The 111,588-nt window shown below is 31.8% G+C and overlaps 7 protein-coding genes across 10 annotated transcripts; 4 read left to right on the top strand and 3 right to left on the bottom strand.

The window, feature by feature from the left end:
* Positions 1 to 15,065: 15,065 nt before the first annotated feature.
* Positions 15,066 to 34,053, top strand: LOC143045432 (COP9 signalosome complex subunit 4-like). Its single transcript, XM_076217921.1, has 11 exons — positions 15,066 to 15,197; positions 25,617 to 25,696; positions 26,695 to 26,846; positions 27,610 to 27,713; positions 28,246 to 28,399; positions 29,219 to 29,369; positions 29,720 to 29,804; positions 30,527 to 30,612; positions 31,768 to 31,883; positions 33,292 to 33,376; positions 33,772 to 34,053. Exons 1-11 carry the CDS (start codon positions 15,115 to 15,117, stop codon positions 33,906 to 33,908), a joined length of 1,233 nt encoding a protein of 410 aa, XP_076074036.1. The 5' UTR covers positions 15,066 to 15,114; the 3' UTR covers positions 33,909 to 34,053.
* Positions 34,054 to 34,555: 502 nt separating this feature from the next.
* LOC143045434 (uncharacterized) lies at positions 34,556 to 42,365 on the bottom strand. Its single transcript, XM_076217922.1, has 6 exons — positions 42,230 to 42,365; positions 41,270 to 41,317; positions 39,519 to 39,591; positions 36,529 to 36,554; positions 36,159 to 36,185; positions 34,556 to 35,479 (listed from the first exon to the last, which is right to left on the bottom strand). Exons 1-6 carry the CDS (start codon positions 42,296 to 42,298, stop codon positions 35,267 to 35,269), a joined length of 456 nt encoding a protein of 151 aa, XP_076074037.1. The 5' UTR covers positions 42,299 to 42,365; the 3' UTR covers positions 34,556 to 35,266.
* On the top strand, positions 42,334 to 48,013 carry LOC143045435 (uncharacterized). Its single transcript, XM_076217923.1, has 4 exons — positions 42,334 to 42,475; positions 45,280 to 45,327; positions 46,109 to 46,210; positions 47,716 to 48,013. Exons 1-4 carry the CDS (start codon positions 42,377 to 42,379, stop codon positions 47,827 to 47,829), a joined length of 363 nt encoding a protein of 120 aa, XP_076074038.1. The 5' UTR covers positions 42,334 to 42,376; the 3' UTR covers positions 47,830 to 48,013.
* Positions 48,014 to 54,057: 6,044 nt separating this feature from the next.
* Positions 54,058 to 70,287, top strand: LOC143045431 (isovaleryl-CoA dehydrogenase, mitochondrial-like). Of its 2 annotated transcripts, none has more exons than XM_076217919.1 (12): positions 54,058 to 54,224; positions 55,937 to 56,026; positions 58,289 to 58,340; positions 60,727 to 60,896; positions 61,314 to 61,407; positions 61,845 to 61,981; positions 62,948 to 63,044; positions 66,634 to 66,727; positions 67,173 to 67,254; positions 69,262 to 69,366; positions 69,749 to 69,821; positions 70,097 to 70,287. In XM_076217919.1, exons 1-12 carry the CDS (start codon positions 54,081 to 54,083, stop codon positions 70,228 to 70,230), a joined length of 1,272 nt encoding a protein of 423 aa, XP_076074034.1. In that variant the 5' UTR covers positions 54,058 to 54,080; the 3' UTR covers positions 70,231 to 70,287. The 2 variants fall into 2 exon arrangements, with proteins under 2 accessions (XP_076074034.1, XP_076074035.1); XM_076217920.1 differs by lacking the exon at positions 66,634 to 66,727 and adding an exon at positions 65,078 to 65,171.
* Positions 70,288 to 80,331: 10,044 nt separating this feature from the next.
* Positions 80,332 to 84,579, bottom strand: LOC143045429 (histone-arginine methyltransferase METTL23-like). 2 transcript variants are annotated; one of them, XM_076217914.1, is made up of 5 exons: positions 84,464 to 84,579; positions 83,113 to 83,217; positions 81,842 to 82,079; positions 81,417 to 81,501; positions 80,332 to 80,857 (listed from the first exon to the last, which is right to left on the bottom strand). In XM_076217914.1, the coding sequence occupies exons 1-5, from the start codon at positions 84,545 to 84,547 to the stop codon at positions 80,689 to 80,691; spliced, it is 681 nt and encodes a 226-aa protein (XP_076074029.1). In that variant the 5' UTR covers positions 84,548 to 84,579; the 3' UTR covers positions 80,332 to 80,688. The 2 variants fall into 2 exon arrangements, with proteins under 2 accessions (XP_076074029.1, XP_076074030.1); XM_076217915.1 differs by lacking the exon at positions 83,113 to 83,217.
* Positions 84,580 to 84,590: 11 nt separating this feature from the next.
* On the top strand, positions 84,591 to 93,357 carry LOC143045430 (DNA-binding transcriptional regulator BolA-like). 2 transcript variants are annotated; one of them, XM_076217916.1, is made up of 6 exons: positions 84,591 to 84,692; positions 87,096 to 87,169; positions 88,785 to 88,887; positions 89,808 to 89,872; positions 90,783 to 90,851; positions 93,125 to 93,357. In XM_076217916.1, the coding sequence occupies exons 1-6, from the start codon at positions 84,668 to 84,670 to the stop codon at positions 93,272 to 93,274; spliced, it is 486 nt and encodes a 161-aa protein (XP_076074031.1). In that variant the 5' UTR covers positions 84,591 to 84,667; the 3' UTR covers positions 93,275 to 93,357. The 2 variants fall into 2 exon arrangements, with proteins under 2 accessions (XP_076074031.1, XP_076074033.1); XM_076217918.1 differs by having other exon boundaries at positions 84,592 to 84,692; positions 88,788 to 88,887.
* Positions 93,358 to 94,986: 1,629 nt separating this feature from the next.
* Positions 94,987 to 107,521, bottom strand: LOC143045427 (solute carrier family 15 member 4-like). Its single transcript, XM_076217913.1, has 10 exons — positions 107,059 to 107,521; positions 105,524 to 105,622; positions 103,865 to 103,938; positions 103,360 to 103,499; positions 101,638 to 101,807; positions 100,288 to 100,466; positions 99,548 to 99,734; positions 98,938 to 99,129; positions 98,047 to 98,190; positions 94,987 to 95,551 (listed from the first exon to the last, which is right to left on the bottom strand). The coding sequence occupies exons 1-10, from the start codon at positions 107,330 to 107,332 to the stop codon at positions 95,394 to 95,396; spliced, it is 1,617 nt and encodes a 538-aa protein (XP_076074028.1). The 5' UTR covers positions 107,333 to 107,521; the 3' UTR covers positions 94,987 to 95,393.
* Between the last annotated feature and the right edge of the window lie 4,067 nt (positions 107,522 to 111,588).

Below are 111,588 nucleotides of genomic sequence, written 5' to 3'. Positions count from 1 at the left end.
TCGACCAAAGAACAGAAAACAGCCGAAGGCCACCAATGGGTGTGCAATGCAGCGAGAAATTCCCGCACCCGGAGGTGGCCCCTATACATACTAGTTCAGAGAAAATGGACGTCATACTTAACTCCAAAACATAAAAATGAATTAAAGTTCAGTTTACTTCTTCAACATTTGAGGGAGATCTTCCTGATCTTTGATTATCTGATGTCTCAATATGTTTATACTTAAGAGCTCATCTTTAAATTGTTATTTAGACTCTTGATTTATAAAGTGTATGTCTATCTTCATTCAAAAATAATAATGAAACAATATTATTCACCATAAAAGAAAGACGAAAGATACGAAAGGGACAGTCAAACTCATAAATCGAAAATAACGCCATGGCTAAAAATGAAAAAGACAAACATACAAATAATAGTACACAACATAGAAAACTAAGACAAACTAACCCCACCAAAAACTGGGGGTGATCTCAGGGTTTCCGGAAGGGTAAGCAGATCCTGATAAAAAAAAAGAATATTAATGGTCTCCAAAGAACTAAATACATGATTCTATGACATCCTTCTTGTCATGTTTTGCAAATTAAAAGTCGATATTTTTCTTGAATTTTAACACGAAATTTCGACCGGAAGTTGACAAAGGGTCACCAAAATGCTGCTTCAACTTTATAAACAACACTGAAAACCATCTGATGTGATTCAGATCAAATAACAACATCAGATCTTGTAGTTAAAACAAACAAGTTTGAAAAAGAATTAAGAAAGTTGAAATTTAAACATGCATCCGCCATTTTGGATTTTACCGGAAGTTTACAATATTTCCAGCTTGCCTCCATATCTAAAACTAAAGAGTATAGATAGAAGTATGTTTGAGCAAAATTTGATGCTTTTAACACGAAGTGCACAATTCCTTAATATATTGCACCTATCTGCTAGACTATATGTAGATTCTTAATTTTTGGTCCCTTTTTCAAATTGGTCTACATTAAGGTCCAAAGGGTCTAAAATTAAACTAAGTTTGATCTCAACAAAAATTGAATCCATGGGGTTCTTTGATATGCTGAATCTAAAAATGTACTTACATTTTTGATTATGGGCCCAGTTTTCAAGTTGGTCCAAATCAGGATCCTAAATTATTATATTAAGTATTGTTCAATAGCAAGAAATTTTCAATTGCACACACAGTATTCAGCAATAGCAAGAAATCTTCAATTGCACAGTATTGTGCAATAGTAAGTGTTACGGCCAGAAATTACCTTTAAATTGTAGCCAACAAAAGACACAAATCAATAATAAAATTTAACAATATTTATTATACAAAAGTTTACAAGAAGTATAACACAAATATTACTGTCAACTTAACTGTCAAAATATGAGTCCAATCTTTTATCTTTATCTGTATCCGGATATCTTTCGGAATCCAATCTGAATATTACGGTCGCAATCCAGTATGATGTTGTTTGTAGAATAAAAGTGTCAATCCAAATGCTATGAATATTAATGTCTATTGATGTCTAAGTGTAAGTCTAAGTTTAACTTTAGTGTCTGTATATATATAGTTGTCACGGAAAATTCTAGAACACTCTATAATGGAACGTCCTAGAAAGTTACAACGGAAGTTTCTAGCAAAATGTAGAAGTTTATATAACGCATCTTTTATTAGGATCATTCTGGAATCATTATGTAAGTCAAACGGAAAGTTCCAATCATTCTGTGATTGTTCCAGTGATTTCTAAACTGCACAGTTCTAAGATTATTCTGTAAACAACTATCAGGCCACACAACACAAATCAGGCCAACATAAATAAATACAATAATTACAATATCATAACACCTCCCCCTTAAAAGAAGTTTTAGTGTAACAAAAACTTATCATGAATAATAAGAACAAAAATACATAGTATATACAAAGTGTTTTAATAAGCTCTAGATAAAGCATCTGCTATTACATTATCTTTACCCTTAATATGTTTTACAATGACATCATATTCCTGTAACAATAAACTTCACCTAGTCAACCTCTGATTCTTGTTTCTCATTTTATGTATGAAGGTGAGAGGATTATGATCAGTACAAACAAGAATAGGATATACAGTGGGATTCAAATATACATCAAAATGTCGAAGTGCTGACAACATTGCAATACACTCTTTTTCAATAGTTGAATAATTTTTCTGATGTTTATCTAATTTCTTGGAAAAATATGATATAGGTTTCTCAACATTATCATCTGTCGCTTGATATAAAACAGCTCCAATTCCTACATGGCTTGCATCAACGGCAAGTTTAAATTGTTTTTCAAAGTCTGGAGTAATCAGAACCGGACTATTTTAAAATTAGGTCTTTCCACTTTTCGTGGAAAGACCTTTTGTTTTTCTTCTGATTTTTTTGTTTTTTTTTTGTTTTTCTGCCGTCTGAGATGCTTTTTAGCTCACCTGGCCCAAAGGGCCAAGTGAGCTTTTCTCATCACTTTGCGTCCGGCGTCCGTCGTCCGTCGTCCGGCGTCCGTCGTCCGTCGTCCGTCGTCGTCCGGCGTTAGCTTTTACAAAAATCTTCTCCTCTGAAACTACTGGGCCAAATCAAACCAAGCTTGGCCACAATCATCATTGGGGTATCTAGTTTAAAAAATGTGTGGCGTGACCCGGTCAACCAACCAAGATGGCCGCCACGGCTAAAAATAGAACATAGGGGTAAAATGCAGTTTTTGGCTTATAACTATGAAACCAAAGCATCTAGAGCAAATCTGACAAGAAGTTAAATTGTTAATCAAGTCAATATCTATCTGCCCTGAATTTTTCAGATGAATTGGACAACTGGTTGTTGGGTTGCTGCCCTCCAATTGGTAATTTTTAAAGAAATTTTGCCGTTTTTGGTTATCTTGAATACTATTATAGATAGCGATAAACTGTAAACAGCAATAATGTTCAGCAAAGTAAGATCTACAAATAAGTCAACATGACCTAAATGGTCAATTGACCCCTTAAGGAGTTATTGCCCTTTATAGTCAATTTTTAACAATTTTCATTAATTTGGTAAATTTATGTAAATTTTTACCAAATATAGTTCTCTGTTACTAATGGGCAAAGTTCATTATAGATATAATTGTAAGAAGCAAAATCGTTCAGTAAAGTAAGAACTTCAAACACATCACCATCACCAAAATACAATTTTGTCATGAATCCATTTGTGTCCTTTGTTTAATATGCACATAGACCAAGGTGAGCGACACAGGCTCTTTAGAGCCTCTAGTTTGTATTACAACATATCAAAAGGATTTTTTGGCCAATGATGTTGTACAGTAATGGGGGTTTCAAAACTCACCCTGTGTGACCGAACACTTATTCTTATAGGAGTTATCTGCCCGCGTCCCCTTTTTCTTGTTATCGCTATATCTCTAAAACCGTAAAAGAATTTAGCAAATTGTTCGTCTACTCTTAAGAATGATTTGCTTAATTTTGACTTAAAAGTCGTAGAGGCCTACAGTCTTTTGATATGAAGTCCTTGGTCCATTTGAAGGAAATTGAGGTCAAGGTCAAAGGTCAAGGTCATGTTATAAATTTTAAATTTTGCTTGTTATCGTTATTCCAAAGAAACTGTGACAAAAAATGATATGATGTGTTTGCCAAATAACTGTTTACAAAAAGGCGCAACTTCAACCTATTAAGTCGAAGAGTTTTGGTTAACCCTTATAGGAGTTTTCTCCCCTTTTGTATTTGAAATCAGTATTTCTCCACAACCATACAAGTGATTGACCTGGGGTCTTTTGATTTGAGATCACTGACCTATGACCTCAAAATTGAGGTCAAGGTCAAAGGTCAATTTGACGTTCTAGATTTTGACCTTTGCTAAAAATTCTTTCTGGTTCATTATAAAACAATTAGGTCTTCTGCATAAACCTACCAATCTTAATTTTTTTATATCAGTTTGATTTACCACATTACATCAACACATGGTGACATTTTCTAACATCGTTTTTTAAATTTTATTCTTATTATCGAGGTGGAAAGACCTTCAATTGTTCTCTGAAGAATTGATTTTTAATTAAAAGTGTTTTGCTATTTGATTTCAATTTTCACTCCAGATAAATTTAGAATTTTTTCGTAAAAGATGAGTTAATGGTTGAACCACAGTAGCAAAATTTGAACCAAATTTTCTGTAAAATCCAATCATGCCTAAATATCTCATAAGTTGTTTTCTAGCCATCGCCCTAGTGACAACACAAGCTGGATACAATTCAGCATCATCTTCAGGTAATTTAACATCCACCACCGGTTCACTGGTAACAATTGGTTCAGCAACCACTTTATTCCTAGCTAGATAATTTCCTAGCAATAATGTTACACCCTCAACAGGGAGATTAGGACGAACACCCACAATAACTGGTCCAGTTATCAAATCTGACTTCAGATAAATACGATGGAGAGGAACATCTATACAACCTAACTTTACACCTTGTAACAAAACGGAGGCACCAACAGAAGTCTTCTCGAACAAAGGCAACACACCTTCTAACAATAAAGACTGAAAAGCTCCAGTGTACCGTAAAATCGTAATAGGCTGAAGAGTGGTATCATCAACAATAGAAATAAACCCATCAGACATAAAGGGTTTATATTCCTCCATGTAATCACAAAACTGGACTTAAAAACCTGACTCGCAGGACATTCCAATGTACTGGTAACAACGGGTGTCATATAAGCACTTGACTTTGGCTTATTATCTCGTTCATTCTTCTTCTGGAGTCTAAAACAATCAGCCATCAGGTGACCATTTTTCTTACAATAAGCACAAATCAGTAAATTCTTCTCAAAAGTATCAAATTTTGGACTAGACATATTATAACTGGACTGAGTCTTATTCTGTGCAACAGGCTTACTAGCAGTACGCTCAGTGCTTTGATTTTTGTAATTTCCACTTGAAGTATTAACATTTTGACCCTTGAAACTTCTTTTATGTGAAAGGGTATAATTATCTGAAATTACAGCTGCATCATGTATTGTCCCAACAGTATTGTCGTCTAAATGTGTTTTTAAGTCTGAATGAACACATTGTTTGAACTCTTCTAATAACATCAATTGTCTTAGGTTATCAAAATTGTTATCTGTTTTCTTTGAAGTAATTAAGCCATTTATCAAATAGATCTTCTTTTTCCCGAGTTAATTCCACATAGGTTTGTGAATCAAACTTTTTAGCTCACCTGGCCCAAAGGGCCAAGTGAGCTTTTCCCATCACTTTGCGTCCGTCGTCCGTTCTCCGTCGTCCGTCGTCGTCCGTCGTCGTTAACTTTTACAAAAATCTTCTCCTCTGAAACGACTGGGCCAAATTAAACCAAACTTGGCCACAATCATCATTGGGGTATCTAGTTTAAAAAATGTGTTCGGTGACCCGGCCAACCAACCAAGATGGCCGCCACGGCTAAAAATAGAACATAGGGGTAAAATGCAGTTTTTGGCTTATAACTCAAAAACCAAAGCATTTAGAGCAAATCTGACAGGGATAAAATTGTTAATCAGGTCAAGATCTATCTGCCATGAAATTTTCAGATGAATCGGACAACCCGTTGTTGGGTTGCTGCCCCTGAATTGGTAATTTTAAGGAAATTTTGCTGTTTTTGGTTATTATCTTGAATATTATTATAGATAGAGATAAACTGTAAACAGCAATAATGTTCAGCAAAGTAAGATTTACAAATAAGTCAACAGGACCAAAATAGTCAGTTGACCCCTTTAGGAGTTATTGCCCTTTATAGTCAATTTTTAACCATTTTTCGTAAATTTTAGTAATCTTTTACAAAAATCTTCTCCTTTGAAACTGCTGGGCCAAATTAAACCAAACTTGGCCGCAAACATCATTGGGGTATCTAGTTTAAAAAATATGTGGCGTGACCCGGCCAACCAACCAAGATGGCCACTACAGCTAAAAATAGAACATAGGGGTAAAATGCAGTTTTTGGCTTATAACTCAAAAACCAAAGCATTTAGACTAATCTGATATGGAATAAAATTGATTATCAGGTCAAGATCTATCTGCCCTCAAATTTTCAGATGAATCGGACAACCTGTTGTTGGGTTGTTGCCCCTGAATTGGTAATTTTAAGGAAATTTTTGCTGTTTTTGGTTATTATCTTGAATATTATTATCGATAGAGATAAACTGTAAACAGCAATAATGTTCAGCAAAGTAAGATTTACAAATAAGTCAACATGACTGAAATGGTCAGTTGACCCCTTTAGGAGTAATTGCCCTTTATAGTCAATCTTTAACCATTTTTCGTAAATCTTAGTAATCTTTTACAAAAATCTTCTCCTCTGAAACTACTGGGCCAAATTAAACCAAACTTGGCCACAATCATCATTGGGGTATCTAGTTTAAAAAATGTGTGGCGTGACCAGGCCAACCAACCAAGATGGCCGCCACGGCTACATAGGGGTAAAATTCAGTTTTTGGCTTATAATTAAAAAACCAAAGCATGTAAAGTAAATCTGACAGAAGTAAAATTGTTTATCAGGTCAAGATCTATCTGCCCTGAAATTTTCAGATGAATCGGACAACCCGTTGTTGGGTTGCTGCTCCTGAATTGGTAATTTTAAGGAAATTTTGCTGTTTTTGGTTATTATCTTGAATATTATTACAGATAGAGATAAACTGTAAAAAGCAATAAATGTCGGCAAAGTAAGATCTACAAATAAGTCAACATGACCGAAATGGTCAGTTGACCCCTTTAGAAGTTATTGCCCTTTATAGTCAATTTTTAACCATTTTTCGTAAATCTTAGTTATCTTTTACAAAAATCTTCTCTTCTGAAACTACTGGGCCAAGTTCATTATAAATAGAGATAATTGTAAGCAGCAAGACTGTTCAGTAAATTAAGATGTACAAACACATCACCATCACCAAAACACAATTTTGTCATGAATGCATCTGCGTCCTTTGTTTAATATTCACATAGACCAAGGTGAGCGACAGAGGCTCTTTAGAGCCTCTAGTTATAAGATCTAAATTTCTGTCTATATGCTTCTGGTACTAGCTCATAAGCTTTCAAAACTTCCTGTTTTACCGTGTCATAATCGGAACTTTTTTCTGATGGAAGTGCGGAGTATATTTCAGCGGCCTTACCCTCAAGAACACTTTGTAGCATTGTAGTCCAATACGGCTTTGGCCAATTCAAATTACGAGCAATTTTCTCAAACTGTGGAAAATATTTATCGACTGTTTTTTCACAAAATCTGGGAACCAAACGTATATTTTTTGCTGCATCAAAATAATCTCATTTCGACTTGACTTTAGAGTTGCTTTCTTCTTTGACCATTTCAATTTTCAGTTTTTCCATCTCTAGACTTTCTCTCATTTCAAGTTCTTTTAATTTTAATTCATCTTCTTTTATTTTCTCCCTCTCCTGCATTTCCAGTTCTTTTAATTTAAATTCATCTTCTTTTTCTTTTTTCTCTATTTCCAACCTTTCCTTCATTTCCAGTTCTGCTTGTTTTAATTTGAATTCATGTTCTAATTCAAGCTGTTTTAATTTATAAAGGCATCAACATTTTCGACCTTAAGTTCAAGAGTCTCTTCACCTAAAATTTCTGCGTCAACTAATTTGTCTATAACCAAATTTTTTATAATTTGTTTTCTCATAGATACTTTAAAAACTAATTTTAGATGTTTAGCAAGCACACTAATTCCTTTTTCTTTAAATTATCAAAACTCTCCAGGTCTTGCGTTTTCAAAAATTTAGCGGCATTAAATGCCATTTTGTAGAATTTTGTTGGCTAGTTCTTATAAAAATACTGAACAAATTTTGAATAAGATATTGTCAGTCTCCCGGACGAGCCCCCAATTTCTGTTACGGCCAGAAATTACCTTTAAATTGATTAAAATTAATTAAATTAATTTAAACAAAAGACACAAATCAATAATAAAATTTAACAATATTTATTATACAAAAGTTTACAAGAAGTATAACACAAATATTACTGTCAACTTAACTGTCAAAATATGAGTCCAATCTTTTATCTTTATCTGTATCCGGATATCTTTCGGAATCCAATCTGAATATTACGGTCACAATCCAGTATGATGTTGTTTGTAGAATAAAAGTGTCAAAAATGCTATGAATATTAATGTCTATTGATGTATAAGTGTAAGTCTAAGTTTAACTTTAGTGTCTGTATATATATATATAGTTGTCACGGAAAATTCTAGAACACTCTATAATGGAACGTCCTAGAAAGTTACAACGGAAGTTTCTAGTAAAATATAGAAGTTTATATAACGCATCTTTTATTAGGATCATTCTGGAATCATTATGTAAGTCAAATGGAAAGTTCCAATCATTCTGTGATTGTTCCAGTGATTTCTAAACTGCACAGTTCTAAGATTATTCTGTAAACAACTATCAGGCCACACAACACAAATCAGGCCAACATAAATAAATACAATTATTACAATATCATAACATAAGAAATTTTCAAGTGCACAGTATTGCTCAATAGAAAGAAATCTTCAATTGCACAGTATTGTGCAATAGCAAGTTTTTTCAATTGCACAGTATTGCGCAATAGCAAGAAATATCTAATTGCACAATATTGCGCAATAGCAAAAAATTTTCAATTAGAGTTATCTTTCTGTGTCCAGAATAGTAGTTGAATCAACTTAAATCATTGTTTTATACAATATACAATGTATATTTACTTTTACTATTATTTTAATACAAACTGATAAATTAAAACAATCTTTACCATTCAGTGATAAAAAGCACTTTTTTTTAAATTTTAATATTTTATGTTGTATTTAAATGAGTAGTTATTGTTGAAAACTCCATTAGAAATTTGAATTGAGATCAGTTTTGGAATAAGGGAAAAGGGGATGTGAAAAAAAATTTGGGGGGAGGGGTTCAATTTTTCTCATTTCAGATTTCATAAATAAAAAGAAAATTTCTTCAAAAATTTTTTTGAGAGGATTAATATTCAACAGCATAGTGAATTGCTCAAAGGCAAAAAACAAATTTTAAGTTTATTAGACCACATTCATAATGTGTCAGAAACCTATGCTGTGTCAACTATTTAATCACAATCCAAATTTAGAGCTGAATCCAGCTTGAATGTTGTGTCCATACTTGCCCCAACCGTTCAGGGTTCAACCTCTGTGGTCGTATAAAGCTGCGCCCTGCGGAGCATCTGGTTTTCTCGAGCCATAAGTAATCACCTTCTCTGTTATTTTGATTCTGGGAAGGGACGGCTCTTATAAAATTGAGAATAAAAATGAGGAACGTGTCAAAGAGACAACAACCCGACCATAGAAAAGACAACAGCAGAAGGTTACCAATTGGTCTTCAATGCAGCGAGAAATTCCCGCACACGGAGACGTCCTTCAGCTGGCCCCTAAACAAATATATATACAAGTTTAGTGATAATGAACGCCATACTAAACTCCAAATTGTACACAAGAAACTAAAAGTTAAAATAATACAAGACTAACAAAGGCCAGAGGCTCCTGACTTGGGACAGACGCAAAAATGCGGTGGGGTTAAACATGTTTATGATATCTAAACCCTCCCCCTATACCACTAGCCAAAGTAGAAAAGTAAATGCAAAACAATACGCACATTAAATTCAGTTCAAGAGAAGTCCGAGTCTGATGTCAGAAGATGTAACAAAAGAAAATAAACAAAATGACAATAATTCATAAATAACAACAGACTACTAGCAGTTAACTGACATGCCAGCTCCAGACTTCAATTAAACTGATTGAAAGATTATATCTTCATCTTATGAATATCAGGCACAATCCCTCCCGTTAGGGGTTTAGTATCATACCATCATAACATAAATGAGAAGAACATTACCCGTGTCATGCCAACAACTGGTTTTAAATAAATGTGTTTGGTTCCGATGCGATGACCCTATAAGTGAATCAATATTAAAGCCAAAATATGCAATTTTTAATGACCTGACAACAGTATCGTAACTATATCCCTTCTTAATAAGTCTATTTAAAGTTTTTTTAGCTTCTGGTGCCCACATTGGAAGAGAACATGTTAAGAATTTTGTCACCATGTGGAGCAAGTAGATCAAAACTGAAGCTTCATACAGCGCCTTTTTAGTTTTTCAAAAGCTGATTGACATTTACAAACCGATTTAACTGAATAACGTCATGTCTATCACGTCTATAGAAAATTGCCATATTGAAGAAGCTACATCACTGAAAATTATATAAATTGACGAACTAGTTACATAACTCCAGAAAATATAAGACTTCATTTACATTCTTTTGAGTTTTCCGATTTTTAACTGGGTCATCTATATTAAGATTTGGGTTAATATCATCCTTAGGGCCTATTTTCAATGTGACTTTCTCTTCAATTAATTTACATTTAATAGGTTTTAGTTTTAACCTAGCATTTTGCAGACGTCCAAGAACTTTTTTTAATTGTTCAAAATAATGATCATCAAGGTTCGGACTACATAATAAAGACAGCAGTAGTATACCGCCGTTCGAAAGTCATTAATCGATTTAGAGAAAACAAGTCCGGGTTACAAACTACTGAAAACCAAGGGAAACACATCAACTATAAGAGGGACACGACGAAAAACAGAAACACTAATAAGTACAACAACAAAAACAAATCACAATATAACACACAGAGACACGAACTATAAGATAACAACTTTTTTTAAGGAAAAAATGGTGGGTTTAACCTGGTTTTGTGGCTATAAAAACCTCAAGCTTTTATGGCAATGTTAAATATAATACTAAAATGACAACATTACATGACAGGACAGTACACATTCAAGACAGAGAAATACACAAATAAACAATATACAATAATACATAACGACATGCTAATATTTATCAAAAGTACCAGGCTTATAATTCAATACGCCAGACGTGCTTTTCGTCTACATAAGACTCATCAGTGACGCCCAGATCAAAATAGTCAGAAAGCAAATCAAGTATAAAGTTAAAGAGCATTGATGACCCAAAATTCCGAAAAGTTGTGCCAAATACGGGTAAGGTTATCTATGCCTGGGATAATATGATCCTTACGTAAACTTTAAGGTTGGTAAGATGTGTTCTTCATGTAAACCCCTGAATTTTAATTTCATACAACGCTGAGAATGGATTGCGTACTGCACAATCCAAATGAGAGTTTGATATATCCGAAGAAGTCGTATTTTGGAATGAATGCCGTCTATTGACGGTCGTAATTTGTCCTTTACAGTACCTAACTTGAAATCACAAATTGAGAACACTGATGCATTTTCAAGCAATAAAGACATGAAGTTATTGCATTTGGAAGTGAATATATATTTTCAATTATACCTCGTTGTAATATATGCACCTCCAAAACGTCACATATTTTCCTGGACTAAAACCATTCCAATCCTGATGCATAAACCTAAGACGGTACAATAGCCCAATGCCGGAGCTGCTCCTGTCGTATCTATTTAATGTTTCCTATTAAAGCATGTTCTGTTCAGAAAATTATAAACATTACAATTATCTGGAAATTGTATGGTTTCATCTGATTTCCCTGTCTAAAACCTCTAACTAAATTGCACGTCACAAAATCCATTACTTTCGTCAGATATAGCACCTGACTCAATAGCCAAATGCCGAAGTTGCTCCTGTCGTATTTATTCAATGTTTCCTATTAAAGCATGTTCTGTTCAGAAAATTCTGAACATTACAATTATCTGAAAATTGTATGGTTTCATCTGATTTCCCTGTCTGAAACCTCTAACTAAATTGCACATCCCAAAAGCCATTACCTTCGTCAGATATAGCACCTGCTTCATATGTTGTTCTCCCGATTAAAGTATGGATTGACTTATATATTGTCCTGAAAACTTAAACCTAAAAGTTTTACCAAATACAGCTGAGGTAATCTATTCATGTACTCCTGATGTAGAAAAGCATAAGTATTAAAAAAATTCAAAGATTTGTAAACAGTAAAGGAGTATAGGTTCAGTAAGACCCCTTTTTGGCCCAAAAATATAGCAGTTTTACAAAATTGTGAAAATGTAATCTTATAGCTATTTACTGGTAAGTAGAATGCTTCTGTTACATAAATATAGGCTGTTCTTGACAATACAATGCACATATATCGGGTACTAATGTCTAGCATCATTAAGTCATGCTAAATTATCTTCACAATTTTAGCATTTTAGTTTAATTTTGGACGGTTTCTGTCTTAAATGAAAGTGACCGCATTCGTGTTCATTCATAATATTGAAATGTAAGTTGTATTTGATGATATTACATAACATATATAAAGGTTGAGGATGAACACGGATGCGGCCAATTTCAATTTTGACAAAAACCATCTGAAAAGTGACGTTTTTTGGCATATTTGATAGATTTTTCATATGTAAGCTTGAATCGGAGCGATTTTAATGACTAACTCAGTTAAAATCTTTCACATAAACTAATTGAATCAATTGAAATAGACACTTAAGTGTTTAAAAAATGTCCAAAATCTTTCGTTAGATGAACTTAAAATTTGAGGCCAAAATCAGCCCTTACCGGACCTACCCCTTTATAATTCTGACCGGCATATCAATGATAGTTCATGTCAGAAGTGTTGACTACTGGGCTGGTGATACCCTCACGGAATAAAAACTCCACCAGGAGTGGCATTGACCCAGTGGTTTGTAAATAAACTTATCATAGATGATAGGATTGAAAATTTCAAGTTGAATTTGCGCCGACACTTATAGTTTGACTATTATACAGAATGAAGACTCATCAGTGTTGAATTCGAGGGGTCCGTAGGTGGCCTGTTGCAAAACAAAATTTCTGTCCCTATCCAATATACCCTCATTTTCCAGTGGCAGTCCAAATTTCCCCGACTATCATCCCAGATGGCCTATATTGTATCAACCTACCTATTGTATTTATTGTGAACTTGTTCTCGTTCTGAATATGCACGAAATACTTGCCACTGGACGTTAAGCAACAATCAATCAATCATCAGTGGTGAATGCTCCATTCGAAACGTCAAACTATATAAAACAAGCATTTAAAACCAAAATTTCGACATGGGCGTGTTTCTTAGAAAACAAACATCTTCAAAACCTCTTTAAGGTGGTATGGGAGTCTAAAATAAAAATGATAGAATTTGTTCATACTTTGCCAAAACGTTGTATCTATTGATACATGTTGAAAAATATAATAAAAATGATAGGTCACCGCGCATTTTCTCAAGCTGCAGGACGGGACAAAATGACACATTTTGTATGGATTATACAGGAAAAAACACCATTTTGTGATTAGAAACTAAACAAAATGATAGAATTGTTAAATACTTCAGGAAAAGATAGCTTTCAGACACTGCTTTGAGAAAATCAAAAGAAAAGATAGGGTCACCGTACGTTTTTTCCGGCTAAAATATAAAATAGGAAAATTCCATACAGAATCCTTCAGAAAATGCACTTTTTAAGAGTTACCTCCCCTTAAAATGCCAATTTTAAAAAAAGATAAAAACAACCAAAAATAATTAACATTTGCAAAAATATCAATATTTAGAAGTTATATTCTTATAAATTGGTACTTTTAAATGAAAATGTACATTAAACATCTGCATTCCTGCATCAAATTTTGCTAACTTGATGTAAAATCTGGACCTTTGATTCTCTGTTTTTTACAATCCAAGATGGAGGAAGGCACCCATACCACCTTAAAAAAATGTTGTTGATAAAACGTCATTACAATAAATGGATAACAAAATTGAATTTAAAGTTAAACTAGAGGCTCTCAAGAGCCTGTGTCGCTCACCTTGGTCTATGTGCATATTAACAATGGACACAAAAATTCTTTACAAAATTGTGTTTTGGTGATGGGGATGTGTTTGTAGACCTTTCTTTACTGAACATTCTTGTTGCTACAATTATCTCTATCTATAATGAACCTTTTTATTCTCAAATGTAATTCTTATACTGAAAAAATGTGTCTAATGAAATTATTATTTTTTCACGGTTTATGTTCAAAAGACCAAGCCAGATAATCGCTTGATTATGTTTGTATTTCTCAAGTCTTTTCGTGGTACTGAAAGACCATTCTATTCTGCCATTGCATCGGCAACACAATCACAATGCTGGTTCCGTAATTTCATTTACAGAACCAGAGTATACACGTACTAGTTTCCGGAATGTAGTATAGCTACAAAGTGACTATTATCATATTTGTATTTTACTTTTTAATTTATCTTATTACTTGACTTCTATTCTTAATAGATTCACTATATTTTTATTTTTGTCAAATTTTCGATGTGTACGCAACACAGTTTTTTTATTTTTTTAGATAAGAAGTTTAAATGTTTATATGAGCAACAGTAATAAAATTTTAAATAGAAAATTTTGATATTTAATTATTATTCTTAAATTTTTATTCCAGTGAGATAAAATTTAATTAGAACCGGCTAAATAGCAAATTTGCTATTTTGACGGTGCCGGTCGAATATCAAATTTGCTATTTTGACGGTGCCGGTCAAATAGCAAATTTGCTATTTTGCCGGTGTCGGTCAAATAGCAAATTTGCTATTTAGCCGGTGTCGGTCAAATAGCCACTGCCTAAAAAAAATATATAGTCGAATCGACTAATAGCATAGCCGAAATTGTACGAGGCAGAACCAGTTCTATGGCCGAAACATCTTGCCTTTCGGCCTTGATATTTTCGGTCCATTTTGCCTTGGATCTAAATTTGATTAATTCCCAAAGCGCCTGTGAAATGAGGGTGTATTACAAGACCATACAACAAAAACGGTTTCCTTATAAAAACAATTTCTGTTTCTATTAAATATTATTGAAACTTGACAGGACTTGACATAAAAATGCCGGGATAAAAAGTAACTATGTCTTGCTTTTTTTTTGGTGAAATGTTGTGTGAAATTTTCATTATATAGACATTATACTAGTATTAGACAAAAAAAAACTTAATTCATCTGCAGTATTCAAAATTCGATTAAATTTTGCACATTTTTTGTGAAAATGCCAAAAAGGTAAAAGGGGGTAAAAAAAATATTTCCGGACGTTTAGAGCATGTCTTTTCCGATAAATTTTTATTAAATCTGCACCAGCAAATTGTTCCAACCACTTTAGTTTCGAATAATTTTTGCGTCAAAAATGGCCTCAAATTTTAGACAACAACTTTCTCAGTTAGCCACATTATCGCACGGCGGAGGTTCCCACAAAGATGTCACAGAAAAGTATAAATATATTTGTTTGTAAAAAAATTATACATATAAACTGAGTCACGTACATTTTTTATTTCAATAAAATAAACAAATTTTCCAAAACATTTTTTTTTACGGTATTTATTGTCGGATTATAACAAACCAGAGGTTCATAGAAGCAGGCATTTCTGAAAATTTTCTTTAGCCTGGATCTCCTGTAGTTGGTGATCGCAATACTGGTATAAAACTTTTGTACCAGTATTGTATTCCAGTATTGTACCAGTATTTTTTTTTTTAAATAAACAATACATAGAGGTAATCATTTTTCAAAGGTGTCACATACATGTTTATATGCATATGACATGACAATTTTATAAGGAATTTTTGTATGTTTAACTGATGATACCAAATATTGATGGTACACTGCAAATGTCATCAAATAAAGTTATAAAGTGTTTTTTGAACTGTCTCATCATTTTAACGAACTCTTTACTTTATTCTATGTTTTCTCTCAGCCCTCTCTTTCCAAGACTCATAGTATATTTTAATTAATTTTTATAGACATTGCTATTATATCATCACCATTGCAAATATAATACAAATACAAATAACTTTATTTTGCAATGAGCGCCGCAAAGGAGCATAATCTGTGATTTAATTTAATTCCAGAATGTCTACCTTTTTCAATTTCTAGGTCATGGCCACTTATTCAAAATTTGGTTTCTTTTCTCCTTTTTCTGTAGCCCCCCCTCAGATAAATACATTAGTATTTTCTATTTCTTCTTCAGATGCATATCAACCTTAATATACATGAATTCATGGTATTAGAATATCTGAAAGAATTATATGACAGCATACATGTACATGCTGAATTAACAGTCTGTAATAATTTGTTTGAATTTATTAAATAATAACTCAGACAATAATAAGCTTTTACTTTTTTTGAACTAAATTGAATTATAAAAAATTTAAAATTATTAGCAATTATTTTATATAATTAACAATTGTTTGAATAATATGTGTTAATAACATTTATCTTTTGTTTATTTGTACAAGACAGTATATTAATAATTTTTAACTGGTTAATTGATTTCACAATTATCCTCTATAATCATGATAATCTTTTTGAGTTCACTTAATCACCGTTTGATCTTCAATATCTAATTTTTCTTTATACACCTTAAAGTTAACAGTGCAACTACAATACTGGTATATAAGTAATGTACCAGTATTGCTGTTCTTTTTTTAAAAAAAAGTTACAATACTGGTACAAAATTTTTATACCAGTATTGTGGACAATATTGGTATACCAGTATTGCGATCACTAACTACAGGAGATCCTTTAGCTTTATCAAACTTATGTTGGTAGTTATTTTTTTCTTCTCTTGATCATCATATTGAGGAAAAAGGTGGTGGGTGGGGGTTCCCGGTTGATCCCGGTTGGTTGGTTTGACTCGGGTACCAAGATTTCCCAAAAAATACAAGAACAACATAATATCCAAAAAAACAAACCTTAGATATCCTGATAACAAGATTTTTATGGTGTTACACTGCTTAAATTAGTGAAACAGCATACAATTATAAGGTTCATAATTAATGAAGGCAGTGTCTGTGCGTACCCGCATGAGGGTACGAATAGTCAAATTGCCATTCGTAGGCTACGCCTACCCACATCGTTTTTATAAAAAAAATGCCATCGATCAGGGATGCAACGTGAAATATAAATGGAAATTATCGATAATATGGGGATTTCATGTAGAAAGAGTGAAGAGTATGAAAAATGATATTTTCAAGTTGTGTATTTATTTAATAATCATGATAATGATACATAATAATCATCATGATCATTGCAAATTAAATGTACACTGAAGGAAAATGAAACTACAGTCCCTGTTAAAAGAAAAACATGATAAAAATTAATACTTTATCATTTTATAAAACATTGTAAATGTAAATGCAAATTTAAAGAATTAAATTTTACTGAATTTGAAAATTACCCATTTCAGATTTAAAGTAATCTTTTAGTAAAATGTAAAACGTTTTGCTTCCCTGGCAATCAGGTTTTGTCTTTCTTTAGTGAGGGGAGTCCAAGGCCAGTCCTGATCCCGAAATCCCAGGCTTTAAAACATGAAATCTAGAGGTCCCCAATTTAAGAAATTTTAAATCCCGAAATTCGAAAAAAGAATTCCTGGATCCCGAAAGGATCAATCCCAAAATCCTGAGCTTAAAAACACCCAATCCTGACGTCCCGAAAAAAGGCCCTGCCACCTCTTTAGTCACGCCAAGTCCAGAGTGGAAAGGACAATCCATTTGAAATGTGCTAAAAGTAGCATATCCTTTATATTAAGAAAGGTTTTAAATAGTAAACTAGAGGTTTGACTAACTTGAACTAAGGCTAGTAGTCTCAGACTTGACTAATGAAAGAAATGCAGCAAATTTGATTTAATACTACACTTATACCTTGTATTAGGCCTTTTCCTTATCAAATTTGTTTGGAATTTTTTGCCTCCATGAATACATAAAAAATGTATTCTGTTAAACTTTAATTGTATAAAATTAATCGACCGTTCTAATTCATGTTACATATGAAATGTCTTCCCCACATGTAAGCCTGTATCTCTCTTTTCCATTTTAAGAATATTTAGCAACTGAAATAAAAACTTTTCACTTACCTATATATAAATATTTATAAAACTTCTGAGTAGTTTTAATCAATTTATTCACTAATTGGGACAAATTCTGTATATATTTTTACGTTTTATTCCCGATCCTATGGCATTTTATTATATTATAAAACCGGATATGGGTACGCGTAGCCTACAAATGGCAATTTTGCTATTCGTACCCGCATGTGGTTACGCGCAGACACTGCCATTAATAAAAGTACAAGCAATCTCCAGAAAATTGATTTACATATATATCTTGTTTGCAAATTCCTTGTTGAAAACAATATGGCCGTTGGCGGACGTTATAGTTTGTATATAAGACAAATAAAAATCAAATTCTTGAAGTGAAATTGCACTTTTGTTGAGTAAAGACTAGTAATATCTTTAATTAATATTCTTTAATATTGTTAAAAGTAGTATAACACCATAAAAAAGTAGCACAACACCATACAAAACTTGTTATCGGGATAGATCAGTTTGTTTTTGGGATATTTTAAAGGTTCTTGTTTTTCTCGGATAATCGTGGTACCGATTTGACTCCCTAACTTTGACATCAAAATAAATCTGAAGATATTTCTTTGGTTTATCTTTTACCTGTTACGGAAATTGATGTTTCCCTCTGAGTATTTCAGCTTCATCATAACAAGACTTCCCACGGTCCTTACACTCTCTCAAGGTGTTTGATATAGATTTCATTAATCCTAATAAGGAGTATACAGGCAGCTCTTGGGGGTGCTTTAGATAACAGATTAATTTAGGAAAATACAAGCTCATACATACACAAAATAATAGTATAAACTGTTGTATATCAGAAAATGATAATCAGAATGGTTCAAATAAAAAAAATAACCAAATAATCAAAAAAATTATGATCATTCTGCCTCTATTGGTATTGTACCTAATTATACCTCATTAGATTCATGTGAACTTCAATTTAACCAAGGATTTGTATAGTACATGTAGTAACTATAAAAATCCTTGATTTAACCCATCAGCCATTAAAAGGAAAAGAATTTATATGTTTGTATTGGGGTTATGTGATTGTTGCCAGTATTCAGAGATCATCTCAATAGTTAACAGGGGCAGATCCAGGATTTTGGAAAGGGGAGCGAAGTCTTTAAAAGATTTTTTAAAAAATTTTGGGACCTTTTATGGTCTAAAAACATAAAATAATTTAGTATAAAATGCACTTTTTAAACCGGTTCCTGACTTGGGGCATGCATATTTTATAGTTGCTGTAAAGTGTAAGGGTTGGACATTTTTGATGCTGTATTCTCTCTATCAATTGTCTATCATAAGATTATAATATGGGTTCAAAGTTTTGTACTGTTATATATTTGATGTGTCAGTAAATAAATTCTCGTTTGTTGTATGTTAAGTTAGCATAAAAAGGGCCCCTTTTTAGCTCACCTGGCCCAAAGGACTAAAATGGTCAGTTGACCCCTTAAGGAGTTATTGCCCTTTATAGTCAATTTTGACCAATTTTTCGTAAATTTTTGTAATCTTTTACAAAAATCTTCTCCTCTGAAACTACTGGGCCAAATTAAACCAAACTTGGCCACAATCATCATTGGGGTATATAGTTTAAAAAAATGTGTGGCGTGACCCCGCCAACCAACCAAGATGGCTGCCATGGCTAAAAATAGAACATAGGGGTAAAATGCAGTTTTTGGCTTATAACTCAAAAACCAAAGCATTTAGATCAAATCTGACATGGGATAAAATTGTTTATCAGGTGAAGATCTATCTGTTCAGAAATTTTCAGATGAATTGTGCAACCCGTTGTTGGGTTGCTGCCCCTGAATTGGTAATTTTAAGGAAATTTTTCTGTTTTTGGTTTTTATCTTGAATATTATTATAGAAATAGATAAAATGTAAACAGCAATAATGGTCAGCAAAGTAAGATTTACAAATAAGTCAACATGACCGAAATGGTCAGTTGACCCCTTTAGGAGTTATTGCCCTTTATAGTCAATTTTTAACCATTTTTCGTAAATCTTGATAATCTTTTAGAAAAATCTTCTCCTCTGAAACTTCTGCGCCAAATTAAACCAAACTTGGCCATAATAATCATTGGGGTATCTAGTTTTAAAGATATGTCCGGTAACTCGTCCAACGAACAAAGATGGCCACCGTGGCTAAAAATAGAACATAGGGGTAAAATGCAGTTTTTGGCTTATAACTCAAAAACCAAAGCATTTAGAGCAAATCTGATGGGGGGTAAAATTGTTTATCAGGTCAAGATCTATCAGCCCTGAAATTTTCAGATGAATCGAACAACCTGTTGTTAGGTTGCTGCCCCTGAATTGGTAATTTTAAGGAAATTTTGCTGTTTTTAGCTCACCTGGCCCGAAGGGCCAAGTGAGCTTTTCCCATCACTTTGCGTCCGGCGTCCGTCGTCGTCGTCATCCGTCGTCTGTCGTCCGTCGTCCGTCGTCGTTAACTTTTACAAAAATCTTCTCCTCTGAAACTACTAATCCAAATTGAACCAAACTTGGCCACAATCATCATTGGGGTATCTAGTTTAAAAAATGTGTGGCGTGACCCGGTCAACCAACCAAGATGGCCGCCACGGCTAAAAATAGAACATAGGGGTAAAAGGCAGTTTTTGGCTTATAACTCAAAAACCAAAGCATTTAGAGGAAATCTGACAGGGGTAAAAATGTTTATCAGGTCAAGATCTATCTGCCCTGAAATTTTCAGATGAATCGGTCAACCCGTTGTTGGGTTGCTGCCCCTGAATTGGTAATTTTGAGGAAATTTTGCTGTTTTTGGTTATTATCTTGAATATTATTATAGATAGAGATAAACTGTAAACAGCAATAATGTTCAGCAAAGTTAGATTTACAAATAAGTCAACATGACCGAAATGGTCAGTTGACCCCTTTAGGAGTTATTGCCCTTTATAGTCAATTTTTAACCATTTTTCATAAATCTAAGTAATCTTTTACAAAAATCTTCTCCTCTGAAACTACAGGGCCAAATTAATCCAAACTTGGCCACAATCATCTTTGGGGTATCTAGTTTAAAAAATGTGTGGCGTGACCCAGTCAACCAACCAAGATGGCCGCCACGGCTAAAAATAGAACATAGGGGTAAAATGCAGTTTTTGGCTTATAAATCAAAAACCAAAGCATTTAGAGGAAATCTGACGGGGGTAAAAATGTTCATCAGGTCAAGATCTATCTGCCCTGAAATTTTCAGATGAACCGGTCAACCTGTTGTTGGGTTGCTGCCCCTGAATTGGTAATTTTGAGGAAATTTTGCTGTTTTTGGTTATTATCTTGAATATTATTATAGATAGAGATAAACTGTAAACAGCAGTAATGTTCATCAAAGTAAGATTTACAAATAAGTCTACATGACCGAAATGGTCAGTTGACCTCTTTAGGAGTTATTGCCCTTTATAGTCAATTTTTAACCATTTTTCGTAAATCTTAGTTATCGTTTACAAAAATCTTCTCCTCTGAAATTACTGGGCCAAATTAATTCAAACTTGGCCACAATCATCTTTGATGTACCTTGTTTGAAAAATGTGTCCGATGACCTGGCCATCCAACCAAGATGGCCACCACGGCTAAAAATAGAACAGGGGTAAAATGTAGTTTTTTGCTTATAACTCTGAAACCAAATCATTTAGAGGAAATCTGACATGGAGTTAAATTGTTTATCAAGTCAATATATATCTGCCCTGAAATATTCAAATGAATTGGACAACCAGTTGTTGGGTTGCTGCCCTCCAATTGGTAATTTTTAAAGAAATTTTGCTGTTTTTGGTTATTATCTTGACTACTATTATAGATAGCGATAAACTGTTAACAGCGATAATGTTCATCAAAGTAAGATCTACAAATAAGTCAACATGACCTAAATGGTCAATTGACCCCTTAAGGAGTTATTGCCCTTTATAGTCAATTTTTAACAATTTTCATTAATTTGGTAAATTTATGTAAATTTTTACCAAATATTTTTCTCTGTTACTAATGGGCAAAGTTCATTATAGATATAATTGTAAGAAGCAAGAACGTTCAGTAAAGTAAGAACTTCAAACACATCACCATCACCAAAATACAATTTTGTCATGAATCCATTTGTGTCCTTTGCTTAATATGCACATAGACCAAGGTGAGCGACACAGGCTCTTTAGAGCCTCTAGTTGGTTATTACCTTGAATATTATTATAGATAGAGATAAACTGTAAACAGCAATAATGTTCAGCAAAGTAAGATTTACAAATAAGTCAACATGACCAAAATGGTCAGTTGACCTCTTTAGGAGTTATTGACCTATATAGTCAATTTTTAACCATTTTTCGTAAAGATTAGTAATCTTTTACAAAAATCTTCTCCTCTGAAACTACTGGGCCAAATTATTCAAAACTTGGCCACAATCATCTTTGGGGTATGTAGTTTATAAAATGTGTGGCGTGACCCGGCCAACCAACCAAGATGGCCGCCATGGCTAAAAATAGAACATAGGGGGTGAAATGTAAATTTTGGCTTATATCTCTGAAACCAAAGCATTTAGAGCAAATCTGACATGGAGTTAAATCGTTCATCAAGTGAAAATTTATCTGCCGTTAAACTTTCAAATGAATCGGACAAAGGGTTGTTAGGTTGCTGCCCCGAAATAAGTAATTTGAAGGAAATTTTGTAGATTGGTTATTCTCTTGAATATTATTATAGAAAGAGATAAAATGTAATCAGCAATAATGTTCAACAAAGTAAGATCTACAAATAAGTTAATATGACTAAAATGGTCAGTTGACCCCTTAAGGAGTTATTGCCCTTTATAGTCAATTTTGACCAATTTTTCGTAAATTTTTGTAATCTTTTACAAAAATCTTCTCCTCTGAAACTACTGGGCCAAATTAAACCAAACTCGGCCACAATCATCATTGGGGTATATAGTTTTTAAAAAATGTGTGGCGTGACCCCGCCAACCAACCAAGATGGCTGCCATGGCTAATAATAGAACATAGGGGTAAAATGCAGTTTTTGGCTTATAACTCAAAAACCAAAGGATTTAGAGCAAATCTGACATGGAGTTAAATCGTTCATCAAGTGAAAATTTATCTGCCGTTAAACTTTCAAATGAATCGGACAAAGGGTTGTTAGGTTGCTGCCCCGAAATAAGTAATTTGAAGGAAATTTTGTAGATTGGTTATTCTCTTGAATATTATTATAGAAAGAGATAAAATGTAATCAGCAATAATGTTCAACAAAGTAAGATCTACAAATAAGTTAATATGACTAAAATGGTCAGTTGACCCCTAAAGGAGTTATTGCCCTTTATAGTCAATTTTGACCAATTTTTCGTAAATTTTTGTAATCTTTTACAAAAATCTTCTCCTCTGAAACTACTGGGCCAAATTAAACCAAACTTGGCCACAATCATCATTGGGGTATATAGTTTAAAAAATGTGTGGCGTGACCCCGCCAACCAACCAAGATGGCTGCCATGGCTAATAATAGAACATAGGGGTAAAATGCAGTTTTTGGCTTATAACTCAAAAACCAAAGCATTTAGAGCAAATCTGACGTGGGGTAAAATTGTTTATCAGGTGAAGATCTATCTGTCCAGAAATTTTCAGATGAATTGGGCAACCCGTTGTTGGGTTGCTGCCCCTGAATTGGTAATTTTAAGGAAATTTTGCTGTTTTTGGTTATTATCTTGAATATTATTATAGAAAGAGATAAAATGTAAACAGCAATAATGGTCAGCAAAGTAAGATTTACAAATAAGTCAACATGACTGAAATGGTCAGTTGACCCCTTTAGGAGTTATTGCCCTTTATAGTCAATTTTTAACCATTTTTCGTAAATCCTGATAATCTTTTAGAAAAATCTTCTCCTCTGAAACTACTGGGCCTAATTAAACCAAACTTGGCCATAATAATCATCGGGGTATTTAGTTTTAAAAATGTGTCTGGTAACTCGGCCAACCAACAAAGATGGCCACCATGGCTAAAAATAGAACATAGGGGTAAAATGCAGTTTTTGGCTTATAACTCAAAAACCAAAGCATTTAGAGCAAATCTGATCGGGGGGGTAAAATTGTTTATCAGGTCAAGATCTATCAGCCCTGAAATTTTCAGATGAATCGGACAACCTGTTGTTAGGTTGCTGCCCCTGAATTGGTAATTTTAAGGAAATTTTGCTGTTTTTGGTTATTACCTTGAATACTATAATAGATTGAGATAACTGTAAACAGCAATAATGTTCAGCAAAGTAAGACCTAAAAATAAGTCAACACGACCAAAATGGTCAATTGACCCCCTAAGGAGTTATTGCCCTTCATAGTCAATTTTTAACAATTTTCATAAAACTTGTAGATTTTCAAAAACATTTTCCACTGAAACTACTGAGCCAAGTTCATTATAGATAGAGATAATTGTAAGCAGCAAGAATGTTAAGTAAAGTAAAATCTAAAAACACATCACCATTACCAAAACACAATTTTGTCATGAATCCATCTGTGTCCTTTGTTGACCAAGGTGAGCAACACAGGCTCTTTAGAGCCTCCAGTTTATTATCATGTTCATTTAATGCTATATATAATTCTGTTGGGGAAATTTTTGTTTCTAATAGCAAAAAAGTGGACAAGCTTACTGTTTTCAATACAGAAACGGCCATATTTTTTGTTTTTAAAAGGCAAAAATCATTCAGATTTTTTCTCTCAAATATTTTTGACTGCCCCTCAAACAAATGGTTTGTACCTTGCACTGTAAATCTATCTAGAGCTTATACTGCCTGGGGATCATTATCAGCTATGTTATTTTAAAATAGGGTAGGGCATTTGGGGTTGAACATAATTTCATAGGTAAATAATATTGCTGTGGAATTCTCTTTTTCATTAGAGCGTAAAAGAGTATAACTTTCTGTTTGGTGGAATTGTGAAATAAAAGTCAATACGTTCTTGCTCAATCTGTGTAGCTTTGAAGGTGTCATGATTGTCATGCTCAGCCTATGCAATGTGTGACTGTAATTTGAATTTCAAAATTACTGAGTTACGTTTTTTCGATGAACTGGTCAACTCAACCATAACAAAACACATGAATTTGATGCGACTGTCATACAAATGAGAGGTTTAGCGCTATAAAACCAGGTTCAATCCACCGTTTTCTTCATTTGAAAATGCCTGTACCAAGTCAGGAATATGACAGTTGTTGTCCTTTCATTTGATGTGTTCTGTCATTTCATTTTGCCATTTGATTAGGGATTTTCCGTTTTGAATTTTCCTCGGAGTTCAGCATTTTCAGTTGTGATTTTACTTTTGACATGGTCAGAAAATATCAGCAAAAATTATCTTTATGAATAATGAATTGTCGCATAAAAATTAAGTACACGGGAAATTGCAAAGTTCACGAAGTCTAGTCTGATTAATCATTTAAAAGAAAAAGTCCAAGCAAAGGGGGGCGTACGCCCTCTATGCCCCCCTCTGTATCCACGTGGCACTGGTTAATTAGATTGCGTTTAGACAAAATACACATGAAATACTGATATGTATTGTTGAATACATGCTTTGTTGACTGTTTATTTCAGACTAATTGTAATTTGGATATTGGTTTTTCGTAGTTTTTGAGTCAAATTGGTGAACAAAAATTTGACAGCTCAAAAATTTGACAGCTAGTGCCCCTTTAACATTGTTCAATATTAGTCAAATTAAATATCAATGCAAAGAAAGAGACATATTTGTGTGTTGAAAGTTTTATTAAGACACCTGTTCTTATGCATTGCTATTTAAAAAAATCATCCTTCAATTCTAAGTTTTCAAATTTTTACAGGTATAAAGGATTTTTGGAAGAAATTTTGAAGTCTGAAGGCAGTAATCTTGTTCAGGGCTTACAGGCATTTGTAGAGGCATGTAAGTAAAGTAAACTCTTTTCTGAATTTTCCTTCAATTGTAAAATATGGACTTATAACTGATTGTCAAGGAGGAAACTATCCAACAGAGTACAAATAAAGTTGATTGAGCAATTTAATGTTTACTCTTAGATGTGATTATGCATCTGAAAACCTTTAAAAAAAAAACTTGTTACCCAACTCATCAGTAAACCATTAAACAAATCAAATTTGTTCTAAGTTATGACAGCTGAAAACGGGTGACTTAATTTAAATTTCATCCAATCAGAGATTAATACACGTACAGGTGGATTATGAACCTCATTACAGTAAAATGTTAAAATTGATTTTTTAGGCTTCATGTGTTGTTTTGTGTGATAACTCAACATGAGAAACGATTCTTAATTATATGTCTCGTGTACATTCTAAAACCATAGATGTGTAACACAGCATAAATGGTTTGCAGATAATATAAAACACCATTTGAATAATCTTCTACCAACTTTTCACAGATAATTTGCCACACTAATGAAAGTAAATTACAATGAATTATAAATTAAATACCTGTACACTTACATATATATGTCAATTGTTTTTTTATGCCCCACCTACGATAGTAGAGGGGCATTATATTTTCTGGTCTGTGCGTCCGTTCGTTCGTCCGTCCGTCCGTTCGTTCGTCCGTCCGTCCGTTCGTTCGTTCGTCCGTTCGTTCGTTCGTCCGTCTGTCCCGCTTCAGGTTAAAGTTTTTGGTCGAGGTAGTTTTTGATGAAGTTGAAGTCCAATCGACTTCAAACTTGGTACACTTGTTCCCTATGATATGATCTTTCTAATTTTAATGCCAAATTAGAGATTTTACCCCAATTTCACGGTCCACTGAACATAGAAAATGATAGTGCGAGTGGGGCATTCGTGTACTGAGGACACATTCTTGTTTGTACTTCTAACACAAATCATAATTGTGATCTGAAATGAAAAAGCAAAATATAATTTCAAACAATTTATAAATTTCTTTTTCAGTGGTAAATGAAAATGTCAGTCTAGTCATTTCACGGCAGTTATTGTCAGATTTCTGTTCACACCTTACAAAGCTAGCAGATGCTTTAGCAAAGGAAGTAGCTCATTTCACTCTGGAAAAAGTTCACACTCGTGTGATCTCATTTGAAGAACAGGTTTGTGTGTGATATGTACTGTAATATGTGTTTTTGTACATATAGATTTTTTAACATTACACATTTGACTCTCAACTTTAATTCCTACTTATTTTCAACACAAAAAGTATTGTTTGTATGAAATTACATATGAGTGACATGCATACTTTAATTATATAAATATGGCTGTACAGTGTACATCCATTGGCAAGTCATTTAACAGAGTCATTTAGTTGTTGCCAACCCAATCATACTTTACCACAGATTCACCTGATAGTTACCTGTCCATTTAAACTTTTGGCAGTTCTATTGTCCCATCTAACAAATACAACACTGAACAGGTATTGTTCTCTGTGAAGTTTATTCCCTGGAACCTTTAAATTTCTTCTAAGAGAAATCTATCACTCATTGATTAATCTACCTGAGTAAAAAATGTATCTGCTAAATTGATAGCAATAACATGTTTAACATTAGACAGGTAACTATCAGGTGAATCTGTGGTAAACTATGATTGGGTTGGCAATATTTTGAACTGAAATTAAGTTTGAATTTCACACAATCAAAAAGAGAGAGAAACCATATTTGGAACTAGGTCCCATTATGAAACCTAGAATGTTTTGATATATGTTATGGATAAAAGACAACCAATTGCAGAGATTTAAAAGCACCCCTCAAGTGTTCAATTGAAAATTAATACCTTTTTTTCCCTCAAAGAATACAATTTCTACAGTCCTAACCATCACCAACCTGCATTTTACATTATAAGTCTTATTTTACATTATAGGTTGGTGCAATACGACAACACTTAGCAAATATATATGAAAGAGAACAGTCATGGAGAGAAGCTGCAAATGTATTGGTAGGAATACCACTAGAAACCGGTCAAAGGTAAGAAAAGTATAAATAGATGGATAACTACTATAAATACCATTTGATCATTATCTTTGTTAAAAATCACTGTACAATTTCTTCTTTAGTTATGTAGGGATAATTATATAAAGAAATAGTTTTACCATAAGTTTAATATCCTTCCAGCAATAATTTGATACATGTATTTGCTTATCTATCACCAATGTCTAGTAATTGTTTAAATCTTGATATTCTAGAACATAGATGGGAAAAGATAAGTTTAAGATTTATGGTGTGAAATTTCTGATGATGGAAGTTTTTAACGACCTTTACAGGCTATACAGCCCTTGCACAGTCACTGAAGTTTCTGTCTACTATCATTGACATTTTCTATAATTCAAAGACTTACTTAAATCTATTTCAAATTTGGTGTTTAGTTTATTCCATGGCTCATTGGCCATCATTAAGTTGGCTAATAAATATGCCTTTGCATAAGGCTTCTATTAACAGATACTGTGGACTTCCAAGTATTTTGTGTACTATAATTAAATCCTTTATCATTTGTTTGTAGACAATATCCAGCTGACTACAAACTGAAGACATACTTGAAAATTGCAAGGTTATATCTAGAAGATGAGGATCCTGTACAAGCAGAAGCTTATATTAATAGGGCGTCTCTTCTTCAAGCTGATTCCAAAAATGAAGAATTACAAATACGTTATAAGGTAAATACTTTTAATTTAAAGTTAGCAATGCCTGTGGTAATATTGTTTCACCTAAGAACGTGTACATGAATTTAGATTTCCATTTAACTTGTAGAGAAGTGTAATTTTGTAAAAAAGGCAGAATATAATAGGATTCATTATCACAGGATCAAATTAGTATAAGCCTCGCTAACAAGTAAAGACATGGATCAGTTGATACTTAACTTGAAAAAGAACTTGACAATACCTACAAGAATTTTGAACTCATTATATGAAAATTTTTGTATTTTTTTTCTTCTGTCTATTGTTGAAGACCATTATCGATTTTTCCTATTCTTTGACTTCACATCACTTAGTTGTGAGTGTTAATAAAGAAAATACATTTATCCTCACAATTATGAAAGTAAATAAATAAGTTGACAAATTAGGCAACATCAGTTGAAAATGCTGCAAAACATGCATTAATGGCTTCTTTTAGGAAAATTGGATATGTATGGGTGTATTGAAATGCTTGATAATGTTGCAATATATTTATTAACAGGCTTGCTATGCTAGAGTATTGGATTACCTCACTGTAAGGGATGTGTTTACTTATGTTGTATATATTTATTAACAGGCTTGCTATGCTAGAGTATTGGATTACCTCACTGTAAGGGATGTGTTTACTTATGTTGTATATATTTATTAACAGGCTTGCTATGCTAGAGTATTGGATTACCTCACTGTAGGGATGTGTTTACTTATGTTGTATATATTTATTAACAGGCTTGCTATGCTAGAGTATTGGATTACCTCACTGTAAGGGATGTGTTTACTTATGTTGTATATATTTATTAACAGGCTTGCTATGCTAGAGTATTAGACTACAGGAGGAAGTTTATAGAAGCTGCTGCAAGATATAATGAATTATCATATAAGACAATGATAGCAGAAGAGGAAAGAATGACTGCATTAAAAAACGCTTTAATATGTACTATATTAGCATCTGCAGGTATGTTTCCAAGTGCAAATGTGTCAATAAATTTAAGAAATGTAATATAAAAGCTTTTATGTTAAGGATAAGGAGATTCTACTACACACAGCACAGTGCCTGTTTCCAATCCGTGAGAAAAACTATGGCAATATAAGTGAGCCATTCCATGCTCTTTGAAACCTCTTGTTATAAATGAATTTCTCTAGGTTTATGCCTCTGCCATATATATCATATACCTTATTGATTAAAAAAAAAAAGATACATTTACCATGAAACAAAATTGCTTTAACTTGAGGAAAAATTAAGTGTGAAAATAAAAAAAGAATATTTTGGATTGACTTGTTTACAACTAAATTTTCAAATTTCAGGGCAGCAGAGATCTAGAATGTTAGCAACATTGTTTAAAGACGAAAGATGCCAGCAGCTACCAGCATATAATATTTTAGAAAAAATGTAAGTAATAAATAAGAAATATGCCACAAGTATTGAAGTATTGAATGCTCTAGGAACTGCTGCATTTATTTTATAAGAAAAACAGTTGCAGAAATGAGCAATACAGTACAAAAATATTGGATAGATAGCCAAAATGTACCTACAGAAATATGCTGAGATTCACTGCTTAACTTATTTAGTGTGAACTAAGTGCATACATTATACTTGTTGAGAGTGCACTGTCATAAAAGTGAGAAGTTTAGCTAGCTATAAAACCAGGTTTAATCTACCATTTTCTACAATTGAAAGAGGCAAGCGCAGTAGGATCGACATTGATGAAGGGTTTGACATCTACAACCCTGACCTACTGACCATACCACCCAATACATCGCCCTGCAACATCGAATCTAATGAGGAAATGGAAGCAGCCATCCTGTCAAAATGGCCTGATACTCAGTATCAGTCACAACACCGCAGTTTGAGTAAGATGAAAGCGAAAAGACAGATAGATCATAATCTGTAATCTCAAGTACATTAGTCTGCAATATCCAGAAGGATAGCCGGACGCTAAAACCTATCATCATCATCATCATCATTTTGTACATAAAACAAAGCCTGTACCAAGGCAGGAAAATGCATTTTACTTTTCAGTGCCTACACTTTACTTGTTGAGTGTATACTTACTGCATTCAAAAAACTTGTTTAGTGTTAAATGTTTTATAATAAAGTTTCATATTTTGCAGGTATTTAGACAGAATAATTAGACGGACAGATTTACAAGAATTTTCAGCTCTACTAGAACCTCATCAGAAAGCTTCAACCTCTGATGGTTTGTACTGAGAACATGTTTAGTCGATACTGTTACTTCAATTGTAAATTCCTTTCTAATTGCTGTGAAATTGGATGACAGCATATATTCAAGTTTATACCCCAATTACATAGGATTATCGAAAGTAATATGATACCATTAAAACAAGGCTTTATATTAAACCATTAACCCTTTCCTCCACTGAATTTTTTTTTTGCATACTTGATTGGCATAGGATTTTTTAATAAAATCCTAAATATGTTTTAAAGTATTAATGCATTGCGAAAAACAAATATTTCATCAAATAAATTTAAGTCAGATATTCCTATGATATTCTTTTTCATATTGGATACAAATTTTATTAATTCTACTGCAGATACTTTGTAGTCAAAGCGTTTCAACAGAGGTACTACACAAGCGTCAAAAGGCGTCATTATGGAGTGAAAGGGGTGGCGTCAAAAGGCGTCATTATGGAGTGAAAGGGGTGGCGTCAAAAGGCGTCACTATGGAGGAAAGGGTTAAGGCCCTCTTTTATGATTATTCAACACAGTTGAAGTGTGTGTAACTGCAACTTATCATTTATAATCAGAAAAACAATTGACAAAATGAATCTCAGCTTGACTTGATGTATCTTTTTATGCCCCACCTACGATAGTATAGGGGCATTATGTTTTCTGGTCTGTGCCTCCGTCCGTCCGTCCCTCCGTCTGTGCCTCTGTTCGTCCGTCCGCTTCAGGTTAAAGTTTTTGGTCAAGGTAGTTTTTGAAGAAGTTGAAGTCCAATCAACTTGAAACTTAGTACACTTGTTCCCCATGATATGATCTTTCTAATTTTAATGCCAAATTATAGTTTTGACCCCAATTTCATGGTCCACTGAACATAGAAAATGATAGTGCGAAGTTCAGGTTAAAGTTTTTGGTCAAGGTAGTTTTTGATGAAGTTAAAGTTACATCAACTTGAAACTTAGTACACATGTTCCCTATGATATGATCTTTCTAATTTTAATTCCAAATTAAAGTTTTGACCCCAATTTCACGGTCCACTGAACATAGAAAATGATAGTGCGAGTGGGGCATTTGTGTACTATGGACACATTCTTGTTTTATAACTTTTAGATTAATTAAAAGGGTTTTCTAGCAACAATAAATATGACTATACTTAATTATTTTTTTTCAGGGTCAACAATATTAAACAGAGCTGTAACAGAACACAATCTCCTTTCTGCCAGTAAATTATACAATAATATCTCATTTGCTGAACTGGGTTCCTTACTTGAAATACCACCTAGCAAGGTATGTGACAGAACACAGTATTTATTCAGATGATAAACTGTTTGGAATATCAATGAATTACTACAGTTATATAGCAACTTTACCTGACCATATAGGAAAATAGGTATTTAGTCGGATCTTAACACGTACTTGTGATTTGATTAAAACCGGTTTTGTTCAAAATATACGAAGAAATGTCGAAATGTTCAGGACTTAATTAAATCCGTATTTCGGTAGGATGGTGCAAGCATACGATTTTTATTGCGTCTTACACTTTGAGAAGCGAATAATCTTCAACTACTTTATTCAAATATTGTGTAAAAACGTTAATTTTGAGCTATGAAAGTCAAGTGGCTCGAGTATTTTTCTGAGGAAGTTTTAAAAAATTGCAAAGAAATATTTTTACATTGGGTTAGCTTTCATTAGTCTTAACTATCTATAGATTAACAACTTTTGGTTATATTTATAATTTAGATTCATCATTGAAGGTGGGGGACGATTTCGCAGATAATTAATTATATTGATGTGCCATTTGTATGCAAGAGTGACATTTCGTTGTATTATGTGCCAATTCGAAAAAGTTATGCGAGTATTCTCTCCCCTTAACAGGTTCATTATTTTATAATTAAGTTTAGGTTTCTGATACAATTTTGAATAATTACAAAATGTATCAATTCAATATATTTCAGTTTTTGTTATTGGTGTATCAAAAACATTGATGTACGAATATAATTTCATAAATTTGAAACGTTTAAAATGATTACATACCAATATAAAGAACCGTTCATCATTTTTGAAAAAGACTATGAACGAAAATCGAATAATTTATCTTCCCTTGGTGACAGATTGATTGGGAAATGAACCAACGTAATATAATGGTAATCACAGAGAGGGACCAGCAAGCAATTTTTAATTGTAGCTTATTCAACGTTAAAACAATTTTCCACTATAAACGAATGTTACTTTATACAAATATAAGGACTTTGTTATCTAAATCTACAAATTTTATTAGATATTATGAGTTTTTATTGCAATAGATTAATATGCTAAGTTATATCCTATATAATATGACACATACCAAATTTATCCAGGGTAAAATGTGTTTGTACTCAGTGATGTCAGTCAACTTGTCATTAACTTGTTGTCAACCTGTTGCACCTTTATTTGTTGTCATTTCCTTTAATTAGTATGAAGGCAAAACCATGGATGAGTTAGGTCATAAAAAATGTTTAATGGAGGACCATGTATGGGGAAGGGATTGTAAAATGTAACTAAGGGTAGTAATTTTGAATAATGGTTACACCATTGGCTTCCTTCAACACCAATAAGATTTATAAAAGATAAAAGAAAATTCTGATGAAATAAACTTCATTTTTCTTCTTTCATGTTTCTTCATATTAATTGCTTATAAATCAAGTAATAATTTTAGGCTGAAAAAATAGCATCACAGATGATAACAGAGGAAAGAATGCATGGATGTATAGATCAGATAGATTCCATTGTACACTTTGAAGGTAAAATTGCTATATTATTATTTTATATCTTTGAATTATGTATGCACAAATTTAGTTGTAAAAGCATATTTTTAGATGTGTGAAGACTCCTTACAGCAGTACAACAGACCATACCAACTCCTTACTTCTCAAAGAAAATAAACATACTTAAAGATAAACAACAACGTACACAATATTGTTGAAAGAACCTGATTTAGTACTTGTAAGCTAGAAATGAAATCTATACATTATTGATCGTAACAAGTTACGAAGTCAAATAATATTTTCTTGTGTATAACAACACCATCAGCTCATTGCTTGATCTTTAGAGCTTGCTTATCTGGCACTTTAAGATAATTTTGAGTCTAGACCATCATTTATACCAAGCTTGTTTATAATTTGGCTTATTTTTTCAGAACGTGATCCATTGCCATTTTGGGATAAACAAATACAAAGTCTGTGTTTTCAAGTCAATCAAATCATAGAAAAAATAGACCAAACTAATCCTGAATGGATGATAAAAATGGTAGATTCAGAAATGGCACAAGGATGAAGAATAGATATGTGATATTTGTGGTAAAGTTTGTGTTCTTCATAATGGACAAATACTCTGTATAACAATGAAATCATAAGATGATTGCTCAGATATGTTGAAGAATGTTGACAAGTGCTAATAAAATAGTTAAATTGCCTAAAAACTGAGTTTCCTTGAATTTGTAGCCATTTTCTACTGAAAGTCTTAAACATAAACAAAGACAGCTTTACCAACAAGCTCTTTCTAATGCATGTTCCACAACAACAAAAATGGTTGTGAACAAGACCACATATATCAGTTTTATCAAGTGGCAACATTGTACACATTTTACATCAAGGTTTATATCTTGGTGAAATTTTCAAGGTGAGCAAAAATTCTGGTTTAATTTTGTAGAGTACATGTGTATAAATCTTCAACCACTGTATAGAGTGTGCTAAATACTTTCTCCTGATACAGTTTTATCTTTAAAGTTAACATAAGGCTATGAACTATTTAAAATTTAACTGCTAAAAATCAAGAAATATATTATCACACAAGATAGGGTGATGGAATCTGTATATGCCTTTGTGTGTCTTCTGTTGTAGAGTTTTCCATGAGGAATCAAATATTTCTATGGATATGTTTTTGATATAGGAAATGACATGTAGTACAAGAAACCAAAGATAAATGTTTCACATGAATTTATTTAACAAAACATTTTACAAATATGCAACATGTATACTATAAATAATCTTTTTCAACAAGATTCAAAATGGACAAAAATCATACACTAAAACAAATTCTATGGCTTGTTTTACATTTTATTCTTGCACATATACAAATATTCATTGGAATTCAATGACATATCCATTAGTGTATTTATCACAGCAAGTTTGCAATCCCTTCCATTAAAAAACATCTACAACTAAGGTTTGACCAAATTTTAAAATTCCATAGGTGAAAAAAACCTTTAAAATTCCTAAAAAGACTGAAATCTTTAGTGAAAGTGTATAAAAGAATTATGGATTTTAAAAAATGTTTCATCTGACCATTCAAAAGATATGATATAAAAGGAAAATTGTTAAAATTATTGAGATCTTCTATTCTGATCACATATTGTTGTTATTGATAAATAGTTAACAGTAGTAAAATAAGAGCAGTGCATAGATTAATTGACCAATTGATGGCTGCTTATTGTCCAGTGGCAAGTATTATGAGTGTTTAGAACACAATGATAACTGGAAATACATTGACAAGCATAGATGTTTACATTCAATTTATACATATCATGTTACTGATCATACCAATAAAACCGACAGATTAAAATATAAAAAGATATCTTACAAATAATAAATTGCACATAACCAAACATATTAAAGTTAGTCATACTATTGCATTTAATGCATGTCAGCAAAATCAATGAAAGTTTTTACAGTGGAAGCAGGTCTGACAGAAATTGCTGGGAAAATTGTTGTTCTGTTTACACTAGAAGGAGGATTTATATTCTTGCTATCCTCATTCAAAACATGAAACACAAAAATATCTGTTGTAATACACTGGAACATGATTACGGCTCCTACTATAAAGATGTACCAGAACTTTTCTGGACCCTGTTAAAAAAAAAGAGATATTATAAAATGTCAGAAGTTTAGTAGGACATTTTAAAAAGAAACTAACATAAAGTACAGAAACTCTTTGCTTTGATCTACATAAGAGATAAATATGCAGTACCAAAATTATATAGGGTGTAAAAAACCAAATGGCTGTGTAGATTTAATTTCAAAGTTGAATTATTTTTCAATGAAATTATACTATAACTTTCAGTAATGAATGTAAATGATTTGTTTGAAAACATTAAATGTAAACCTATGTTTAAAGTTAGGCTTCCAACAAAGCTGCTTTAGTACATTTCTAAAGATGCATATCATATTTGCATCTGGAAAGGTGTATACATAAACTACATTATATACAATAACATTAATGATACCAATTTTCCTGCACCAGATGCGCATTTCGACAATACATGTCTCTTCAGTGATGCTCGTGACCAAAATATTTGAAAGCCAAAGCTTATATAAAAGATGAAGAGCTATAATCCAAAAGGTCCAAAAAGTATAGCCAAATCTGTGAAAGGAATCAGAGCTTTGCATACAAGCTGTATATAATCTGTACAGGCCTCTTCTCCTTATTATAATTAAAATATAGATATAAGAAAATGTGCGAAAAATATCTATCCAAGTTACAATTTGTAAAATAAAACCATTATAGGTCATTATTATGTATACATACTAGATCTCCACTTCTGTACCACCAGTTCTGTAAAGAAAGTATATATGATGTTTGAGACCATGCTTGACTTATGCATTTTTTCCTATTTCTCTTTACCAATTGTATTTAGTGCTGAAAAGTTATGTTACAAAAAGGTAGAAGGACTACCTATTTCTCTTTACCAATTGTATTTAGTGCTGAAAAGTTACGTTACAAAAAGGTAGAAGGACTATTTGTCTGACTCAATTTAATGACTTTGGAATACAAAAACACAAATCAGCTACAAGTCTGATTTTAATGATTTCCATTCAAACATATATTAACTCATTAAATGGTTTAAAAAAACTATTTTTTTTTGTTATTGGTTTTTTTAATGATAAATTAAACTTACCACAACAATTCCAACAAGACAGCTGACTGAAAAAGCAATAAAAAAATGTGTATTACATCTGATAGAATTTAAATTTAATTAGTTTTACGGTCATTTAACAAAGGGGATAAAAATGACTGACTTGTGTTTTACGTCATGTGGCAAATGTTACACACATTATGAGTATAAGAACATGTGACTCACTAGGACTTTGAGATGAAGAACAGCAATTAAAGCGCTGTTCCTTTGATTTTTATGAGTTTTCCTGTGCATATACTGGTTTTGTGTCCTGGATGGATACCCCATTTCCTATACTGATTTTGTGTCCTGGATGGATACCCCATTTCCTATACTGATTTTGTGTCCTGGATGGATACTCCATTTCCTATACTGATTTTGTGTCCTGGATGGATACCCCATTTCCTATACTGATTTTGTGTCCTGGATGGATACCCCATTTCCTATACTGATTTTGTGTCCTGGATGGATACCCCATTTCCTATACTGATTTTGTGTCCTGGATGGATACCCCATTTCCTATACTGATTTTGTGTCCTGGATGGATACCCCATTTCCTATACTGGTTTTGTGTCCTGGATGGATACCGCATTTCCTTTGTTTTTCTATTATGTAAATGAGATCTGAATATGAAACTTATGGATTTCTGTCTTGCTTTGATTGAGTATTGTCATTACTGAAGACAAAAAATGATTATCCCTAAGATAAAACAGATACATGTGGAATGAACCCCTCTTTTTTTTGGTGTTTTTTGATATTTTTATACAACCGCCAAATTTAAAAATCGTCATCATCATGATTGTCCGAAGACAGATGGTTTCTTGGATAATAACTTTAGTATAAGTAAATAGAAATCAATAAAATTTTAACGAAATGTTTATAACCATAAAAGGAAGGTTGGGATTGATTTTTGTCGAGCCTTCGACTTTAGTCGAAAAAGCGAGACTAAGCGATCCTACATTCCGTCGTCGTCGGCGTCGTCGTCGTCGGCGGCGTCCACAAATATTCACTCTGTGGTTAAAGTTTTTGAAATTTTAATAACTTTCTTAAACTATACTGAATTTCTACCAAACTTGGACAGAAGCTTGTTTATGATCATAAGAAAGTATCCAGAAGTAAATTTTGTAAAAATAAATTTCCACTTTTCCATATTTTACTTATAAATGGACTTAGTTTTTCTGCGAGGAAAAATTACATTCACTCTGTGGTTAAAGTTTTTAAAATTTTAATAACTTTCATAAACTATCCTTGATTTGTACCAAACTTGGACAGAAGCTTGTTTATGATCATAAGATAGTATCAAGAAGAAAATTTTGTAAAAATAAATTTCCACTTTTCCGTATTTTACTTATAAATGGACTTAGTTTTTTTGCCAGAAACAAAACATTCACTCTGTGGTTTAAGTTTTTAAAATTTTTACAATGTTCTTAAACTATCCTGGATTTCTACCAAACTTAGACAAAAGCTTGTTTCTGATCATAAGATATTATTCAGAAGTCAATTTTGTAAAAAAAAAAATCACTTTTTCCGTATTTTACTTATAAATGGACTTAGTTTTTCTTCCAGTTAACATTACATACAGTCTGCAGTTAAAGTTTATAAAACATTTATTAGATTCATAAACTATCCTTGACAAACTTGGAAGCTTCTGTCAATCAAAAGACAGTATCGAGAGGGAAATTTTTATTGATGTTTTTCCTCATTTTTGTTGAGTCTGCGATTAACAGCAAAAGTAGGCGAGACACTGGGTTCCGTGGAACCCTTACGAATTTTTGGGATTATAGTCTCAAAGGGTTAGGAATTAGGGGCCCAAATAAGCATTTTTGTAGTTTCCAGTCAATAACTTGTGTTCAGTTAAGTGTATAAATCTCTCTGAAATAATACCACAAGTTTCAATATTACAAAGGGATGGTTATGGGGAGTTATGGCTAAACCATTTAGCAATTAGGCGCCAAAAAAAGGGGAAAACAAGGGTTTTTCTGGTTAAAGGACAATTTAGACAATTTTAAAGCAGTGTAAGGGAGGTAATCCAATTCCATTTAAAGAATACTGTTATATATATGTTTGATTACCTCCCTTACACTGCTTGAAAATTATGTATTAAGAAATGATGATTGTCTTCAGATGATTAGCTTTAAATTTATTTTTAGAAGTTGCTATTAATTAATATTAATTTTAACCATGACTGTATGTCATTTCATATTTTAATATTTTATGATGTATTTAAATGAGTAGATATTGTTGCAAGCTCTATGAGAAATTTGATTTGAGATTATTTTTGGAATAAGGGAAAAGGGGGGATGGGGGACGGGGGCAATTTTGTCTAATTTCAGATATTAAAAGAAAATTTCTTCAAATATTTTTTTTTGAGGGGATTGATATTCAACAGCATAGTGTATTGCTCAAAAGCCCAAAAAAGTCTGAAGTTCGTTAGACCACATTCATTCTGTGTCAAAAACCTAGGCTGTGTCAACTATTTAATCACAATCCAAATTCAGAGCTGTATCAAGCTTGAATGTTGTGTCCATACTTGCAATGCCCCAACTGTCCAGGGTTCGACCTCTGCGGTCGTATAAAGCTGCACCCTGCGGAACATCTGGTTTTAATAAATAAACCTTTATAGCTGACTATGGGGGTATGGGCTTTGCTCATTGTTGAAGGCCGTACGGTGACCTATAGTTGTTAATGTCTGTGTCATTTTGGTCTTTTGTGGATAGTTGTCTCATTGGCAATCATACCACATCTTCTTTTTTATACTTGATGTTCGAACGTATTTAGTGCTGGAAACATTATATATATGTTCCTGTTTAGTGTGTTCTTGCTCTTATTCATACGGTCTTGTAATAACAGTTAGTTTATATATGATGCTCCTCTAACTTTATTTTTCAAAGCAATAAAAATATTCACTAAAAAATAATAAAACACTAAAAATATTAATTTAAAAAGGGGGATCTATTCATAAAACGCCTGTGTAAGATGACTGATATACTTACTAACAGTATTACAAGCTAATAAATAATATGTCTCGTTCCCATCCCCCTGCACAACACAAAGGATAAATGAGATCTGTAAAAGAGAGAGATTAGTTGCGAAAAATAGGTTCCGTTATTGAGAACCATCAATTTAAAATGAATAAATAATAAAACAAACCGTCATGTTATTGCACACACCTTGTATTTCGTCAATATTTATTTTAACAATTGTATTGGCTGAAAAAACGAATGACTTGATTCCTTCATATGCTTTCATTCGTGTGAAAGCAACGATACTTCGAACAAACGACTGTGGTTTAAACAAATCACAAGTTAAACTTTTTTCATAAAAAACAGTAGTCGGCACTATATATCTCGTATCACAGGCTGTGTCTCGTATAAATGGATATTTGATATGAAAACAAAGCAATAAATTATTATCAGATAATACAAAAAGAATGTTTAATGAATATTTTACGAGCTTTACATACTTTGAAATTGACATCTTCATATATACAACTTTTTTCTCACTAGAACATTTCTACCGAGGTTTTTGCAGTTCAAAATTTACTTTCATTTTCAAAATGTAACTGTATTGCAATTTTATTGCTGGATAACACGAAATAAGTTACCACTCTTGGGATAAACATAGAAATGTTTCAACCGTTATCACTGTAAGGCTCTTGGGCGCATTAATCAGCAATATATTGATTGATTACTGTATGGTTAAAGTCCAGTGGCAAATATTTCATACATTTCAGGCCAAGCAATTCATTAGAGAATACAGTGGTGTTAAAGGATTTATTATAAAACAAAAACCAAAAAATCAAACACCCAGACAGGGCATTCTGTCGTCGTCGTGCACAAATGTTCACTCTGTGGTTAAAGTTTTTTTGAAATATTAATAACTTTCTTAAAAGGTCCTAAATTTCTACCAAACTTGGACAAAAGCTTGTTTATGATTATAAGATAGTATCCAGTTGTTAATTTTGTAAAAAGGAAAATTCTGTTAATCCGTATTTTACTTAAATAGATGGACTTTCTGCCAGTTAACATTGCATTCACTCTGGTAAAGTTTTAAAAATTTTAATATCTTTCTTAGACTATCCTGTTATGATTATAAGATAGTATCCAGTTGTAAATTTTGTAAAAAAAGAAAATTCTGTTAATCCGTATTTTACTTATAGGTGGACTTTCTGCCAGTTAGCATTGCATTCACTCTGTGGTAGTTTTGAACATTTTAATAAATTTCTTAGACTATCCTGGATTTGTACCAAACTTGGACAGAAGCTTGATCAAACGCTAGTATCTAGAATGAAATTTTATAAGAAAAATATTTTCTGCTTTTTTTTCCCGTATATTACTTATAAATGGACTTTGTGTTTCCTCGAGTTAACATTACATACAGTCTGCAGTTTAAGTTTTTAAAACATTTATCAGATTCATAAACCATTCTGACTTTGACCGAAGCTTCTTACAATCAAAAGATAGTGTCTAGTCGAAAATCTTTTATAATTTGTTTCCCCATTTTTTGTTCAGTCTGTGACTAACAGCAAAAGTATGCGAGACGTAGGTGGATCCAGGGGGTCAGTCAGTCAGAGCGGCCCCTTATGAAAAGTTCTGGATCCGCCACTGCGAGACACTAGGTTCCACGGAACCCGTTAGAATATTTTTTTTTACAGTTATAAACATTAGGTGGCGTAATGGGGAAATGATTTTGACGACTTTATATACATTTATATGTGTCAACCTACTCTTTGGTATATACTTACCACGGCCATTATAAACGTCAGGAAATTGAAGAATCGAAGAAGCAAAATCTGGAAATAAAAAAATACATGCAAAATGTAAATAGAGTAAATGGTTTAAGAAAAATGACTTTGTACTACTGTTTGAAAAGTCCGAGAATGGGTATTTTAAAGTCCACTGTAATAGTCTCTGTATAATAATATACATCTTTACTAAAAATGTGTTGAGAAAGGGTACAACAAGTGTGAAATTGTGCATTGTTTTATAGAGACAAGAACTTGAAAATAGATAAACAATCAACTGATATAACCAAAACCACGTCTTTGTTTGATTGTGTGATGACAGTCTGTGGGGAATTTCTAAGTGGGACGAGGAAGTTCGGAATTTTTCAAAATAATTTTTCATATCCCCAATTTTACATAAATAATTAATTTTATCATAGTCTTGAATTTTTGGGGTTAAATATTGACCTTTTTTTATAGCGGTGTTCGTGAATATTTGAACAATAACAAAAATGAATTTAAAAGTGAAAGTAAAAATGCCATGTTTGCCAAGTGAACGATTCAAGCTCAAAGGGACTTCTAGTTATGTTTGTATATTCAAACAGTATCAATGTAAAATTTTAGAAAAGGATAAGGGACAATTCAGATATTTTTGCTATGGAAATGTATACACTCAATTAACCAGCAGGAAACGATCTCATGAAAAATTGAACAAGAAAAATTGAATTAAGCAAACGTATCTCAAATTATAATAATTTCAACTTGTCAATATACCCCCCTCCAATCCAAAATTATTTATTCTTGTACAGTATCCGATTTGGGATATATATACTACCCCAACCTATTGAATGTTTATCAACCAAAAAGATTCACTTGACAGATAAGATTAAGTCCCCACAACTTAGTGGGCGTTAATTTTTGATAGTGCTCATTATTGTTTTAAAAAAGTATATATATTGTATTTCTACAAGAATTACTTACAATATTTGGCGAGACTTCATGGTATATAGCGTTGTTATCTAACGAAGCTACATTAGCTTTATCCGACATTTTAGATATTGTTTCATGTGACTGTTTATCTTAACATAAACAATCATAAACACGTGCTCAAAATAGGAAGTGTCAAGAATGACGGATAAATCTCCTATTTTGCCAAAGTCTCCTGATAGTGCCGGGAACCCTCAGGAAAATGCTCTCTATTATGGCAATAACCTGTCGCCAAATTCGGTAAGTATTTTTTTCTGTCCTTATGTTATTATGGGAGTAACGTAACATGTTATCTTGTACACTTGTAAAGATATCATATAATGATGTACATGAATAAATATAAAATCTGTATTGATATAATTTGACAATGTAGTTCATCACTTCAGATTTACTTCCTTCCTTATTTAAAGTTGCATTATAGATTTTTTTATTAACTTTCCATCATCATGACCATATTATAAAAAAATGTATCCAACAAAAAAAATGGTGTACTTAACGTAATATACTCATTTTTTTTCTCTTGGATGAGGCTGAAAAACACAAAACTAACTATATTTTCTTTTGGGATATGATTTTTTTTTTTCTAATTTAGCTTGACTGAAATACCGATGATCTTAAAATACGCTCGTTTCGTCTACGAAGTACTCACCGGTGACGTTCGAATAAAAATAAAGTACGAAGTTGAAGAGCGTTACGAACCCAAATCAGTGGCAGATCCAGATAACTTCTTTAGTGGGGCCCACTGACTACTTGCTTCAGCGATTCACTAAATGAACAACCAAATTTTACCACAAAAAAGGGGGTCGGCGGCTTGGTGTTAATCTTAATCTGCCTCTGCAAAGTTCCGAAATAAATTAATACAGCTAAGGTAATCTATTCATGGGGTAGAAAGTCTTAGTATTTCGACTTATGTATGTAAAGCTTAGTAAAACAGTTTATCAATAATTTATAAGATATTGGACATTAGACCTCTTCATTTAACTATTTAAGGGCCCAATTGTTAGGAAATTTATGATACGTAATACGTGTGATAGTACAAGTGATTATAAATGATATGTATTACGAAACATGTGTAGACAACACTTCTTAATGAAAAATACAAAATGTACGAGATAATATTAAATTAAAATTAAATTGTAAAATTTGTATATTGGACACTCCCTTAAAATATCTTCTATATTGTATTGTATCGTTTGTTTGTATTGCTTGACCCTTATTGGTGTAATTGTAGCAGAAAGCGCGACATAGGGATACTGATCTGGCGGCGGCGTTAGCTAACTTTTTAAAAGCTTTATATTTAAGAAGATGGAAGACCTGGATGCTTCATACTCTGTTTATAGATGCCTCATGTTACGAAGTTTCGGTCTGTCACATGTCCACTATCCTTGACCTCATTATCATGGTTCAGTGACTACTTGAAAAAAGTTAAGATTTTTTTGTAATGTTAGTTTCTCTCTTATGAGTAATAGGATAACCATATTTAGTATGTGCGTACCTTGCAAGTTCCTCATATTTGTCAACCAGTTTTTACTTGACCTCGACCTCATTTCATGGATCAATGAACAAGGTTAAGTTTTGATGGTCAAGTCCATATCTCAGATACTATAAGTAATAGGTCTAGTATATTGAGTGTATGGAAAAAGTAAAATCACAAAAATACTGAACTCCGAGGAAAATTCAAAACGGAAAGTCCCTAATCAAATGGCGAAATCAAAGGATGACCCATATCAAACAAATGGAGAACAACTGTCATATTCCTGACTTGATACAGGCATTTTCAAATGTAGAAAATAGTTGATTGAACCTGGAAGGACTGTAAGGTGTACATGGCCAACTTGCAGGTGTCATCTGACCTTGACCTCATTTTCATGGTTCAGTGGTCAAAGTTAACTTTTTGTGTTTTTGTCTGTTTTTCTAAGACTTCTAATACTATATGCAATAGGTCAACTATATTTGGTGTATGGAAATATTTCAGTATGATGTACATGTCTAGCTGGCAGGTGTCATCTGATCTTGGCCTCATTTTCATATTTCAGTGGACAAAGTTAAGTTTTCGAGTGTTGGTCTTTTTTCTAATACTATATACAATAGGTCAACTATATTTAGTGTATTGAAATATTTTATGATGTATATATAAAAAAGAAGATGTGGTATGATTGCCAATGAGACAACTGTCCACAAGAGACCAAAATGACACAGACATTAACAACTATAGGTCACCGTACGGCCTTCAACAACGAGGAAAGCCCATACCGAATAGTCAGCTATAAAAGGCCCCGATACGACAATGTAAAACAATTCAAACGAGAAAACTAACGGCCTTATTTATATAAAAAAAAAATGAACAAAAAACAAATATGTAACACATAAACAAACGACAACCACTGAATTACAGGCTCCTGACTTGGGACAGGCACATATATAAATAATATGGCGGGGTTATATGTCAGTCTCGCAGGTTTTATTTGACCGTGACCCTTTTTTTCACAGTTTATTTCTCAGTGTTATGTTTTTGTGTTTTAGTCTGTTTTTCTTAAACTATAAGCAATAGGTCAACTATATTGTTGTATGGAAGAATTGCAAGCTGTACATGTCTGCCTGGCATTGTTCATCTGATCTTGCCCTAATTTTCGTGGTTCATTGGTCAAATGTTTAGTTTTCTTGGTTAAGTCTGTTTCTTAGAAACTATAAGCAATCGGTCAACTATATTAAGTGCAATAAATGATTGTAAGACTTGAGTTGTAAGATGTACATGTATTTCTTGTTTGATTTATATGACCTTGACCTCATTTTCCTGAATCATGTTAAGTTAATGTGATAGTTGTAGTAAAGCTTTATATTTAGGACTATCAAAATAATATCAATGATTAGTAAAGAAGGCGAGACATTTCAGCGTGTGCACTTTTTTGTTTTGTAATAAGCAAAAGTAAACGACAAATCTTCGTATCTGCAATACACATACATGTATGTGCATACTATATTGAACAACTGGGTATTATTGATGTGTACATTTACTGTAAGACTGTTGCTTTTTTCATTTTCAGCGACGGCTACAAATATTATTTGTCTCATTGGTAGTCATAATGGTTGGGGTAAGTATAAGATAATTTGAGCTTTATCTAACAAGGAGTAAAAAAGAACAGCTACACACACGGCATACCCACCCTCGCTTCAGTACTTGAATTATCTTATTTGTCCCTATAGAATCGAAATAATTCATGGAAGCCATAGATTTGTTGTAAATTTACATATGGTCTGGGCCGTGATATTTGCTTCCATGAATTATTTCTTAAATAATGAAAAGATAAACCCATACATTTCTTTCATGAAATCCCTCTACCCACTTAAACCAAGCATTGACCGAAAAGTCTGATCGATTATGTTTTTCTACTTTTCGTGGTAAACATTCAAGACATGCTGCTCATCAGAAGAATAAAAACTGCCAAGTATACATTTTTAAAAGGAGAAAATTTATTATCAGTCTTGACTACCTAAAGGTGTGATCATTTTTGTTTTCGTGGGTACCAATTTTCGAGAATTAAGGAAAGCTTGCATGTTCGTTGATATATAATTTCGTGGTCTTTGTAGATATCTGCCTACAAGCCTATATAGAATTTGTCATTCGTTAAACATTTAATTTCGTGGTTCACTTGTACCCACGAAATCCACAAAAAATGGTTTCCAATAATAAAGAGTCTACATTAGTCAAGTTGGTTGGAAAAAATGGATGAATGTATATTAATTTTCTCGGTGTGTATTATATTATATATAAACAAATGCATTAAGGATCATTAAGGAAACATAAAATATTTTTTGTACAAGATTGTCATTGATGCTAGCCACCACTGTGTCATACTATTTGTCTTTTTTCAGATAAATATAGGACTAAGTATGGACCAGGGAATCAAACATGGTGCTAACTATTTCATGTTGGGTATAAGTCTTATTGGATTTGTTGTGATTGAAATAATTCTGGTGAGAATGTTTAACACCTTATAGTTGTAGGATAGAGAACTGAAACAGGGAATGTGTCAAAGAGACAACAAACCGCCCAAAGAGGAGCTGTACGAAAAATCCTGCATCCGGAAGTGGGCTTCAGCTGGCCCTAAATAATGATAAAACTGAGAATTGAAACAGGGAATGCGTCGAAAAAAAGAAACAACCGACTAACGCGCGGAAAACTGTCCAATGCTAATACTTTTTCGGCGAGATAAAAGCAAAAGAAAACCCAAAACATACAAAGGCACTCAAAAAGTGAAAAAAAAAAAAAAAACAAACAGGAAGACTAAAAAAGCTACAGGTTCCCGACTTGGGACAGTCACAAAAGTGAGGTGGAGTTAACATGTTTTGTGAGATCTCAACCCAACCCTATACATCTAGCCAATGTGTAAAAAAACGAACACACAACAATACTCACAGTAACCCACAGTTTAAAAGAAGTCAAAGTCCGATGTTGCATATGTCACAGAAGAAACTAATTTTTTGGTCCCTTTTTAGCTTGCTGTTTGGTGTGATCCAAAGCTCCTTGTTGAAGGCCGTACCTTGACATTTAATGCTTTAATTTTATAAATTGTTACTTGGATGTAGAGTTGTCTCATTGGCACTTATACCACATCTACCTATATTTAAGCATAATGACAATGATCAACATATACTTTTCATGTTTTAATGGTAGCCAGTTGCTCAACCCAACCCTATACATCTAGCCAATGTGTAAAAAAACGAACACACAACAATACTCACAGTAACCCACAGTTTAAAAGAAGTCAAAGTCCGATGTTGCATATGTCACAGAAGAAACTAATTTTTTGGTCCCTTTTTAGCTTGCTGTTTGGTGTGATCCAAAGCTCCTTGTTGAAGGCCGTACCTTGACATTTAATGCTTTAATTTTATAAATTGTTACTTGGATGTAGAGTTGTCTCATTGGCACTTATACCACATCTACCTATATTTAAGCATAATGACAATGATCAACATATACTTTTCATGTTTTAATGGTAGCCAGTTGAAAACACTTTTTGTTTTGTTCTTAATTGAAAATCACCAAGTAAAATATGATGTCATCCAGCTTGGACATTATAATAATATATGTACCATATTAACAAACGAAACGATATATATACATTTGCACTGCAACTTATCATATAGTATAATTAATAGAATATTTTTGAATAATCCGATAGATAACATTCATATTTAAGTTTAGACCATTTTTTTTAGCTTGGTACTACAGGCCAAATCTTTAAGCGTTTTTTTTTCTCTAGATGAAAACGTTAATAAAAATAGTTAGATCTTTTTAAAAGTCTAAATACTCGATTGAAACACAAGCCTTACGCAACATCTAATATCAATTTCAGTTTTGTAGGAGTTTCTGGATATTGTACTATTTAGAAATCGCTCTTGGTTTACTTCTGATTAGTAAAGACTATTTTTAATAATCCAGATGGTTATTCTGAAATTGCTTATTTGTTCTTTTGCAGATATTGTTTATTCGAAAAGGAGAGCTGCCCCCGGAGAAAACCTGGTTTCTATACTTTGTAGGAGGATGTGTAATTCTGGAATCTATTTTTACTGATGTTTTGTTGTATCAATAAAACGAATTTCAGACACCTTAAGCTATGCAGTGTGATTAAAACTTACCGATCAAAGAATGTCTTTAACTTAACTTCTTAATTGTTCTCTATGCAACCTTTTCCACACAATACTTATTCGTATTGTTGTAACTATGTATATGTATATATTGTTTATGTTTTGCCAATAAACATCTATTAGTTATAATTTAATTGCATGATAAACCCTTATATGAACAAAAGCATTAAACATGAAATATGTCGGTCAATCCGATTGTTTCTATGCAACGATATGGCATATTTCCTTTTTGTGCATATTATATCACGGCCGACACTCGGCTAACCGAGAGATAGGTCGGTTAATCTATATTGAGTATGCGGCTATATCGGCGGTGGGTCTGTTAATCGGGTTGGCTAAAGTCTGTTAATCAGGTGTTATCGTGAAAATCAGTGCAAGGTCAGCATGTTTCATTGTATAACTTTTTAATTATATTTATATCATAAAAACTATTCATGTCTGACAAAATGATTTGGAGTACTGAATCCAGTGGTGTAATTTTTTTTTTCTACCTGCAATAAACGATCTATAAAATGAAACGCGAGTTACTCATCAGTAAATTTATACACATTTTACACACACAAAATGTACATAAAAATGACAAGTTGGTTGAGTTTACTTGCATGCAATCTTTTGAACATCGAAAAAAGACTGGCATTATGTTTGTTTACCATATTAACATCAATATGTGAAAAATCTACACGAAAAACTGTATTTTGGTGACATAAATCAATTTTTGATAAAAATATGGTCTGTTAATGGGTCGGATGTATAAAACTCGGTCTGTTAATTGGTCTGTTAAGAGTTATGAATGACATTACAAGTATAATTTAATTGCTATAAGGGGTGTTATCTGAATAAAGAGATAGGCACAAGATTAGTGGCTAGAATAAATGGAAACAACACATGAACAATGAAACATAAGTTTAGACAATGGAATCTGAAAATTGATAGAAATGATTTTAAAAAGTGTAAAATCAAAGTAATATTAATTTCATCAAAGAATGGTCGCATATATCATGTGGATTCTGTTTCATTGATATGAATGGCACCAATTTGTCATTTACATAGTTAACAAGTACATAAATCAGAGATAAACTTCGTAATGTTTTTATTTTTTTTATCAAATGAACTGAAATATGTTTATAATGCAAACAAATATAGACAAACCTTTCAACATCAACCTTTCTCTACACCATCTTGAAGGTCACTCGATAGAAAAAACAAGCACGTTTGCGAACTGCGAGTCGGCTAATAACTTACGATATCATAGGAATACATCATTACTCGAAAAATAAAATTAATATTATGCATTTATTGTGATTTACAGGAATATAAAATTGTCTTGTTGTTACACATTAAATCAGCACCCAACACTAATATAAAAAAAAACTTACTAATGTCTATTTCTTGTTTAGAACCACGGTTTAGAACTTAGTACAGACATTTCCTTAGGCGGCAGAAAATGAGAATGATGACTCGGTTCAAAGGAAAATACATACCGGAAATAAACTCCTCATAGATACCAGGATTGAAATTTGATATCACACATCAGCGTATAGCTCCGGCGTGTTAAAAATCAGTTACGCTGCCAATATGCTTTAAGCGTGTATTGGGCGTACTAGAAGCGTACTTAAGGCTAAGCGTTTATCCAGCGTTCAAGAAACGTATGTTGGCGTATGTTGTATGTTTTTTATGCTGCATAAAAATTTCCTCGGGTTGTAGCGTTCATCAAGCGTATTTACTTTCCTTTAGTGGCTAGAGGTATAGGGGGAGGGTTGATATCTCATCAACATGTTTATCCCCTCCGCAATTTTGCGCCTGTCCCAAGTCAGGAGCCTCTGGCCTTTGTTAGTTTTATATGATTTTTAATTTTAGTTTCTTGTGTATAATTCGGAGTTTATTATGACATCCATTATCACTGTACTAGTATGCATATTTTTTAAGCGGCCAGCTGAAGGACGCCTACGGGTGCGGGAGTTTCTCTCTACATTGAAGACCCATTGGTGGTCTTTGTCTGTTGCCTGTTCTATGGTCGGGTTGTTGTCGCTTTGACACATTACCCATTTCCTTTCTCAATTTTACCGAAAGTATTTCGACGTACTTCAAACTTACGCAACGCGCTTTGAACGATTGCTAAGCGTTCCTATGGCGTTCAACTAACGTATACCGACTTTGTCAGTTTTCTCTGTACGTTTGGTGCACGCTGGTCTATCCGCCAAAGTGTGACGCCGGCATAAGGTAATCTATTCCTAAGGTAGAAAAGCCTTAGTATTCCAAAGACAACGCATGGACTTAAACCAGCTGAATTGCAACACATGACAGATTCATAGATGTTACAGACTTTGAACAGACAAAAAAATAAGGCTGATTGATAACTTGGCGTAAATAATAAATTCATGCGAATTCGAGCGGCCAATCAGTCCATATAAAGCTAATTTGAAGTGACACACCCTTTTAATGAAATGCAGAGAAAAAAAAATTAAAATAAAAGTGCTCTTTCTATAAGGATACTGTTGCACCGTATTGTAATTTTTTCGTCATTAGTACATCTCATTTTTTTCAATGTGAAAATATAAACTCAAGGTAGTAAGACTATTGTCGTGGCTAAATAACTCTTAACTGACACGATTTGAATTGTCCAACCCATTAACAGACTGTATTCCCCTATTATTCATTAAAATGTGGTATAACTCAACTTATATAACAATTATGAAATTTTTATCAATGACAATTGATTTTTTAGTACTTTGTGTCCTTTAAATCATATCTAAAAATGGTTTTTGGCCTTTTATCTAAAATATTGCTATGCGTACAAGCATAAAAACCACATACTTGCGCGACGCCTTTTCGTTTTACTTAAAATTGCGCAGGCTATGCATTTTTTTTAATGGTGGAAAATGTTCTATGATAGATATCATTTTGTCAGACACTTTTCTTTTTTTGATGTGATTCTCATAATGTGCCAAAAAATCTGTATATCTAACAGAGTTTAACATTAAATTGTGAGTTTTACTCTTAACAGACGTATAACCAACCCGATTAACAGACCCACCGCCGATATAGCCGGATACTCAATATAGATTAACCGACCTATCTCTCGGTTAGCCGAGTGTCGGCCGTGTATATATCCACCACTAATCAAAATTGTAATTCATTTTTGGCAAAATGTTTATTAGACAATGAAGTAGTAAAGTCTATAATGGATGAACGATAAACGTTACACAGAAAAAGGGGACCCAATAATATTTTTTTTTAACACACACTGATATGCGTCGGAGGAAATTTATACAGTGTTTGACTTTCAAATTTGGCTTGATATATGCTACGAACAGTCTAAGGTATTTACATATTCTACGAACAGTCTAAGGTATTTTACGAACAGTCTAAGGTATTTTAATATTCTACGAACAGTCTAAGGTATTTTAATATTCTACGAACAGTCTAAGGTATTTTAATATTCTACGAACAGTCTAAGGTATTTTAATATTTTACGAACAGTCTAAGGTATTTTAATATTCTACGAACAGTCTATGGTATTTTAATATTCTACGAACAGTCTAAGGTATTTTAATATGCTACTAACAGTCTAAGGTATTTTAATATGCTACGAACAGTCTAAGGTATTTTAATATGCTACTAACAGTCTAAGGTATTTTAATATATACCACACCTGTTCCCGATTTTAGGGAAAAGCGAAACCATATTGGTTAAACAATTTTCTTGTATGAAGTTGATTTTCTTTCATTTAAATAGTTGAGATCGTGCTTTTGAAATATACTGACACCCGTTTCAATTAGTAAACTATACCTGCGCTTTATAAGTACATTTGATTCATATATATACGTCAAGTTTGGTCAATCCATGTTACTTGGTTGATTTCTCATCGAACTTTAACCATCATCTCCTTTTATATATTTTATTAATTGTGTACACCCAAAGTGTTACCTTCTTATTTCACAGGATTTCTAAATATACCTCGCTTTATCTTGGTCAACCTACTTTGTAGACCTACTTACTATCGTTAGGTTGGTCGTTTCCTCAACATGGAATATTGATGAAATATTGTCACTGTGCGTTATTACGGTAAAGCAAACAAAATCAGACAATTAATACAAGCTTTTTGGTTCGATAGATTTAAAGTAGCAGGAAAAGTAATAGTTAATAACAAATGTAGAGATATAAAATTGAGATTTATCAGTAAGTCGATTACTCACCGAAGCTCTTATCATATTAATGGGCATAGCAGAATCAAAGGGCCAATCCAGATGGACATAATACTCACTGACATTACACATGCAAATTAAAGAAATTATTAAACACATTAATATGTATACATTTTTAAAATTTCTATCCAATTCAACTTCAAATTATCTATTTTTCAACCATATTAAACTTTTTTTTCTAAGTTAAATATTTTACCTGCACATTTTGTAAAAGACTTACTAGTATAATAGAGGAGACGAGCCCAGGGGTTCAGATTCATTTCTTCGTTTTTTTGTCGAGTCTGCAATTTTTGCAGAAAGCGCGACATATAGATAGTGATTCGGTGGCGGCGGCGGCAGCATAAGCTAAATTTTGAATAACTATATATTTTAGAAGGTGGAAGACATGGATGCGTCATACTTTGTATATAGATGCCTTATGTTATGAAGTTTCAGTTTGTCATATGTAAATTGTCTTTGACTTCATTTTCATGGTTCAATGACAACTTGAAAAAATGTTAAGATTTTTTTGAAATGTTAATTTTTCTCTAATTTTGAGTAATGTCAGAACTATATTTTGTTAGCCTCTGATGCCCATCAGACAGTTTTCACTTGACCACAACCACATTTAATGGATCAGTGAACAAGGTTAAGTTTTGGTGGTCAAGTCCATATCACAGATACTGTTAGGTGTACATATCCAACTGACAGGTGTCATTTGATCTTGACCTCATTTTCATGGTTCAGGAGTAATAGTTACATGTAAGTTTTTGTGTTTTGGTCTGTTTTTCTTATACTGTATGCATAAGGTCTACAATATTTGGTTAATTCAACTATTTTTTAATGTACATGTCAGTTTCGCAGGTTTTATTTGACCTTGACCTTATTCTCATGGTTCATTAATTGCTCAATGTTAAAGGTTTTGTGTTTTTTTTTTTTTCTTAAACTTTTAAACTGAGTAGTAGGTCAACTATATGTGTTGTATTGAAGGATTGTAAAGTGTATATGTCTGTCTGGCAGGTATCATCTTACGTACTTTGACCTCATTTTCATGGTTCATTGGTCAATGTTTAGTTTTCTTAGTTAAGGCTGTTTCTTAGAAACTATTAGCGATAGGTCAATTATATTTGGTGTATTGAATGAATGCAAGGTGTACATATATTTCTCATTTGCGGTTTATCTGACCTTGACCTCGTTTTCTTGAATCCTGTTATTTGAAGTAAAACTTTACATTTAGTACTATCAACATACAATCAATGGTTAGGAAAGAAGACTAGACATGTCAGCGTGTGCACTCTTGTTTTATCAAACATCACAAAAAAAAAATAATAAAACATGTTAATGTATGCTATACCTTAATTAGGTTTAACCTTCAAACATCTTTTTATCAGATCTGAGACGTACGGAGAGAGTAAATTAAAACTTATACGTTTGAAAAAAGTAGCGTGTCAAATCAGAGATACACCAGTGCGTGTGATAGTTTCGTTTCCAAATGAGTAATAAATCAGATCTCTAACAATTGTTGGATTTAGCGCACGGATGTAAAAAAAAAAGCCACGTGTAGATTTTTAGGTCAATTGGTCCTAGGAAATGTCTCTACAGAAAGTTCTAATCGACTGAAATTTGGACATGAAACTATTTTTTCATAATTGATTTAAATTGTCAGCAAACTTAACAGTCTTTATTTACAAGACAAAGCCCCACTATAGAGTTCATTTTTCATTTCATCAAATGTTGATACATTGTATCCTTAACTATTACTCTCGTTAGGAGTTGGTCCTTATATAGGATGGATCTAATTAAAGACAAAACAAGATGAGTAACCGTAAAAGTGTTTTTGTTCTCAGTAAATATAAATCATATCACTAGTACTTGAAATCATTTGCCATTTTACGTTAAGCAAATTGCAACCAATCAACTATCAATATCCGTAAAAACGGAATGTCCACTTTATCCGAAGTTGATTCCGAATTTATATTAAATCAAATACTTCCGCTATATTTTTTGGAAAAATGACCCTGAAACTTTTACACAGGGGACTCTTAAAAAGAGTACTAAACACACCAAAACATAAGTTCAACATAAAAAGTTCAAAATGTTGTTCGTATTATCCTGTAAACGATTCATTGTTTGGCTTGACAGAAGAACAAAAACAGGTATGAAGCTTGGGATGTTTACATAACAAATTTATGTGATCCTAATATGAAATTGACTATTAACATGGTTCTAATCCAAAATTATTAGTTAACATGGATGTAATGATTACAAAGCAACCCAGACTGACAGCACCACCAGATGAGTTTTACTCGAAGCGTTGCTTGTTAAAGTCCATAATAAATTGGGAATGTAATTTGCTCTATTGTTTTGTTGAGAAAAATTTTGGTTTATGTTATTCATACATTTACATGTCATCTTAATATGTATAATGTGAGGCAGGCATTACCTGTGAAAGGGGACAAAGTCTGTATAATTTTTTTTAACATGTTCATGATGTTTGAAAAAAAAGAAACAGAAATGCCGTTATTGAGTTCCTTCCTAGTTTACTAGAGTGATAAACAAATATGTTATTCAAAGTCTCATGCAAACAAGACTGGGAAAAGGAAGTAAGTATCTGCGCTGATGCTGGGATTTAAAAAAGTCTTGAAAAAAAAAGGTTAACGATTTTGAGTTCATTAGTAGAATGAAAATTTCGGGAAATTTTCCCTATTATTTTTTTTCTACCATAATGGTCCATTTGCCAATTACCGATTTGATTCTGTTAGATTCGTAGACTGGTTCCATACAGGACAAAATTGGCTTGATGAGTTGAAAGTGATGTTTCGGCGGTTTAACTAATCTTTCATGAAAAATAATTTCAGATGTCAAAAGTATTAAGCTTGAAAGCAACAAATTAATGTAATTAAAAGATTTGTAAACCTTAAAGATTACTCACATTACGCACAGGTAAATTTGCTCTTTCTGCTAGCTCTCCGTTGTAAATAAAAATTAATGTCCCTCATAAGGGAGACAACTAAAAAAAAAGGTATGTAATTACAGGGTCAATAGCGGGAATTGGCAAATAGCCTATTGGGGAACATAAACCTATAGATCTATAGATAGCTATAATTCCAGACAAAATATCACCTCATTCTCTAAAAGATGTAAACCTTCAAATCTTAACTATAATATCTAAAAGATGTTTAATTCATCAGTATCAAAATATTAAAACATCTAATTTTTAACAATATCATCACTTACTGACTCAACCTTAAAAAAATATGGAAATGTAGATGTACATTGTTAGGAATTATATGTTCAAGACATCTTTCAGTGTAAACAAAGTTTATGTTCCTTCATTTTGAAGGATTTTTTATATTTATATTAAAAGACATGTATTATTCAATTTAAAATTATATAATTTAAAAAAAGATAAACAAGTATGCTCAAGAAATTAGACAGAAATCTCATTGTAACATTGTTCATGTTTATTAAACTTACGTACATTATGTTTTTTTTTATCAAAACAATTGTTTATTTATTTTGATAAAGTTAAAATCTTAACTCTAACATCCATGACACCAAACCTTTGGACAAGGTTACAAAATTAAACATTAAAACTGGTGGATAATTACCATAATATAAAAGACTTAAAACTAAATTATTTTCACGGGTGTTTTTAATCATTTGTTTCTCAGATGTACTTTTAGCAAACAGTCAACTATATTTGGAGTATGTAATAGTTGTAAGATTGTAAGTGTTTAAGTAGCATTATAAGATTTTGTACCGGTCATCTTAGCTTTGAACACATTTAGTGTTTATGTGTTTATTGTAATACAATTAAATTTAATAGATATTTGTATGTTAGCACAATTCATGGTTTATTTTTCAGTTGAGACAGTCAGTTTTTCAGTTTTGTCAAAAAGAACTAGCACCAAAAGCACAAGAAATTGATCATAACAATGAATTTAAAGATTTAAGAGTAAGTACATTATTATTGGAATATTTCCATTTATCTTGTACACATAAAAAAAAGATTATTGCCTGTCCTTAGTCACACACATCAACAATGGTAGCCTTTGTTCATATCTTTTTGGCTTAGTGTCTTGTAAATATAAAAAGAAGATATGGTATAATTGCCTATGAGACAATTCTCAATTTATAAAAGACCATTTGACACAGAAGTTAACAACTAAAGGTCACCATACAGTCTTCAATAATGAGCAGAGTCCATACCAAGTAAGACTTGAAGTTTGTGAAACTCTTTTGTAGTTATATGAAAAAAAAGCACAAAGTGGTTGCAGCCATATAGTTTTACCCTTGTCCATCATTCTGTCAATTCCCAATAAACAGTTTTACAGACTTTTTTCTAAACTCCTTCACATATTGAGCTGATTTTAAGTATGTGAATCTACTATGACGAGTTACAGATTGAGTGATAATTTCGTAAAGCTCTTCTGATTTTGTCTAAATTACAGGCTTTGTACTATGAAAATTATGTAAAAATAACTGACATACAGACTTTTATTATCAAATTTCCACTCCTAAAAAGCAGGGATTAAGGGGGCTCACGGGTTCGATTTTTTTCTAATATAGGATTTCCCTATATTTTTTTATAAAAGAACTTTATCATATACTTAACAGAAAAATGAAATAAAAAAATGGGGTCACCGTTCATTTAAGCTCACAACTTTATCATATACTTAACAGAAAAATGAAATAAAAAAATGGGGTTACCGTTCATTTAAGCTCACAATCTGCCTACGAAAGAAGCATACATTTTTGTTAACTTTTTTTTCTCTGTTGAACTAATAGAAGAAATAAAGGTAATATAGAAATAAAAAAAGAACAAAACTGCAGAAATTGCTTAAATTTTACCATTATTTAGTTTACGTACAGCTTATTTGAAAACAATAATAAAAAATATAGGTCACAGATGAGTTTAAAAAGATGTTTCAATTTTAATGCCAAAAAAAATGCTTTTTTGCACCAAAGGGAGATAATTTGGAGCTTTTTCAATAATATAAACATTTTATATCTGGGGCCAAACTAAATCAATTTTTTATACGACCCCAAAAAATTTTTGGGATCGTATAATGGTATGATGTTGTCATCTGCGTCGTCGTCGTCCGAAGACACATTGGTTTCCGGATAATAACTTTAGTTTAAGTTAATAGATCTTCATGAAATTTTTCAGAAGATTCAATACCACAAAAGGTTGGGATTGATTTTGGGGATGATGGTCCCAACCGATTTGGATTTAGGGTCCCAAAAGGGACCCAAGCATTTTTCTAGTTTCAGGATAATAACTTGTGTAGAAGTATTTCATTTGCTCTGAAATCATACCACAATGTTTAAAACCACAAGTAGAAGGTTTGGATTCATTTGAGGGGTTATGGGGCGAAAGTTTAGGAATTAAGGGCCAAAAAGGGGTAAAAACAAGCATTTTTCTAGTTTCAAGACAATAGCTTATGTGTAATTGTATGGATCTCTCTGAAATTGTACCACAATGTACCATATAACAAAGGGGAGGCTGGGATTAAGTTTTGGGTTAATTGTCCAAAATATGTAGGAATTAGGGGCCAAAAAGAAGCATGTTTCTAGTTTCCAAACAATCATGACAATAACTTGTGTTTAAGTGTATGGTCTTGGATCTCTCTGAAATTGTACTACAAGGTTCAATACTGCAATGGAAAGCATGGGATTGAGTTTAAGGGTTTATGCTCCAAGGGGGTTTCAAAAAGTTGGGGGGGGGGGAGGGGTTTACCATTTTTTGAAGGGCTTCCTTTTTTTCAAAATTTTTCGAATTTCGAATTTTGAAAAGTTTTAAGAAGAAATCTCCAATTGCACAGTATTGTGCAATAGATTTGTTAGATCTTTGACCACATTAATTTTGTGACAAAAACCTATATTATGTAAAAAATTTGATCACAATCCAAATTCAGACAGAATCAAGCTTGAATATTGTGACCAAATTAGCCCCAACTGTTCAGGGTTCAACCACTGGGGTTGTATAAAGCTGCGCCCTGTGGAGCACCTGATTTTGGTTGATTTTTGTACCATATTATAAAGAAATAACTAATAGTGTAATAAATAAAATTTATAATGAAAAAAAAAAATGTTTGATTTTTTGCTGGAATTTTTGTACCCGCGAGCCTCCTTAAGCTATTGTTTTTCTTATAATGCCTTATTGCAAGAGTGTCTGTTTTATTATCTACTCCAAGATTTTTATCTTTGTATTTAGGATTTCTGGAAAAAATGTGGAGAGATGGGATTACTTGGCATAACAGCACCAGGTTTGTTCTAACATCAGAATAAAGTTACATTTTCAAATAACTATTATGAAGGTTAGGTGGCTAGTTTTTGGTGAAAGAAGACTTCAAGTCTTCTGAAGGCCAATGGTGCCGACTTTAAAATCTTTGAATTCTCCGTATGCCCCATTCGTTTCTGTGTATTACAATTTCATAACAACTTCCTGACACCGATTTTTACACATGATTAAGCATCTGAATCATTTAATTTGTAAATTAGGATTGAAAAATAATCACTATCGTAAATATGTACCCTTTTATTTATGTAAATTATTAGATTTCATCTCATCTACATGAACGTTATTTGTTTACTTGTAACCGGATGTTTTTAATGTAGATATTTGAAGTACGCATGCGTGAATTTGGTATCGGGACAACTCGCCCTATTTACACGTTCGCCCTTGAAGTTACGTATTTGCAGACAAGAAGATTTTGTTTTTAATAAATAGAAGGGATCTATTTCTCTTTAAATTGTTGTCTTTATTCATTGTTTTCCTTTGTCCTGTGAATTAGATGCCTTTTTACTTCAAATGGTTTGAATGTATTTATAAAATTATTCAAGACTCAGTTGACAAGAGCAGTACGTTGCTGTTTGGAGAATTTTGATTAAACTCTAAATGCTCATAGAAGAAGAAATATAATCTAAACTGAATGTACCTCCTTCTGAATAATTTATTGCAATATAAATTTAAATCCCTTTTGACAAGAGTAATCTAACTTTTGTCTGAAATATTTGTTTCACATGTGCAAGGTAATCACATGTGGCAGCCATATTGGTTTGTTTACAAATATGTGAAGAAGCCTCTAGAACCATGACCTAAACATAAATAGTCTTCCGAAAACGCAAACTTTATGCAATACTATTTTATCAATCATGATTATTTTCATAAATTTAAATTTGATTATTTAAAGAAATAAAATTATAACAATTAAGATTTTAGATTAGAGATTCTACACAGACATGCTTTGATCTATTTATAGCCAAATTAATTTACCTGTGTGAAAATGTAAATTATGGTCTAAATGGATATTAATTTGTTTACTAAACAAAGAAAGACAAACTATGGATGGAAGATAATAATTCACATAAATATTTCAGGACATTTGATTTTGATTTATTTTAATAAATATAGGATTTAAAAACTGCAAGTGCAAACAAACTCTTCTTCCTCTTTTTTTTTGCTTAAAACTTTACACACTTCTTTGTTATATTAATCTAAACATCTGTATACTTTTTGGTGATGATTCAAAATTTTTTTTTCTCAGTTATTTAGTATTTTGTAAAAAAAGGGGGAGGTTTTTTTTTTACATGTTGCACCGTATCTCAAAAATAATTTATGATTATTGCTTAAAACTTTACACACTTCTTTGTTATATTAATCTGAAGATCTGTATACTTTTTGGTTTTGATTCAAAATTTTATTTTAGTGATATTTAGTTTTTTTGAAGAAAAAAGAGGGGGGGATGGTTTCATATATCCCTCCGTATCTCAAAAACAATAAATGGAACAAAGCAGCCTGGGTTAGTGGGGCTGCTTTTATGGTAATTCAAATTACCTTTTATCATGTTTATTCACCTTCTTCCACCTCAGAGCTATCAGCTCTTTGATTGTTATATAATAGGAAACTTTTCATTTTAATACCCTATTTATTACGCCCCATTTATGGGCATTATGTTTTCTGGTATGTGTGTCCATATGTTCGTTCATTTGTTTGTTCTTTCGTCCTGCTTCAGGTTAAAGTTTTTGGTTGAGGTAGTTTTGATGAAGTTGAAGTCCAATCAACTTGAAACTTAGTACACATTTTCCCTATGATATAATCTCTCTTATTTTAATGCCAAATTAGAGATTTTCCCCAATTTTCACGGTCCACATAGAAAATGATAATGTGGATGGGGCATCTGTGTACTGGAGACACATTCTTGTTTAATACATTTTCAATATGTTGTTAAAATGTTCAGAAAAAGACAATTATACACACCATGTATGACTATACTCAAAATGAGTCCTACACTTAATCAGAAGAAGATGTACAAAAAAATTATTTTTCCTAGATTTACCTTAAATTAATACACTTATTAAATTGTAGCAACATAGTCAATTTTTGAGCTATATATCAAATAAACTCATTGACACCAGGATTAAAATTTTGTACACCAAATGTATGTTTCGTCTACAAAAGACTCATTAGTAACACTCAAATAAAGAAAAGTTAAAAAAGATAAATAAAACAGGAAGTTGAAGAGTGTTTGGGACCCAAAATTCTGAAAGGTTATGTCAAATACAGCTAGGATAATCTATTACTAGGATATAAAAGAGACCAAGTAAGTGGTTCTTACTGATCTGATATTCAGCTTGGATATTTAATTTTAGCTAAGTATGGTGGATCAGAAATGTCTTATTTAGACCACTGTCTTGTGATGGAAGAAATGTCCAGGGCTTCAGCAGCCATAGCTCTCAGTTATGGTGCTTTTTCAAACTTATGTATCAATCAGCTTGTCAGAAATGGAACAGAGGCACAGAAGGACAAATATCTACCTAAGGTATGTGTATTGATAGTAATTCTTAGGGCAAATCCATAATTGAACCTGTGTGTGTGTGTGTAATAGGGTTTTGGTTTTATTATTTAAATAAATAAATAAAATTAATATAAAAATATATTGTGGGTGATTAGGGATATGGGAGTTGAGTGGTATTTTGCAGTGGAGGATCCAGATTATTCCAGAAATCTTCATAAGTGGGGGCCCACTGACTGCCTAAGAGTGGGCACGCTTCAGTCATGCTTCAGTGATTCCCAATATAATTAACAAAATTTCTCTCAAGAAAAGGGAGTAGCCCCCTGCATCCCTAAATCTACCTCTGTTTTGTGTATTTAAAATACAAGTTGAAAATGTGCAATGCTTATTATGAACTGACAGAAGCATTGATACTAACATTACAAATTGGTATGTTTGTTTCAGTTAATTAAAGGAGAATATGTAGGGGCATTAGCTATGAGTGAGGCTAACTCAGGATCAGATGTTGTATCAATGAAATTGAAAGCTGAAAAGAAAGGTAAAATTATTATTATACATGGGGTTATAATACTTTCATGTTATCTGTTAGTCTGTTTGAATAGAATGTCTTTTAATTTTGTCAGAGGTAGGCAGGAATGATGTTTAAAATTTTCAATATTTTAAATGAACTGCATGACCTGGTGTGCATTCTTTTTCCACATTTCCATGAATCGTGAATAAAGTGTCTTTTGTATAGCCATGCATACAAACCACACAGGATCAAATAATTTTAAAACTTGATAATACTCGGGGAAAAAAACATACACACAGTTAATAAATAACAGCATAGAAAGTTTTGGAGTAATTTTGTTATGCCTCATGGTACGGGTCCCTGATATTTTTGAAGGCAGTACAGTATCAGATATTACCTTTGCACTGTCTCATAGTGATTATATAGTAAAATTAAAATTAAATTAAATTTCATTACACTTGAAGGTGATCACTATGTATTAAATGGTAATAAGTTCTGGATAACAAATGGTCCTGATGCTGATGTACTGGTAGTGTATGCTAAAACAGATATCACTTCAGATAAACCACAACATGGTATTACAGCTTTCCTTATAGAAAAGGTAACCATAAAATGGTCTCAAATTGACTGAGGACATACACCCTGTCTGAAATCTTATTTTTATGTTCTTACTTGAACTTACAAAAATTACAGGAATAAAGATGATTCATTGGTTTCGATGAGATGAAAATCTTTAACTTTCAAAGTCCCAAATTACTGAAAGGGGCACTAGCTACGAGATATATAAAAAATCTAAAGTTTGATTTTTTTCTGTTCAATCGATAATGAAAGTGAAATAGTGAAATAACAATTCACTTTTTGCAGCCAAAAAGGTTCAATTGTGTCAAATTACGCTAAGAAACATTGATAATAGTTATTCACTTGCAAGTGAATGAGTCGACCTCTTGAAATCCGTATTCATGTGAACTTCAATTTAACCCCTAGCTGGAGATTGACAACGCATGCATTGTACGTGTACTGGTTATTTAAAGAAAAAGAATGTCAACAATGAAAGTGAAACTACGGTAAATCATTTCATTACCAATTCGATGCACATAAAATCATTCTTATACGGTTAAAAACAATGAGAAACATCTATTTTTAATCTATAAAATAAAACCAAACAGCCCTATAAAAATCCAATTGCATGTGTTGGTTTAATCTATTCATATCTTTATTTATGTTTACATCGCTTATATGGTCATCTGAGGTCAAATTGATAGTTAATTAGATGGCGTCTGGACTTATCTACCCCATGCTCTGTAAACTGTTTATTTTGGACTTTTGATAGTTTGGATAAATGTTTTACATTGTTATAAATCAAATATGAGAATTTGAGTCAAATCGGTGACCATGAATTTGACAGCTAATGCCCCTTTAATTCAGTTGCTACAAAATGTAGAGCTTTCAAGCATTAATTGTGTTTTGAATGGACAGTCTTTAGGATTATCTGTGTTGATTTGAACTTAAAACTTTTAAATTTCAGTATATGTATGTTCAATTTCTTTGTATTGAATACATTTTGTAGGGAATGCCAGGATTTTCTGCTGGACCAAAGTTAGATAAACTTGGTATGAGAGGTTCCAACACATCTGAATTAATATTTGAAGATTGTAAAGTTCCAGGTAAGCATTACATGCACATTAATATATATGTATGATGATTTCTAAAATAAACCTATGCATTTTTGCCCCCCCCCCCCCCAAAAAAAAAAAAAAAAAAAAAGGATGACAAAGCTTTCATCAATAACATAAACTTAAACATGCTTTAAAATAGCCAGTAAGGCATGAATTCCTTGAACTTCTTGAATTATCTTCACTCCGAATTATACGGCTGTATGTTTATGGTTGTTAGAACATCAATACAGTAAAGGGCACCAGTGATTAGAAAGCAATCACCTAATATGGTTTACTGGTAAAAAATAAAAAATACAATTTACTGATTTTATTTCAAACATTAGATCATATTTAGACAAATATTTAGTTAGTGAAATATTTCATATATATATATGTATATGTCAATTTAATGCCAGTTATTCTCAAAAGTATTGGAAGCAAACCTGTATGCATCTCAAGATGGCTGTGTAAAGTCTGCTTTAGTTTTATTGTCTTGTAATATAGAACTATTAACCCAATGGGTAAGACTTCACAATACCCAGATGTAAACATAATTAAAAAACATTAAATATTTCAGGTACATAGATAATACTATTAGGTCAAGAAAATTACATTGAACATTTTTTATGTTTCAATCAACTTTACATTTCACTGTAAAGGAGTAAGGTAAGGTAAGGTCCTGAAATGGCCCCTTTTTTAGCATAAATTTCCAATTAGGATTTACTGACCAATATCACAATAAATTATAGCTAATACAATGACCAGATAGAAAATAAGCCATTTTGTTGAACAATTTCTTTCCTGCATTTTATTATGATGTCACAAGTTGTACTCATATTTATTTTCCACGAAAAAATCAACGAAAATGGGTAAATTTCCATAGATTATTGGAGAGGAAACATAGAGCGCAAACGTAGACAACAAAGATTTTTGAAAATAATGTTTGTGAAGACATTTCACATGTCTTATTTGAATATTTAGTGAGGTGATGTCTGCGGTCTATGTTTCCTGGTCCTAAATTAGGTTTAAATCCAGCCGATTTTGTCAAATTTTACCAAAATCTCTTATCTTGACCTTTTTGGGATGTAAAAATCAATGTGTTAGAATTAGACTTTGACAAAAATAGTTCTATTAACTTTCTCACATGTGTCTCTAAATCAACTTTAAACATTTTTTATAGTGTTACATTGAACTTTATAAACGGGGCCAAATATGGCCCTTACAGAACTTACTCCTTTTATTTCAATCTTCAAGCTTTCAGATAAAGATGCATGTTATATACCGTATGTTTAAAAATTAGTTACATGCCAAGACTATTCTCAAATACTTTCAGCTGAGAATATGTTAGGTGGTAATAATAAAGGTGTCTATGTGCTGATGTCTGGGTTAGATATTGAAAGGGTTATAGTGGCAGCTTGTGCTCCAGGGTGAGATTATACACACAAGAAAATGCCTCATAGCTAGAAAGTGTTTTATTGCAATACAACATGTATCTATTTTGTAATTAAAATATCTAAAGCCATCATACTGAAACATTGTCTATTTATTATGATTGAATAACATTGCATATGTGCCAAAAAAATGAACACATATTTAGGTTATTTCCAAATTCTGAAAGTGAGTTAGTTTTCAGCCACTCTTAGTAAAGGTAGCTTAGAAAAAAGGTAGAAACCATATCTTTGCAGTTTTTGTGTCAGTGGTTCAAGGACATGACAATGAAGGATGAAGCTCACAATACCCATTTTTTATTATTCATTATAGAAAAATGATTATTAGACTTTTCAAATGATGTAATCAATAAAATTGAGAATGGAAATGGGGAATGTGTCAAAGCGACAACAACCCGACCATAGAGCAGACAACAGTAAAGTATCTTTTTAGCAACTTTTTTATGGAGGTATTGCTTTTTGTTTGTATGCTCCCCAAACTGTATCAAATATTACTGTCATTTGTATGGTCTTTCGAGTTACAGGCCTTACACATTGCAACCTAGCCGTTTGAATCTTTGACCATTTCTGTAAAATTAAAAATTATATTTACAGAAGAAAATATAATTGGTGGTGTAGGTAAAGGTGTCTATATTCTAATGTCTGGACTAGATATAGAGAGAGGTCTTGGAAGTAGTGGATGTGTAGGGTGAGACTTTAATCTCCTATTTTACAACTCTATATAAGAATCAGACATGGCTTATGATAAATTTATTTAAAACAGTTTTGTATTTTCATGATCAACCAATCAGATAATTTATTTTCTAGAATTATACAGCAATGAGTTTATCATTTAAGAAGCCATTTTATTTTTCTTTGATTACAATAAATGTTTAACTGTCACCTTCTCATGTTGAGAAATCTTTAGAAGTCTTTCTTTGTATTACAGCAAAATGCAGTGAGTGTGTAATTAGAGGTAATGTCTTTGGCTAGCTTGTATGTTAGCTGAACCGTGAAGTCATTATAAGGTCAAATATACTACATTTCTATCTGAGTTGTCTAGTCCTACAGACAGATGGATTTGTTAACGGACTAGTCTAGTCTTAATGGAGGGTTGTATACCTAACTTAGTAATGACTTCAGGGTTCAGCTAACAAGCAAGCTAGCCAAAGATATTACCTTTACCTACACGCACAATGCATTTTGCTGTAATTCATTTTGAACAATGTTTTTTAAGTGACATTTGCTTGTGTGATTCTTATGTAGACAACACATTCTTTATTTCGCTAGTCCATTGGGCACTACAACATGTATTTGGGATTAAATTCTATTTCAAATTATTGTAAATCTCATTTAAGCATCATCAGTTGTGATTTTATCTGAAAATTCTAGGAGATGAAATTATATTTGGTGTTGACATGTTTAAGGTTTGGATAGCAGCAGTATTTCAACACACTTAGCCCATATTTAATGAAATGGATAAAGGTGTGAATACAAATTGTCTACATACATGACATACATGGTGTATTGCAATGGAATATATATATTTTAAACTGTATGATTATAAAGCAACAGGTAATGAGAATATATTGAAGACACTACCATGTTTAAAAGTTTGAAAATAAATTGGTAGAGTTATTCATTGAGTAAATAATTTGATATTATGCATTTGCAGTTTTCAGTCTTCTTTGATGAAGCATTTTTAAAAATGGTCATCTTTTACAAAATTATGATTGAAGTAATGTCTTAGATATATTCTCACTAATTTCGACACTTATCCTCAAGGAGTACAGCTTCACTAATGACCACAAACTATATTTAGAATGTCATTTTAAAGAAGGAATGTTAAATTGTTGTATTCTGGCTTCCTCCACCAATAAAAACTGACCACCATAAAATAGCTGTATTTTGTATTCCCAACATAATGGCTATGATTATTTGTAGTCAATGTGAAATTTCTAAATAGTTTGTGGTCATAAACATAAAATTGCTTAGCTTTATGATTTTCCATGGAAAACATTTTGTTCACCAGAGCTATTGAAAGCATTTTGTGTTCTGGTTTTCCAAATGTTTTCCAGAGTGAAAATGCCACTTTATTTATATATATGGCACCAATAAGACATTCAAGAAAATTTAGCACTGATGAAAACACCCCTTTCTTTCCTTGATAGTTGAGAATATGATGGGAGCATTAAACAGGGGAGTGTATGTACTATTTAGTGGTCTAGATATTGAGAGATTAGTATTGGCTGCAGGTCCACTTGGGTAAGTTCAAAGTGTTGGCTTAAATTTGCATAGGCCACACTGGACAATACTTAAGCATCAGGTAACTTCATTACATATGCATTTTAAAATTTGTTAAAGGCCCATTACTTTTAAACTCTGATATATGTTAATATATACTGTCAGAAAAATTCGATGTTATCTATATTTGCAAAGACATTCTAAATCCACAAAGGCAGCAACAGAATACACAAATGTATTATAAAATTGCTATTTTTCAATGTATTAAAGCAAAAATCCATAATGGGATCGTGTTGAAGACTGTACTTTGACCTATAATGGTTAACTTTTTCAAATTGTGACTTGGATGGAAAGTTGTCTCATTGGCACTCATACCTAATCTTCTTGTATCTATTTTGAATGCTCAGTTTATAATTTCTTTTTGATGTGCTATAAAATTTTAAAATCATATAATGATTTATTTCAGAATAATGCAAGCATGTTGTGATGTTGCTTTTAATTATGCTCATGTTAGAGAGCAATTTGGTACAAAGATAGGAGAATTTCAGGTTAGTACAGTATTTAAAGTAATATTATTGTTACAAATGAGAGAGATAATATTATACACCTATTGACTGGGTGTGAGGGTAATAGCAAGTTTGTTGTCCCTGAGGTACCAACTATTGCTCGAGGCAATTTTAGGTGTTTTATTATACTGAACAACACAGCCATTAAATATTTTATATATATACCAAATAAATAATTTTCTAAAAGTGTATATATATATCATCTGAAAGAAAACAAAAATGTCACATAACTTTATATGCACATGATGAACTATACTTTTTTTTGTATTAATAAATATTTCATTAATTTCAATCAAGAAAAGAAATACTTATGTTAAACTTTCTGTGCTTAAAAAAAATTCTAGCTAAAATACACCAAACGCAAATTCACTTTTTATATACGGAGAGCGAACCCATATTAAGAATAAGGTACTATATTTTAGATCTTTAAAAAATTCCCAGTGAAGATTTTTTTTTTCTAAGCTTATATTCATCGTCCAATAGAATACAGTGCAAGTGTTAGTGTCACTCAGTTCAGACTTTTTTTCCCAAATGGTCAGGATAGAGGATAGCAGTCAAAACAATTTCTTTACAGCAAAATGCATTGAGTGTGTAAATTAAGGCAATATCTTTGACTAGCTGAACAGTGAAGTCATTATAAGGCATAATACTACCCTCCTTTCGGAGTAGTCTAGTCTTACAGACAGATAGATCGGTTATCTGTCGGACTAGTCTAATCTTAAAGGAGGGTAGTATACATGTACCTAACTTAATAATGACTTCATGGTTCAGTTAGCAAGCAAGCTAGTTACTTTCATCTACACAATCAATGCATTTTGCTGTAATGCTGTTATCAATCTTTACTTTCTTAAATATAGTCAGATAACCTTTATTATACCCCCGCTTTAAAAAAGGGGGGTATACTGTTTTACCTCTGTCTATCCATCCATCCATCCTTCCGTCAGACCGTCCGTCTTATGAATATATTTCGTCACATTTTTCTCAGGAACTACAATACAAGGATTTCTGAAATTTGGTTTCAGGGTTTATATAAGTAAGCTATATAAAATGGTAGTATTATGCCTTATAATGACTTCACTGTTCAGCTAGTCAAAGCTTGTATGATTTTACACATGATAGCCAAGTTGAAAATTTTCGTCACATTTTTCTCAGGAACTACAATACAATGATTTCTGAAATTTGTTTTTTAGGGTAAATATAAGTCATCTATAACGTGTGGTGCGTTTTCAGATTCATCACTCAACAACTTCCTGTTAACTGAACGCTTGTATAATTTTACACATGATAGCAAAGTTGAAAATTTTTGTCACATTTTTCTCAGGAACTACAATACAATGATTTCTGAAATTTGGTTTTTAGGGTTAATATAAGTCAGCTATAACGTGTGATGCGTTTTCAGATTCATCACTCAACAACTTCCTGTTTACTGAACGCTTGTATGATTTTACACATGATAGCCAAGTTGAAAATTTTCGTCACATTTTTCTCAGGAACTACAATACAATGATTTCTGAAATTTGTTTTTTAGGGTAAATATAAGTCATCTATAACGTGTGATGCATTTTCAGATTCATCGCACAACAATTTCCTGTTTACCAAACATTTGTATGATTTTACACATGACAGCCAAGTTGAAAATTTTAGTCACATTTTTCTCAGGAACTACAATACAAGGATTTCTGAAATTTGGTTTCAGGGTTAAAATAAGTCAGCTATACCGTGTAATGCGTTTTCAGATTCATCACTCAACAACATCCTGTTTACCGAAAACTTGCATATTCTTACACTATTAATACTATCCACTTGTGGCAGGGGTATCATCAGTGAGCAGTAGCTAGCAGTTTCACTTGTCTTTACGACTTTCTACATAAAAATAATGGTCAATAAAGCAGGAGAGATATTTCAGTGTGTGCACTCTTATTTTTCTGTGCAAAACTTTTCATAGGATATTTCTTTACTTATATGATTATTTTGTGTTTAACATTTTAGATGATCCAAGCCAAGATGGCCGACATGTATACAACACTGAATGCATCACGTTCATATGTCTATAATGTAGCTAGGGCATTAGATAGAGGGGAGCGACAACCAAATGTATGTACAAAAATTTATGACATGAGATTCTGCGTGCAAGACTCATGTTTTGGAATGAATTTCTCCACATTTCAAGTTTGTAAAGCCAAACTATATAGTATTGTAAAAATACATACATTTATACGTGCATGTGTCTGTTTCACAATTTTTTTTATTGTATCAGTGGATGTTTAAATGCTTCTCATTTTTGTTTGTTCAATATTCAGATGGCTTGAGATATCCATATAATAGCCTTTTAAATGATTAATGTGATTTAAAATTTAAATGCAAGTTAATATTATTTCAAATTTTGATCGCAAAGATGTTTGTTATCCATTCAGTCCAACAATTGCTAAGTAGCAGAGCTAAACTCACTAATTTTTTATTTTTTTACATGCTACAGGACTGTGCAGCTGTAATTTTGTATACAGCAGAGGCAGCTACTAAAACAGCACTGGATGCTATACAGATTCTAGGTGAGAAAACTTAAATAGACATGAAGTTTTATACGGCAAAAACGAAAAACCTTCTAATTCTGAAATTTCATAAGCATTTTACTAATGGTTTTTTTAAAGCAATGAACAAATACATTTTGTCTTAGTATGTTTATTTAATAATTTTTAACAAAAGATTTAAATAGCTGAAAAAAGTGGCATGAGAACCTCAAAATAATGACAAATGCTAATTGTTTCCTTGTTGTATGAGAAATAACGTAATTGATTTCAGGCCAACATATTTTGTAAATTTTCAGGTGGAAATGGTTATATCAATGATTATCCAACAGGAAGATTTTTAAGAGATGCCAAATTATATGAAATAGGAGCTGGTACGAGTGAAGTTAGAAGACTGATTATTGGACGTGCTATTAATGCTCACTATAAATAATGTGTGAACAATTCATTGTAAGCAACTGTGATAAGAATTAAATGTTGAGCATTGTAAGGAGTATTAATCACTTGAAAAAATAATCATCTCAGGGAATAAATATACTGGAAACATATTTAAATAGGCTAAATTTAATGTTTCTATTTCTATCCAAAAGCATGGAACCATTGCTGAATTTATAAAAACAGGTTAAATGCTTTTGAAGTAGTTAATGCAGTCTTTTTAAAAGTTGCCAGTTTAATATCAAACATAATTTATGTATTCCTAGAAAAAGTTTGGATTAGTAGTTTTATCTTTTCAAAACATTTCTTTGTCGATTACAGCAAAAATTTGGATGTAATCATCGATTACTTTTCGATTACATTTCGATTATTTTAGTAAAATAGTTTGATGAAAAATAACCTATTTCAGAGGAAAATATGTATGTTATCACTTTGTAGTACAGATAAAATATTATGCATTAACAATACTTGAGATTTAAGCAACTGCCTTATTTCTATCTATTGTCTCTAGCTGCATTATGAGTAACCAGATCCTTCCCCTACCTAAATATACTTTATATCTAGCTTTTGAAACAAATGGATGTATGTGCTTGTCAATAATTTAAGAGCTTTAATATTTAAATAGAAAATAGATTTGAAAAAATAAAATAGATCTTAAATAAGAAATGTGTCTGTCTTTCGTTAAGTTCTGTACTACATTTTTTAAAAGTAGTAAGCTTATTTGTATTAAATTTCCTGAAAACATCATTTTCAATCAGAGTTGAAATTAAAGCTTAGAATACATAAACAGTTGATTTCTTAAATGTTATGATATATATACATGTATATAGATTAAATTAAAAAAGAACACAAAATCCTTTTAACAATGAACCAATGGCAATGCATAGCAATTCTTTTTAGAAATAGATACATGTATCCCTTTGACACTATAAATATATTTTGTATATAATTTGATTGGAGAAGTGAACAACATTCTTGCCTTTACTAATGAGATGATCAAAGTCTTCTAATCAATAACAAACATACTTTGTTTTTGGAAAATGACGCAGTCATTGTTCCATAACTGCCGACCTGAACTTCATAACATTTCTCTGCCTACCGCGCTTGGTTTCGTATTTACTATTTTCCATACAAACTGGAATCTGCTTGTGTTATCATTATGCATGATCATTGTGTAGTTATCAGCCAGGAACCAGTTTAGACTCGGTTTCATAATTTACTATACAAACAAACTGGTTCCTGCTTGTATTCCACTACACTCGAACAAAGTGTTGTAGTTTGACGGGAACCAGTTTAGAATTTGTAAACTACAAAACGTAATCGGTTATTGTTCATTCCGTTTTGGTGTTTCATACCGACTTATATGGTTTGAATAAGCTTAAGACCCTTCAAACATTAATGTGATAGGTATATTAAAGACTGTTTTACAAAAGGATGGAACTGTTTTACTTTCAAAGTCGTACTATAGTGATATCTGTCATGTACGGATTTCCACTCTCACCGGTTAATTTCTTCTTTTACACGTGCTTTTGAAACTTCCTGTATAAACATCGCAAGTTTCAAAATTGTTATTTGAGTGAATTAAACTTATTTTAACAATCATGAAGCGTTCCAGAATCATTTTCAAGCAGTTTCTTCTTCTCTTTGATGATGGAAAATAGGTTTTCTCAAGAAAATACCGCAAACGATCGCAGAGGAATTGAAACGTACAAGTTAAGTCGGCACCTGGTTAAATTGGCATCTAGTCAAATTGGCACCTATTTGACGTCAATTCGGCATCCAATAATATTTGTTATAATATTTTCTATTCAATTAATTAATAACTGTTACCAAGTACATAGTGAATATGTTGTTGTGTATTTAGGTAAATAAGGAAACCAAAGTGAATATGTTGTTGTGTATAAAGGAGGGCCCTCATGGGGTTTTTGATTATGTGATTACTTGGCCGTTTTTTTAATTATTTGATTATTAAGCCAAATATTTCATGATTATTTGATTACCTAGGACTGTATTTTTAGTTTATGATTATTTGATTACTAAAGATAAGCAAATATTTAATGATTATGTGATTATATTGGCAAAAAAATGGTGATTATGTGATTACTAGGACCCCCCCCCCCCCCCCATGAGGGGCCTCATAAAGGTAAACAACGAATCCCTTACCCAACTGTTGTTTTAACAATTAGACAATTATTAAAATAAAATGGAAAACTATGAGTCCCTTTCAATAATAAATCAAACTTTCATGCCAAATAATTAGCAAATTTAAGGTGTTTTTTCAGTAAAATTTAAACAGCATTAAACCAACAATCCTGTAAAATGCTCAACTGGTTAAAATAATGCATAAAAATATCCAATATCTCATGTATTAGTCCAAATAATTATGACGTCTGGGTAGGATATTTTTTTTTTCTGGGCATCCCAGAAAAAAATTAACATAGCCTTGCGGTCATAGGAAGGTGTCCCAGAATGAAATAAAAAAAAGCCTTGCCAGACGTAATAACTATTTGGACTACTCATATATACATTATATATCATTAAAAATACACCAAAAAAGTCATTTAGTTGAGAAAAATAAATATATACAAAATGTACATGAACACCCAAAAATGTGAAAGTTAGAATTTAACTCTTTTTGCTTCAATACTGAAAAAAATTCTGGCAACCCCTTTCTTATTTTTACTCTTTTTGCTTAAAATACTGTTAAAAATATATATTTAACATGGGTGACGAATTGACTATATCAGGTGTCGATTTAACCAGGTGCTGATTTGTCCAGGTGCCAATTTAACCAGGTACCGGTTTGACTAGAATTCTTTGACAAATGTTTGAAATTACCTGAGTTTCATTAGACCTTTGATAACAGTAACAAAAAGATTATTTACTTAATATTTTGTGGGAGAAGGGGGTTCAGACTGATACGGATATCAAGTCTTTCACTTTGTAGAAAAAAAGTTGAATCTATCTGTGAACATATTAAGGAACATGATGAAAATATTTGAGGCCTTTATAGCTGAATATGCGGTATGGGCTTTACTCATTGCTAAAGGGCGTACTGTGACCTAAACTTGTTAATTTCTGTGTCATTGTTCTCGTGTGAAGAATTGTCAAAATTGGCAATCATGCCGCGTCTTCTTTTTTATAATTATGTATATTATTAGAAACATTTTCGTTTTTTCTTAGTTTCAAAAAGTGGAGGTCTGTCACTGTTAATTTACAGTCAGTAAAGAATTATCTTGCTGATCATAAAGAACACAAAAATGAAAGATAGATGGAAATTATTGATGACAGCTCAGGTCTGTTCGCGCCCAATACACTTTCGCACCCTGCATGTTCGCAGCTCGCATGTTCGCACCCAAGGTCCGTTCGCACTCTACTCATTCGCGCCCAATTTTAATTCAAATTCAAGTTGAATAATTTGAAAGTCATGATTGTTGTTTTAAATTGGTTTGGTGTAAATACTGAATGTATTTATAGCTTGGTATGAGTAAAACATTGAAGATTTTAAAGGAAAAACACAAAAGATAATTGTTTTTAACAGCTTGGTCCCTTTGATCTGAAACAACAAAGCAATAAAATATAGGAACTAAAATATAGCAATCCACTATTATAACCAAAACATGATAAAATTTATTCAACACACAGAAAAAAACATAGTCAGAATCTCACTTCATTTTGAAACAGTCAATGAAACAAAGTTATAGCAATACACTAACAAAAACATGATTAAGAGTTATTCAACACAAAATAAAACGTTGACAAAATACCGCTTTATTTAGAAAGGATTATTATTATTTTTAACAATACCCTATCCAAAACATGATTAAGATTTATTCAACACTTTATTTTTGAGACAATGACAACAATTATACTTATAAGAAAACACTTGCTTACAGAGTTATTAAACACAAAACCAATTAAGATTGGGTGCGAACATATAGGGTGTGAAAGTGAAAGGGGGCGAACATGAGTGGGCGCAAACGTGAATGGGCGCGAACGGACACGGATTCAGACTATGTACCAGTGAGAAATATACAAGCCTTTCTACGGTATTTATTTGTACCATTCAGGTAGTCTTGACCTATTCATTTGTCTTAAAAAAAAAAACACAGCCAGTTGTCACCTTCACTTCACACACACACATATACAAATATCAATTATATGCTTACGAGACATGTTGCATTGTTAAACTAATTAAGGTATGTGAAAATCAAGACTTGCATAAAAACTATCCCAATATTAGAGACAGTGGCGTCATTTTTCCTCAGAGCTTTCAGCTCTTTGATTATTTCAATTATCTTATGTCTAATAAAGAAGGAAATTTACAATATTTAGCCCCAGGTTATAAATTGTACTCCAGTGGCAGTTAAATAATCTGTAATTAGGGTGGTTATCCAAACAAAAGTTTTAAAACATGCATGTCATTATAAAAATAAATTTTTATCTTAAAAATTACCTGAACTAATTAATTATTCTACTTTTTTTTATATTTCCTTAAACATTGTAATTAACTATGCTAAAATATTTTTTTGTTAAAGAGTAAAAACAAAAAAGTTAACGTGTCAGTAAGAAAGCTAATTTTTTGAAAAACAATTACTTATGAATAAGTGATTATTGCAATGCGATGACATCTTTCATATATGTTGAAAGTAAAAATTACGAGATTTTTTAAATATTTTTAATTTTCATCAAGAGATTTGATCTAAAAAGCAGCTATTAACTTATAATTTAGAAACAATGCTTTGAATGGTACATTAGGTAAATATCTTAATTTCAACTATATATACAAATGTTGAGCAATATAATTGTGTTTTACTCATGTTATTTTTTGTTGAAATGTTGAAGTATGTAATTGACAGTAATCGAAAAGTAATGTAATTACTTTTGATAAAGTAATCGATTGTAATCGATTACATACTAAAATTTGAGTAATCGATTATTAATCGATTGCACAAAAATCCTTCATGTAATCGATTATTAATCGATTACATTTGTCAGTAATGGTGCCCATCCCTGGTCAGTCAATATATCAAAATTAGAATTTGAAGAAATCTGCTTCTTGTCGGAGAACTAGTTGGTGCCTTGGTGGACAATAAACTTTCTAATGTTCTCCTGGCCGGTAAATAAGTGTTATGTTTACTTGTTCTTTTTATATTGTATTGTTGTGTTGCTGTTACATTCATGTTTGTCTCGGATATCTTTTTATTCAGACATAATTATTATGGTAATTTAATGCATACTTTTTAAGGTTTGTTTTTTGAACAATTGTATACCTAAAAAAGTTATGTAGTCAGAGCTAAATTGATCTTTAATACTCATTTATATGAATAATTAAATTAACATTATCTCTATAATCAAGTATTTTTATGTTTCTGAAGATTTATGTTCATTAATAAACAGATTAGCTGACTTAATGAACAACCATGGTTCAAAGATATTTATTTCACTTAAGTATTTATCTTGCTCTAATATTTGTTACTGAGATCATGTACTGTAAATTCAGAAATTAATGCGAGGTTTTTATTATTGCGAAAAATGCGACAGAGTTGTAAACGCAATAATTTAAACTCGCATTTTGAAATATTTTATATGAATTAAACAGGATTTTTCTCAAAATCGTAAAAATTAAAATCGCATTTAAGTCTAAACTGTCAAAATCGCAATAATAAATGCACGCAATAATTTCTGAATTTACAGTATTTAATATTAAGCAGTCAATTTGAAGATGAAAATGGTACCTATTATGTCAATAAAATACTACTGATATTATTTCTGTTCAATGTGTTTGTCCATCTGAGTATCCATATTGTTTTCACATATAATAGGGGGTCTCATTGGGGGTTCTGATCCTGTATCCCGCTTACACTATGTACGAAAGCAATTCTTAGTAATTTGTTATTTCCTGTGTCCCTCTAGACTTCATTTCCTGTTTTCATGGCACAATAATTTGACTTTCATGTGTCACGCTTACAAAATTCCGCAATCCTGCGTCACACTTAGACTCCAATGAGACCCACATTGTACACAGCCTCAGGTCTATTCCATTCCAACTTAACAATTTAAAATATTAATATAACTTCTGATTGGCAATAATCTTTTTTCTGATTTTTTTGTTGGTCTGTGACAAAAATTCCCAAATTAGAGGCACGCTACTGGTTGCAGTGACATACACTATTTGTATAAAGCTTAATATTTCAGAATCCTGGATGCTTCATACCTTGTATTTATATACCTAATGTTAAGAAATTTCTATCTCTTATAGATCCATTAGTCTTGACCTCATTTTCATTGCTAAGCGACCAATTGAAAAAGAATATGTATTTTTTGTAATATGAATTTCGCACTTATTTAAAAGTAATTGGAGAATTGTGTTTGGTATATAGGATCCTTGCATGGTCTGTCAATCAGTGCTCACCTGACCTAGACCTCACTTTTGTCAATTTTATGTTACATGATAGGTCCATTTCATAGATACTATATTAAGTAGGTCAAATGCTTTAGTGCATGGAATTATTGTAAGGTGTACACATAAAAGAAAAGTAAAATCACAAATATACTGAACTCCAAGGACAATTCAAAACGAAAAGTCCCTGATCAAATGGCAAAATCAAAGGATAAAACACATCAAACGAATGAACAACAACTGTCATATTCCTGACTTGTTACTGGCAATTTCAAATGTAGAAAATGGTGGATTGAACCTAGTTTCATAGCGCCAAAACTCTCACTTTTATGACAGTCGCATGAAATAATTGGCAGAGTTCATCTGACCTTGATCTCATTTTCATCGTTAATGGACATCTTTGTGATCTATCCTTGGAAACTGACCACAAGCCCAATGTGATATGACAAACAAACTTCCACAAGGTTCGAGAACAACAAAAGCCAACCAGAAGAAAAAGAAACCTCTCTGAGGCATCAAGTACAATGAGGTACCCGTATATTGTAAATCCGTTAAAAACTCTTTAACAATTGTTTTTCATCATTTATAACCAACAAGCCAACTTCAGCAATACATTAGCAATGATGTCTTTGAACAATCATTGCAGGGTTTAACTTATCCAATATTTATCAAGAGGTCACTGAAACATATGCACAGAAAATTAAAAACCCAGTAAGAAAAATAGTGTAGAGAAATCTAAAACAAAACACTCCATTTTTGTCGCAGATAGCTCGACATAGGGATAGTGATCAAGCAGTGGCATTAACAACTTCTTAAAAGCTTTATATTTTAGAAAGTGGAAAACCTGGATGCTTCATAATTTGTATAAAGATGACTTATGTTACAAGTTTTCCGTCTGTCCCAAGTATTACAGTGATGTACATTGTCACTGACCTAAGTGTCAGGGTTCAGTGACTACTTAAAATAAGAGTTAAATTATTTTGTAAGGTTAATTTTTCTCTTATAATGAGTACCGGTAATATGATAACTATATTTGCTATGTGCGTAACTTGCAAGGTCCTCATGCCCATCAGACAGTTTTCACTTGACCTTGACCTTATTTCATAGATCAGTGGACAAAGTTCATATATCAGATACTATAAGCCATAGGTCTGGTATATTTGGTGTATGGAAGGAGTGTAAGGTGTACATGTCTAACTGGCAGGTGTCATCTGACCTTGACCTCATTTAAATGGAAACATCATTGGTCAAAGTTAAGTTTTTGAGTTTTGGTTTGTTTTTCCAATACTATATGCAATAGGTCAATTATATGTGATGTATGGAAATATTTAGTGATGTACATGTCAGTCTCACAGGTTTTATGTGACCTTGACCTCATTTTTCCCAGTTCATTGCTCAGTGTTATGTTTTTGTGTTTTGGTCTTGGTTTTCTTAAGCTATAAGCAATAAGTCATCAATATTTGTTGCATGGAAGGATTGTAAGCTATACATGTCTGCCTGGCATGGTTCATCGGACCAGGACCTCATTTTCATGGTTCATTGGTCAATGTTTAGTTTTCTTGGTTAACATCAACTATATTTAGTTTATTGAATGATTGAAGGTGTACATGTATTTCTTATTTTCTTGGATCATGTTAAGTTTATGTGATAGTTGTAGTATAGCTTTATATTTAGGACTATCAACATAATATCAATTATTAGTAAAGAAGGCAAAACATTTCAGCGTGTGCACTTTCGTATAAATTCTAAGGTGACGGGACTGTTGAAAATTGTGTTATTTTTGTCCTGTCAGTAACTAATGTTCCAGTAAGCAAGACAGGTATGCAAGGCAAGCACCAACAGCTTGGACTTTTTCTCTAAAGCTTATTTCTAATCAAAGGAGAGGTTGATAATAAATGCATTGTATACAGATGACTTAAGGTCATTTAGGTTCCAACTATTATCTTCAACAGATTTAGTTTCGAACTTTGTTCCATTTGATGAATATGTGCAGAGTTATGGTCCTTGACTTACAAAATTCATTTAAATAATCAGTTTTCCTTTTCATCATGCTTGAAGATATTGACCTTATATTTGTTATATAGTTTACACCATTACAAGTTATAGATCTAGTTCTAATTTTGTTCCTATACAACAAATTTTTAACCAGTAGGGAATATGTTTTTCCATGCAATACTCACAGAATTCTTGTTTTAAATGAATAATTTGAAGATCTGAACATTCTGAAAAATTCTGCCCTTGTCAGATTTTTTATCTGTCTATATGTGTTTTAAAGATAATTGTCAACCTTACACTTATCCAATTTGTTAAATTTTTAGCCCTGTCAGCCATGTTGGTTGGCAGGCAGGGTCAGCAAACACATTTTAAAACTAGAAACTCCTATATAATTTTAGAGGAGATTTTTGTAAAAGTTAATGTACATCAAAGATGTGCGACAAGTGACGAGAAAAGCTCATTTTAGTTCTCTGAACTAAAGAAAAAATATTCTGAATATTTTATTTATTCTTTCTATTTTGTATTGCACATTTGCCCAAGATTCTGTTTAAAATCATCATTGTCATTATTTTCTCATCTGCTTTTCTTCTTTTCCTTTTTCCTGAAAATGAAAAAAAAAAAATTATTTTGCATACCCTACATTTTAATACATTGAAAAACTAAGGTAAAGTTTCCAATGTTAACTCATAATCATATTTTTAATAATGCATAATCAACAATCACTTCAAAAATTACAACATTATTTTTTCTGAAGTTGTTAGTCTTTAATACATTAATATTGCTTAATGTCCATTGACAAATATTTCATGCATGCAGTCAAAGAAATTGGGGCTTGGCAATTACAGGACGGAATTAATAATTCTTCATTTCTTTCTACAACAGACCTGAATATATTTTTACAAGACATGTCCTGTCTGTCCTGTGCTAGTTTCGAAGACCATGCAGGTTCAGGACAAAAAGAAACAGTTTACATAGAAGACATATAAAAAACTATTTCTTTATGTAGAAATTGGGTAACAAAGGACAAGGTTCACTATTGGCACAAAATAGCCTTAAATATCCTTTATCATAAAACACCAAAAAGGTCACAATTTGGTTCGTAAATGGGTCCATTTCAAAAGTGTTAATGTTAAATACATCAGTTCTTTTAATAAAAGTACTTAAATATTCCACAAAATAAGCTGATTTTGGACATTTTGTTAAAATATCATGATTTTGTGCTATTTTCAGACCTAAAAGCTTTGGAAACACATTGGCCATCACCTATGATAAAAATGTGTTGTAACCAAAAGATTCCATTTTAATATATTATTCATCAATATAAAAGCTTTTTTGGATCGTGGATGGCTGACAAGGTTAACTAGGCCAAAAACAATTAAAATTATGGGAAAAAAGTATCCAAATTTGACCTTTAAATACAAATAATGTTTATTTAAGGGGTCATATCTTCATAAATTGTAAAGGAAAGTGCTGGAAAATATATTTTTGTCTTAATAGTATTATCACTAGTATTTCCATGTGAAATTTGTATTTTTTTGCCCCGATTTAAAAAAATATAAAAAATTTAGGGTCAATTTTAACCCTTCGTGAACCTTCTCCTTTGTTTAAAACAGATCTTAAAAATATCAGTAAATTTTTCTACCTGTCAACAGGAATTCAAACTTCTTTGAGTCATCATTTCATCATGTTGATATTGTCAACTTACTCTGTGCTCTGAACATCACATTATCAGTGGCTGCTTTTATCAAAGTACGAGAAGTGTATTTGTCACATATTTTGAACTTAATATCAATTACTGGTAATTTAATTTCCGACATCTTTTGGTTATTCATTTTGTATAACCACATATAAACATTCCCTCTTCCAAATATGTAATGTGTAAGCAGTATGCAGTATTATGGGACCATACAAAATGGTGTTGCATTGTGGACACCTTATTCTAAATGCTACTGGAAGGCCCTGACAAAATCTATCAGGACACTAGGACTGTGCAACATAATTTATGATAATGGAACTAGCATTTCTGAAAAGGTCCATTATACATGAAGTTTTATAAATCTAGCTGTCAGTTGATTTTTTCTTTTTCATAATGAACATGTGAATGGTATGATTCCCAGGTAATGTAGATCCTGCTAAGGTTGGTGAGTCTGCTTCAAATGTTTCTAAATCAATCTCTCTGCTCTCTAATCCCCATTTTAACAGTAGGTACTCAATACTTCTAGAGGAACTGTAATCATAAATTGACATGTATTTCATAGACAAATTAACCTTACACAGAACTTTCAATTATTCACATATGATAATATATTGTCATGTAAAACAGTACTTGTCATGTGTGTGATTGCCAATGAGACAACAATTACAACAGAAAGAACCCAACATAAACCATTTGGATTCAAGGCTTCTGTCTTCAGACAAATATACTTATATGAATATGTTGTCAACTGACCATGACTTCCCTTTATCAAAAGAGATTGAGATGTGCTTATAATGGTCTCTGAGCACCTCTTACTCTTAATTTACTCTATTTTTTCTCAGAACAAGGATTGCAGATAAATATAATATCCTTTTCCAAATATAAAATACAATTTTATTATTAAATTGAATTTTGAAATGAATTCAATTTATGCAGCCACATGTTTTTATCTGTTTCCTTGGTGTTGTTCATCTTCATCCATGTTAGCAGCTTTTAGTGTCTTTCCAAGAAGATTTAGTAGATCAGACAACAACATATTTTCTTATTTTGCTGATGTTTTGTCTTTTTAACAGATTTAAACACTCCTGACCTTCTTTCTTGATAAGTACACCAAAACTCTGTACTTGGTCTTTTCTTCATTATAAATGCTACTGTAACTATGATGTCTTCAAAGTCTGGAAACAATAAAACAAACATAAAAATTATGTCAATTGCAAATATCACAAGACATCAGCACCAATTTCAAAGTTTTGCTACTCACAATTTTATTTGCCAGAAAGATAGACAAAAACTCAATAGGAATGTGTATGCATACTTAAGCTGATAACAATAACTTTTTGGAAAATATGTCTTTCCCTGAAATAAATATTTTGCATATATATTTTAAATTCAGTTATGTTTTCATACCAGTTTGTAATTAATGTTGTAATCCACTTTCAATATCACCCCAAATTACAGTATGGTATTTGATAATGGCTCAAAGTATGAATACTATTTTTCAATTTAATTTCTAACCTTTAGTATCAAAGAAACAGTCAGATCCTAAGATAATGTCAACAGGTTGAAGATTGAGTAATTCTGGTGTGAATTGTCCCCATTTTATACCAACTATTGTTATATTGGACAGATTGTTTGCTTCACATGATGCAGCACAATTCGCAAGGCATTGTGGGTATTCAGAACTATCACTGAGAATGACTGTGGCTTCACATTTAGCTGCTACTATCCCAGGAAGAGAAGTTCCAGCACCAATCTGTAATCCATAAAAAACCAAATGTGCAACTTAATATTTGTTTAAATTCTTAACAGCATTAACTAAATAGCAAATTGAATTAAATATTTAATTGGTTTTTTTTCAATGATAAAATTATTTAATCACCAACAGTTATCCATGTCTTCATGGTAATAAAAGTTTAAATATTTTCCTGCAAACTGTCTGCTGATAAAAACAGAAAGACAATGGGATACACTGCATATAATGGAGTTATCTCCCTTTTAATATATCTCATTTCATTAATTTCTACCACCTATGATAAAAGCTAAAAGTATAAATTTCGAATTAAGTTTTTCAAAAATTATCTTTATTCTTATCAAAATATCTGAGCTAAATTTGTGTACACTTTCTAACCATTAATCATCTTTTGTATGATTTTAAGTAGAGAGGCACTTTAAAAAAAAAAATGCATTATCAATCACATTTTTTATAATTCAGATGAAACTTCAGATGCTTTCAGAAAACGTCAATTTAATCTTAGCTCAAATGATTTGATTATGTCACCTGAAGGATATATTTTTGTTGCTTTTTTTTTTTTAGCAAAAATATTCCACTTCAGGAATATTTTCCATCTTGAAACATGGTGCAAAAGCATGAACAGATAAATATATATAATAATATACTTTCTGAGAATATTGTTTTGGTAAAGAGGATTTTGCTCCATATTACTTCTAAGCATGTCATGTGCAAATCAAAAGACTTTTTTTTTAAACCAAAATTTAGGACTGCATGAATTCGAAATACATAAATTTGATAGTAGGGTCAATTTGACCATTAATAATATCTTCTCATATGCATGTATTGTTAACAAACTTTTCTATTATTCTATACAAATTTTAACAACATATCTTTTCAAGTAGTTCATATCTTCTGTTTATCAGCACAAGGTAGCATTTGCTACATGTTTGTTTTATGTTTCATTTCAAATCATTTGGGGTAGTTGCAATTGTGATATCAAAGATTTTTTTCTTCAGAAAACAATCCCCAAAAGGAACACATCTAATATATTGACCTCAAGTATAGTTTTGCCTTTGAGTGATGCTCTGTGGTACCATATATACTGTGCTAATACTGGTGAACATGGCCACACATACATCCCATAGTTACCATCAAGAACCTAAAATAAAAATTACTGGGTATGTGCTATATTTTATTAAAATGTGAATGTGACTTTGTCTCTCACATATACAAAATTTATGAGGGTTTGCCAGTTGGGTGGGTAGCCAAAAATAAAATGTACACACAAATTGTAATATATTTGCTTTATAATCATGATAATAATACAATCAAGTTTCTAAAACTAATTTATAAAAAAGTTAGTACATGGTTTGCTGGTAGGACTACAGAATGACAATATGTGTATGAGAACTTCAATTGAACTCTATAATGAATATCTATATTCAAGAACATGCATACATGGGAGGGTTGCTAATCTGTGAATTATAATTACTGTAACAGATGATACAATAGTAAAGTGTGGTGAACTTTATAACACAAATTTTGAAGAGACTTGAACTGACTCTGCAGAGATGATTTTACAGCAGAGGGCTTCTAGGAGCTTCACAATGGTGAATGCCCCAAGACAATCTGCAATTGAAATCCTGTATTTTCATCATTTTGCTGCACTTTCAATTATGTCAGGAAAAATTATTTTCAAGAGCACCATATCGATCATGTTGACTCCCAAAACACACAAGACCTGGGGATTTAAACCAAGAATTCAAGAACCCAAATAACATGAATACCAATGTTAGAATAGCAAGGGATGTCAACATTTTTGTTATCCTTATTGCAAATTTCATAGTACACACCAGGACATCAATCATTTTTTTTATTAACTCTGATGAAAGAGAATTTGACAAGTATTTATAACCAATATCCCAATTGATACCAAGTACATTGAAGTAAGGCTAAGCCATGTAAGCTAAATCATTACATGTGATAATTCCAATAAAAGAATTTTTGCTTAACTAATTATAAATTTCTTCACTCATGTCACTACAAAGAAAATGGTATTGCAGTTTTTTTTGCTTAAATTATATTTGCAGATTTTTTTGAGCTAGCAAATTTGATTTAAAACATGTCTTTATCTCGTTTCCTTTGTATATATATATCATAATAGTCAATGATAGTTAATATCAAATATAAATATCAAATAAAAAATGTTCATTTATGTATATGTTTCTTGTTTTAATAATATATTAACAATGTAAAATTGTATTCATAAGCCTATCAATACTGGTCACTGTGGTGCTAAAAGTAAAATAAGTGATTATAAGTGAAAAAGGGGGTGCTAAATTATACAGAATTGTTATATAGAACATGGTATGCAAATCAAATAATACAGAACACAGAAATGATACCTCAGGAATACAAACTGTACAGTTTTCTGAATCACTACTGAATTTGAAGAATTTTTCAATTTTCTGCCTCTTGGAAGAAGACATGCTGACGTTCTAGATAATGACATTTGTATGAGCCAATAAAATAGTGTCTTTTAAACCCATACCAGGTCAAATTATAGGTCGTCATTGTCAAAAGAGACATGACAGAGAAGGAAATGTGGAATGTTAATTTTTAAAATGCTGAAAGGTAAACTATAAGACTATGAAAAAGATCTACCAATATAATTAACCCCTTCCCTCCCATCACCCCCTCAAATTCCCCCAAAAGTTAACATTTTGTCAAAACAAACAATCAAAATTGAAAAGTGAAATTAAAATACAGAAAATAAACAAATCAAATATAAATCACACATTTGCTGACAACTTAGGAAGAGTTTCTTTCTTTTCCTTCTAGTTCTTAATTATGAATAGCTTGCTATGATACACCTTATTGATATTCACGGCTGACCAGAGAATCTGTACTGCTTGAACTATTGACGTCAACATGCTGTTGTTTTTTATTTGGTCGGGTTGTTGTCTCTTTGACACATTCCCCGTTTCCATTCTCAATTTTATTGTACAACAATTTCTTTTCCATTGTGGCGTCAGATATTTTGTATAAGCATTGTGAAATGTAATGGAAGATGGATGAATGTAAAAAGTAGTTTAATAACAAAAAAATATTTCCCAGTAAAATTGAATGAAAAACAAAAAGCATAAAAATTTGACCGAGCATCCCCTTAAAAGTTGTACCAGTGTCATAAATATAAACAGGATAATCATCTGAATAAAAACCTAAATAAAGTCGGTCAAAGGAATGCAATTCAATTGTAAGCTTTTGTATAATAGATGTCAGAAGAAAAATTATGTTACTTCAAATTGAAAAAAAATATTCATATGTTTTTTTAATATAACTAAATGGCTAGTTTTTATTAAAAAAAACTTATGTACTGTATATTTGCTTTTTTCTCAAGAAAATCCTATAGTTCATCCAAATTTAGAATAAATTTACTATTTTTTAAATTGCTTGCTTCCAGTTAACAATTCACAGATATGTTTTCTGTATCATGTATGCAGTGAACTCAGTGTGACCTTTTTTGTAAAAGTGATCCAGTGATTGTAATACGCATAAATCTGTCATTGAAATAAACTATTATCTTATTGTTCATGTTATACATATGCTCAATATCCATGCTTCTTTGTTAATTGTTTACCTTTACTATAAAGGTGACAATAGGCAAACTACGTCTTCAAAACACAACAAAGTATTTAGCTGCCATCTTTTCACATCATAACAGACCAAGAGAAATTATTTTTAACGATTATACTATATGGATGTGTAAAAATGATGAAATTGTGCACAGAAGACTAAGTTTATGATGTATGCATACATTTGCTCAAGAATTTGATTAACATTACTGTTCACCAGTCACTCATTTTAAATGACTTTAATTATTGTATTACATCTGTTTTCACTAATACTGAATAATTTTTTATTTAACTTGGTAAAATAAGGGGAGATAACTCAAGATAATCGAAATTGAATAAGGAATGTTCAGTAAATTTACCTATTTTGTTTTGTTACGACTTGTGACCAATATAATTCTATCATGTAATAAAAGATAAAGGATGTCTTCCAATGCATAACTCTGGTTTGTCAAATTATTATTTGATGCTTTAACACTTTTCACTAAAATATGAATCCTTTTTTTCTAACCAGTATAATCTTGAAATAAGTTTGTTATAATATTTATTGTTCATCTCAGATAATGCTCATCATGATAATTGCAGGTTTTGAATTGTTAAGTTTTGCCTTGTCTTATAACATCCTGTTTGCATGCTTTATTTCCCACTGGACACTAAGTATTCAAAGTCTACCAGAAAGGAAGTTCTAATAGTAATATTTTTAAAATACTATGTAGCTATTTTCTCATAAGTTCATACTTGTGAATAATTCATTTTAGCCAAAACTAATGTAGTTTTTAAGGACATCTAATATAATATTTTCTGTGACAACTTAACTTCTGTCATGTGATGACATGGATCGCTATGTGAATACATGGAGATCTGGAAAAAAAACCCATCAATACAGCCTAACAATTTAACAACTATCCAACAATTTTTTAAATTAAGTATCATCTCAGCTCTGATATAAACATCCTAGTAACATGACTCCAGTTCACACCCAAATTAACATATGAGCACCTACACAGTACAATCTGTTCTAAAAGGTTATTAGTCTTGTTGTGAATAATTTGATTAGAGATGAAAAAAAATATGACAAAAACACCTAACTCTCAATTAGAAAAAAAACCATGATGAAATAATAGCCATGTAAACACTGACAGAATTTCTGATTTTGAACAGACTCATTAGCATGTAGCAAGATTAAGCTAGATTTGTTAGTAATCATCCTGATTTTATTTTGATAATAATTGAAGTATAAAGGGAAAAATGCTATACTATTCATTCATGTCAAAGCAAATCAATCAATTATATTGTTAACTTATTCAGATGTTTTGTGGGTTCTTGTTTGCCATATTCACATTTAACATTCCACATCACTACAGTGATACCTATACCAGTGTACTATATTTTTCCTTTTTTGTAGGAATAAGGAGGTTGTCGCAGAATTACAAGTTGAATTTCTGTCGTATGTCACAAATGGCTGATTCTGCTGTGCAGGTAACTTTTTGTTATAAAAAAACAGTTGACATGTTGTAAAACAAAGGGTATATTTGTTCTGACTAACAGAATTTCTCCTGGAAACTTTTTAGTGTACAATGTCATAATATCTGTTCCTGTTGAAACAAATATTCTATACCCCTTATTCTGTAAGAAACAAATACTATTATATTTATTCCATTGGAAATAATAATACAGAAAATTTCTTCCACTTTGAACCTATATTATGAAGGAACTTCTAATCCGTGCACTGATACCACCCACATCTTCTTGTTTATAATAACCTCTTCAAATTGTTACCTATACCAAGCAGGGTATTTGGACTATGTGTGATATTTTAATGTTTTTTATGTCTTTGTAAATGTGTTATTTTGAGGTTTTTGTTGTTAATGGTTAATGTATTCTCTTGTTTTATGTTGTAGATATTTCATTCTTTCTAAACATTTTAAAGGTTTTTCTGTTTCAGAATCAGTTAACCATATACAATTTTACATGCTTCATTTTGTTCTTGAAATTAGTTGTTCCTTTTGGAATTTTTATTGTTAACATTTTATTATAATTATTCATGACATTTTATCTAAGTACTTGTTTTAATGGAACAATTCAAAATTCCCTTTTTATGCATGGCTGTTTAAATGTTTAGTTTCTAACTGATTAACTCAATGTAAGCCGGCACTGAAAATCATAAAATGATTAATAATTGTGAAGTCATATTAAAAGAAAAGGAGTTCATGTTATTGCCATTGATACAGCTTTCCACCTCAGTTAAAGCTCTCAAGGAAAATGAATAAACGGAAATACTCCAACAAACCATTAGATGTAGATGGCAATATCCCTGATGGCAAGAAACGTATAGGTCACAGAGACTCATGATGAAAATTATAAGATGACCAACAGTTAAAATATATCATTTCAATTTTCCTGATAAGAAAAAGAAACACAAATTATATTATTAATGTATTTGTGTGTACAATTGGAGTGTTCTGTTACTTAAACAACACAAAGGAGTAAGTTCGGTAAGGGCCATATTTGGCCCCGATTATAAAGTTCAATGTGACAAGACAAAAAATATTTAAGTTGACTTAAAGACATGAGAGAAAGTTAAATAGAACTATTTTTGTCAAAGTTTAATTCTAACACGTTGATTTTTACATCACAAATAGGTCAAGATAAGAGATTTTTGTGAAATTTGGCAAAATCGGCTGGATTTCAACCAAATTTAGGACAAGGAAACATAGAGCGCAGCCGTCGACAAGCTAAATATTCAATTAAAACATGTAAAATGTCTTCATAAACATTATTTCAAAAGATCTTTGTTGCGATGTATGCGCTCTATGTTTCCTGTCCGATAATCAATGGAAATTTACCCATTTTCTTTGATTTTTTTTTTGAAAATTAATATGAGTACAACTTGTGACGTCATTATAAAACTCAGGAACATTTATTAGCTATAATTCATTGTGATATTAGTCAATAAATTCTAATTTGAAATTTACGCTACAAATGGGGGCCATTTTAGGACCTTACCAAACATACTCCTTTAAAACCAATAAAATATAAATATTCTTATTTACAGCATGTGATCCCTATCTTTTAGAATAATATTATTTTTTTGAAGAAACCAGTGGAAAGTTCAATTACCAAGAAATTAACAGAAGGACTTAAACCACAGTATCTAGAAGTTATAAATGAAAGTTTTATGCACAATGTACCTAAAGGTAATAGGTCAAACTACTAGTAAGATATTTTTTTTTTATTTTTATACAAAACCAACAAAACTAGGATGAGACTCTCATCTGACATGGAATGTTTTGAGAGTTATAATCTGGAATTTGGAAATAATGATATATATAGAAGAATGTGTCCCAAGTACATGGATGCCCCATCTGCACTATCATTTTCTATGTTCAGTTGACTGTAAAAATGGAATAAAATCTCTAATTTGGCATTAAAATTAGAAAGATCATATCATAGGGAAGATGTTTACTAAGTTTCAAGTTGATTGGACTTCAACTTCATCAAAAACTACATCGACCAAAAACTTTAACTAAAACTTTTAACCTGAAACGTGACGAACAGTCGAACGGACAAACGAACGAACAGACGAAGAAATGGACGGACGGACGGACAGACCAGAAAACATAATGCCCATAAATGGGGCATAAAAAGAAAATGTGGTATGATTGCCAATGTGACAACTATTCACAAGAGACCAAATGACATAGAAATTATATAGGTCACTGTACGGCCTGTAACATAAAGGAAAGCCAATACTGCATAGTTAGCCATAAAAGGCCCCAACATGGCAAATGTAACTATTCAAACAAGAAAACTAACAGCCTGATTTATTTAAAAAATAATAAACGAAAAAAAATAAATATGTAACACAGCAACAGATGACAACCACTGAATTACAGGCTGCCGACTTGGGACTTGTATACAGAACTGATTTGAATGTCCTTGAATAAATTTTTATCTTTATAAGTTCTGAATGTCCATTGATATTTATGGTTTTGAGAGTCATTACAACTTTTGTTTTTTGTCTTTATATGTTTTGATAGTCAATTGATTGTTGCAGGTCTTGAATTTTATATTTTTGTATAGTGTGTTTAATGAAATGTCTTTTTTACAATTGTAGGATCTGAAAGTCATTTTAAAGTTGTGGTAATATCAGATATGTTTGAAGGCCAGCCACTTATTAAGGTTTGTATTATAAAAAAAAATAAAAAAATTCTATTGATTGTAAGGCTTTTAAGCCCAGAAATAAAAATGCAAATTGAAAACTATCTTTCGATAGTTGTTATCCATTCTTTTGATGTGTGACTGCTTTTGATTTTGCCATTTTGATTAGGGACTTTCCGTTTTACATTTTCCTAGGAATTCAGTATTTTTGTGATTTTCCTTTTTCCTTTATTGTTTTTTTTAATGTGCAAAGTGTAACAAAACCCCAATACAGAAAACCTATGAATCTTTGAATTTGTCTCAAATGGCAAAATATTTATTAAAAAAGATATTCATTACTTTAATTCACTGAAAATATGTTGAGATATTTTTAAATGAACTACTAGTATCTAACATTAATGTTTGTATTTGCAAGTTAAGTTTGAAAGCAACGCAATTATAAAAAGAGAATGAAAATTTTATGCAGATATCTCATATTTGTGTTGTTAACAACTGCTGCAGAGTAAACAAAAAATATCAAAATATTATGTTCTATCTTTCATTTACATATTGAAATTACGTAAATCACATAATGAACATCAGTTAAAAAGATAGCAAAGATTTGATATGTTAAAAAATAAAATATGGAGAAGAGAATTATAAATGTTCACAGATATAGTTTGTAAAAAATAATTTACTCATTGTTCATTTAAAAAAAAAGAAGTTTATTTTATTTAGTACCCCACACAAGGGACTTCCCAAGTATAGAATATTTTCCTTCTTTTCATCTGGCAGTCTGTTTATCTGACCATCATTGCTTTGTTGTCACTTTGCTAGTGTCTTTTGTTGGATTCTGTGATTTTCAGCTACATCACATCTACAGGCTGATGTCTTTATGAAATTGTAGTTATGATGAACAAAAAATGTTTTATAGTTGAATCTTATTTTGTAGAGACATAGAATGGTCAATGAAAACTTAGCAGATGAACTCCAAGGATCTGTGCATGCACTTTCAATAATTGTGAGTAATTAAAAAGATTTTGAATTTGAAAATTTTGAAAATTTAGTATAGATACACAGTGTTTTGACATACAATATTTCTTAGTACAAATGTACTTGCATTGTAAAATGATGGCAAAAGTTATGTTATAGACATGCTATTTTTTTATGGCTTGTCACATGATTTCTTAATAGTTCAGTTTGTATCTATAAATATTAACAAATGAGGTGAGAGGTTTCCCACTTGATATTGTCATCTTGTTCTCTAGTTGTTTATAGAGATGTAGGAAGGGAACTCATCATAGCATGGATCTCATACAATAATGCCATATAGCTTGATACCAGGGTAATAATTTGTTTTGAATGGGCTATGTCTTATTAGCTACCACAATTTGGAAAAAAAACCAGTTATTTGATCATAGTAGAAGGTATGAAAATAACCAAAAATAATTCCTTTCACATTTAAAAAAAAAATCTGATTAACTAAGTTCAAATTCTCAACCACACCTAAATCTCGTGCAAGGTCGTTACTATCTTTAATTGTTTGAAAAAAATCTGCTCTGAAACTACAAGATCTTTTTTGACTGAACTTAAAAAATAATGATCCTTAGTACACAGTTTTTGTTTTTTTTCTCCTGTCAGTCAACTTATATGGCCCAATTGTTAAAATAAAACAGAAGGATGAAATGCATCAAATGTCTTTATATCTTGAAAACATTAAAAGATAAAGAAAACCTTACTGGGCAAAAATGTTCAGCAATTAAGATCTTCCTACTTCTTATTTTAATTAAAAGTATTAGGGACTCTTTACAAGAGCTACTTCCCTTAAATTATGGATTTTTAACCGGATTTTTGTGACAAAAATGTCGGTTATTGATTTGGGAATGTACGGCGGTTCAGGAGTTATGGTTCTTGAAAGATTGAAAAATGGAGTTTCCTGTCATGTCCGTGCATTTATGCATGAACTGTTCTACCTAAGCTTCCCAAATTTTAATATATTGTTACTGATGACAAAATGGAGGTCAAGTTCAATAATGACGATTTTGACTTTTACCGTTCAGGAGTTATGGTTCTTGAAAGATTGAAAAATGGTGTTTCCAGTCGTGTCCGTGCATTTTCTCATAAACCATTCAACCAAAGCTTTTGAAATTTTTATATGTTGTTACTGATGACAAAATAGAGGTCAAGTTCAATAATGACGATTTTGACTTTTACCGTTCAGGAGTTATGGTTCTTGAAAGATCATAAAATGGTGTTTCCATTCACGTTGTTGCATTTACTAATGAACCATTCAATCTAAGCTTTTCAAATTTTAATATGTTGATACTGACTACAAAATGGAGTTCAAATTTGATATTGACGATTTTCACTTTCAGCATTCATCAGTTATGGTTCTTGTGATATTGCCAGGACACAAATAAATGTTAATAAATCCGGTTTGCTGTCGTTGTGACAGCCTCTTGTATTATTTTTTTGTGAGATTGTCTTTCATCTCAAAATCTATAATAGAAAGGTATTTACTGAACACAAAAAAAAATGATCCTCAATACAAGAGCTACACAAAAATCAATATGTGGAAAACCATTGGATGTCTCTTGAAGGAGGTTTTCAACTTATTGCCCTTGAATGACCATGTTTGTCTAATTATCAAGTGTTTGCCAATTTTCTCAAAAAACTATAATAGCTAAATATAAAACTGTAAACAGCATTAATGATAGGATAGGCAACAGGAAATGTCAATGAGTGGAAAAGAGAGGCGAAAAGGGGAGTTATCTTTAGATGACTCCTAAAAAGGAGTTTTTGTCCTTAAATGACAATTTTGTATAATTTTCGTTTTATTTTGCAATTACCATGGAAGGCTACAATTGATAATAAGTATGGTGTTCAACTACATGAATATTAAATCACAAGATCTACAATATACTGATGAACAAGAACAATAAGATGACTTTATCTGGGAGTTATTGCCTTTAAAAGAAGATTTGTTTTACTGATTCTATAATTTTGCCAATGATCTAAAAAAATCAATTTTAGATAAGAAGAAACTATGACCAGTTAAAAGATCCACAAAAAGACCACTAAATAAGATCTACAAAATAGCAAACACAACCGTATCAATTAAAAAATAATATTTTCAAAATGACATATTTTCTTGAATGAGTGATTCAGTCTTATGAGCCTCTTGTTTTTAAAACAACAGTTTGGTCGGCAGTACTAAATAGATATAAGTTTTAACATGTGTAATATTTACTTCCATATATACATATAACATTGTATTTTATGTCCTATTTGTAGGCAAAAACACCAAACAATGGGAAGATTCAGGTCAGAATGTTGGTAAATCTCCACCATGCCAAGGAGGTTCTGGATTGTGATGAAGACTGTGATGTTTTGCAGAAAACAATGACAAAAATTGTATTTCACTATTTAAACTTCTGTATGTGACAGATACTCAGATATTTGAAAGAATGTCAAAAAGAAAGAGAATTAAAGTGTTCATGTTGGATCATGGGCCATTTATGACAATAGTTTCTATTATTTTGTTGTTTTCCTCTTATAGGTGATGTGTTTCCCTTGGTTTTAGTTTGTAACCTGGATTTCTTTTCTATCAATCGATCTGTGACTTTCAAACAGCGGTATACTACTGGTACTTTTATTTACAGCTGTGTCAAACAAATTAAAAGAGATCTGATGGTTTTAAAAGAGGGACGAAAGATACCAGAGGGACAGTCAAACTCTTAATCGAAAATAAACTGACAACGCCATGGCTAAAAATGAAAAAGACAAACAGTTATCATCTCTTAAGATTCAGACATTTTGTGATTTCAATTTTATGTTTTTGGATGCGTATGACCTCAATTTGTACATTTCCTTTTTATCCAGTATCTGTATATGTTTCCCTCACTTTTCACATTTTCCTGCTTTTTTAGTATGTGTTTTAGTTTTCGTACTTTTCTACACTTTTCTGGCTATTCAATATTTTTGTATGATTTTTTTTTACAAATATTTACAATTTTCTTGGAATCTATCATCATTGATTTGTAAAAAAATGATCAGGAGATAGGCTGTAGTTCTACCCTTTTAATTTTATCTAAGGATACCGTGGAACTTCACAAGTTCAGTTTAAGAGTAAAAAAAGAGTCAAATAGTCTGCCTAAATCTGTCTAAAACAGCTATATATAAGCTATATACAGATATAAGGTAACTACAGATTAGGTAGTATAATCAGCAAAATTACTGAAAAGAATCATACATTCTGGCAATCCTTGATTACAAAGCCTGTTATACAGTGATCAAGGCAAACCGCAAAATCGAATAGATTCTGGGAAGGAAAGTACTTAATCATTGAATATAGTGATCTTCAAATTTCTGGTGCATGTAGTCTTATGGATATTCAGACACAAAATGGAACTTCATGTAACCGTGGTACACAGAAGACCGAATTATATGGAAAATAGAGATGAATATAATTTAGAGTAGGCAAGACACCATGTTGATGCATATTTTATGAAAGCTTGTGTTTAGCCAACAGTGATTCCAACCATTTTCCAGCTCAAAATCCATAAAAAATCTAAGAAATTGCAGACTCCTTAAAAGAAGTATTATTGATGGTAAGGATATATATATGGCTGCATTATTGGCCATAGTTTTGAAGCACAAAAAAAAGGCATGCAGCCATAGCTAATAGGGTTCAACTTGGCATGGGAGGTATACCCAAGTCGTCGTCATGGTTTCCATATACTGGTATACTTGAGGGAAAAAGAGATAAGATGACGAGCTTACATGACCTTGATGAGTAGTCTTCAATCAAGTTCAGTATGTTTCCTAAGAGAGGGAGAACAATACGAAATTTGACAATAAACTGACGATGACCATCCCCTCCCCCCCCCCCCAAAAAAAAAAGAAGACAAACAGACAAACAATAGTACACCAAACACAACATAGAAAACCAAAGACTGAGCACCGATCATGAACCCAATCAAACTCTGGGGATGATAAAAAAGTTTTCAAACAAAAGCCCGAATAATGTAAACGTCATATTCTGCTACTTTACGATGGCTACCCGGCGAGAAGGAGAATCGATCACAAGGAGTGGCTTGATTGTTTGATTTTCAGTCAATAAATATTGCTATATGAATATTTTACAAAAGAAGGTAACCAACCAAATGTTATTTATAAATATGATGATCTTATATATACATAAATAAAAAAGGAGTCTTAATTACATCTAATAGAAACAAATGATACACAAATAACATTACATCATTAATATGTATGAGTCTGATCACGAACAGAAACTTATTTTACATTCAAGATTAAGGAAGCTAGCAGAGCCACGCAAAGAATATTTTGCATATTTTTATGCGCAAACAGGATATCAATTCATAATATATCTGCTTGCAATGCATCGAATATAAAGACATGTTTGTTTTTTAAATATAATTTGCAATTGTTGACAACAAATACGTCTCTATACAACTCAATAAGATCCAATAAGACTCAACTGTATAGACGTCACGACCTGATTAGTTATGTAAACCTATATCATTTTAGCAGGTTAAGATCAAGCGGTAACGGAAATTTCATAGTTGTCTCGGTTCCGGTATTTGTAAAAGTATGCAACAATAGCAAATATCACAAAGTTAATAATCATTAAAATTCCCAGCAAGAAGAAAAGGTATTCTGTTTTTCCATCATTTATTTCATCGGGAAACCAAGAATCTGAAAAAAATATGTTCATTATATTACTTCGATCAATTATTTATCGATAACTAACGAATAATCATAAAACCCAAAACCCAAAAAAAAATTTCAAGAAAGAAATAAAGAACCGTTGAATACAGATGTTTCACTTATATCAACTTTTGTTAGTTGGAAAAACATAATACACATAACAGTTTAAAGAAAGTAAAAATGTAGGAATGATTTGATTAGAATTCTGATTTAAAATCAAAGTAAATGATCTTATACATCTTCTTAGTACCTTTTGATTGTATACGGCATCACTCTTAAGCTGAGCCAGCCGTTCATAAATACAAAGGCAAATTAATTCAATCTGCATGGTTTACCTAATTTTCAAAAACTGAAAACAGATTTTCTTTCACAATACTTAAGATGTAGGTACGGGGCGCCGAATGGGACTCTTGTGGTTTTGTACTCGAAATTCAATTTTGTACGGACAAAAGTGACCTTTGTTCCACAAAAATGAGTTCAGTTTAACAAAATTTGTGGCATACTACAAATCTAAAATTTTGTCATACAAAATTATCTTTCAGTGGACAAAAGTTACTTTTGTCATGACAAAATTCATTGTTGTAACACAGACTTTACTTTTGTTACCTAATTTGAAAATTGGGCGACAAAAGTCAATTTTGTATGCAAATTAGTTTAGTTTGGATTCTGTGAACTAATTTGCCTACAAAAGTCAGACACAAAATTGACTTTTGTGAGACAAAATTGAATTTTGTCAATTCTGTCTCACAAAATTGTATTTTGTCAATTCTGTCTCACAAAATTGTATTTTGTCAATTCTGTCTCACAAAATTGTATTTTGTCTCACAAAAGTCAAATTTGTCTCACATTTTGTCAATTTTGTCGTCACAAAAGTCAATTTTGTCTCACAAAAGTCAATTTTGTTGTCACAAAATTGAAATTTGTCGTCACAAAATTGACTTTTGTGAGACAAAATTGACTTTTGTGAGACAAAAATTTACAAAATTGAATTTTGTCTCACAAAAGTCAATTTCGTCTCACAAAAGTCAATTTTGTCTCACAAAAGTCAATTTTGTCTCACAAAAGTCAATTTGTCTCACAAAATTGAATCTTGTCTCACACAATTGACTGTGTGTTTTAATTTCCATATCAGGTAACAAAAGTCAATTTTGTATGCAAATAAGTTTATATGTGCATACCTTTTTGACAAAATGAATTTTGTCATTACAAAATTGAAGTTCTCATAAAACAAGTCTGTTTCACATAGTTTTGTAAGACAAACATGATTTTGTTATGACAGAATTGAATTTTGTACAAAACCACAAGAGTCCCATTCGGCGCCCCGTAGTAGGAACCAACATGTAGTTTAACATTCAGGATCTATGACTTTATCGATGACCATTGATCTTGATTTAAAAAAAAAATCCACAATAACACTTTTTAATCACACGTACAGCAAAATAAATATAATCCTTTGAAAGGTATAAAATGATATATGGTGGAACGATTAAGATTGAAGTTTATAAAGATCCCGAAACAAGCTATTTACTAACACCGAATGAATAAAAGGAGGATGCTCTTTCACTTGTTCGCAGCAAATTACAATTTAATTTACTACGATATCATAACATCATAGCCCTTTGAAAGCAGGCACTTGTCTCAGAATATTTTTTAACAACACCTTAAGGTATATAAAATTTCTGAGACCAGTGCCTGTGCCTTTGAAGCATAACCGTATAATTCATTTTTAAAAGGCTGGATGTTTAGTATTACAATTTGGCATAGAAAATCTGCCTCTTCATTAAAATAAAAAAAACACAATATTGATATTTCCAATTTAGTTCTAATTTGGCTAAAAAAAACAACAAACAAAGAATCAAATATAAAAAAAGATGAATTGCACACATCAGCAAATTTAAACAAAGGATAGTTACATACAACAGTAGGCATATATTACTTAAGTAGTATTTGACAAAACGTTACAGAATTTCAGGCTTCAACACTCTTCTAACACCGTACTTCATTTGGCTTTTAAATTTTTTTATTCAATGATCACCGATGATCCTGTTTAAGAAGAAACACGCGTAAACAATTATAAGCCTTGTATCTTTGATGATTTTTTATTTAGATTTTATAGACTAATAAATATAATAAAATATCTTTATTCAAAGAGAGTAACTAATTTGGATTAAAACAATTTTCAAGAAGGCTCTACAGTATTTCATAGGCTTCAGGTATTATGATTTATCGAAAAATAGGTGAAAAATAGACTGCTCATTAAAATGAAGATCAATGAACATTGATGTAAACTAACGGAATATGATAGAATAAAATAAATAACGACGTTTAAATATTTCTCTTTCCAGATATCTGGTTAACACATAATATCATAATAGAGTGTTTACAAAAAAAAAGAATGTTTGCTATAGTTTCGCTTATAAATCACAGAATTAAAGTCCTTGATTATTACTTCGCGATGAAATGTTTACTTAGTAAAGATATACCTGGAGGCTTGGATCCGGTCACAGCATCTACAATAACTAAAATGAGTTCAGCTACATAACCACCAATTCCAGAGGTCGCCAAAAACAACCCCATACACACTCCCTGCATAAACACTGGTGCTTGAGAATAAGCGAATTCCAATCCTGTTGATTTATATTAATTGGTTGCTTTATAAGTTCAAAATTTATTCAAGATGTTGCATGCTTATTGCAGTTAAAGGATCTTACGATTACGACACCATTGAAAAATGGCCTAGACCTCTTTGTCATTCAATTTGGGCATAATAATATTATAAAAATATATACAGAGAAAAAGGACAAACATTAAGAGCGAGATGAAAAATGATGTCAGAGTGTCATTATGCATCAATGTGACAAAAATGGTAAAAGCAATACGTATCTCGCAAAATTATGAAATTAAAGTAAGGGTAAAGCAGTTGCAACACATAAAATAAACCGTTTTCTTGTAAAATTTGAGAATAGAATCTGAATAACAAATACACTGACAGTGTCGTGTCAAATAGGCCCGATAGGTCAATCAGGAACAAATTGTATTGTTTAAAGGTGATATTTCAGGCATACACAAACACAATATTTCTCGTCACTCAATAAACCCCTTTTCTGTAAATGTTTGTATCTAATATATCTCAGGAAACTTGAGATAAGGAATGGACCAAAACAAGAAGTACTGCCTCATATCTTGATCTTACCCCCAATATTGACCCAGCTATGGACTAGAATCTTTGCGAATTAATGCGCCCGAAGCGCATTTCTAGGTTAACCTTCAATCGGAACGTTCAAAGCCAAATGTTTGTTTGAAGAAACCAGTTACTAGTTTTCAAATTAAAGGTTTTAACAAAGTAAGTATATGTATACTATGAATACAATTACCTGATATACTTGTAAACACTTCACTGGCACCTATCAAGGTAAACTGTGGTACTTGAGCAAATACTGATATAGATGACGCATTAAATGTGTTACCAGCAAGTTTTTGGCCTATAATACTTATATCCTTCTTTCTGTAAATTTCCAGAATACCTGCCACAAACATTGCCATTGCAGCGAAAATCATTCCAATTCCTTAAAAAGAATGTGAAATATATATAACTAATAAAATTCAGAATATACACTACAATGACTTTTCCGTTCACAGTCAGGAAATATGACAGTTGGTATCCATCCATTTGTGTGATGTGTTTGAGCTTTTGATTTTGCGTTTTGATTACTGAATCTTTTCTTGAACACTGTCATGTACTATTTGTAAAAATGATACGCAATTGTTATCAACAAAGTCTTGGTATCTTACGATGAACTTTTTTTTAAGAAAAAGAACTAAACGTTCTTTAACAGTACCCTGGTTCATAAACTTTGTACTTAGACACTGGCGACGTTTTATAAAGACTGAGTAGCATCTGGAAGTTCTTCAATATCGAATGAATAACATATAAAGTATAAAATATGGTTATGCTTAATAATCAAATACATAATGTCCTTTTACCCATTCTTTGTAAATGCGAAGGTGATCTGTTGATCCTTGTCAAAAATGGATACACCAACGATTCCATTATTGGTATTAAAACTATAATTATGATCGTGTCAAATATGTTAAGCACTGCAACAGGTACATTGCCGGACCCTACTTTGAGATCCATTCTTTCACCTTGCAAGAAAAATGTTGTACCCATCTAAAAAGATATGATCATTATTAACTATAGCTGCAGATGACAATAAACAAGACTGTGATTTAAATTAATTCTACACAATATATACTTCAAATTTTAAATTTCATGACATATTGCACCGTTTGAAAAGTAATATCAACATACACATTAGAAGGTAAACGACAACAGGTACTGTTGTATATTACAGTTGTATCATCAAAGACAAAGCTATTATGCTGAGTGTTTGACATGTAACATCGATAATTTTTTGTTGATAAAAAAACCCCATATTAAAACGAGAAATATTTGAGAGAGAGGGGTAAATAAAAATAACAGTACTTTTTGCACCAGGTAACACTATAATTTGATTCAAAATTCCGATAATGGGACTTTTGAACACGGCACAAAAACTGTTATACTGACTAATGATTAAGGAACATTTTAGATCCAATTTGCTGAAATTTATAAAACGTCGTGAGACCCTTTATAATATGATTTCTCAAATTGTTAGATCGTCAGTTGTACTCGATTAGCTAGGAAAATGCAGTTCTTGCAATACTCATTTCTGTAAACTTACCTGTGAATAAATTGCCCAATACACAATAATCAATAAAAATACAGGTAGAATACGCAGAACTGCTATTACACCGTTTACCATCTCATTACTGTATGGACCACCTTCATCTTCCCTTGCATGGTCGAAACCCTTACATCTGGTAGCACAACAAACACCAATGGTATCCTTGAGAACACTGCCTAAAATAAATTTAAATTTTGCGGATTAATGTAGTTTTCGTGGATACCAATTTTCGTGGATTGCCGAAAACTGGCCTTTTCGTTTATTTGTGATTTCGTGGTTGTGCTAAAGTCTGCATACAACCTTGTAGAAATTTGTATCTCGTTGAACGTTTAAGTTTGTGGTTCACCTGTACCAACGAAACCCACGAACATTGGTATCCAACGAAAAATAAGGAATCCACAGTATTTCCTTATATAATGAATCAGCCTTTAGCTCTTATATTTTATTACTGATGATAGGTACTATGAAAAAACATCGGACGTCTGCATAGAAAATAGGAAAAAAATGCATCCGTTCGACCCATCTACTTTTACCGTTGGCATAATGACAAAGTTGCACAGTCATGCTTATATATGGTAAAATGTTCAAAGATAAAATGTTGTTGCTGTAGAAGTGTATCTTTGCATGGATAAACATTCCCTTTTTATCCTTGTATACCATTTTTCTTATCCCTTACTTTTATTTGTATTGTACATGATATAATATTTGATGAACCACCAAGGCATCATCACTTCAAACCAGAATTTATGTTGACCAAATGGTATCTACGTAACTTTTTTTTTCTACGACCAGACAGGTAGCGCCGCTGTTAGATTACAAGGGCCCGAATGTACCATTCATAAGGTAGCTAATGTTTCAGCAGTAGTTTGAAAGAACTGATACTTTTTTCTTGTTAATTCCTAATTGATCAACTACATAGTTTTACATAACATTGGTTGCAACTCCATTAGGTAAAATTCAACTTTAAGTGAGTTTTGGTTTTATGATATTAAAAGCTATCATTGTTTGTCATTCAAAAGCCATAATCCTGTCTTTTTTTGCTCGATTTTAACCTTCCAGACTATCTGATATCAACTCTATTGTTAGTTGGATTTCGTGTTGCTTACTCTGGTTTTTTTTTTATTGTTGTGTGTACTTGAACGCCTTTTCGTCACCTTTCCTTGTCTGTTTAATTCGACTTATTAGTTATGAATGACTACTTAGAATCTTCCGTCTCTTGTTATCCCAAAATATGTGTCTTTCCCATAGAAATAAGTAGCATACTTTATTTTCGTAATGCAATACGTAAAGTTCATCTTAATATACGTTTGTATCAATATATACGAGAGATAACAATATCGCTGTTACCTTTAACAGGCAAAGAAATATACTTTGATTTATTCAGCACGAAAATAACAAGTGCTAGTATCATGCTTATTAATGGTATGAGAAAACCAACATCGAATCCAACGTCTTGTTGTACGGCTGCTACACCGGAGTAGGCAATTATAGCACCGACATTTATAAACCAATAAAACCTATAACATAAATAAAATATGATAATTCGAAAATACAATAAGTCTGACTACAATAAATATTCTATGATAGTTAGCTATTGTTAGCCATTTTGATCGGACATTGATCGAATTTATAATAAAAAGTTAGAATGTTTATGTTTATAGTTACAAAAGTACCAGGATTGTAATTAAGTACGCCAGACGCGCGTTTCGTCTACATAAGACTCATCAGTGACGCTCATATCAAAATATTTATAAAGCAAAACAAGTACAAAGTTGAAGAGCATTGAGGATCCAAAATTCCAAAAAGTTGTGCCAAATACGGCTAAGGTAATCTATGCCTGGGATAAGAAAATCCTTAGTTTTTCGAAAAATTCTAAGTTTTGTAAACAGGAAATTTATAAAAATGACCACATTATTGATATTCATGTCAACCCCGAAGTGTTAACTACTGGCCTGGTGATACCCTCGGAGTATATGTCCTTATTTAGCCTTAAGCTTGGGTACTTGAATATTGCAATACAATCGTTATTTTGGCAATTTTCATGACTTAGCTGAATACATCTACTAATATATATTGTAACTTTCCAATTCTCAGTAGCAACTGTTTCTTTGCCTCTTGAATATTGTCTACTGGCCTTGAATTATACATTATATGTGCTCCTCTTGGTAAAGATCTATTTTATGTAAAAGAAGAAAGAGTGAAAACCACTCAACAGATATTTTACGATTACCATATTTTCGTTGATCGTTACTTTACAAATTCATAAGAGACGTGTTTCGAGGTCTTAGAGCTTAGGACAACATAATACCATAGTACCAGGATTATAATTTAGTACGCCAGACGCGCGTTTCGTCTACATAAGACTTATCAGTAACGCTCATATCAAAATATTTATAAAGCCAAACAAGTACAAAGTTGAAGAACATTGAGGAACCAAAATTCCAAAAAATTGTGCCAAATACGGCTAAGGTAATCTATGCCTGGGATAAGAAAACCCTTAGTTTTTCGATAAATGCAAAGTTTTGTAAACAGGAAATTTATAAAAATGACCACATTATTGATATTCATGTCAAGGCCGAAGTGTTGACTACTGGGCTGGTGATACCCTCGGGGACGAAACGTCCACCAGCAGTGGCATCGACCCAGTAGTGTAAATAGTTATCAAAGGTACATAAAAGTCGTCTGATCAGTAAATTTAACAATTTTGTTATATACCGTATTGTTACTTATTGGATTAAGTCTGGCGGCGGTGGTGCATGCACTCTGTTGTGAAGAGCAGGTCTCGCTCGAGTTAAGGGTTTTAGCGGGTATTAAACTAGTTATTATTGCACTATTATTGATTTAACTCTGGCAAGTGTTACTGTACCTGAAGTTACTAGTTTTAGTTGTTTAAACTAATTGACAAATATTGCGTAGTTTTTGTTAAGTTTAGACTCTGGAATGCTTAGAATTTAATATTTGGTATAATACTTTTTTTATTGTTTAGAACTGCTTTATATTTGTAGATGCTGGATAACGATACACATTTTACCCCTAAAACTAGGACTTGACTTATAGTTAGACATTTACCAATTAAAGAAAGATTGCACAGCTTTTGGTCCCAGATTTTCAACCTGTTGAGCACCAAATGGTCCAACATTAGATTTTATACCTCCAGTCCCTATAGCAATTAGGACAAGTGATGACAAGAACAATCCTCTTCTTGTTTCCTGTGATATTATAAAAGATTTTTGTTAACCATGTAAGCTAAATAGCTATTCTAACATGTCTAGTAAAACTACAATGAAGTCTTTGATCTGCAGAACCCTATTTGTGTTCTCGACAAAAATTGTGATTTAAACGATACAATATTTCATATATTTAATTTGTTATTTTGGTGAGATACATTACATTTGGATTATAAAACATTCCTACCAACATTTGCATTTTGTAACAATATAGTGTGTAAACAAAACCATGATATTTTTCAATTTGTATTATTGATCTATTCATGTTTTTAACATTGGAATCGTTTATTATGAACTGTGAAGGGGACCTGTTTTCACTACATTGTCCCAGTATTTGGAATACTTACAGTAGATATTTTGTTATGAAGTCCAAACCAATTATTCTTGTAGTCAACAGCCGATGCTGGTAGTAAAACTAATCCTATAAAAGACATTGAGAACAAGATACATAATTAGGGATATCATGATGGATAGTTCAAGGTATTGCTTGTTTTATATACAAATAACAGTTGGATTTTCTTTCAGTAACATGTCACATTTGTGAAAGCATACTATACGACACCTTCGAGAACTCACATAAAACAGAATTTATAAAATAACACAAAAAGAAAAGAATAAAAAAAATATTCAACCTTTTTTTTTTCAATTTCTCATACTGTTATATTTATTCTGTTATTTTCATTACACCCGTCAGTGCTTATATATCCTTCATATCTAGATGAAGTTCAGAATCTAAAGCGACAAGAAGCTTGCATAAAGTTTAATGTCTTAATTTGACTAAAACAGAGGCAGATGATACTGAAGGGATAGTGAAAATCATACAACGGACTGCCAATGTCATGGCAAAAATAATTTGACAAACAGACCAATAACAGTCTACAAAATACAATTTTTAATAAATTTCAATACACATCAACCAGAACAGTTTATGACAAACGCCATGGTGTCGGCTTTCCTATCTTCCCGTTTTATACGTAACCTTAAACTTTTAGGTAAGTGATTTACGAAATGTTTGACCTTGCTTTTATGTTATGAGAACTTCAAAAGAAATTATGAATCTTATCTTATTAGGCGCGGAAACATTTTTCCAATATGCTTTGTATACAGAGATCGACAAAACAACGAAATCAAATATCCATGAATATGCAAGTTTTCAGCAATCCACAAAAATTGATACCCACGAAAATAAATGAATCCACAGTATGTTGGTTTTGGAATTTTTTTGTTTTTCGTCATTCGTCATTTCCTCTATTGCCATAGTGTTGTCTATAATCGCTTAAACAAGTTATTCTTGAAAGTATCAACCGACCCTTGTTTTCAATTTCTAGATGTTAGTCAATATACCAGGTAGAGCTAACTGTATTTGTACTTTATCCCACGTTCGATGGGATAAATGCGCTCAACATAGTCGCAACACATTGAATTACTAAGTAAGAAAACTTCATCCATATAGGGGAATGCAAAAGAAGCTCCTGTAGGAAGTCTGCCTCGTACAAATAAAGGAACAAATCGGTACGGTAAGATGATGTACACAGTTGATTCCCGTGGAAATGCCGATTGTAAATTGAAAAACTCGTTCTCCAAGCATAAATATATGTTGTCAATGAAGAAATCGAGCTTCCTAATAATGCCACTAAGAAAAGTTGTGACAAAATTAATATGGGAAAAACAAAGATATGGCATGAAAATTCCATAAAAAAATCAAATAGAACAATATAGCAAATCCAAATAAAGCCTTCTAAATCTTTAATTAGGAAAGAAATCTGTGCATAAGCCATTTTTTTCTTAATTGCAAGAATATCAAACATTATAAAAAAGAAAGTATTTAAATCTGTGTAAGATATGCAAATACGATGGATAAGTGGACCTTAAAAAATGTATGATTTAATTTGTTATACTTTTCCAAAATGTATTTTCTATCCTTTTATTTCCACAAATGTAATTACAAGTATGGATCATGGTTGTCACATTACCCTTACATTTGACAACTTAATATAAATACTCACCGATGACGTAAATTAGTCCACATCCTAATATTATGTTAAACTTTCCAACGAAAGCGTCTGCCACATATCCTCCAAAAATTGGCACAATGAATACCGAACCTGAAATATATATAAAAAAACATTCTTTTGTATCGCAACAAACCTCAATAAATCTGAACCATTGCAACCAGCCTGAATTGTTTTTTTTTTAATATTACGATATATTTTTTTAAAAATTACGATTATTGAAATGTATTCCAAAAATAACTACCGAGCACAATAGTTCAACAGAAAATTGATGTTTATTCTAAATTAATAATGATGTTTATAGATTAAAATTTACCAAACATCACAATACATCTACTACTTATGTTATTCGTTTATATGCCTTTTTGTTTTTTTCTCACACATTTGTTTATTTTAGAGTGATTAAGATTGTAACACAATCATTATGTTGACTGTTGTATCACTATTTTGACAAATTACATTTTATGTCTGTTCGGTTTGTTTATACACATCATTGTAAATGTAAGGTAATTTTATGCGCCTCTCATGCAAGTGGGATGTTTAGCTAGATTAAACCAGGTTTAACCCACCATTTTCTACATAAGAAAATGTCTGTATCAAGTCAGGAGTATGGCAGTTGTTATCCATTCGTTTGATGTGTTTGAGCTTTTGATTTTGCCATTCGATTAATGACTTTCTGTTTTGAATATTTCTCTGTGTTCGGTATTACCTTTATTTTATGCCATGCTATCAATTCAGTTAGTATGTATATTTGTGTAAAAGGGTCTGGATTTGTTTGTGTTCCTTTTTATATTTTTTAATTGTTAATGCATATTATTCTTTATATTTTATCACTGGTAAATTCTCTATGCTTAATTTTTTCATTTTTTTTTTAATTATTTTGTCAATTATACTCTATTCTGTATATCTCATTCAGACCCTTATATTTTCAACTATGTATTTTTCACTTTTCACACCTCTTTAAAAAATCACCCTTAAGATTGACTTTATGAAAATCTTATATATTCTGAATTGTATAATATCATCTTCTAACTTAACCTTTCGGAAGTGACTAACTACTTAAATTGACCCTGGTTTTCTGAAAATCAAAATCAGCCTTTTATATAGCACATCTACAGAAAAATTGTAATGAAAGTTTAAGCACTTCTCGGACATTTCTACTCAAAATTGTCAAAATAAATTTAAATTTCTAATGCAGCCACAAATTACTTCTTGAAAATTAGCTTGCTAATTTAGATAACAGCAACGCTGAGCACATTATTTCTGTCAAAGTGCGACTAGCTTAACATGTGAACTAAATTTTATTTAAAGAATTGGTGATGTGACACCTAGAAAAGCTGAAAAAGAAAGAAATTTTTTAATAAATAGCAAAAAGAAGACAACATGAAAATATTTTCTTGAACAAAACACACCTATACTTATACTTGTGCAATAGGTGGTTAGAAAACAAACATATAGTGTTAAGCATCTATTGAGCTGATATCTTTCATTATCTTAAAAAGCATCAAGAAATGTAATATTAAACGAACCAGAAAATATTAAACTGATTCTTGCTGCACCAGTCGAAGAAATATCCAAAGTAGAAGTACAAAACAATATCAAATTGGCTATCACACTGTAATATGTCAAACGTTCACATAATTCGGTCATCAGAATACATCCAACTATGAACAGCTTATTCCTTGTAAAACGAGGTCTTTCCTCGATAGAACCGTATCCAGTTGAATCAGGATTTCCTTCACCATTATCTTCAGTACCTGCCAACAATGGTTCTGTGGCATTATTTTGTACGATGGAAGACATTCTTTTTATTAGCAGATGTATTGTCCCTCCATTAACAACAAATGGACTGGATTTTCCAATGTTATAGCTTATAGTTTTTGGAATTTTGTTATCACATGCTAAAATGTATGATTAAAGTCATATGTTATCGATTAAAATATCAATAAAAATAGATTGATGAAATCAAGTTTCCTTGTTTTAGTTAACTGTACTCAGTTTCCGTAGTATTTTGTATTTAAATATTATAATTGATATAGATGACATAAATCTGTTTTGTAGTATATGATGTCGGATATATTATTATGGGCAATAATAGTGTATTTTTGTCAGAGGTTTCCTGTTTATATTAACATGCATTTTTGTGATGGGGTCTCGTTGGCCTAATATTCGTGTTCCCTTGTTGTTTTCTGTAAAAGTTTCCTTAGTACATGAATACCTCTAATAATATTAGAGTATAAAGTTAATTTTATATTGGAAAGAAAACTTACTTGTTTATTTTTGTCGTTGTATTGTATTTCAAAAAACTTTCTATAACACACTTTGCATCAAGTCAGAAATATGACAGTTGTTATTCATTTGTTTGATGTGTATGAGCTTTTGATGATGCCATTTGATTAGAAACTTTTCTTTTTGAATTCGGAGTTCAGTGATTTTACTTTTTTGTAAGTTATTCCCATGAAAGTCACTTTAAAAGTCATATGTACAGTTTCGACTTTTATTATGTTTAAATCTTACACAATTATATTAGTCACATGGGTGGTTGTTATGTATATCAAAATCAATAGCGGGTTAAAAAAGATGGATAGTTAAAATTGAAAAAGATATACTTTTTATTTAAAAAAGAATTATCTTTAAAGGGGCGGTTGTAAAGAAAACTGGAATTAGGTTTGAATTGTGAAAATAATATTCATTGATTACAGCTGAAATATCTCACTATAATCTATAAATGTTAACAAAAAAAAAACCAAATTAAAAATAACCAATTTCAAAATAAAGACTTGTTTGTCATCTCTGCGGTTATGAGTTCGAATTCTTTCTTTGAATAATTTTCTAATCACAGGATTTATCTTTGCAATTTGTTCTTGCATAATGTGATTGTCAAATGTCTCTGTAATTTTTAAGATTAAAGCTTACGCATCCAGAAAAGCTGTTGGCACCACACAAGAGATCCAGAAGCAAATTGTTCAATAGCAAGAAATATCATAAAAGAGGGACGAAAGATACCTGAGGAACAGTTAAACTCATAAATCGAAAATAAACTGACAACGCTATGGCTAAAAATGAAAAAGACAAACAGACAAACAATAGTACACATGACACAACATAGAAAACCAAAGAATAAGCAACAGAAACCCCACCAAAAACTAGGGGTGATCTCAGTTGCTCCGGAAGGGTAAGCAGACTGCTCGACATGTGGCACCCGTCGTGTTGCTCATATTGTAACAAAAAGGGTAAATAGTCTTATTCGATAGGTCACGTTCATGAAAAGGAAAGGGATTGCAGTTACGATGTAAGGAACATATCAAATATCATTTGAGAAACGGTTATTCCATAACGGTCAACCAACTGGTGATGGCGTCCGTAAAATTTACGAAAGATCGATTTCAACTTCACCATTTGTAACTCTTGGTTACATAGCTTCCTTGTGAGCAGCAGCAGCCCTCTATCAAGAAAATCATGATAGGAAATGCAAGAATGGGAATATCGTATCAATAAGGAGATATATACACCGTATGCAGGTGCTGCTGGAATGTTGCTATTTAGAAATGGAAAGTTCTCAATTGGAAAGCTGAAATCATCTCTTTTGTCGTAAAGTTTGTTTTCAACCGACCCCTATTGTCAAATTCTAGATGTAAGTCAAGATATGAGGCCGACTTAACTGTATCTGTTGTGTCCTTTATCTCTAGTTCGACAGGATAGATGCGTTCAACATAGTCACCAAATTTTGAATTATTTGGTGAAAGAACACCATCTATATAGCGGGTAGAAGAGTTAAAGGATACAGCTAACTTCTTATCTTTCTTCCTAAGAAGTTCCTGTATGAAGTCCGCCTCATAATAATAAAGAAATAAGTCGGCAAGAAGAAGGTCACAATTTGTTCCCATTGTAATGCCGACAGACTGTTGAAAAAAACACGTCCTCCGAATGTAACAAATAATATGTTGTCAATCAAGAAATCTAGCATCTTGATAATGTCAGTTTCAGAGAATTTTTGTTTGAATCATAGTGATTCTTTACAAAGTAGAATATATCCCTCCCTAAGACAAGATACTTGTATCTACGTTGGCCATTCTTTTTTATTAAACAAAGCAATAGCAACTCTTTCAATTTGTCTTTTAGTTTTGATTGTGAAATACTTGTGTAAAGTGTAGAAAAGTCAAATGTTTTAATACTATTAAAAGATGAAAGAGAGTTAAATTGTATGTACTCCAAAAGGTCTTTGGAATTTTTAAGAATCCACATCTGATTCACGCCACCTCTAGAATAGGCAGTTTTACAATAACTTTAAACTATCTTATTCATTCAAATGTGACGTCATTTTTCATTTTTTGATGATCTGTTTTACAAATTCAAATGTGACGTAATTTTTTTGTCATTTTTTTACAATTTCAAATATGACGTCACTTGGCGTTGAGGTTTTAACTTATTCGGATGTGTCTATTTTTTGTACATTTTGTCGGGTTATGTAATATTTTTCGGTTGTTTCCTGTAATTAGTTAATACTTCAGTTTTATCATATATCTTTTGTATAGTCATTTTATAAAATCTATTGTTTGCAAAAGTATAAATTATTCTAAATAATAGGGATGTTCTGGTACCTAACAGAAAACCCTGGCCGTTTTTGGCACAACCTTTTTGAACTTTTGGTCCTCGATGCTGTTCAAATTTGTACTTGTTCCGGCTTTCAAACTTTTGTATCTGGGCGTCACTGGTAAGTCTTGTGTGGACAAAATGCACTTCTGTTGCCTTTTGTTAGCTATTATTCGTGTGTTTCTTTGTCAATTGTTCTCCTATTTATTTCTATTGTAGTCCTGTAATGTTGTGTTGTCATTTTAATGTTATATTTCACATGGTAATAAAAGAGAGAGGTTTGGCATGCCACAAAACCAGGTTCAACCCACCATTTTTTCCTTTAAAAATGTCCTGTACCAAGTCAGGAATATGACCATTGTTATATTATAGTTCGTTTCTGTGTGTGTTACATTTTAACGTTGTGTTTCCGTTGTGTCGTTTGTTTTCTCTTATTTTTGAGTGTGAATTCACATTACTATAAGACGCGTCACGGTACTTATCTATCCCAAATTCATGTATTTGGTTTTGATGTTATATTTGTTATTCTCATAGGATTTTGTCTAATGCTTAGTCCGTTTCTGTGTGTGTTACATTTTAATGTTGTGTCGTTGTTCTCCTCTTATATTTAATGCGTTTCCCTCAGTTTTAGTTTGTTACCCCGATTTTGTTTTTTGTCCATGGATTTATGAGTTTTGAACATCGGTATACTACTGTTGCCTTTATTCAAAGCCCGTCTTTGATTGCTGATAAAATAGATGTTAATAATTTAGAAAGAGGTTTCGTGGAAAACTAGGAAGTCTCAGCAATATACTTAACTTTGCTTCAATGAAGAATTTCATTATTTACATATGATTTATATGATAAATTTCGTAATCATCCCAAACGTCTTAATTTCATTTATTATGCAACATACAGCAATAAATATAGATTTTATCAATCGAGAAAGTGAAATCTTTAAGTTTTCAAATATAGTTGTCGAGAGTGAGAAAATATCGCAAAGCATGATATTTGGTGGTGTAGTTTATTTTTCTTATGATTTTTAGCTGTTATGCAGACCATCTTATCCCTTCTATTCTAATGTCGTTTTTTCTATTTAAGGTAATTATACATAGTTGACTTTTTTCATGATATCACAGTAGGAATTTCAGAGTAAAGCAAGAACATATGACGTCATAATCTTATTTTAACCAATGACAAGCTGAAATCATACGAACCACAAATTGACACCCAAAACCGCTTAAGTGCAATAGAAAACACACGACGTATCTTTCTAATAGTACTTCTATTTATGTAAAGAAAGATAGTTTAAAGCCAATTTTAACCAATAGATAATCAGGTTTTTCCCAGACTTGCTTGGATATCAGTTTGTAGCTTCTAAAAGGCTTTCATGTAAAGATGCTATTTTAAAACACTTTAAAGTCATATGATGAAATTGAGTGACTGGTGAAAAATAATGTTTATACAATTCTTGAACCAATGCATGC

Source organism: Mytilus galloprovincialis, chromosome 9 (genome assembly GCF_965363235.1).
Source record: "Mytilus galloprovincialis chromosome 9, xbMytGall1.hap1.1, whole genome shotgun sequence".
Lineage (NCBI taxonomy): Eukaryota > Metazoa > Mollusca > Bivalvia > Mytilida > Mytilidae > Mytilus > Mytilus galloprovincialis.
The sequence above is the reverse complement of the archived record's forward strand: the minus strand, read 5'-3'. Positions and strand labels throughout refer to the sequence as shown.

Bases quoted from the DNA above. Each gene is read 5' to 3' on its own strand.
- LOC143045429 (XM_076217914.1), bottom strand. From the start codon at position 84,547: ATGTCTTCTTCCAAGAGGCAGAAAATTGAAAAATTCTTCAAATTCAGT. The intron at 83,218-84,463 runs GTATCATTTCTG...TTTTTATTTTAG, and splicing joins GTACAGTTTGTATTCCTGAG to GTTCTTGATGGTAACTATGG. The intron at 81,502-81,841 runs GTTAGAAATTAA...TATTGTTTCCAG, and splicing joins CTGTTTCTTTGATACTAAAG to ACTTTGAAGACATCATAGTT.
- LOC143045430 (XM_076217916.1), top strand. From the start codon at position 84,668: ATGTTAATTTTTAAAATGCTGAAAG. The intron at 84,693-87,095 runs GTAAACTATAAG...CCTTTTTTGTAG, and splicing joins AATTTTTAAAATGCTGAAAG to GAATAAGGAGGTTGTCGCAG. The intron at 89,873-90,782 runs GTTTGTATTATA...CTTATTTTGTAG, and splicing joins AAGGCCAGCCACTTATTAAG to AGACATAGAATGGTCAATGA.
- LOC143045431 (XM_076217919.1), top strand. From the start codon at position 54,081: ATGACCCTGAAACTTTTACACAGGGGACTCTTAAAAAGAGTACTAAAC. The intron at 61,408-61,844 runs GTAAAATTATTA...TTACACTTGAAG, and splicing joins ATTGAAAGCTGAAAAGAAAG to GTGATCACTATGTATTAAAT. The intron at 61,982-62,947 runs GTAACCATAAAA...TACATTTTGTAG, and splicing joins CAGCTTTCCTTATAGAAAAG to GGAATGCCAGGATTTTCTGC.
- LOC143045435 (XM_076217923.1), top strand. From the start codon at position 42,377: ATGACGGATAAATCTCCTATTTTGCCAAAGTCTCCTGATAGTGCCGGG. The intron at 42,476-45,279 runs GTAAGTATTTTT...TTTCATTTTCAG, and splicing joins ATAACCTGTCGCCAAATTCG to CGACGGCTACAAATATTATT. The intron at 45,328-46,108 runs GTAAGTATAAGA...GTCTTTTTTCAG, and splicing joins TGGTAGTCATAATGGTTGGG to ATAAATATAGGACTAAGTAT.
- LOC143045434 (XM_076217922.1), bottom strand. From the start codon at position 42,298: ATGTCGGATAAAGCTAATGTAGCTTCGTTAGATAACAACGCTATATAC. The intron at 36,555-39,518 runs GTAAGTATATCA...TTGCTTTTTCAG, and splicing joins ATTAGCTTGTAATACTGTTA to TCAGCTGTCTTGTTGGAATT. The intron at 35,480-36,158 runs GTATGTATACAT...TTTTTTTAACAG, and splicing joins GGTACAGAAGTGGAGATCTA to GGTCCAGAAAAGTTCTGGTA.
- LOC143045432 (XM_076217921.1), top strand. From the start codon at position 15,115: ATGGCCTCAAATTTTAGACAACAACTTTCTCAGTTAGCCACATTATCG. The intron at 25,697-26,694 runs GTAAGTAAAGTA...TTTCTTTTTCAG, and splicing joins ACAGGCATTTGTAGAGGCAT to TGGTAAATGAAAATGTCAGT. The intron at 30,613-31,767 runs GTTTGTACTGAG...ATTTTTTTTCAG, and splicing joins GAAAGCTTCAACCTCTGATG to GGTCAACAATATTAAACAGA.
- LOC143045427 (XM_076217913.1), bottom strand. From the start codon at position 107,332: ATGTCTTCCATCGTACAAAATAATGCCACAGAACCATTGTTGGCAGGT. The intron at 101,808-103,359 runs GTAAATGTCTAA...TTTATGTTATAG, and splicing joins GTGCAATCTTTCTTTAATTG to GTTTTATTGGTTTATAAATG. The intron at 98,191-98,937 runs GTAATTGTATTC...ATAAATCAACAG, and splicing joins AGTGTTTACAAGTATATCAG to GATTGGAATTCGCTTATTCT.